At 44.1% G+C, this 103,689-nt stretch overlaps 1 protein-coding gene and 1 non-coding gene across 3 annotated transcripts; one reads left to right on the top strand and one right to left on the bottom strand.

Moving 5' to 3' along the window:
* Positions 1-12,620: 12,620 nt before the first annotated feature.
* On the top strand, positions 12,621-86,386 carry Igf1 (insulin like growth factor 1). 2 transcript variants are annotated; one of them, XM_004844842.4, is made up of 4 exons: positions 12,621-12,944; positions 17,996-18,152; positions 65,176-65,357; positions 80,103-86,386. In XM_004844842.4, exons 1-4 carry the CDS (start codon positions 12,882-12,884, stop codon positions 80,160-80,162), a joined length of 462 nt encoding a protein of 153 aa, XP_004844899.1. In that variant the 5' UTR covers positions 12,621-12,881; the 3' UTR covers positions 80,163-86,386. The 2 variants fall into 2 exon arrangements, with proteins under 2 accessions (XP_004844899.1, XP_012927717.1); XM_013072263.3 differs by lacking the exon at positions 12,621-12,944 and adding an exon at positions 14,160-14,741.
* A 9,032-nt stretch (positions 86,387-95,418) lies between these two features.
* LOC147823611 (U4 spliceosomal RNA) lies at positions 95,419-95,559 on the bottom strand. Its single transcript, XR_015443677.1, has one exon. It is a non-coding gene; the product is annotated as a U4 spliceosomal RNA (small nuclear RNA).
* Positions 95,560-103,689: the final 8,130 nt, after the last annotated feature.

The raw sequence follows: 103,689 nt of genomic DNA, 5'->3' as shown, positions 1-103,689 counted from the left end.
CATGCGGTACTGTTGTTCCAAATAGTGGTGACAGAGGAAGGCAGTGACCCAGGCAACACATCTTTAATGAATGGAGGAGAATGGAGGCAACGGACTCTGCCATCAGTGCGAGAGAAAGTGGCCCATTCTGATGGCTTGCATTCCACAGGAGCCGGAGACAGAAAGGTTTAGGGGAGAAAAGTCACCTGAAAGCAGTTATAGGAAGTAAGAAAGATTCCTATCCAGCATCCCAGACACTGGTGTGTGAACCACAGGAAGAAAAATGTAAGCAGCTCCCTCGAAGAGGGCTGCACAGATGGGTTTTGAAGCAAAGGGGGAACTAAAAGAAGGTGCAAAACTGGAGGTTTCCTGATGTCATTTATGAATGCCAGAGGGCAAAATGGGGGGTTTGGGGAGAGATTAAGCCAGATTAACTAAAGACTGCCCAGGCAGTATAGGGTCTCTGAGATGGGATAGATGGGATGTAAAGAGGGACCAAAAGCACACAGGGTTCACCGCTGAGGTCTTTTAGGAGAAAGAGAATAACTAATCCTGACTGCAGCCTGTACTCCTCTTCTTTGTCTTCTCTGTTTGGTTGTGATTTGGGTTTTAGATGGGGTCTTGCTATGTTGCCCTTGCTAGCCTGGAATTCTTGGGCTCAAGCAATCCTCCTGCCTCAGCTTCCTGAGTAGATGGGACTCTAGGCCTGAGCCTCTACACCAGACTCAGCCAACTTGAAGAGATTGATCTCCGAGGCAGTTTTCAGTGAGGAGGTGAATGTTGTTGGAAAGCAACATGGCCTGGCTAAGCTGTGTGAGAAGCTCTGGTAGTCTCCTGTGGAACCCTGAGATGCATGGTGAGCTCCCAGTGATGGCCATCCTCATGTGGACTGCTCAGTCTTCAAAGGAGTCCGTTTTCCTGAAAGAGACGAAAGGAAGGGATGTTAAGCCCCTGCATCTGGCCTCCTCCGACCCGTGTTTATCTGTGCACCCGCTTCCCTCAGCTAACCATCTGGAGAGTTAATCTAACAGAACAAAGCTCATAGTTGTAGAATCATCAAAATGAAATAAATTCTCGAGCATGGTTTTCCTTGAATACCTGATGTCCTGGCTCAGTAAATTATAACTAGCCCATCTGACCACAGTGTCTCCTGATTGTGTATGATTTGATCAACATGAAACACGTCACCTTGGCCTTGACCCAACTTTTCTGCCAAGGACAGGGCAGCATGAAACTCCGTCCAGGTGACACAAAGTGTGGAGCACTGTACTTGGAGGACATTCCAGCTGTGGTTTGTAGTTAACACATCCTTCTGTTAACGACATCCAGACCATTAGCACTCCCTGCACACTCAGTCTGTGAGGTAGGTGTTGATGTCCTCGAGTTATCAGTAAGGAGATTTCAGGGAACAAATTACTTGCCCAAAGTCACACTGTGAGGGATGCTGCTGGGGTTTCAACCTCAGGCTGTCTGCACCTGGATCACAGGTAGGAAAGCTCGGAGAGAATGAACGACTTCCTCAAGGCCATGGAACTGTCCAGTGATGTTTCGGGGATCTGGACTTCAGTCTTCTCTCAATCTCTGGGACACTTATTTCAGGGGACAGTTATTTACTCTTTCCAGTAGGATGCATTTCTCCCCATACCTGAGTCATCTTGAAGCTTGGTTTATCACCCCCCCCTCCCCGCCCCAATCTGGTTTTAAATTCCCTTTCTTGTAGCACTGCCTCTCTTTTCTGAAGTGCAGGAATCTAGATGCAATTCTGTTCTCAACCAGGTGCCCATCAGTGTGTCCAAGAGCCATCCTGCTTCTCCTTTGCCTCTTCCATAAAGTGCCACATCCGTGAGTGTATGTAGCAAAACACCATTGCTTCCTCCTGGGGCTCTGTCCCTGTGGGGATCCCTGTACCCCATTATTCTGTGCATTACCCCTCACCACCTCTCCCTTTCCCATTTCCAACAGCTACCAAGTGCACAGGCAGTGGGGCCTGAGATTGTTGGTAACTAAGGTCTCTTCCACTTCTAAAAGTACACAGGTCTGTCAATACTATACTTTTGGTTCTTGCCTTGAAACCCGGTACTGTGCTTTTTGTCCTGCTAGCAGCTATGTGCTTTCATGTCTCCTTCCCACCTGTCCTCTGGCAAAAATTATAAGTAGCAATTGTTTTAAATGTTGGATTTCCATTTTTCTAGTTTCTTCTGTGAAGTTAGGTAACAGGGTTTGATTGTAAAAAAGAAAGATAGTCAGGGTTTTCTGTATTTGCCATCAAGATTCCAAGCACTCAGCAGTGAGATCTGATGATGACACTGTTGGACTGTCTTCGAGCTCGGAGGAAGGTCTATGTCTATCAAGTGTCCTGTCTTGCTCCTCTGGAGACCTACAGTTGACTGCTATAGAAACTCTCCTGGCTGCTTACTAGTTGAGCTTTGTCTATTGCAGTTTCTGATTTTCCATGATTTTTCTCAAATAACCATCCACCTACTTCTACAACAGTTTTGTTGCACTTCAACACAATAAATTATTCCCTGCTAATGGACTAAAATTATCTTGGTTATAAAAAACAGCAATACCTAACCAGCCAATTTCTTTTATTGACTCAAAGAAATCAGAGCTCCAGTGAAAAGTACTGAGGCCTGGGATTGTTATTCTACTTGCTAGACAAATGTCAGGAAGTCGCACTGGAATGAGGTGCTGATTTTATCCTTATTCTCTTTCTACTGTACCTACTTTTAAGAGGAAAATGGTTTGTTTCTACCTTGTTGCACCAATAAACAAATTCTACTGCTCCCACAGAAGTACTTGTTTTAATTAAGAGGAAAATGTGCAACAGAATAATGCTGGTGGGAAGGGGAAGGAGAGAGACGAGGTGGCCCTAAGATGAGAAAGTAGAGTCCAGGTAAAACGCCTCAGATGTATGTAATGGCAAGAGTGATGCAGGAGAAAGTGTGATAACTAGGACTCAGGAGACAGAGGAATCCCTGAGTAGAGGGGACTTTGAGTCGATCTTGGAGTAGTCCAGGGAGATGTGAGTGGAAGCTTAGGGAAGACTTCTTTTAACTGTTTCTATCTCTTTGATGAAACAGTGAGAACTTCAACTAAAAGTGATGATGGTGGTAAAGTAATCAGAGAGCAAGGGGAGAAGAGAAGATCTGGAGCAACCACCTGCATGAGGAGGGGAGCCCCCAAACCAGGAAGGGGACCCCCACTACCTCTCTTTCTTCTGTCCTCAGCACACTAGTAAACCCACAGCAATAATCACACAATGTAGAGATCGATCATGCATTCGACTTAATGCCCCAGGGTAACATCATCTCTAACTTCTTTGTATGCCACATCTCTTAAATAAGATAACAAGCTTCCTGGGGCTGTAGATACTGCCTTGCATTTATCTGTGCCTGTAGGATGCCTACCAAACAAGCTGAATAGAGCAGATGTTCACAACGACAGAATACATTAAATTAGAGCCAGAAGCGCCACTTCTCCACTGCCCTGGAGTGGCAGAGCTCACAGTCCTGATAGCAGCCAACTGAACCTTGCTCAGCATGGTTGGTCTGGAGCTCTTCAGCATTTCTGCCCGGAGGTTTTGTCTCGAGGGTGGCGGTTAGGGAGGCATTGGCTGAGATGCACACATGCCCTGCCGGAGCACCCCCGCATTGAGAGGCTTTTCTTGTGTTCGCTCTAATGTCACCTGGCAGGCATGATGAAACCTTCTCTGGCCCGTGGCAGATGCTCAAAAAGTTATATCTGCAGCATGGCCTCATTGATGTGTTAACCAAGATTTGCTCTTAATCCGTTTGCTTGCTCATTTCTCAAGAACATTGCATTCTTTTTCCTCCTACCTCTGTGCTTTCAATTTGCAGAAACTACAGTTTCGCATGAGGAGAATGTTTGATTCGACTTGTAGTCCTAAGTTCATTCTGCCAGGGCAGAGGTTTGAAGCAACTTGAGAGTTTAGTTTGTACCATTGTGACTTTAAGGTATAAGTATTACCAAAGGCAATTTTTACACATTCAATGTTTTTAAGAGCTACTTGTAGATTCTTACATTTCTTATTTCAATTTAAACTATCCACTATCTCTCCAACAGCAAACTTCTACTTGAATTTTTTTAAATGGCTTGAATTCAAGGTGTTTGGTCAAAGCCCACAGCAGCGACTTCCTCGGGTCTGTAGGAGCCCTCTTTTCTGGGCAGTTGCACGAATCAAGTGCTGGGACACAGGTGGCAGGCAGAGAGCTGTACCTTGAGATACCACACAGACGAATGTGATCGGGTTTGGGACATGCTGCCTCCAATGATGCACCTTGGAGCTGAGAAAACCACAGAAGCAGGAAGGTATCTCTGATCTGCACTCCCATCTCCGCTGAACTTGGCCTTGAGAGCCTCAAAAGGTGTCCTCCCTGTGCCTGGAGCTGCGCAGACGCTGAAAGCCCAGGCCGCACTGTTTCCCAGGTTAGCCCCATTACGCCTACCTTTTCTTCTCCTCTTGCGTTTCTCCGCCACTGTCTGTTCCTCTGCAAATCTAGAATAAAAATGTACTGTGCATTTCTTTGAGGCTTCACTTCCAGACGAAGGCACCTGTGCGATGTACAACTGAAGCTGAATTAATCTGCAGGCTTTCCTCCTGTTAACTGGTCCTTGGTCACAGCGACCTCAGCCCTAAGCTTAGAATAGGAGAAGAAACGATCGTTTTTGTCTTCCCTATAAGACATCAACAAATACTGATGGCTTCTGAAAGAAAACGGGGAAATGAGAGAAATGATCACCTCTCGCTCACACAGAGGCATCTCGGTCCATCTCCACTGACTCTGGCTAAGTTAGTACATCAGGTTGTTCCAGTGTTCTTGCCCTCTTCTCTTTGTTGTGCTTAGCACTTCTTGAAATTATCTAATTTGCAGTATTTCTTAGTGTGTTTATTTCCCACCATCCCCTCCTCAACACACACACACACACGCACACAGGTGTGCGCACGCACCACACTTCCTGGAAGTAAGTTCCATGGAGGTGGTGAGACTGTGTTAGGGCTGTGTCTAGGTGATCCCCAGAGCCTCTTGCAGTCAGAGGTGAGGCTTTTTCAGAGATGGCTGAATCTGGGATGTGCAGTGCTGGAGTTAAGAGCATGTGATTACTAAACCACGTGAGTGACTGGTTTGGCCCCGCCCTAACCCCAGTAGTCTGGATGGGATAAAAGGGGCAGAAAGATGTTGTGAAGGTCCCTGGTTGCTTTTGCTACTTTGTGCGTGCCATGTTGTTTCTCCTCTTCGATGCCCCTCTGCCATGTGCCACCCTGCCTTGGAGCCAGTCAATCATGGACTGAAACCTCTATCAACGGTAAGCCAAGGAAGCCTTTCCCCCTTTAGCTTTGAGTGCAGGGTGTTTTGTCTCAGAAACAAGAGAAAAGTAACTAACAAAGATTTTCTTTCCCCCTATACTGTCCCCTGAACCTGGGACCATACATATCTGGCATTAGGAAGGCTCCGTAGATAGGTGGTGGATGCATGAATAAAGCATGAATGAGTACATCATTCCTCACCCATGCTGTTTTGTCAAGAATAAGGAGGGGGAAGCAAGAGGAGAAGAGAAAGGAGGAGGAAAAGAATGAAGAGGAGAGAGAGGAGGAAGAGAGAGGGGAGGAAGAGGAGGAGGAGAAGAAGAAAGGGGAGGATAAGGAGATAAAGAGGACAAGAACAAGAAAAGACCCCACAAGATTGAGTCCCTGTGGCTCTCCTCAGAACTCTAGAAATCAAAGATGGTCTTGAGTTAAATCTCCCCATAAGAGAAAGAGATAACCTATTCCTCTAATCTCTGTTCCCTAAGGAAGACTCCTTCACCTCCTGTCTTCTGGGTCTCTAATTAGCCACCTTGGTTAACATTTCTCAAAACCATTAAAAAAAAAACAGCAAAAACATAATAATAATCGCCCACAGAATATGTAGCTCCACTTTACGTGCACGTTCATTAGCATGATTGTTCAGTTCATGGCTGCTTCCCTGCACCCCACAATCAGTTCCATGAGCAGGAAATGGTGTGCGGCGTTACTCATTATACTTCTCGTTCTCAGTATGTTGCCCACTATGCTCAACAACTCCTTTATGAAGGAAGGGATTGCCTTTAGGCACTGATCAGGCAGCATCAAGCACAGGGGTCAAAGGTTTAAGAAAAATGCATGAGAAAAAAAAAAAAAAGAAAAATGCATGAGAAGAAAGCTTAGGATTGGAAACATAATCCATTAACTTGAGTTTTCTTTTTTTTTTTAACAACTGGAAAAATTATCATTATTGTTATTCAGTTTTTGTTAGAGAGGACCAATGAGTGGGACTTTTGAGAAACACCGGTATGGTGCTGAATCATGTGCCCACACAGCTGGCCCACAGTACCCAGGTATCCAGTCAGACGTCCTTCCTGACGTGCCTGCGATTTGTCGCTGCTGTTCCTACTGTTCAGAGAAAGGTTGACATTTAAATCAGTAGACTTTGAGTAAAGTAGATTCCTTTCCTTACTGTGGCTAAGTCTTGTCCAGCAATCTGAAATTCTTCCTAGGCCGACAGTGAGCTTCTCAGAGGAAGAGTAGGGAACCTGCCTTCCATCCACCTCTGGGCTCCCTGGCTGGCTGGTTTACCTTGCAGATTTTGGATTTGCCAGCCCCTTGAAATCAAGGGAGCCAACTCCTTGAAATACATCTCTCCACATATACAAGCACACACCCTGTCAAATCTGTTTCTTTAGAGAACCCCGACTAATAAAGCTGCATTTACATTTTTATTTGGAGCTTTGAAAGGAACTGAGAGCTTCACCGAGACGTTGTGAAACACAGCAAAGCAGCATGTTTCGGTCAGATCTAAGGGTGTGGGGGGTGTTTATGTCCTCTGCAAGGTCTGTGCTGGGCAAAGAGTGAGGGACCATCTCCAGGGCATGTTGACGCTCCCAAGAACACCCCTAGATGCAGGGCCTTTTCTCCAGCTAGGCGCTCAAACCTCTGTCCATGTGGGAGACCCCAGCAGGAAGCTGTCTGAGAGGCTCCCTGGCAGCCACCTTTAACTAAAAGATGAAAGTTGGAGGCTACATGGCCTGCTCTCAAAAAGCACAATAATGTCACACCTGTTCTTCACACCTGAAGACTGAGAAGAACAAATGAAGCTGGCTTCCTGGGGGTTTCTGGGCTTCTCAGAGATCAGACCTTCTTACCTCCACCTTTGTGGTGGAAAAACTTTATCAAGTGGAATCATTTCATATTTCTATTGAAATCCACTTGAGGGAGTATAAACGCTGCTATTCAACCTTGCAGAATGGAGCATCTGAGAGGACGGCTGGTGGGCCAACCTGCAGGTCCTGCTTCTCCAGCGCTGCTCCAGCGGGCCTCGCTCATGACGGACACCGGGTCTGTTACTGCACGGTGCGGGCCCAAGGTTAGGCACAGGCGCCATGTGCAAATCGCGTGTACAAGTGAACATGAGAGGATGAAGGGCATTTTCCAGTCTCTCGCCTACGTGAAGGAGGCGGTTGGCAGGGTTAGGGTGTGACGAAGGGCTCTGCATAGCCGCACTCTGAGCACAGGGCTGCAGACTCACTGGGCCTGGGCCTCCCCCGCCCCGTGAGGCTCTGTCCACGCTGCCCCCGCCCCAGAACAGCAGCCTTTCCACTCTCTGCACCCTGGAGAGCTGAGCTCACGGGCAAGGCCACGCCAAAGCTACTCATGGAGCCTCTCCGAGCTCCTGGGAAGGCTGGAGTGACCCGTGAGCGGCCTAAGGGAATCAGAATCATCCACATGTGTACGTCACACACGTGTGTGGTGGGAACTCTTTCAATCCCAGTCTTTGTTCCCAGCTATCACATGGTGGCTTTGTCTCTGCTCTGCCAAGGCAGTGGCATTTTCTGTGGCATGATTTCCAGACGTCAGACTTTCAAACATCATGTACACATTTTTCATAAGTCTCAGCCACCTGTAAATTATTTACTTACTATAAATATATGTTTTTTCTTAAATGGATGTTTTTAAGGCTTAGATACGTACATTTTAAAACTCAACTTTAAAATATTTATCTTAAATACAGCATCACTTGCTCCAAATGGAAGGTATCCTTAAAAACATGCCATATTTTTTTTTTAAAGCAGTATTAAATTCTAGATTAAAACTGCCTTCTGCAAAGACTTTGGGGTTGAGGTCCACTTTCTCTTTGTTAAAAAGGAGGCTGAGCCAGTGTTAGAGGCATTGAAAATAGACCAGAACCGGATGGGAACTTTCTCCTTGATAGATGCACAATGTGAAGAGAATTAAAAATGGAATCCTTCTATACTTAAGTGACTCTTTAATGCCATGGCCTCTGACCACAGGTGCCCTAACCCACATTTTGAAAGCCAATGTGATAAAAGCACAAGGAACAGACGGGCGGTCTGGCCTGGAGCTCCATTTTCCAGCACCTAAAATTGTGTCATTTAACAAGTCATCTCCAGCCAGCAACTGTCACCTGCCCAGTCTCATTTTCTTACTCATAAAATGAAGAAGTCGGTCGTTTACTGTCAGAAGGCTGGACTTGTACAGTTTGCCTTTATCAGCACAAATGACTTTCACTGCTCCATGCAGCAAAATGTGTAGAGCCCAGTATGCCCCTGAGGACACCCAAGGCCCTCGGGGAGGTACCGTCCTTCCTGCCCCTTAGCCCTCTGCCCTTTCGGAAAGACAGTGAATCCCATATCTACCTCCTTTGTTTCAAAAGCCTTTAATGAAAGTAAAGACGAGGGTGGCTTCTGTACCTCTGCCCCCAGTGCTTTCCAAGCCGCCCCGCCCCCACGCTCCAGGCGGAGGCTCCGCGGCAGTTTCCCCGGGGTCCACTAGAGGGCGCGCGCACCGTTCTCTTCCTGGGAGCGGTTCCGGGGCTCTCCCCAGGCCGGGGGTGCTGGTCCCTGGCCATCCAGTCAGCGTGGGGCAGGAGTGTGAGCCCCCCGTCCCTCAATCTGCCCACCCACCCCAAACCACAACAATTTCGTTCCTGTTTCCAGCATTTGTCCTTTTGACATTTTGGAAGAAATAAGATCCAGGTTTGATGTTGAAAAGAAAGCATTGATTTCTTTAGTGAGAGGGTTTCTCCTCTCTGCTCCCCTTTCCCCCCTGGCTGGGGCAAAATGCTCCTCTGCACAGGAGCAGAGCTTTCTGGGGAGCGACAGTGTCCTCCTGAGGTGACATCCGTCCTCTCTCTCGATCCCCAGCATGTTGAGTTTGGGAGTCCGACCTTTACTTCCCAGTTTTACACTCGACACACCCAACACCTTCACCCCCGACATGGGGGACCCACTGTGGACACCCCTTGCCCAATCGAAGATCCAGGAGAAGCTCCCACGGGTGCCCCAAGCTCTGCCTGTCGGCTGCCAAGAAGCTAGGCTTTGCCCTTTGCCCGGTTCGTAAGGCTCCTCAACCCCGGCCTCCAGTCTGAACTTTGCATGGAGGTCGCCAAAGCCGGTACAGAAATCAATCGCAAATGTGCCCTGTTGCACACCAACATGAGGTAGCATTCAAGGAGAGCTCTCCAAGGAGCAGCGGGAAGAAGGGAGCAAAGAAGAGGGGCGACCAGGCCTTGCTACCCCCTTTCTGTGAATGGCCAGCCTGCTCTTTTTTATTGGTTTTTTTGTTAAAGAAGCCTTCTGAAGCTGTAGCTTTATGCAAATACACTACTCAAGCAGAAGGCTTTGAGGAGAGCTATTTATATTGCACAGGCATTACACACGCCGAAGGTGAGGCTGTGAAGCTCACATCCAGGGGGTTTGTTGACAGCGAGCACATCCTCACAGGGAGCTATTTTGGCGGCACACTGTTCCCGTCTGAACTGTCACATTCTTTCCAGACAGGAGACTGCATAATCATTCCCGAAGTTCAGAATGACCCTGGCTGTTTCTCTCCAATGGGATTTCCTGACCCGAGCTTTGCTAGGCAATAGATTTACTGCCGCCTTGGACTCCGGTAATAGGTGCCTTCTTTTCTTTCTCTCCTAACCAGGTACAGCATAAGGTCATTAAAAGGTAACAATGTGGTGCATTTATTGCCCTTTCGTTTCCCTATTGACTCCTGGAATTTGCAAAGAAAAGGGATATTTCTCCAGGAATTACTGCCCGGCTCTGTGGCTGGCTTCCCTCCCCAGCAATATAGACTATTCTCCAAATTGAAATATACGTTAATCACTTCAGGAAATTGCTTTCCCGGTGGAAACTGAGAGCTCAGATCGGAACGTTTCCACTGCACAGCTGATGACAATTAAGACTCACTGAAATTTCAGTTTTCTTTGATTGTGACATAAAAACTAGGACATAAATTAAAACTCAATTATCCTTTAAGGGTAATTGGGGTTATAAAACCAAGAGAGTTGGTGAGTCGATATTGCGGGAGGGCAGTGTCCGAGGGAACAGTGTGTGTTCTGGCCCCAGAGTGGCCTTCCGGACGGAAGGGCTAAGGCTCGGGTGCTTGGTGCACAGAGCATGCTATCCCCAACAGGGTCACCCACCTGGGGAAGAGTAGTGAGCCCTGGAACAACTCGGGACACTTGCGAATGCTAAAACTACAGTGGAAGGGGAGGGGCAAGGTGTTTGGCAGCTTGGGGACAGAGCAGGGGACGCAGTGCCAGGCCCCAGCCAGGCCTGACTCCCCTTGAGGGAAGTCTGGGCTCTTCCTCCTCCCCGGGACGAGGCGTGGGTGGACCAGCAGTTTGGTTTCATACACCCCACCATCAAAGTCTGTCAGGGAGGCCGGACTTGGCTTTCTTAGAAAGGGCATAACCCCGCAAACGCTGGGGCGGGGGACTTTTGGTAAATGAAGTCATAAATCAAGTGCAGGAGGAGAGTGTGTTAGAGGACGCCTTGGATTATGTTTAAGTACAGGGATCACTGCACATCTGTTGATGGCCACCGGGCCACCTCTTGATGATGCAGCTTTGTGTCTTTGGGTCAAATCCCAGCCACTGAAACTTCCCAGCCTTGCACCCCAAAGCCTCTCATAAGACAATCTTTCCTGCCCTGTCCTGGGTTTTCAAAAGGGCTTCCTTTCCCTACCTTGTTCGAGAAGTTGTTGTCCCTTCCCAAGGTGCCCTGAACACATTTTTTAAAGAGCTTGGCCATGGTAGCGATGTTACCCGGCCATCTCTGAGTCTGTGTCACTCGTCTGTGTTTGTCTAGCGCCCACCGTGGGAGCTCATCAATGCGATGCTGAACGTCTGGGACAGCACAACTTTCGGTTTCTAGTTCTTATTTCTTTTTTTTTTTTTTTTTTGTACCGGGGATCGAACTCAGGTCCTCGCACTTGCGAGGCAGGCAGTGGACCACTGAGCTAAATCCCCAGCCCTCTGTTTCTCATTTCTGAAAGATCAACATTGCTAAGGATCTATTAACCACACAGGAGATTTGACCCAAACCGACCCCCTTCAAAGCCCGCCATCTCTTCCTTTGAGGGCATCTACCTCTACAAACACATTTCTGGCTCCAAGACAACATAAAAAGCCAGACCAGGGTTTTCTGCAGACTCAGTTTTCAGTGGACGCATCAGTGTCATCGAGTCCCGGGGGAAGCTGAGTGAGATGCAAGGCCAGGTCACCACCATCCTGGGAAGCCACGCCCAGGGAAACATCCGGGTAAGCCCTAGGTCTGACCTGGGCTTTTGCAACCTTATTTCATAATCCACTTTACTGCCTCACCAAACCAGAGAGGAGTAGGTACACACAGTATCGACAAGTGCTCAGGACCCAATTCTCCATGGCAAAGGCAAATATACATTATAAATAGCGGAACAGCTGGCTTGGACCATGCTGCCGGCCACTCACCCAGTGCAGGGATTTGAATGACATCATAGCCCTGGAGAGGGTATTGCTAGCCAGCTGGTGTTATTTAGAATACAAAAAAAAAATTGAAGAAAGAAAACATAACACACACACGCAGTGCGCACACGCACACTCACACACACACGCAAGCACACAGGTTCAAGTTATGCAGAAAAATCCAGGCAGTGACAGAAAAGCCTCCTCCAGCCCTCAGGGACTCTGTCCTGGGGGACAGAGGTGACAAGCAGCTGGGTGGACGCCTGAAGAAGACTGCATTTTCCAGTTTGTTTTACAGCTCAGCATATCCTTTGCCTCATTGCTGGCAAAAAGCACAAGACAGTGTCCTAAAGTGAGCCAATCCAGCATCGCCTGCCCCTCCTGTAGGTTTTAGGAAATGAGATCACTCCCCTCACTTGACAATTAGGACAAGGGGTCACCCACGTGTTGTCTTCCAACCTAATGTACCCCGGTCATTTCGGGGTTAAAACTGTAGAACTTCCTGGGGATGCTCTTTGCATCCTTTCTCCTGATTTTTTAAGAAAATTACATTGGTTCTAAAATATAAAGTTGCCCCCCTACCCCCTGTCCCTATTCCTTTAATTCTGGTAAGGTGGATGAGCAGACGTGTGTCTTTGTGCCTGGTAGAAAGTTAATCAATAAACACCCCTCTTTTCTACGGCAGCATAAGTATTTTAATGTCTGCTAATCCTGTCACTAACACACATTCTTTTAAGGGAAAAAAATGCTTTTGTGCTCTAGTTTTAAAATGCAAAGGTATGATGTTATTTGTCACCATGCCCAAAAAAGTCCTTACTCGATAACTTTGCCAGAAGAGGGAGAGAGAGGGAAGGCAAATGTTCCCCCAGCTGTTTCCTGTCTACAGTGTCTGTGTTTTGTAGATAAATGTGAGGATTTTCTCTAAATCCCTCTTCTGTTTGCTAAATCTCACTGTCACTGCTAAATTCAGAGCAGATAGAGCCTGCGCAATGCCATAAAGTCCTCAAAATTGAAATGTGACATTGCTCTCAACATCTCCCATCTCTCTGGATTTCTTTTTGCCTCATTATTGCTGCTAACCAATTCATTTTCAGACTTTTTACTTCAGAAGCAATGGGAAAAATCAGCAGTCTTCCAACTCAATTATTTAAGTGCTGCTTTTGTGATTTCTTGAAGGTAAATATTTCTTACTCTTTGAAGTCATTGGGGAATTTTATGTACATTGGATACTGTGTGCCTCTGCCTTAGAACTGTTATTCACTTGAGAATTTGCATTGTTTCGGAACTAGGAGTTTATTTCTAAATTGCTGAACATGCAATTCCGTGGGATCTGACAAAATAGCTTGGGGAAATGGATGCATTTCCAGAGATATCTGTAGGAGTAGAAACTATTGTAAGGTACTTCTGCTAAATCCTCCCCACTTCTGCAGGGTTCTGGTGGTGTCATTGTGGAAGATTTCTTTAAATCCTGCCTGTGGAGGAGGGTTATCAAGCATGCATATGAACTTTGAGATTTTTTCTCTTTTGCAGGTGCAGATTGTTTTATTTGTAAGACTTTGCTCCTGTGTATGTGTGAATGTGTGTGTGTGATTTGCCAGGATTTTATTTACAAAGCATGCCACAGACAAACAGTTGCATTTTAGATGATATTAGAGCTTTTAAATATGATCTTGGGAGCTAAGGACCCGGAACTCTCTGCGCTTATGCCCAGAAAGTTAGAGTGAAGTTTGATTTGCTCCTCCGAAGAGCAAAATAGCTCCTTGACAGTTCTTGCTGACGGTGCAAATGCACGTAATTTAAACGAATGCACACTGTATATGGAAGGCAGAAACTTTCTAGCAGCTGCTTGTCCGACTTTTTTCTTTTGAAGAACACTTTCGTGGGCAAAGTTCGGGCTTGGGGTTTCGTGTCATCCGTAAAGCTCTGATTTTATACGCGGTGTTGTCAAGTCTTTAGGTAAATTTGGCTGCTGTGCTCAATGCACTCACTTCCCATTTCGGATCCCTGGCCCTAGTTCAAGTTTCCATTCTCAGCAAAATTATATCCTTCGAGGCTTTTGTTTTTCTTTCTTTTTTTTCAATTTGCAAGCACTTTTAAGCTGCTGTCCCTGGCTCCGGAGGCAATCGCGGGAGGGCTCAATTCCTAAAAGGTCCCCAGCTGCACTCAGTACTGCCTTCCTTTGCTGCCTTCAAATACTTCACCGCTAGGACTTGTGCCTGTTGAGTAAGTGGCTTGGGAGCTCAGGACAGACCGTGTCAGGCACCTGATCTGCTGTCCTTGAGATGCTGGCTCACACGAGCCACCTTGCTCTGACGGAAGCAAAGCCAGCATGCAGATACTGCGCGGCCCCGCAGCTGGGGCTGCTGGCTCCCCGCTCAGATTATCGCCAAGGAGGCTGTGGAATGTTATCTCCGCGTTGCTTAGGAGTTTGGAAAATCATCTCCAAATGAACTCCTGCCGTGTGTGCCCAGCTAACGACGAGTGGTTAACTTTTCCCTGTCCTGGGGTAGGAAGTAGTGGGAAGCAGCAGGGTGGACTTCCAAGGGCAGCTCAGTGCAGGGAGGCGTCCTGATCAGAGCCACAGCCTGCAGCCTGGCTGCAGAAGTCGGGGTCCCCAGGTACTTGCCAGTGTTGGAGCCAGGGGAAGGGAACCCAGGCGTGCACTGGGGCTTGGCCACCCTTGTGCACAGCTAGAGTAAGCTCCCGATGGGAACCCGGTAGCTTGACGGGGAAGGAGTGGATTCGGATCCCAGCTGTGCAATTTGTTCATTGTTTGAATGGACAAAAGGCCGTTCACTCAGGCTCACGGCATACCTGCCTGGGTGTCCAAATGTAACCAGATGCTTTCCCAAACCCCACCCATCAAGCAGCACATGTTTTTAAGTCTTCAGTTTTCTATTCACATCAGCCTCATAACACCCACCCTGACCTGCTGTAAAAGACCTGGAACAAACAAATATGAGTGCACCCACAGTGAGTATTTTCTTATGGCTCCTGCCCTCGCATTTCACTGGGTTATGTTCATCACAGCCCGGACATCTGGGATCAATTGATATTCCATTTATTTCAGATAGAAAGAGAAGCCTTTGGAAAATATGCATTCGTGAATGATGTTTGAGGAAGGGTGTTCTCTATTTTCTTTCCCCCCCACTTTCTTTTTCTCTTTTCTTCTTGGTTCTTCTTTCTTTCCTCTCCAACATTATCTTTTCCTCTATTCATTTCTTGTGTGGTTGGCAAAATAAAAGGCCAAGGAAATCATGAACATATGGGGCCACTTGTTTCAAACTTTTAACTCCTAAGCAAGTTCGTTGTTGTTCTCTTTTGGGGGAACATAATGTGAACGACTCTCTCATGCTCTGTGGGTGTGCTGGACTGTTCTCTGAGCGAAAGGAAAATGTGCGAGAGGTTCTAACTTGTCCTAGAACTATAAGTACTGATATTTATCTGACAATATAACTCGCCAGGAAAAGAAAGAAAGAACAAGGAAAATCTATTTAAATATCTAAGTTTTTTAAATGTTAGAAGAGATTTCGATATATTGCTGGACTTAAATGTGTTATACCAAAAATAACTATTAAAAATATAGTGCTGGTGTCTACTGAAATTCTAAACCCGCTAAAGTTGTAAATTTGCATAATTGTTCCCTGGATTTCATAAAAGCTGAAGAATTGAAGGCATCTACAATGCAGGTGCTTGGCCCTCAGCAATATCAGAAACTCCACAAAAAAGGAAGCGATGAAGAAGTGAGTTTAGTGGAATCAAATACATTCTAGAACTGGCCCACTGCCAAAGTGTAAGAATGTGTTCTGAAGGTCAATTATTGGTTTTTGCTTTTGCGAAGGGCCATGAAAACCAGTTGGGTTCCATCTGTTGAGGCTTCCATTGGAAATATTGAAGGCAAAACCCCTACTACCTTCTTCGTATCTAATAAAAATGAAGACTAGGTGATAATTTGCCATCCCAGTCTCCGTGCCTTTGGCTTCGTGGGGGTAGAGGGTTTCCATGTGAAGGTCCTATCAAGAAAATGGAGTGAAAGCTCACTTGGGCTTTTACTTCTTCTTCTATTTTATGTCCATTATTTATGATGATTTGCAAATAGAGGGTGCTTTTTATCTTCAGCTGTTTTACAAGCATTGACTAAATATTTACCTTGTGTTAATAAGAGTTGGAGGTCTAGGGGTTTCGCCTCAATGGCTGGGCTGAAGTTCCGGCCACGAAAATGGAAATTTTAATTAAAGTGATGGTGCAAACTTTGCCACTGATGGCCAAGCCATTTAGCTGAGAGTTCATGGTGGACGAGGAGGGTGGGCAGACAGTAAATGCCTGTGTCTGGTTTGCTGCAAGTGATGGGGTTGAAGGGACCTGCCCCTACTGCGAGGTTCAAAAGCAGCCTCTTTGTAAAATTATAGCTTCCAGCGTCACCCTGTGACCTTGTAATAGGGCCCCGAACCTAACATCCTGTCGGTGGCTCTTTCCTGTGCCGAGTACAGATGCAGCTGAGGGAGGGGAACCCACTCACCGCCATGGGAGCCTTCCTGGAAGAATCTACATCTCGGTGCCACAAGTAGCAATGTGGAAAAACTTAATGTAATGGTCACCTTAGTACTTCCCTGCTTCTTAGAGGGAAAGCGGAGACTTGAGCCACAGGAATCCTGCTTCTGGCAGGGCTGCCACTTGGCCAGGGATCCCGGACTAAGTCCTGCCAACCAGGGGTCCCTGGGTAGCTTTTGCTATAAAATGGATACAGTAACACATAAATCCCTCCAACAAATGAAGTCAGAGTTCCTGTGACCAAAAAAAAAAAGACTGCAGGTTTTAAGCCCTGTGCTCTGTAAGTGGAAGGGGCTCACTGCGTGCGTTGATTTGCTCTTGGACTTGAAGAAAGGGGCATTAGGAGGCAGATGGAGTAGGTTTTACTTAATGTGGGGCTGGGGAAATGATGCCCTCCAGGATGGCTCTTGGTCTGCTGAGCACTGTGAGCTAAAGGGAATCGGAAGGTCTCAGAAGTAAAGCCTCTCTCTGACCTTCTCCTGCCCTCCTTTCTCCTCTCTCTGTTCTCCCCCAAGGCAGGTCACAGAAACTAGAAATGCTCAACGCCAAAGTCAGCCATAAAACCCCAGAAATATGGCTCCGACCTTCCCCTGCCTTTCTTTGGAAGAGCTGGCCATAAAGAGACTCTATGACCCACCTTGCCTGGTGTCACAGGTCCTAGGACCCTTGTTCCGGATGGGTCCGGTCCTGTATCCAGGACACAAGATTCCACACAGAGGCCCAAAGGGGAATGGGAACAGCCAAGCCCACCGGTCCTCACCTTACACTGTCTCTGGCCCAACCTATTTCTACCTGGCTGCCCGCGTTTCCCTGGAGCAAAGCATGAGAGGCGGGGAGTGCTCCCTTTCTGAAGTCTCTCCTGTCCCACAGAACTTTGAGGAGATAAATCCATTGTGCTTTCTCTTCTTACCCCATTCTGTGGGACAGCGGCTCGGTCATCACCTTCAGATGAGTGAGGGGCGGCGTACTCCTTCCTGCCCCCTTCTGTTGCGTGAGCCAATTCGCTCTCAAATCCTCATCTTTTTCCTGCTTGTTTTTCAACTTGAGGTTGTGTTAACTGCTATTACCCAGGTAGGAAATGCCGCCCCCTCTTCTCTCTCTAGCGCTCTCTCTCTCTCTCTCTCTCTTTCTCTCTCTCTCTCTCTGAAAGAACCCCTATAATGATCTGCAGTATTTTTACAAATCCTTTTCTGAACATAATACATTCTTCTTAATCAGTAGCCAGCGAATGCTGTTCTGCTTAATTTAATATCGTAGCCAATAACTGATACGTATGCTATCTGTGGATGGCCAGTTTTTAGAGCACTTCAATTAACAAAACACATTTGTCTACCAATCTGTACCGGGCACAATTTAAACTTTGATCGAGTTTTACCAGGATCTCAGAGTGGTGTGAAATCCCACCTCATACCAGCATCTTTCATTCACACAGCGCTGGTTGGCCTCTCGCTCAGTTGCAACAGGAACCCAGCAGAAAGGGGTCGGGAGGACCTGGCCACGGGGCCAGCAGCAAGGTGGCTGAGCACAGTTGTCTGATGCCAACAGGTGCCCTGTCGGGTCCCATCGAGTCCCTGGCACCCTTTGTGCCAGGTCCCTTTCCGGTTGCTGTCGCCCCAGCCCCACTCGGCATGCAGACCCAGCGAGGCCAGCTGACCCCTCCTCTGCTTCTTCTGCAGGTCAGGATGCGCTCCGTGTCCTTTTCGCACCTCTTCTACCTGGCCCTCTGCTTGCTCGCCTTCACCGGCTCGGCCACAGCGGGGCCGGAGACTCTCTGCGGGGCGGAGCTGGTCGACGCGCTTCAGTTCGTGTGTGGAGACAGGGGCTTTTACTTCAGTAAGTATCCCTCCCTCTCGCCTCGCGGCCCAGAGTCCGGAGAGTGTGGCTCTGCGCGTTGACGGTCGCAGGGTGTGTGTGTGAGGAGATGACCCGGCCGCTGAGAGCCCATGAGCTTCAGCAGGTTTCACAGATGGGCGTGGCGCTGTCCTCCTTCGGGTTCGTCTTTACTTCCTGCGGAGCCTTCCTTCTAGTATTAGGGCCTCCTCTCAGGCTTCCACCCCTGTCAATGAAAGGATAAGACAAAAGGAGCTGGGACGTGGAGGATTTTGTTTTCCAGACCTAGGAGTGTGCATACAGCCCTAGGAACCCTCACGGGGCTGTTCTGAGGGCTCCACAGCCCAGAGTGGAATAGCAAGGACTCCATTCATGAGACTTGGGAAAAGAATTAAGGGGGACATTCTAGATGCCTCCATGCAATATGAAGTCATCACAAACAGACAGGAGGTGACTTTTGCTCTAAGACAGGTTTGCACATAAATACACAGGCTTTCTCTAAACCCAAACCACAACATCATTACCAACATGTCCTCCACACAAACTGACCTTGGTCCCTTTTGTCACTGCATTGCTTTGGCAGAGCTCTTCTGTGGGACTTTTCAGCGGTGTCTCCGTCTGGAGAAGGGTCTTTGACAAGCAGAGTCACCTGTCTCATAAATTGGTCCCAGACAACTAGAAGGTCGACAGTCAGTAAGAGCAGGCAGCCGTGTATTGCAATGCCTGCAGGCAAGAGCACAACCAAGCCTGTATACCTGAGGGAAATGACCACTGTGCATTACAAGACAGTGAGAAACTCAAAGCCAGATGCTCTCTTCGTACCATTGTTTGGAATCTCAGAGGGCTCCAGGAACCTGAGCAGGAATCATTCTCTAAGGTTCACATCACTCAAGTGTAGACAGCTTACCTCAGTCACCTCCCAAGCTCTGAATAGCTCCCATGATGACTCACACTTGAGATCTCTCTCATCTTCTTACCAAATGTTGGCCTCTCTCTAGTCAGGTGGAGTGTGTGTGTGTGTGTGTGTTAGTGTAAGACTTGAGCAAGGGAGTGTCTGCCCATCTGGAGATGAGTAGGAAAGAGGAGAAGGAGGAAGCTCGGAGGGAGACAGAATCTGGGCTTACCATGGATTTGGCGAAAAAGGACACGCGTCAGAGAATCAGAAGTACTTCCTACTGTTCGAATGGGCAAATTCCCACTTTGTGCTTCTAGCCTAAGGTTTGATTGAGTGAATCCGTGTATTTTTCTGCAATGCGGCAGCTCTATCCAGTTCTCTGCTGCAGGGAAGATGAAGGGGTTCATGGGCTGGGGCTTTTCCAGTAGCAGATTCGGTTTCCCTTTGCAACACCCTGTGGAAAGCAAATGAGGGGCAGCAATGTGACCCCAACATTAGGCCATTGTTACTGTAGAATTTGCTGCTTGCAATCCATATTTTTTTTTTTAAAAAATGAATAGTTATTCTCACTTATTATATCCAAGAGGGCTTTTTTTTTTTTCCTTTTTTGTTCAATTTTCCTTCATCCAGTTCACTAGGTAATTGCCCAGCCTACAAGTACTCTGTTTTGTGCCAGGTTAAATTGTGATGTTTTACATGATGCGCTCCAGGATTTCTACACACGGAGCATGGAAACTGGATCTTTCTATGCCTAAGACATTCGTACTAAATGATGAAAAATAAGAATGGAAAGAATGATTTGGTCCTAAGTAACTGTATGATACTTACTATGTTCCCACAGACACTTAGGAGCACGTATGAGTTCAAGGGAAACCAATTTCAAGGCACTAAAATGCCCCTTTCTCCTGTCACTACAATGATCAAATTTTAGGAAATGTTTTAAAATTATGTTTCAATAACTTAAAAGAAGAAACTTATATATAGCAACTCTTGATGCTTCGAGTATGACTCTGGGTAGGAAGTGGTTTTGTAAATTACATACATATGGTCGTCGATACTGTCATTGAGAGTTTAAGTTTCATATATTCTGCCTTGTAGAAACCCCATGTTCACCTCCATCTGACATAGTACCCAGTGCACAAAAGTATTCTCGTTAGCTTTCTGGCCAATTGGGCAATCATCTTTGCCTAAGAAACATTAGCTCTTTTAACTTGTTTTTCTTTACTTCAAAATACCAATGGGATATCTACTGTGTGCATGCTAATCTGCTAGGCACGAATGAGATGCCCAGAAATTAATAAGAGATTGACCTTGCCTTCAAGGAACTGACATGTTTTTCAGAGGTTAAAGAAAAGTGCACATAAGTATTATCAAGTGTCATTAGAGAAAAAATAACTTTGGGAGAGTAGATTCCCTGTTTGATGCTTTTCCCGATATTTTGCCCCATTTTTGCCATCTCTTCACCAGCTGTCATCTTCCCTTGGGTAATACATTTCAGAGGGCCCCTGGATGCCCATTGGCCTTTGATTTCTACTGTCTAGTTCAGTGCCTGGCTAAGATAGTAATTGCTGATATTTGATTATTGAACTGACAGGATGGAGTCCAATTGAATGGAACGGATTACTTGATTGAGATCTTAGACTTAAGAACCATCAAGAATTAGGGCTGTCGAGTAGCTTCCATCATTCTTCTCATATCATGTCTGGTCAGTTAGTTGATAAAACTGCTTCTCGACTGAACATAACGTGTGCATACTAACAGTGACCTGAGGGCTGTGTGTTGGTCATCCTCAAGCTACACGGACGGTCTGTTTTGTGTCGGAGCCAATTATTCTTACAGGCATAAACTGTTGTCAACAAATTTTACTGAGTTTCCTTTTCATCCCCTGAGATTTACTGTGTGTGGAGAAGTCAGCTTTAAGCAGTTACAGTCTTTGAAATCCTTTTTGAGGGAAGCATTCTTCCCCCTCCTATGATCTGTCAGTTGACACTTATTATTTATTGTTTCTTGCTCTTGTTTTTAAAGTTTTATTGTGACTGTGCCTTTTATTTTTAGCTGCTTCAGCTCAGTTGTAGAAGTATGGAGTTTTTTTCATAGCAGACAGCAGTTTCTAATCTTAGTTTGAACCTTAAACATTTAAAAGGAAATCATCTTCATCACTTATTCTTTTTGTCAGTGCAGAATATTTAACCAGGAGAGTTTTCTTAATCCTATTAGAATGCGTCAGAATCACAATTTTTGGTAATGTTTATTTTGTACAGACTGAACCAAAGTTATGAATAAGCTCATACTTCCCTCCAAGCCCAGTAGAAGCAACCTTCCAAACTATCTGCTTTCGGAACATCTTCCCAGCATACAAGGAAGAGCTCGTCTATAATTAAAGTAACTTCCCCAGACATTTTCTGAGATGAAAGATCCAATGAAGCACTACTTACTGATTCTTCCGTCTGCATCACAGAAAGAGGTCTATCGATCCTGGGAGGACAATGTTGAGGCAATGGAAGAGAAAGCAGCCAGCTGTTTTCCTACAGCCTGGTAGAGCCCAAGTACAGGGTGGCTCACTACGATCTCGTGAAACACAGCAATAGTAAAAGGAAACGGGCCAAGTCACACATGGCATAGACATCATTTTTGACCGCCATAGGGATTAACCATTTTCACATAGTGTTTAAGAGTTTGTGGAATTTTTGTCCTTGGAGATATGTTAAAAATTGATGGACAACCAACCATCTTGGATGGCTTCAATTAAGATCAACCCCCCAAAAAGAGAGTTTCTGAGGTCCTTTTTAGTTTTAAGAGTCTATAAACAGTCCCTTAAATAAACTGTATATGTTTTACCTCTGGTGGTCTGGGAAAAGGAAAAGTAAATCAATTAGAGAAGAAAGTTGGATACTCTTTCGGCCATTTCAGATTTATGGCTTTTGTGAAACATACCCCCGATGCATAGTTATTAAGAACAGGTTTGAATAAATGAATGACATTCTTCATGTGTTAAAACATACCGTTTTTAAAGAGTTTAAGTGAAACTTTGCAATTAACTTTCATTGTTATTGATTGCATAACAATAACCTAGATTTAGGTTGTTATTATTATCAACTCAAGCCTCTTGCTTTTAATATATAGTGCCCAGAAAACTGCACCCAGTCCTGTCATTTATTAGTCATCTGATTTTGGCAGGCATTTAAAATTTCTGGGCTGAAATGTCCTTGTCTATAAAACAAGGGGATTTTGTTAAAGTAAATGACCTAACTTTAACAGACCTGTACTCTAGGTTGTAATTATCAAGGTTGTAGTGCTTGGAGAACCTTGGATTTAAGCAGTGACCAAGGAACACTTAGCTACCTTTATCTTCTTTACATACTTCCTAGTGATCTCCAAAGACAGGTGAAAGAGAAGCCAGCTTCTTTGTTTTGTTCAAATTGGACTCCACCTCCTCCATGATGGAACAGAAACTCATAGGAAAACCCACCACCATGTTTCTTTGCTAGGCAGGATGGTTTTCACTGATACATTTTCTCACCTTCTTGGTTATGTGGACAAATGAGTAGGTCATTTTTAGATGCCCTTTATTAAACTACAGGAGACAGATAAGAATCCACAGCCTTCTGAGATGCTATCAATTAAAAGAAGAAGAGCGAGCATATGATTTGGAGAATCTAAAGATTCACTCATCCACCTGTAGCATTGTTTTAGACTGGGCTGGACTTGAGCTGAACCCATTTGTATTCTTCTCCCTGGCATCCCTCAGACTGCTAGGCATACATTTGCATGACTGTTGGTCAAAGTTAGAAGTACAGTCACTAGCTGTGGAAAAGCTATTCTCTTTGAACCCAACTTATACATGTGGAGTTTGACCTTATAACCTTAGCCTCATTAGCACCACAGAGCTAATAGGCCACAGACATTAGTGAAGGAAAGCACTGGGTTTTTATATGGACTCCAAATGCCTACTACTACTCTTTAAATATACCCAGGAGAACCAGTCTGTGTAAGTCAGAAAATGAAGGTTTCTGTGGAATACTAGAAAGTAATTCTCATTTCCATGGCATGTTAGTGCTCTTTACGGCCAACTTCGCTGATGGAAAATTATAAACAAGAGAGTAAAGAGTCTAAGACCAAGACCTCTATTGTCCAGGTTTTGAACCCCAGCCACACAACCTACTTGGTGGGGGTTCCTGAGCAAGTTACTTAACTTCCTTACACCTCGGTTTCCTCATCTGTAAAATGGAACCTGCCTCTTAGTGTCAGTATTAGGATTAAGTGAGTTCGTGGTTTAGAGAATGTTAACTTGCAATACACACACATGTTAGCTATTATATTTATTATTGTCTTCTGGGCTCAGTTGCAGAATCTGTTGCAAAGGCTGCAAATAGCTGAAGAATCCAATTAATTAATCATTTTGTCTCCTTGGGGGTGTCTGATAAAAGCTATCATTACTGGTCACAATTATGTAAGAACTATCAGTACTAGTAACAAAGAAGAATGTCTAATGTTTATCTAGTACATTTACTCTTTCAAAATCCAGCTGCACTGGCTCTCTCACGTACTCTTTACCCCCAGTGGTGAGGGCAAAAATGATTGCTGCATAGCACAAATGAGCATTTTGAGACACAGATTTTGTGACTTATTTCACTGGATTGATCCACACCCAAAGCCAAGGATCCTTGATGCCACAGAGTGTGGTCATTTGGTCATTTGCATTGTTTAGAAGCCCAATGTCTTGTATCAGAGGGAGACACTTCCAAAATCCCAGTCCTCTTCTGAGGGACAAGGAACAGAATTTTAAGGTAACTCACTTGATTTTGAACATTTACTTGTATGGACCATGAAGGAAATATCCATGCAATGACCTTACATTTTACCTTCTGGGAGAACTGAGGAGATATTAATGGAATTTCTTCAGGGATTCAGCTGCAGCTGCCCGAGAGCCTTCCCAGGATGCTACTCTGAGAGGACATGGCAGCTCACCTGTGAACTCTAGGATCTGCAGCATGCTCCAGAGAGCCTCTGCTCTGGTCAAATTCAGCTTTTCTTCTCCCTCTGCCAGCAGACCTCTAGTGTTTCATTCCTTATACTTGCTCTTCTTGGTTTGCCACAAAGAACTACTGTGGAAAGCCTCCTTAGTTGGACCAAACATCTCTCTTGAGGTTCTATGGAAGTGATGGGAAAATGGAAGTGTTTAGATGCACCATGATCTAGACATGGCATGGGAGTGAGCCAGGCATGAAGAGACTTCTCAAACCTGCACAGGAAAGGCACTATGGGAACAGCCAGGGGTCTGGGATGCAAGATTTCCAGCTGTGCTGTGCCACTTGATGCATTGTTGGAAGACCATTGGTAATGGAATGTTCCGTATCTTCAGTGGCTGCTAAGGTAGACATTTTGGTTCCAAGGGAGAGTTTTGGCATTCTGAAAAGTCACTGGGCTTCTGAATACCTTGTCCAGAAATCATGAGCCAGGCCAGTGTTCTTTAGGGCCTACATATGAGCCCATCTCACCCCCTCACCAGCCTTCCTTCTGATTTCACAGTGCTCACCAAAGAATCAGACTCACTGAGAACAACCCAAGGCGTCCCCAACAAGAGCTCTCATTGTGCTTGGTAACAGGCTGCACATGCTTTGCTTTTTCATGTAGCCAGACGTCTTTGTCAACCACCGTGGCAAAAAGTCATTCTTGCACTGAGCTGTTGCCCTGGCAGAGTTCCATCCTATACCTCTCCATGAAACATCAACAAACTCTTATATCCCAAAGAATTACCTTTGGTTGCCTGGAAAGTTCAAACCCCTTATTAGCTGTGAAACTAAGGAGATGACAACATGGCATTTTGTTTGTCTTTTTCTAGATGTGAGATCATGTTTAAAACATAGCAAAGAGCTGTTCGTGACATACAATTCTAACTGCATTAAGTTCTATGCCTATTTAATGCATTGTTTAGTCTCACATTGGCTAGAGCCATTTAAAGAAGCAATTGGCAAGCTCTGGGTTTCCATTCTTGGCATAGCTGCCCCTCACGCTTTTTCACTGAACCTTAAGTACCGAGAAAAAGCCTTCCCTGCTTTACATCTGGCATACTGCTTCGTGTAGTTCAGCAGAACCTCTGCACATGGCCCTTGCATCTGTCCCGAGGTAATTAATGGCTTTGCAATATTTGATCAGCAGAAGCATGGATACAAAGAGAAATTGCGCAACTAGCAGAGACCACACAGTCTTTTAAATTAAAATCTTTTGCTTTAAATGCTTCAGCCTTCTGCAGGGATAAGGGTTTCAATTAAAAAAAAATAAAAAGTCATTCTGAACCCCCTGGGAAGATGCCCGAGAACCTGATTATTGATTAAGTATAAGTATACATCCCTCTGTCTCCACTTAAAACTACCTGATTGTGGAAAGTTGAAATGAAATAAAACTAAACATTGCTACAAGCATGGAGGCTCTTGAAAAATATCTTGTCAAGCACTAAGGCTGGAACTCAGAGAAAATTAGCATGTCTTAGGTCACACAGTAATTTGTGGCAGAAGTAGAAGGAGATACCGTTGGTTCTGTGTCCTGATTCTAGTGCATTTTTTCTCCATTTAGTAGCATCAACGTTGCCTATGTCAAAGGTATCCAGTAGATTAAAATGACCAGGAAAGATCTCCAAACAAGTTCACCAAAACAAACATAGATCTTGGTAGATCTTTCTTTCCCATAAACTCACCTGAGACTTAGTGCTTTGGTTCTCTGGCTGTAGAAATTTGCACAAACTAAAAATGATCCTCTGCTTGCCTCTCATATGGTATACAAAGCCTTTCAATGTGTTTTGGGCATTTCAAGTCCACTTAAGGTCATAATTTAGAGTATTATTGTATACTATATTATTCTTACTCTCTGGTCACTCTCTCCAATGTCAACTTTGGTAGAGCTGCTTTGGAATGACTTAGCAAAGCCGTGTTCCTGGAAAATCTGAAACAGCCTGATGAGTTGGATCAGCCTTTTTTCTGGAGATTTCTCTGACAGACTCAGGCCAAAAGAAATTTACACCTGATTTTTTTGCAGAGTCTCAACCAAATACTCTATGAATCTCTCCTGAGTTTCTTCTTTCACTTGTGACCTTTATGAGGTACTGGAAAGGCTGCTTGAGGGGCTTTTTCTACTCTGACAGTCTGTCAGCCTGTGACAGGATTGTCAGGCAGCTCTGTATTTCGGGGAAGATGGAACCACCTCTGTGCCATTTACCCTGATGAAATGGGTCTTTCATCAGAAGTAAGAGATTTAGAAAATCTACACCCAGCCAGCCTACATCCAGCCAGCTCCTGTGATCTATGAAACTGGGGAAAGGTTAGAATAGAAGAGTTAGAATTAAAAGAGTTAGAATTCTGGATGAAACTATTTGAGGACTGTAGAGGTCTCTTCTCCCTCTTCGCCGCCTCTGTCCCAAAACCCTTTACGAGATCAAGTGGCATGGGTTTAAAACCTATTTCACTTCCCACTCACCTTTCCTAGAAATGCCACGAGGGTTTTCAACCTCAGCACTGTGGATGCTTCGGGCCAGATGATTTTTTATTGAGGGAGGAGGGCTGCCCTGTACATTATAAGATGTTGAGCGATCTGCTTGGTCTCTACTCATCTGCTGCCTGGGGTCCCCTCCTCCCAGGTGTAAGCACCCAAATGTTTTCAAACATTGCTCAGTGTTCCCTTGGATGCAAAATCACCCCCAGTTGAGAATTACCATGCTAGACAAGTCTCCAAAAGTGAAGCAACTAGAGAGGGAGAGAAAACCAGGCCCAGAAATGGCTTTTCACCCCAGGAGGCCTCCTAAATGGCAGACTTGTGGACCCAGTTGCTGGTCACTGATTAATCAGGATCCTGTGGCCCATTGCCTGGAGCACACAATGCAAATAGTCATTGGGTTTTGAAAACTATTCTCTGAAAATAAAAAAGCTCTTTCTATATGCTATTTAAAAGGGATTTGGAGGCTTTTACTTTTGCCTTATAGCTATGGAACTCATTTGTTTTAGTAAGAAAAGTAAGGGCAGGCAGAAATGGTCCAGAGCAAGCCTGTGTACTTAGAAGTTTGATTATGACCACCTGGAGCAAATGAAAAAGAAGCTAGTTATCTTTGACCTCAATATTGGCGGCTGTTCCCTTCTTAGTCACATAATAAATAAACTCTCAATTCCTCACCAGTGAAAAAGCATAGTTCAAAGGTAGGAGCTACAGTTTTCTCCTCCTTTTCTTGTGCCTTTCCCATCTGTGCATCATCAGACTTATTGCCCAAAAGTGGTCAACAGTTCCATATTTGGGCTTGACCCAGTTCCCCTTCTGAACAGCTCTGTGATCTTGGAGAAGTCACTTCATTCACATCCTTGGGCCTCACGTTCCTCACCATGTAATTGGACTAAATATTAGACTTCAGAGTTGTCCTGAGACTCAACTCTAGAATGGCTCTGGAAACTGAAAGGACTCTCCAAATATGTTACTAATAATACATTAAATTGAATATTTTGCCCTGTCTCCCTTGTTATGGCTCACAAATTAGTTCAGTGGTTCAAATTCTATAAGGCCTCATGCAATCATAATCTAGGACAGCTAACCTTGCAGTGGATTTTCTCAAACTTCTTGATTTAAAAAATAGTGTGTTGATATCTTCTAGCATCATAGCGCTTTACACTTAGACTTCCCAAAAGTTAATGAACAGACATTGAGAACGTTCACTCGGTATTACTCTTTATTTCCTCTCGTTGGAAGAAGCAGAAAAGAGATGGGGCCTATCACTTTACCACAGGGCACTTGCTTAGAGAGTTTGTTCCCCAAGAGATGGTTAGTTAGTCGCTGAGGTATTCCACATGAGCAAAAGATTTCCATTCTCCCATGTCAGCTATTGGTGATTTCTGTTTAGTCTAAAAAAATGTCCAGTGTTCAGCAGAGGGAGCCTAGTAGTACTCAGAAAAGAGTCTTTGCATTCTAAATTGCCCATCTAAACTTCATCCGGATCAGTCTGAATCAGAATTTTTTGTTTGCCCACACCTTTGATGGAATAAAGTGTGAGTTTGATCATAATGTGGATCAATGAACAAGTCATTCTTTCATCTTAGAAGGTTCACATCCTGTGACTCCCAGAGACAGATTTAACATAGTAAGGACACTTTTGAACCACACGGTGAAATCTTGTTACTGCAATTGTGACTTTCATTCGATTTTGTTTAGAGCTCATTCGGAAACACAGCAACTGATTTTTAGCAGGTTATTTTCTGTCCCGCACAGCCTCTGGTGTTAGGCACTTAATAAAATTCCTTGATTTGTTACTAAAAAAGTTATCCTGAAAGAGAATTCCTTCTTTTAGTCCCAAAAACCAACCCCATGACTTTTCATTTTGTTACTGCCATTTTTATTGATCTAAGATGGAAGGAATAGGAGGTAAAAGTCTACAATCCCCTGGGGTAGGCATCTCTTAGGATCCCTGCTTGGATGTCCCACTGAAAACACATAGCTCAAGAGAGAGCTGACTCCAGTCAGTGAGGAATCTTCAAAGCCTGCCAGCCCCTCACTAGCTGGTTCCACCTAGCCGTACAGTTTGAAAAGAGAACCTCTGCTCAGCCTCTCTCTCTCTCTAGCCCACTGAGTTACTTACAAGGATCAGTGATGAGCAAGGTATACAAGAGATGGGATGTCCTGGCAAAGATGTCCTGAGCTCCAGCACCAGCCCCAAGAGGACAACATGAGTGGTTTCTATTTGCCAGAGCAGAATTGAAGAATTACAGAGCTAGAAAGAACCACGTAAAGCTATCCGATTGAGGGAGCTATGGGCCAGAAAGATCTTTACGTGCATGAAGTCACAAAGCATACTGCTGAGCAAAGCCAAGACTACAATTCAGTCATCACCCTCAGTCCAGTGCCCTTTGGACGGCCAGGCATTTATTTCAAAGTCAACCTTGAGAAACACATGTAGAGGCAGTACTGGTGACTGCCATCCACACACTCAGAGGGAACCAGTATGTCCACTTCCTGATGCTGTAATGTGTCAGAATAATCTTTGAAAATTCAACTCCTTAACCATTCATAAAAGGTTTTTCCCAATTTCTATCACCATTGGATAACATCATTAAGCCTCTTTATACAAAATCCAGTCAACCTGAATGTAGGACCATGACTCCTAATAAACTCTAGCATTTTCATAAATTTGGATATGTTGGAGGCTTAAAAAGAGAAAAGAGCTAATTTCTCTGTAGAGCTGATTTTAATTTGAAGTCATGGCAGCTGGTTGATTAGTTCACGTATTTTGCATTGCCTGCTAAAATGAGAAGCTACCCGAAACAAAAGGTATTGTCTATGCATTCTGTCTCCACACATTCCTGACTTGCTAGTCTTCCATGAAGGTCTTCCATGAAGAAGCTTAAATTTTCCTACGTATTTTGAGTTTTATGTTTCTTTCCATTAAAGTTTCCAGCCGTTCATGGACATATTTAGTTTGGCAGAAGGTAGTGGTGACTCATGGAATGAAGAAATTTGAAGGCAAAGCTACTGAAAAAGGATCTAATTTCTTTTTAGGGTAATTTGGGAGCAAGCGATTGATAATTTGTCTAATTTTTTCTGGTTTCATCAGCTGCCACACTGCCAAATATTTGTTCCATATGGATGCTTTGTTATTCCTGAAACATATAACACATTTCAGCGGCAACTTTATCTAGTATGGTCAAGGGGAAAGACTATTGTTGGCTCTTTGTCTCATTGTTTTTGGCTGGACACCCTCAATCAATGGCTATTGAGTGAAAAAACAGGATCAACTTGAAAGCTTTTCAGCATGTTCCTTCCTATGGATCCAACCATTTCACTGAGTTTGTGGAGCATGGCAAATGCTCCTTGTTAAAGGGAAGACTATGTTTTCGGTATAGATGCAACTTCCAGTTAAATGTGTCCACCTCATAATTCCACTCTCTCAATTTTGGTGTAGAGATGATTCTGGCTTTCCAAAAATTCCTTCCTTCCTCTCTGTTGATTCTTGCCTCCCAGTATGGAACAGATATTTGGCCATAAATTCTGAGATGATCAATGACACACTCATACAGTACGTATCCTTTCAGATTTCCTTTAGGATAGACAGTCCTTGTGTCGTAAGTCCTATGAATAAGCTTTCTAAAAGGCCATAAGTCTGGCTGGCATTTTAGGAGATTATTAGTGCTTTGCATACAGTTATGGAAATCTCCCTTACCAAATAAGCCAGACAAGAGTTCAGTAACTCCACATAAGCACCGGGAGGTGTAAGCTAAAGACCTGGGAAGACTCACTTCTGGGTTATTCTGAAGTAGGCACTGCCACTCAGTCTTAAAGTTATTCAGTGGATAATTGGCTTCAATGTAAATGATTTTGATCCCACCATCACCACTACCACCAGGTAAAAAACAACAGCAATCTTAAAGAAGGAAGAAGGATTTCACTCAGAAGAAACCAGATTTGACTGATGATTAGAGAGAGTACTTCATGGCAAGAAACAGTCTCTTGTTTCTAATGAGCGAATTTCGTTTGATTGACAAACATTCTAAGAGGCACGTGTCAAGGTTGCACAGTGGGTGAAGATGGAGCTAGACCTCACTACTCAGCAGCCTGTGAGCTTACTAGAAATGCAGAATCAGGCTCCCAGACTCCAAAACAATTTAAAAAAAACTTGTGTTTTAACTAGATACCAGAGGATTTGTATACACGTTAGAGTCTGAGAAGCCTTGCTCCAGAGATCAATTGGTAACACTGATACAATAAAAGAGACAATGGAAAATAGAGTTCAGTGGACATGCTGAAGATTTGAACAATAAAGTCGGGGCCCAACCTGCTTGTGGCCATTAACACTATAGGGTAATTTTCCCCCAGTTCCCTCAAGTTGTGGAACCTGTCCTCCTCGGACAGAGAACGGCTCCAAGGATAACTCCATGGCCTGACTTTTTGTGAACCGGAAATTGGAACTCCTAATTGCTGTGGCTGCAATTTCCAAACCCTTCACTGAAGCCAGAAACTCAGCTCTACTCCGCTAGGTCTTGCCAATTTCTTTTTCAATAACCACATTTTTCAAGAATGGACAAGGAAGATTGCTTCAGATAGATAGATGACAGATAGATGATAGATAGATAGATAGATAGATAGATAGATAGATAGATAGATAGATGGATTGATTTCCAATTGCATGAAGTGGACCAATGTGTTTTACTCATTTCGTGTTGCTTCTTATGTCTTCCTGTGTCATACTCAGCCAAGCTCTGTTATGATTTCTTAAGTGTCTGTGTTGATTAGCTCCATTTGGGTTTCTACTGGATTTAAAATAAATGGTTTCAAGATAAGAAAAGTATATTTTGTCACCAATTGGGAAGTGAAGGATAATTTTAAAACTGCTTTGCAAAGATACATTGCTGGTTTCCAGTCTTCACTAGACCCATTCTAGAACAGGAGAGGCTCTCCCACCTGAGCCCATTCATGAAGGAGCAGGTAACTGCAGGATGGGCTTCTCCAGGACATTATCCTACAGCAGAGCAGCTGAATGTGAGCACCAGACAGCTTGTGACTTCTGTGCTTTGAGATGGCACCAGGAAAAAAGGAGGGCTTTGAATTGGACAGGTAGAGAATCTTGGATTTACCCAGAACTCTACTGCTAAATAACTTGATAAATTTAGCGCTTATATTAAAGTAAACCAGATATTCTGCCTCACCCACACACTAGGTTCGTCACTGCTAGCTGATGAATAAGATACAAATTGCAGAATTCTATAGCTTTCCTCTAACACATCAAGGGTTCAACTCAACTAGAATATAAAAGATAATCAAATCCTTCCTGTGAAGGAAGAACCCAGATCTGAAAAAACAAGTATTCAAGAATTTAGAGATCATCAAACGGATATTTCTTCAAGAGCAAGTGGAGTTTTTAGCTAGTGACCTTACAAACAGCAAAGACCAGGTTCCCAGCCAAGGCTGTAGACAGTTTCTGCAATCACTCCAAGTGTCTGGGACAGTCGAGACCAGCAAACCCAACTCCTTAGACAGAGCAAGCTGCAGCATCTTAGTTTGTTTGCATCAAGATCCCAAACAGCTGTAACCCATTCACGGGAAGATTACACACATGTCCCTCCTTCCAGTCCCCCCAGTATCGAGGTCCTGCCCCTCACTCACCAAAACAGCCTCTGCAGCGCTCGCTCTGCCCAGTCTTGCTTAGCACCAGCCATCCCACCCGTGAGATTGCTCTTTCTCAAACACAGCTCTCATCACTTAATTGCTCTTCTAAAGAGCAGCCAGTCACCATCCATGGCTGAATAAATTGCGTAGAAACTCCTCCATTTGACAGCAAGGGATATAATGGAAGTCTCTAGCTGACTTTCCGATTGCATTTCCTAACATTTCCATACAGCAGAGCTCACAGCCTGGCAGCCTGTAAGTCATATCCAGTCTTTCTAAGTATTTTGTTTGGCAAATAGAGTGTTTTTTATAAAAATTTGAGCCATCTGCCAATATTTGCTAAATGACTTTTTGCTTCATACTGGCACATGCTTTCTGCTGTACCAAAACCCCCACCGCTCCCCACTGCCTTACTTACCCTGGCCCACCTCACTGCCTTAGGTCACTTGCTTTATGCATCAAGTCACTGACTCAGTTTACTGCAAGGTGACAAATGCTCCTTGCGTACTCCAACATTCATCCGAGATGACTTATTACCGCATGTTGTGTTTCCTTGGACTTCCCTCCTGCTCTCTCAAATGTCACCTCCTCTGTAAAATCTTCTACCAGATGTCAACTCTCTCCTCAGAGAGAAGAAAGCAATAATAGGTTCTTAAAGCACTTCTGATCTGTTCTATTTGGTGTTTGTTTGGTGAGTGTTCGTGCCTCATACCATCTGCTTAACCGTAAGCGCTGTGAAGGTGAGGGCTGTGTTATTCATCTCTGTAAGATCCCCTCACTCCCTGCATACAGCAGAGCGAATGCCTGTGTGGAATTCACTAAGGTATCCATTTCTCCCTGGACTTGCAGGCCCACATCAGTGGTGTGCGTCCATAAGAAAGCAGTAACTCATTTGAAATGTAGACATGGCTGAGTTGGAAGCCCCGGTGGACTTTTCAGCCTTTTTCAAATCGAGAGTGAGAAATGCTGTAGCTCAAGGAAACTACTGAGGGGATTCAGGTAAACAGAATACCATACTTCTTGTTGGAAGCTGGCTGTGATCTCCAGATTAAAACCACTGCGTACCTCACAAGGAGCATCTGCAGATCCTTCAGGACACTCAGCGTGTGTTAGATTTCCAGGACTTGATCCATTCCTGGGCCCCACAGGAGCAGTGAAATGAGCCAGGTAGAGCACAAATACCTGCAGACAAATAAAAATGCAAAGGGCTCTGCCTGCTACCTTCAAAACCATCTATTTCGAAAGTTTCTGAGTACCTAGAAAGGAGCTCTCATTCCTGTGTGCATCAGCAGAAAGGCTATCACTGAGCCCGAAGGTTATAGACTCAAATTTCGAACTTAATGGATCCAACTTAATGAATTTTGATTGGAATGATCACTTGTAAAATACTGACCAAAGAGAAAAAATGTTACTCTATTGAAATGTAATTAAACTCAGCAGTGTTGTATGGATGACAGTATACCTAGGCAGTACTAGAAACCAAGAAAAAGCTAAAATAAGCAAAAGAGACATAAATATTAATGAGTACCTACCATGGTCCCAAGGAAAAATATAAAAGCCCCAAGGTCCTTCTATCTGCTTAAGAAAGCAGTCCTGCTGGGGATTTAGCTCAGTGATTCCGCTGCCTGCCTCCCAAGTGCAAGGTCCCGAGTTCAATCCCCGGTACCAAAGAAAAAAAGGAAGGGGTCCTTACTCATATGTAGGAATGATCATCCTACATACCATTCAAGGAAATAATAATATATCAAATGGTATTTTTTTCCTCCTGGACATAGAAGATTTTCAAACATGTTTACTGAATTTCCAATGAGTACCAAGCATTTTCATTCTCTCTTTATACGCAGTCTTGTAAGGTCTTCTATGGAGGTCTAAAAATAAGGTGGACTTTATCACCTTCATGCCCTCTGTCTCCCTGGGCCCTCACTCTGCAGCCTGAGGGGGCCAGAAATACTGTGTGGACAAGCTGGTTTGACCTTGAGTTGATAGAAAATTCATTTTTTTAAAAAAAAAAATTCCTCCTCTTGTGAAGTTCGAGGCCATTCTTTCCAACTCAAATTCAGTGATGCATCCAAATTCTACCTGGAGCCATGAGCTCCACCTCACACCCAACCTCCACACCCCCTGGTGCACACAGGGCCAGAGACAGAGAACATGGCCATCTTTGGTTCCTTTGCTTTCAGCCCCAGGATTCCTCAAAGCAGCTTGTTCTGAAGTAGGCAAAAATCCAACTGTGAGTGCCTGGACACTTTGCAGTTGTGTTTATTTTCCTGGTAGAAATACTACTTTGAGTAGCAGCAAGCGCTTTGGCTCTGGGTTGGGGACACCTGCACGCCCTGCTGAGAGTGCCTGGAATGAGCCGGTCGGTCATGAGCTGTGAACCTCTGGGAAATTCTCTCCTTCGTAAAATGTGTACATTTGTGCCTGCCTGCCTACCAGAAGAAGCTTTTGTGGGAATAGGATAGGGCAATACCTGTGGAGTCGTCACAGAATTCTCAGAAAATCAAGGCCCAGCACATGTTTCTAGAGATGATTTGAGCGTGGAGCTGTGAGAAGTGGAGAGCTGGGCTAGAACGTCTTCAGAAGATGACAGTGGGTGGCCACGGTGGCACCCACTCGCCTTCCTCTGAGTGTACGGACGGCCACTGCTTTTCTGGGTCAAACATGACTTCTGTGGACCAGAAGGACTAGGGCTAAAGCAGGAGGCATGCATGATCAGGAGCAGGGGTAGGAGGTTAATTAAATTCAGCTCCTGGGCAACTGAAGTGATGAAGGCTGTCCCTGGAACACCGCTGGTTGCTCCAAAAAGTAGGCTTTTGTTTCAGGGAAAATCTCCCGCGGAGAAACATGGAACGCCAAAGAGAACTATAAATAGGACTATCATTTATGTCAATTATAAATAGATTTGTTCCCTTCTGATTAGAAGATTAATGCTAGCTGAAAGTCTGTAGTTGAATAGGAATAAGAGAAGGACTCCTGACAAAATATTATTACGTACTCACAGTCAGAGTTGATGCCTTTTCCCTCCCGAGGCATTTTCTCTGACTTCCTCTAACTGAAGACGTTCTTCATTTGAAGTTAGCATTCAGCGCTGCCTTGGACGCACACTTGCTTATACTTCATCGCCCTGCAGCGTCTCTCGTTGCCTTCCACATTAGAGAACACACATAAATACACACCTCTTTCTTGAAATGGAAAAACCGAATAAAGCAAATGACAGTGTTAGGCACTCAAAAGAGAGCAAAGCAGCTTCCCCCCAGTGTCCCCAAGATGGTCACGTGTCCCACGACAGCAGGTTTTTTTATGTGTAGGGTGGATTTGTAGTAAACATGTGAGCAGTGAGCATAGCGAGCAAAGGCATCAAGGAAACTACCAGTAGCGGGGAGCCCATGTCCCATTGGGTGCTGCTGTGAGCACATCAGACATGGAATCTTTGTTCCAGCACCTAGAGAGACCTCAGTTCTTCAGGTCTGGTTAGCCAACTCCTTGTTCTCTGCTCATGTCCATGATTCATCTCCTCCTAGGGCCAGGGAGAGAAGTAGCAGCTCCCCATCGGAGCTGTCTGCTAGGTTCGTCCTGGGACAAGAGGTTGGGGACAGAGCGGCAGGGTGCCTCTGTCCTGTACAGCACCATGGAATACAACGGAATGTGTGTCTCCTCCCTGCTAGGATGAGGAGACCGGACGTCTTGCCTGAGTCTGCTCACCTTGTCCCTGGAGGCTTTCAACTAGCCCAGTCTTGGCCTCAAGGAAGAGGCTGTAGGTGACGACTGGGGAAAGAGCCGATGAAATGGGTGGGGACCTTTCTTGGAAGCTCCTCTCCCACCTGAAATGTTTTATCCTATTTTCACTGTGGGATATTTTTAAATAACTTGAATTTGTCAACTGGAACCTGAGATTCAGGGGCAATTTCTGGAAAAGCACAGGGGTTCAGAAAGCCTGAGTCCCAGTACATAAAGAAATATATTAAATATTTTTAAAGATATAAAATTCTTAGAACCATTGGACAGGTTGCTGTGGGTGACCTCTCTCTTCCCAGTGGCATTGCTCAACAGCCCAGCGCCCACCTGAAGGCTGACATCATGTCGTTGTGCAGCTCTCAGCCCTAGCAATGTCACTTTGCAGATTCCACGTGCTGTGCATTCCTCTACAGCGAAGCTGGGTGCCTTTAAGTTTTGAGTCAGAAGTTCTAAGCAGGATCGTTCCCCTGAAACCTGAGCCCTTCATTCCTCTAAGAAGTCAAAATGCATTTGGATCTTGCAAATTGAAGATGTCAGAGCCAGTATTTTCCTCTTTAATCAAAACCCAAGAATGGCACAGTGGGTGGCTGGGGCCTTCCTTCCTTTCCCTTCCTTCCCTTCCCCCACACTCCCAGCCAAGACTCTCAGGCTGGGGAGCCCTGACCCAGCAAAGCAGCTCAGGCCTCCTGTGGTCATCTCTGAATCTCTCTGCCAAGCACCACACTCATGGCGACTCTGGCACAGTGGGACGTGGAGACGAGAGCCTGAGAACACCAATTGGTTCCCAGACTGGTAGGCAAACAGGAGACAGGAGCCACTTCCTCACCACTGTGTCCCTAGCGAAATACTTGGGGCTCTGCACCAGCCTGACTCTGTCAGCGCCTGAGTCAGTTGACCCCTGGATGAGGAATCTTCCATCTCTGGTAGGTCATTTCCCTAGCACCATCTATGAGCAATTTTCAAAATTGAAGAAATGAGGCCCTCTTCTATTCTTAAACAGATTGGCCTAGAATGTTCTTGGGAACATCATAGAGAGCACCAAGTCCTGGCTTATTCTCAAAGGTGGCAGTGGCCTTCAGACTCCAATAAGTCAAACACTGGCACATGCAGGTGACCCGCTGATGTTAGTGTTTATCTTGTTCCTTCTGTGCTGCTGTCATCTTTCAGGGAAATCTAGGAATAGCAGGAAGATGAATCTGCCCTTTCCCCTGCTGTGCCTTTTCCCCTTTTCTGGAGGTTGGTGGTAGGCTTGATTCATGGCAAGCTGCCAAAAGAGAGCTTCCAGCAGCTATCACAACACCTGGGCAGTGCAGGGAGGCGCTCACATTTGTCTGGAATGCAACCATGTTTGAGGTAGACCTGAAGTAGGTAGAATTTTGATAGGAGGAAAGATTCACGTAGAGAGGCTAACTCAGTGGAACACAAAATGTGGAGAATGTTTGCAAGCACATGAGACATCCAGCCAGTTGTTTGGGTTCTGTATTAGTGGACAGCAGCACAAGATAAGCCAGAAAGATAGGTTGGCACAACATTTATTCTGAAGAATAATAATAGCTAGCACTTTCTGAGCTCCTATTATATGCATGACCTTCCCAAGCACTTACATGTATTACCAGTTTATTTTTCCACTTCACAAGTGTGGCCACTGGGGCATAGAGAAGCGCGTTATATGCCCAAGGACACTCACCTTCTAAGTGTGACAACGAGGACACCAACCCAAGCACTCTGGTACTCAGTAACCTTGACGGCAACCTCCCCAAAGTGTTCTTTTATCCTCTGTACCCTCTTCCACTTCCTCTTCCCTCACCTGGAAATGTGGGCCACCTCCGGGGCCAGCCTGTCTGCTCCTTCCTTAGCGTCTCCTCTTATTCCTTTTGCAAGAATCTGCCTTTGCACGCTCCAGGAGTCTCTTCACTAGTGCACACGGTCATTGCCCAGCCTTATTGGCACAAGAGTCAAATGTGTGCTCATTCGTGAACTTCTTCAGGCCACAGCTGATATCATGTTCCTCTTTATCACCTCAGAACCTAGGACAGTGCTGTGCACGTAGAAAGTGCTCAATTAAACATTGCCTGAATTGGATTGAATACCAAGGGCCTCAGCTTGAGGCCTAAGGAAATGTTCCCTACTCTTAACCGTGTGTTTTTGGGATTATCTTCCCAAATTCAAGACAAAACCAAAGAAATAAAATTTTTTTTAAAAAACTAAGAAATGCTGAGCCTTACAAGGTTCACTCCCACTCCTAAAAACCAACAACCCATAAAAAACAGTTTGCAAAAGCACAATGTAGACAACCCCAGGCCACAGACCAACTCCAGCATTCCAGGCTTAGCCATGCTTGGCTGCAAAAGAACGCTCAAGCCCACAGTGGCCCTACAGGCAAAAATGCAGCCACACGTGGACACTTGCAATGCCCAGGGCTGTGGGGCTCCAGGATTTCTGAGAAGGCTCCCTGCATCCCAATAAAGTTCTCAGCTACTCAACCCCAAACCCGACTCCCTGAGGGAGATTCAGAAACACCCGGTTTAATTTAAACCTCTTCTTTTCACGTTGAAGTCACAAGTTTTCAGAGAGTACAATGTGTTGCTAACCCAGCATTTTCCAGACTAGACTGCTCAGCAAGGCAGGTGCTGCTTTCTTTTTAGGGTCCATGTCCTTAAGTTATTTTGCTGCACAAATATCTCCAAGGGCCCAATTTCTGCAACAGATTCCAGCCCAAGCGGCTCCTCCCTCTCTCTCTTTCTCTCTCTCTCTCTCTCATCTTTTCTGGGCCAGATTTTTCTTTCTCCCATAGGTGAGGTTAGTCAGGAGGAAAATAGTCATCTTTGTTTAAAGTGTACTTGTAATATTTTTCATTAGTTATCTCCAAACTGAGAGAGTCAATCCCAACCATAAGAACAGCACTGCACATTCTGGAAGGTCTCACAAGCCTGTAGAAAGGCTGCCAGTGGTCTCATTGACAAGACCAACCTGATCTAGTTTGACTGTCACGTATGTGCAAGGTTGAGAGCTATAATGTGATTGGTAGTTTCGTAGATAGGCATTGAGCATCTTTGTATAGCAGGCCTGCTAGCAGGTGCGGAGGGCAATGCTGAACTGAACCTGTCTTAGGTGCTTAGCATTATCCAGAAAGGTACAGGTGGAGGAGGCCAGTACTCAGGGAGAGCGAGGAAGGGAGAGATTGCTGTCACTGAGCTCCCCTAATAGGAGACATGTACACTACATTCCCCAAGCTGCCTTTCTTTCCCAGCTGTTGGAATATTTACCTCATCAGTCTCTCATCTTCTCCTTCCACTTTGTTTTCTTAGCCTCCTCTCTAGCAGGCCCTGTAGTGCACTCACTGTTATGGCCACTAGCTTTGGATTCCTTGTGGTGAGGAATTCAGTTCTGTTTGTGCTTTTGGTCTTTCCTTTTCTTATCTCAGCTAACCATAGGAAGTCACTAGAGTTGTGTGAGCTGGGACTCATTGTTCCTCTTCTCCTACACCCACTGGGACATTCCAGGTGCACTATAAATTTGTTATCCTGAGAAGATCCACAACTCTCAAAGTGTCAAGAAAAGGAAACAGTAAAACCTCCATGGCCTTATATGTTGGTACCTTGATCTCAAGCTTCTAGGCATGCTGACTTTCTGCAAGTGCATTACCCATGCTGTATAAATAAACAAAATAGAAAATAACAGAAAAAACAGTACTTACCACATTATTTGTTTGAGAAATACTGAACAGCTCTATAGAAGGGATAGTAGTGATCTCAGATTCTTGAAGACTGAATGCATAGTCATAGGTGTTGAAACAATTTCATTCAGGAGCTCCATGCCTACTGGGGAGCAGCTGGTCCACCCGGAAGACTTCTTAGACCAGAAAAGATAGACTAGCTATGTGGAACCATTGATGAATTGCATATGTAAATCTGTGACTCACTCAGCATTAGAGTGTTTGGACATTTGCTTATTTTCTCACCAGCAGTCTTCCTAATTGTCCAAAACTCTTCTCCTGCCTGTCTATTAACCATCAGACTAACCTACTACTATAACATGATCCTCTGAAGCCTGTTTTAAGACTGAACCTCTGGGATTCTGTACCCCTAGATCCCAAATCCTGGCTCTAATTAACAGATGTTTAGGAGAAATGACTCAAGACCTTTCTAAAAATCTACCTCAGGTATGATTGGAGTGTTACTAGAATGGGAAAGAATGGATCAAAACTAGATGTATAGATGGAAAGATATTATATTGGTAAACAGCATGTAAATATTGAGAAAATTAAATATATCAAGAGCACTTCTTTAAGTGTGCCAAGTGAGTTGGAAAGAAGGAAAAGCAAAAGCGTCCTTTACCTGCATTTGCCAATACAGGGAATTAGATGACAGACAGCCTCAGCTTTCAAATAGAGGGTGAAATGGAGATTAAGTGTCTCAGAAAAGCAGCATTTTATCAGGTCTAATGTAGTCCCTGGGCCATCAGGAGCCCACTGGTCTCAGGATGGAGCATGGTGTGGAAGGCATGTCTCCATTGTGTCACCAGCAGAGCGACGAGCTTCCCAAAGGAAGTCGGAGAGCAGTACTGAAAGGCAAGTATGGTCCCTGTCACATCCAAAATAGTTCACTTAGCTCTTTGTGCTACTTTCTTACTCTTTCATGGAGCACTTTCTAGGAGAGTTGTGTAAAAGTCAGGAGATTTTTATAGCTTTGAGCAGCGAATGAGAAAACTGGGTAAGGAAAGCACAAAATTAATAAAGAAAAAAATGAGAAGCAAAGAACTAATACAAAAGCCCTCAAAAAGCATGCATTACAGAACTGACCATGTGAAAATTTGCACCTGTAAAACACTGGGTGGATTTTTTTCAGTTGAGAAGAATCCATCACTTTAATTAAATGCTTTGTAAGACTTCATCTTGTGAGCTCACATTTGACATGGGTGACCACTTCCTTTCGGGAACTCATCTTCTGTCTACACTGCTGGACGAGAAGAAAAGCGAATCCATGAACTTGGACTCCTTGACGGTCTCCCCACATTTGGAATTCACATTAGCCGAGGGCTATAACATGACAAGACTTAGAACCCCCCAGTAGCCCAAGGGATAAGAGATTATGTTAAGAATAGAGGGAGAAGAATCACCATTTAAGGATTGGGAAAGACTTTGAACTCATAAAATCCCTCTGCTGAGAAGGTAATCTCTTCTCTGCCCTGAAACTCCTCCAGGATGAGGGACAAAACACTCTACTGCTTCCCCTGATCTGCAATGGAGAACTGTACCGTGGGAAATCACACCTCATGTGTGACTCCCTAGAGCTCCTCCTCTGACCCTTCCCCATGTACACCTGTACCTTACTCTGCCTTGTGTAAAGTTATCTGCGGATTAGCTCATCTCCTCCAGGGTCATAAATCCCAGCAGGGCTCAGCTTTGATTTACCTATCCATTGTCCATTAACACAGCCCTTAGGCCAGTGCCTTCAGGATGCCATGGAACTAATAGTCTTGCTTGCTTTTTAAAGTGAGTAGTTTTTAAATTAACTTGCAGCTTTGCTCTGCAAGAAGACTATCTAGGTTAGAAACTACTTGTCACTTTCTCTTTCCTTAATATTTAATAAGTTCAAAAGTATGCCTGACACATAGTAGACAGTAAATAAATATGTTGAATGAATTTATGTGGGAGCAAATCAATGAATGAGTGCTCAGGGAGGGCACTGCCCTTTTTGCCTGTGAAGTTGAGGGACTGCTGGGAGAATGTTTTGTCTGACCCTACTTCTGTTTCAATCTAGCTTTGCTGATACAAAGGTATCATCAGAACTGTTAATCCAATACTGATGTAACCTGAACTTTTGCTCTGTGTAATCATAAATCTATGATGAATTTCCTAGAAAAGAACATCCCCTGGCAAAACTGTGAAGTGGGAAAATTACAAATTGGACTTCTTCTCTCCACAGTGTCAAGAGCAAGGTGGACCTAACTCTGCTCCTCCCCTTCCTTCCTGACCCCTCAAACCCTACAGCTGCACAAAGGTTGGACATAGGATTGCCTGTGTTTCACCTCTCTTGGTCCATTTATGTACCCTGGATGACCTGTTACCTTCCTGCCCAAAATCTCTGTATAAATATATCCTGATCTGACTGGGCAAAGCAGTAATGGAGACATTTGAGGCACCAGAAGGATTTAGCAATCTATTGCTTTGTTCACTCCAAAACAACCTAGTCTGAAAATACTTTGTGCGTAAAAGAGTTCCAGGATTACAGTGGTTTAATCAAGATGAAATCCTGTTTCTCTCATGTAGTAGTATCAAGATAGTTGTGGCTGCTGACTATCTGATCTGTAGAGCAGCTCTGATTCAAAATCTTCAAGGATCTATCTCCTTCTAGCTTTCTATTTTACCATCTTTGCCTGGAGTTCTTCCTCTACATTACCCAAGATAACTACTGGAGATTCAGCATTACACTCATGCTCCAGTCCACAAGAAGTTTTAAAAAATGATGCATTCTGGCAGTCTTTTAAGAAAAGATTCCAGAAGTTGTCATGTGACACTTTCACTTATATTCTGTTGCCTAGAACTTGAGCACATGGCAACACATAGCTGCAAGGGAGGCTGGGAAATTAGCTGAAAAGTAGGGTTTCTGTTATTACCAAAACAGAGAGAATGAATATTGGGCAATGATCAAGATTCCTTACCAGACTAAACATCCCTGAGCTCCTTAAATTGTATCTCTTAAGTACTTAACATTAAGGCTCTACAAAATTAGAGTTTGATCCAGTGTCAGCCACATCCAGATAACAACCCTGTCAGCATCATTTAATGAGTGGTATGGTCTCTGACCATTTCTCATGCTATCACACATGGAAATCACACCTCCTTCCTGGCTCCTGAAGGATATGCCTTGTAGTAGTTAGTAGAGTGAGAGGCATGAAATAGTTGAGAGGCATACAATAGTCCACATTTATTATTATCATTCTGCCTGCATATAAGGCTGGCCCTGCTCCAGGCTTTAGATCAACTTGGGCATGAAAACATTAAAAAAAGCTCCTGGCGGCTGTGTTTCTTGAGCAATTTCACACCCTATCCATTAGCCAGATGTGTAGAGAAAATAAAACTGCTCAAGAAAATATCTTTATCCTCATCTGCCCCTTCCTTTCTTCGTTGAATAGTGTTGAGCGAGACAGAAACAATGAATAAACTTCTCTGTGCCTTAAGAGATCACTATTAGGATCAGCAGAGCTCAGAAAGGAGCAGAAAAATAATAAGAGCTGGAGGTAGTGGTCTTTTCAGAATGCAAAGTGTTCCTTTTCACTTCACCCTGTTTATCAGGCCAGGTAAACTAATGTGGGAAGTCACTGTGGAAAAATGTGAAGAAAAATCTATCCCTTTTGGTATTGTCCATTATGCTACCCTATCAAGTAAATGAGTTAGGAAGTCCCCTGGGATTTATTTCACATTGTTGCATGCTAAGTTAACCTTAGAAAATGCTCTTCTCATTGACTTCTGCCCCAGCGGGAAGTCTCTGCTCAATTTGAAAAGCAATATAGTAGAACAATTGGGTGCTCAGCAAAACCATTGAGTTTGAATCCTGACTTGGTCACTTCATAGGTGGACGACCTGGAGATAAATGGATAAACTTTTCTCAGGTTCAGTGTTTTCAGCAGGAAAGCCAGGGTGATAATGGTGTCCATCTTATAGGCTTGGTCTTCGAGCTAAATGAGACAGTGATGCCTCTAGCTTTTTCCGTCTCCTGGGACCCACCTGTTTCCAATGGCTGTATGAAATGGTGTGGCTTCTTTCCACATTCCATGCTCCGCCTGAAGGCTCTGAAGAATCAGAACATCATACTTCTCCTAAGTTAATCCACTCCACAGTCTGCTTCCCCATTATTTCCTACTTATCTAGTCTCTTGACTCCTTCAAGGGCCATCCTGTATCACAGCCCCCTTCACTTGAAGTTTTGGAAAAGGCTGCAAGGAGGGTCATGACTGGCTGGAATTATGCAGAAAGAGTAAGAATGGGAAGTAAGAAAGGGGCCTGAGACCTATTCTAATGGCAGACGTGAAGTGCTGTAATACCTCCATGAATAAAAGAGTAGGAAGTAGGTGGAGATGGTTTTGAGACTTGAGGGTAAGCGGGAAGACAACAGTGTACACACGTGCGAGTCCCGAAGAGGACAGACCTTGGTTGGCTTGACTTAACTCAGTGACAGAGGCTGACTTTGATTTTAGAGACTGAGGCATCAAAAAGCACTCAGAAGACAATTCTCAGGGGTCATCCGGCTACTGATCTAAAGCTCAAAAAGGGCAACACGGAAGAACAGGGTCGAGAATTCCCTGAACCAGCACCCTGCCCACCCTGCCCACCCCAAAGCCCTGCATCTAGTGAATATTAAATTGATAAACTACTTTTAAATCTACAAATAAGAAGAGAAGGATAAGATGGAAGTAAAGCTTTATATATAAAGAGGGGAAGAGGGTAGAAGGGAGGGGAGGGGAATGGGAAAAAAAGGAGGAATCAAGATATATCATGTACAAATGTAAATTCCCTGTGATGAATGTGATCATTATGTACACCTCACTGTACCAATAAACTTAATAAAAATAAATCAAATGAAACTACAAATAAAAGAATAGGGTCTCAGAAGCACTGAGACCACCCAGTTGCATCGCAAACGATCTCTAAAAACACTTGCTCCTGTAGAGCAGCAGTTAAACTTCTACCCATTGTTATTTTTGTAACTAAAATTTCAAATCGTAGAATCCTAACATATTGCAGTTGGTATAAGTTTTTAAACATTCCTAGCCCAAATGCCTGCCTCACACGTGGGCAAAATGACCTGCTGTCAGGTGGTGACCTCCGCCCTCTGTCTCATGCTGAATAAAATGCTGCCATAACTCTCCTCCTTAGGGTTTCTGCTCTTCCTTCCTCACTGCTTCACCTGCAGTCCAGCTGCTGAAGATGAGATTTTGACTTCTCTATCTACATTAAAAATGTCCTTCGCGACTGGCGTACAAACACAGATAGCAAGGAGACAGTGGGGGATAAGGAGCCAGAAGGACTAGGCTTTAGTCCCACGCAGGAAGAAGCAGATGTATGCCTGGAGAAACCAGTGCAGTCTTCCCAGTTCTCCGTATCCTCCTTTGAGTAGCAAGTGAGTCTAGACCAGCCGGGTCTAGACCAGCACTGGAAGGGTTTTCGGCTCTGACATCCCATGACTGTTGGAGGAATCCACTGTCTACTCGTTCCCATCTCCCAGTCCCACACAAGATGGAGAAGCAGGCCCAGCCCAACACTGGGGAGGCCAGCAGGACAACTCCCACTCGGGCCTCTCTCTGTGGGGGCAGGAGAGGGGAAGCAGCTGAAGCAACACTCTCCATTTCCTTCCCATTCAGGAGAGAACAATCGAACTCCTCCCGGGGGAAGCCACTCGGATCTTGACAGTATGGGGTCTGTCTCGTGCCGGGAATGGAGGATTACTGTGGTAGGGGTGTGCTTGGTGACCAGGACTCGGACCGAAGAGTCAAAGATGGAAGGAAAGCCCAGAGGTCCTCAGGCCAGGTCCCCTGCCTCCATCTGAGCCTTCCAAGGCAGATGGTTGTCATCCCACGTCTAGAGAGCTCCAGAGTAGAACTGCTCAGCTTCCCACAGCGCCCGGGTCAGTGTGTTGCCCTTGTATCAAGAACTTCTTCCAGATATTTACATAGAAATGCTCTGAGTGTAGCTCGAGCCCTTCTTCTACCTGTGCTGGTAACCGAGTCCCCCCTCGCTCAGCCCTCTCTCTTGAGCTACATCTTAACTTCATTTTCCACCCAGTTAATCATTTGATTTTACTCCTTGCTGGAACCTTTCCAGCTACTCCAAAATGAGTCTTAAAATAGAAGGATGAAATCTGAGTTCCCACTCTAATTAAAACCTCAGCAATGCCAAGTTTTGTGGAAAGATGACTCTCCGGGCTTTCATCTCATAATAATTCTCCGCCTACGCCTGCCTCAGGTTTCCATGTCTTGTGCTTTCTTGCTTGCCCAGGGCCCGTAGCTATGTTGCTGTAGTGCTTGTCTCTGCCAACCGGAGCCCATTTCTGCCTGTTTCAGACATCTTTCTGTTTTGAATGACTCCTCCTTTCTAAACCGTTAAAGATTCCTTTAAGTTCTAATCCTACCTTTCAACATTTTGAAGATCTTTTCCTGATTCATTCATTACAATCTGAAACAAACATTCTTCTCTGTTACTTGTCACTGAGGAATGAATCTTGATTCATGACAATCTCCAAAGGACCTGAATATCCCTTACTTCTCGCAATACCCACAAACAAGGGGTAGGCATAAAAAACAAAATGCAGACCACCTCTCCGCATTCATGCATTCAGCAAACCTCTTTGGAGCACCCATGATGGCCACTGGGAATACAGGGATGAGCAAACCGTTTCTTTGTCCACTCACTAACACACTTCCTGTAGGCAGAGCTGCTGTGGGTGTGGTGGCTCCAGCAGTGCTCAGGGAATACAAGTTCTCGGTTCCATGGACATCACATCCCAATGAGCAGACAGAGTCTATGTCAACCAATTAATAAACAGGACCTCAGCAAATCTTGATAAGTGTTCTGAAAGAAACGCTAGGGTCATAAGCTTGAGGGTGAGGCAACCTTAGATAGGGCAGGCACGGAGCCTTCCCTGAGGAGAAGACCCTACGCTCTTACCCCTCTACAGAATTCCAGCCTCCCTCACGGGCTCCGCTCCCAGCCACAGACTAATATCTGCTGGGATAGAAATGGATAATAATGTGTTTTTCCTCAGCTAATTATTTACATTCCCAAAAGATTCTTTCATGCTCTTTAATCACAAAGAATTGATGACAGAAAGGATTTCAGGAGACTGGTGCCTCAGTTCTTCAGGAAGTCAATAGATGTTCCTGGGAAACAGGATCCCAGGGGTTCATTAAATATGGGGTTCAGTGCCATCCAACAGATTTCTTCGCTGTAGACCTCCTCACAACCTTGAATACCCTGCTGGACTTGAAGACTTCAGAGTGGAATCACGTATGCAGCTTTTTCTGAGCTCTCTGTAGGAGACCTCTCCAAGGACTCTGATGGGTGCTGAGAATGTAGGAGAAACAAGGCTGCAGTGCAGGCAGGGAGTACTGACTCTGCCTCAGTTTCTCTGTGAGGCTAGCCTTGTACTTCTCTAGTTTCGTCAGATCAAGTAGCCTTTTGAAAACCTTTTGATTGTCTGTATTCTCATTTTCAGGAGAGTCCACAAATATACACAACTATACATGACACAAAGGATCCACAGGTTTCCTCTACTAAAATGTATCCATGGACTGGAAGACTCCTAAGACCTGTCCGATTCTCCAGTTTACATTGAAGTTTGGGCTTTTGGGTCATGGTGCCCTTTTGGCCTAGGTTGTCGATCATCCTGTGGGTTCTTTGGGACTAGACTAAGTGTCTCGCCAGCTCTCAGGATTTCTTCAGCTCAGTGGCGCCTTCACTATCCAAAGGTCGCTCGTGCTTCTTTCCATGTCTGTGGCAGGTTCTCCTCAGAGAGGCCTAAGATGGCTGCTGTGTGAGAACCAACCAGGGAAGATAGGGAGACCTCTCAACTCAAAGACCCCAGCCAACCCTAGGGATGTTCAGTTGGCTCCTCAGTGAGCGAAATAGGACATTTTATCTTTCCCAGAAATAGATCCATGAAGAAGACATGTGTTGAAATGACCCAGGGTAGGAAGTAACTAGAAAGTGAATCATTAAAAACCCAAGTCCTGGGCCGGGGATTTAGCTCCGTGGTTCTGCCGCCTGCCTCGCACCCACAAGGTCCTGAGTTCGATCTCCAGTACCCGCCCCCCCAAAAAAGACCAAGTCCTTCTTAAAAGGGAAATGGAAACAGGGTCTTGAGGCAAAGTTGTAATTACATAGCCAGTGAGCAGGCTAGGGCTGCTGCCTCCCCTCTTCATCCACCCAATTTGGATTTCCTGCCTGCAGGGCACTGCTTGATTTAAAGCTCTGAGAACCTCACACAGTCTCTTGAGAAGGCTGGAAACTCCATACAGCACCATTCACCCCTCTTCCTGCCACTTCTATACTGAAGCAGTTGGATTAATTAATCCTATTTCTGCAGCGAGATTCATCCTAATGCCTTTTTGAGAAATGTTGATGATTATGTACAGCCTGACTGACAGATAACAAAAGTATAATGTTCTCCTTTCCACAACTCACTATAAGCATCTTTCTGGTTTGTATAACCACCTCAGTTCTATCAGCAATCATCGGGGCTATATTTTCCTTCACTCTCCTTTGTGGTGAGTCGTGAATCCAGAAGGTGTGCTCAGAATCCACCTGCCATCTTGTCTTTCTCCATTAGCCTCGCAGGTTATAAAGGTGGAAGGTGTAGAAACAGTTCTTATAAAGTCCGTCTCCTGAGCTCTTTTACAGTTGAGCAGATTGTCTTGAAAACCTGCCTGACAATTTTAAAAACTTAAAAACAAATTGAACTTGGTACTGAGAAAAGGCAGCTTTCACTATCAGAGGACACTGCTGTGCTTCTAGCTTTCCATTTGGCTGGGGATCTTGTGAGGTCTCTAATTTCCTTCTCAAGACCTGGCTTGGCGTCTTCAGGTGCGAGCTGGAATTCAGAATGACACAGACTGTGCAAATAAAAAGTGTGAGGAAGGGAAACAGGTCAACATGTGTTTTCTGTTTTAGTTCTTTTTCTTACTTTACAGGGTTCTGATTTTCTTCTCTCTGTTTTGCAATAAAACTGGTTCTGCTACCAGACTAACATATGGATACCTTTATTAGGCAATTATCAAAAGAGAGGTGAAGAATTTCTGGAATGTTCAAAATATGAGAGGCCTTTCCCAGTCCTCCTTGCTTCTTTCTGGCCCTCGAGTCCTTGTCCTGTGCCATGTTAGCCCTATTGAGAAAGAAACGCTGAGGAAGCCACACACTGATGGGGTCTTTTCAAGCCCTTCAGGAGATACATTAGGCTCGGATTTGAGAACTACTGATACATATTGTCTGTTGTTTTTAGCCATCCAGCCTCTGATGTATTGGTACTCTTGGGCAATGGCTATTTCAGAAACCCCATAGATCCATGAACCTGAAATTTATCTTTTCATGGGGCTTGGGAAGCAGGATTGTGGATGGAAAAGTCTTACACCCTCGAAATCAAAAGAGCTTCCAGATCCCTAAGTCACCAAAGTGCTCCGCTGTCTCATCTACACATGGGATCATTCCATCTGCCTCACAGGGTTGTTGACATGGTTGAAGAACAGAAGGAACGTGGCAGTGACTGTCCTGCCAGCCACTCTTGCAGTTAGCCGGGGATGTGGCTGTATGGATCGATAGTGCTGATATGCGTTAGGAACTGTACTTTTCCAGGGTGAGAGGGGGCAGGGACTGTCTCCTTATCCTCTCTGCATTCCGAGCATGGAGCTCAGGCCCATGATGGCAAATGCCTGGCTCTTTGCAGAGCACCATGAATGTTTGTCTAGGGTCTGTCACACGTTCATTACCAGCACCTGGGGAGAAGAGCCCTAAGAGGTTGAGTGGCTCCCCTTCGTAGCTAGACATTGGTGGAGCCTACGTGTGAACCCAAGATGACTGGCTCCAGCGCCTGCATCCCCACTGCTTGACCACCCAGCCCAGCACTTGAGTCCTGGCGGTAGTGACATGAGGTGGCACCCTGTGAGAGCATGCTGTGTGCCACATGCCACACCAGGCTGTCTCTGGCTTCACTCCAGTAGCCCATGGTGGAGAATACTATAACCACCCTCTTTGACAAGACAGGAGATGGCAATGCAGACACTGTCCCTGGTGCTGGGTTTCTGTTGTTTTTGTTTCTGTTTTGGTTTTTATTGGGTTTTTTTATTTGTTTCTTGTGGTGGTGGGGACCAAACCCAGGGCCTCGGGCATGCCAGACAAGAGCTCTAGTGCTGAGCTACACCCCAGCCCTTGATGTTACCTTTCTTCTTTTCAGTGCAAGTATTTCCTTTTCTCTTCTTTCTCACACCCACATCATGTATCCGCCTATGGATGAGCATTTGAGAAGCGCCCCTGTCCCCAGGGCTGTGCTTCTAGACATAGGAGCAGGAGGCTGCAGTTTCTCCCTGCAGGTGGCTTAAAACCAAGTTGAGGAAGTGGACTGGTTTTCACAGAGCAGAAAAGAAAGGCTGATAGCCAAGTACAAGTCGTTGGTGCACAAAGTAATCATTTAATAAGCTCACCGAGATGAATGGACACGAAGTAGTTGGAGCAGAAAGGTGACTTCTCTTGTTAGACAGACTTCAACGCCTGCTGTGAGCCACGGTCATTGGGCTGCAGAGCTCAGCATCCCTGAGCGACCTCCGCCATTAGGGTTATGACGGTAACCAGGGTCACAGGGGACCCTGTCTTTCCACTATGTGTCTGTCTCATTGACTTCTTAGCCCATGGACTGAGAGCAGAGAGTGGGATAGAATAGGTGCCCAAGGAACCTCTGTGATTGATAAGAATAAGCAAGAGAGGAAGCATGGGAGGAGGAGGACAAATGTTGTTGACCAAACTTTGGGTTGAATGAGAATGCAGATTTCCAGGGATATTGTGTCCCTCAGGACTGAAAGACATCAGGAGCCAGGTTCTCCAGAGGGGACCTCAGTGCAGAAGGACCACAGCAGCAAAACCTTGGTAATTCAGGATGTGGCTACAGTGAAGTTCACATACAGCACTTGCCTGGCCATGCAAGGCCTTGGGTTACATCGCCAGCTCTACACACACACAAACACATGCACACTGTTCAGGATGCAAACTCCCCAGTCCACCCACGGGGGTGTAGTTTCGTCTTGTCAGCTGTCACCCTTGAACCCTGACTTGAGAAGAAACCTCCCAGGTACTTGGTGATTTTGAAAGTTGAGACAGGGCCGCTTGTCATCAATTCATTTTCCTTCTACTTAGCAAACCTTCAAGTGCCAAGCCCAAGTCCTGGTCACACCCTGTTTCCTTTAGAGGAAAGTGCACTGGTAATTGGAAACAGAGATCGGTTCATTTATTCTCATTCACGGGGTGCAGGTAAGATTCCTGGTTGTCCTCTACCTTGGCTGTCTCATTCCAATCCGGGGAGACAATCTGGATCTTATTCTCAGCTTTGATGTGTAAACTGTTTCTGTCCTTGTGCAGAACTGTGAGCTTTCATCAAAATAGGATGGTCTGATGCTATCCTGTGACTCACCAATTCCAGCCCTAAGACTTTATTCTTACCAATGACTTATGAGTAGAATGTTATTTGTACAGAGACATCTATTGCTGCATTAGTTAAAATAACCCTACTGGAAATAGCCCAAATGTTTAGGAATAGATAAATGAAAAAAGAAACAAATGATGGTAAATCTACTCGGTAATATATTCTGTGGTTGGAAATTATAAGTATGAAGACTATGTAGCAATCGGGAAAATGCTTGTAATATAATGTTAAGTGGAAGAAACATGATACTGTATTAAATTTGGGCTGTAACTGTAGCTGTGTCAAAATAATGCGTATGTCTGGATGAGAATAAGAAAAAATTAGGTAAATGAAGATAATATGATTTATTGGGGCATCAAGAGTAAGGGTAAAATTTCTGTTTCACTCTCTGTCGTTTAACTTCACACAATTTGAGGGGCTTGGGAACAGGCTAGGCTGGGTACCTGACAGGGCTCCCCGCCCCTCCTGAGATGGACAGGGTCACAGTGTACTGCACAGAATGCCAGCATCCTGCCTCCGGCCAGTCCTAACCCGCAAGAAGTGCAGAGTCCTCTCCAGGGCAAAAACCATAACTGTCATTCCCTCTGGTATGCGCCAGAATTCTTGGAATGCTGCTCTGTCTTCTACCTGTGCTCAATCCCTGGGGCTGGAGGGACAACTCAGAAGACTTCGCTCAGGTCCTTCATGGATGTTAGCACCATGAGTCCTCAAAAACCCCAGTCATGGCACCAACTTGGGAGTCTTTCATCTCCAGGGGATTCTCTCGCTGTCAAGGTGTCCCCAGTCCAGATGGCCTGGTTGTGCAACTTACTAGATGTGTGATTTTGGTCAAGTTATTGCTTTTCCTTGCTAAGCTTCAGAATCCTACTATGTAACACGGATATGTTACTGCTGTCTACTCCATGTAACTGCTGTAAGGATGTAATTCTACAAGATGTGAAAAGTAATATTGACATGAAGTGTAATAAGATATGAAAAGTGGTAGTTAATAGAAAGGCCTCGGTGAAGAGAAGCTATTGGTAGTGGGTTACTGCAAGCACCTTGATTTTTCTAAATGTCAAAGAAAAATTTGAGTTTAATGGGAAAGTTTCCAAGTTCATCTTGGTTAGGTCTTTGAGCCCTGCGCTAGTGCCTTCTCTCTCACCAGCTAAGCTGTTTCCTCCAGACTTAAGTCTTCTCAGTTGTTCTTGCTTTACTGGCAGCGTCTGCACTATTCTGTTTAAATCACATTGCAGAGCTCAGCCGGGCTCCAAATCAGGTAACACAGCCTGTGCGGCACCTCTGGCCCTGGGAGGAACTTGCAGGCCGGGGAGAAAGCCTGGTGATGTCACAGATGACTAAGCCAGGTGGAAGACGGGCCAAGGCCGGGGGGCCGAGAGCCGCGGCTGAGGACAGCTGAGGGATTTGGTTTGAAGGGAGAGTGAGTATCAAGGTATTGCCAACCTGCAAAGAGAAGTATAGGGTGCTTTGCGACCTGTTGCGTACCAGGGAAAAAGGATGTGGTGAAAGAAGGCAGAGAGGTCCTGAAGAATGTGAGGCTTTTACGACAGTTCCTGGTCCGACTGGGGGAAATGTCTGCCAGGGGCGAATCTCAGGAGGCCATGGGAGCGCTAGTCCAAAGAGAAGGCACAGAAAGATGAGGACTTCACATGTGTCCTCTACCCAGAGTATCTTCTAGAACCAGAGCAGAAATGATGAGGAGGAGGTGAAAAATAAAAACAAGTTAGCAAGTCTTGACCAGTAGACTACAATCTCCTGAATCAACAACCACCCCCATCATTCTTTTCTTTAAGAGTCACCTTCATCCTCTTATCCCTGAACCCTGAGGAACTGAGGCACGAGGATTGCAAGTTCAAGTCCCGCCTGCACAACTCGGAGAGACCCCATCCCAAAATAAGAGTCTAGGATGTGGCTCACAGCTTGTGTGAAGGCCCTGGGGTTAATCTCCACTACAGAAAAATATAAATAAATGGCTTGGCCTTGCAGTTCAGGACTGAGGGTGTGTGTGGTGCTCTTCACAGTCTTTTATCAAACCTCCTACTACTCAGAGTCAAAAGCGTCACTTCTCTCTCCCCACTCCTGCTGTCCGGAAACCGCTTCGAGACCTTCAGGTCATTCCCTCTCATCGACCTGAAGCTTGACACATAGGCTCCTGCCTGCAGTTCTTGCAGATACTTGGGACTGGAGACCGCCGTGAGCCCTGTGCGCTCCTCAGTCTCTGTCCTCCCTCTGTGGGCTCCTCGGGAAGCAGGGGCCAGCTGGAGGGCTGGAGAGGAGGGTGGGAGCTGCCCTGCTTGTTCTCCATGGGGCCAACAAGTTCTGCAGCTGAGGCTAGATTTTGTGATGCCTTAGAAAATGACTTGTGGGCTAGCAGGGTCTGCTTCTCAGAAAGGAAATTCACAGAAGTGAGTGACAGCCAGGAGGCCAAGAACCCACTGCCTCTGAACAGGTCCCAGGGCAGAGTGATGTGGCCATGCACCGTGCGCTCCAGGGAGTAAGGAAAAACCACAGCTGGAAAGGGCGTGATTTCTACAGCCAATACGCAAGGCAAAAATACTTTTCTGTGCTGATTTTAGTAAAACAATTAAGAGAATCCAAGCTTTTTCTTGGTGGAAAATTATATTTGCTAAAAAGCGTTTAATGAGGTTTGGAATGTAGGCATGATGTTGATCCCAGATGAAATAAAGATGAGGATGTGATTTATCTTGGAGTCAAGCTGAAACTCCCCTCTCTCTCTCTCTCTCTCTCTCTCTCTCTCTCATTCATAGTTCACTTTTACACTTGATCTTAGCCAAAAGGCCAAGAAGTGATCATAGTTCACTTTCTCAATTCAGAAAAGTAATACTGGGGGGACAGATCGGGATAAGCGCAGTGGCTGAAAGCTGACAGGTTCGATGATTATCAGAAATTACGAAAAATCCTCCTCAATTGACCTTGAGTTTGCTATAATGTCCAAAGACATAGGGGACTCTAAAACGCAATGATTTTAGGAAAGCACTTAAGATCTCTTTTCATATTTAAGCAATCAAATATTAGGGGAGAAAGAGAAATTATATTAGCAAAATTCCATAGAAAGAATGAAATAATGCCAATGAAATAATGGCCTGATTCATCCAGATTTAATCTAAATTTTTCATAAATAATGTAATATATAATCACACTTAAGTAAACCATTTGGTCTTAGTATGAATATTCACTTGATATTTTGATGAACAACGCTGCAACTTGCTTGAGAACTTCTTGTACAGATTTTAAAATTTTAGTAACTTCAGCATTAACTGATTTTCCCCAAAAAAGGAGGATGGCATGGTATAACTATGTTTACAATTTTCATCATCTGATTTTGTTCTCTGGGCGCACATGGGGTACCAATAACATAGATGGCTTCTCTGGAAGCCTATCATTTTATCAGAGATCAGATAGCATGTGGTTGTGGCTGGACATTTCATCTGCTCACCTGAGAGGAAGTGACATCCCTCAGAGGTTCCGGGTACCATTGATGGACACCAAGGAAAGGAGGGAAATAAAACACGGGCCTGCGTTGCGTGCTAGGAAGCTAAGTATTCTAGTCAACAATATGAACAGCCTTCCTAGGGCAGTCACATTTGGATGATGTAACTTTGGAGAGCAAAGCCTTGGTACAGAAGATTTCTGAAATGAAATAGCGGCCATTCCTCTTCCCTCAGCATTGTGATTTCCGGTCACTTGACTCTGTCTTCTGCCCAACAGCTCCCACATGTAACTTTCTGAAGGCTCTCTCCTGTTCTCCTTCTGGCTCACAGCTATACCCTGCCTGGCCCTGGCTCTGTGGTCCCCATAGATTGTCTTTTCATCCCCCTAACTCAACTTAACCTCCAAACCAGATGTTTTCCCCATTTTTCTTCATCAGACCCAACCTGATCCCTACTTTCTTGGAATTCATCCTAGAAAGTTGCTTAAACTGGACAAAGCGGAAACTCAAGCTGCTGCCATCCTACCCCTCTTCGCTACTCACTGTGCAGCCCTGTTAAGGCAAGCGCTATGTCCCATGTGTACATTACTGATTCAGAGAGTGGGTAGCAACGCCCTCCAGATAATAGCTACAGTCATGACTCTAGAGAGTGTTCGACAGGGTCCAGTGCTTTGGTCATCTGGGTGAGAGCACTGAATCCCGGAGAGTCTGGGAGACTTGGGATGCTGTTTTCAATACACTGTATCACCTTCTTTGTGACCCTACATTCTGTCCCCTCTCGGCCTATGGCACAGTTCAAGGTGCTGTGGAAACGTTCCCCAGGACCTTTCAACCCCGCACCACACGGCTGACACACCACACACAGCCCAGTCGGCACCTGCACACACACGGGCAGGTATTTATATCGAGCAGCACCGAGCCGTGTCCTCCCTCGTTCCCTCTCGCCCTGTGCTCAAGCTGTCGCTGACTCTGGCGGCTTCGTGCTCTGTCCTGGTGCTAAGGGCAGCCTCTGCCGACCCGGAGGCCTCTTCCAAGGGTTCACTCCCTGGTGCTGCCCGCCCAGGGCTCGGCCTCAGCCGGGCCAGACTTCCCCGGCAGCCAGCGCCTCTACACCTGCCATCCTGACCCTGTCACCCCCGCCCCTGGGAAAACGTCCAGATGAGACAGTGCCCGAGCGAAACCCGGAGGCCCGAGTGGGGAGGCTGACGGGGAGCCGTGCTCCTGAGAGCAGCGCAGATGCCAGGGTGCAGAGAGAAACTGACAGACTTTGGAGGGAAACTAAAAGTAAAGAGAATGTGCTTGAATAGCCCTTTGGCTGCTTCATCTTTCTGGGGCACCAGAAAGAGGGGCGTTGCCCACGAGCATGAATGCCTTGTGTTTTGCCTACCAGGCCTCGCATCTCATATCTGAAAGAGTAAACGAACAGTCACAGCGCGAGCGGAAGATAACGTGGGTGGCATGGCTACAATCTCCAGGCTGGAGCCAGGCTCCGCTTGCAGTTTTCGTCACAGTCTTTCTCTAGGAAAGAGAAAAACAATAATGAGATAACTGAAGCTCACAAATGTGACTCCTCAAGGGCCTTTCTTACTCTTCCCCGCGTGGTCTGTTTGCATCTCACTCCCGCGTGAATCCATGATGCAGCCGTGATTGAGTGGGCCTGGTGACACCGCAGACTGGTGAACGCTCATTCCCAGAGCAGAGCCGGCAGGAAAGGAGCCCTATTTTTCAGTCATTCGAGGGAGGGGCTCACCTCTCATTCCTAACCTACTGTGAACCTGAAGGGCAGGAGCTTTTGCCCTATACTCACCAGCCAGTAAAAAATGTCAGTGCCTGTCAACTGCAGACAGGAGAGGAAAGAGAATAACAGCAGAAAGAGAGAGGCAAGGCACGAAGTGGGGAGAGAAGAGAAATACATACGCTGCTTGAAAGGGAGCCATGGATTTCCCCACCCACCTCAGACCTTGCAGCGTTGTTTAGGAATAAGATGGATGGATATTAGCACTGAAAAACCGATGATTTTTACCAGTGGCTTATTTAGAAAAAAGCAAAGGTAGCAAGGGGTCAAGATAAGCTCATATGGTGTTTTCTAATTGGACCTGATTAAAGGATCCATTCTCATAAATTTGAGTCATTTGTAGGAAAATGGATACACTTTGAGACCATAATGTTAAGCGAATTAAATCAAACGTATAAGCTTCAATATTACATGGTTTCTTTTATATGAGAAACCCAAAGTATAAATAAATTAAGGCACAAAATAAAAGATAGATGATAGGAAACAAAAAGGTAAATATTTTGCAAATGGAAAGGGACCAAGAGACAGAGAAAAGGGGGAGGGAAAAGAAATGAAAAATAATAATTAGGATGATTGATGTACATGTACCAACTCCCTATGGGGAATTTAATCATTGTGTACTGCAAACATGTCCCAGTAGAAATAAATAAATACAGAAAGGATCCATTCTCACAGACTGTCCAGATTAAAACTACTCGGAGCAGTCTACACAACAGAAAGTTTGGGTATTCTTTCAAGGGCATGGTTATTTATTCATTTATTTTAATGTAGGACAGTCCTCTTTTATCTAGAAAAGCCATCTGTTTTAACATCTTTTGGAAGGAAACAATGGATTTTAAGAGTTAGGAAAATACCTGCCCCACTAGTTTTGTTAAGCAATGCAAGTTCATAATACAAAGAGCTAAGATGAATACAGTTTCTGCGTGTTAGACACCATACAATGTCCAATCTTCTCAACACTTCTAGGAGGTATTTTGCTTATGGTCATTTTACATTGTGAGAATCTAGGTCTTAGAAAAATTTACGCTGTGGCAAATCAAAGGTGAATAGTGCAGATGTAGCAGAATCTAGACCTGCCTGACTCCTAAACCTATGCTTTTACCCACTCCACATCCTGCCCATCATTGGTGTGGCAGATGTCACGGGAGATCTTACTCAAACTCTGTAGGAGGCTGTAAATAATAGAAGCGATGTACTAGAAAATGGTAGCTAACTTATATAGCAGGGCCCATGGAAATAATTCAAACATAAAAATGACCTCTTGGCGTTTGATTAGCATTCACCTTAGACGTTGATAAACCAAACCATTCCCTTAGGACAACATTTCTGTGCAGCAAAGCATTTCTCCTGCCAAAGTATAATTTTGTTGGCTCCATCTAACTCCTCCGAGTCCTGGAATCAGACCTAAGCTAGTAAATTGTGCTGCCCTGGCAGGACACTCATTCTCCAGGGCATTGTATCAGCCTAAAGTCATACATCACGTTGCTTCCCACTGTCGGCCCATTTCTCCAAAGAGCCCTAAAACAGCGATATTTCTGCCTTGAATCTCCACTTGCTCTTACTCCCAGGCCTTGTGCTTTAGCTTCCTGGCCTGGGAACCCAAGGCAAGCTGAGCAGTAGCATCCTTCTCACACCTGCCCTTGAGCTGGGCTTCCGAAAGAAGAAAGGCTCTCAAGAAAGGGGCAGCCACAGAGCACATTGCTTCGTTCCTCTTGGACCCAGAGATACAACACTGGCAGATTGGGTAACAGGAAGACTTTGGTCTTTGGGGTTATAGGGATTTAGTAGCTGAGAAAGAGTTCCCGAGTGGCAGGGGTGGTGGCAGGTCGTGTAGGGTCATGATTCCTAGAAAAGATGACCTCGTCCAATTGAGAGGTAGAGGGGGCAGCAAACACTGCCAATTAAAAATTAACACAGGCCAAAAGTGAAATCGATGCCTAAATTTGATAGGCTTTCAAGAAAAGTTTATGACACACAGTTCATAGAATAGAACATTTTCTCAGTGTTCAATTTTACAGATGCCAAAGGTCGATCTTACTTGGAAAGATCTTTCCACAAAGAAGCAGAAAAATGCAGAGTTCACTAGCAAAGTATAAGGAAAGATATATATATCCGTGTACATACATGGATATAAGGATATATATATATATATATATATATATATATATATGGTGAATGTATCACTTCTTCCAAAAACAATCCCAAGTTCAAAATGTTTGACATCAGCTTTGATACTGACAATAATTCATTTCAATCCCTGACACATTTGCATCTATATGTGCATGAAACCATGCTATTCTAATAATAATGATGTGGCCAGTAGTAAAAGCTTCTTTCCTTAGCTTTACTAAGCACAACTATGTATATCTCAAGAATTGCTTCAAGTCAAGTGTGATTTCCATTAAAATTTTTTAAGTAAAATATTGAGTCTCAAAAGTTTTAAATTAAATACCAATCCTATGAACTTAGGAGACATCGGCCATTCCGTGTATGACATATTGAGTCTGGATAATTGTTCAGTCGTAATGTTCCTGTTACTAGGACTCGGGTTTTCCATTTAAAGCCATCAAGTGTAAGGAAGATTGGACAGTGACTTCCTTTTCTATAAATGAAAATTAAAATGCTAAAATTCAGGGCTGGGAATGTAGATCAGTAGAACAGCATATACTCAGCCAGCACAAGGTCCTAGGTTTAACATCCAGAGCCTCAAATAAAATAAAATAAAATGTGGAAACTTCCAAAATTACTGCCATGCTACACAGCTTTCTTACAAGTAGCCCACACAGAATTGTGTCAATCACATGAATTTTTATTAGATAAGGGCTCCTGCAGTGCAGCCTCTCCCTAAGAAACCAACCATTGCAAGTTAATCTAAATTGTCAGTATGTCTGGAGGTCTGAAATGAGTAATTGATGGATGACAGCTAATTTTCTGGCTTCTATAGGTCTTAACTATGATCTTTGATTATGCAGTCAATCCTCAGTTCATCAAAGTTACATGAAAGTAGTTTGTTAGTTAATAATCTCTCTCTGTTTTCTATCAGATACATAATTGAGAATTTTCTAGAAATAGCCCACAAAATCCAACTTGAATTCTTTTATTCTGCTTTCAAAAACATGATTGACTTTGGAAACTCTCCTGTTAGCAAATTTCTACAGAAGAATTTTATTCCTTAGAACCCAAAGAATAACAAGTATATGCCTTCAAAACTAGCCATATCCCTATTTGGCAAATGTTTGCATTTTTCACTATTAAACACTGATTCTTCGATGTTTCCTCTTTCCGGTGACAGAATTAAAATAGTTAAAGCAAAGCTTTCTCAGCATGCAAGAGGGAAGTTTTAAAGGAAATCGTAGTAGAGGACAGGATCCCAAGTGCATTTCCAGAAACAAATGATAAACATGAGCTTATACAAGCACCAGGAGAAATGGTTTCACCAGCGATGGATGACCAGAGCTCTCTTCTGTAGAATGATGACCCCAGTCAAATCTCAGCACCACAGTTTCTCCTCAGCAATGGCAGAGAGCAGCTTGCTTGCACCCATGACAAAATGTGAGACTCAGCTAATAAGTGTGGTTTTGATGATGCCACCATTCTGCCCAAAACTCTTGTAACTAGCAAGTTTGCCCTGAAGATTATTGAATTACTCCACTGACCAGGCATTATTTAAAGGGAAGTGCTGTTATTATAGAAGCCAGCTGTTTAACCATTGGAATCCTGTATGTTGGCCAAATTTCAAGATGCAGCAGGGCACTGTGACTACACGTTATGTCTACTCACTGAGGAGTCAAAGTCTAGGTTAGGTGGTGGCCAATCTTCAGTCTACATGCTATGAAACCTCTGAAGCAAAACTACTGACAAAATAAACATACAAAAATATACATTTTCAATGTTAAGACTGTCAGTAAGAAAAAAATCCATGGAATGTTGTGCATGCCTGTTCACTCTAACAGCTGAGTGAATACATAGACCCTTCATAAGGCCAGCACGACAGGGCCCTGGGACTGCACCTCACTGCAGAAGTCACTGTCCCACTCACCTGGCCTTTGCTGGTGCACTCAGGAAGGACAATAAAAATGTTTTGAGCATCTTAGGAACTCAAATAATAAGTGGAAAACAAGTTTTCATCTGCTAAATTTGGAAATATTTGAAGCTCTTTCCTGGAGACAGTGTAAGTGGCTTCCAGCTCTACTGAAGAGCTAGTTAGCCCTTGTCAATTTTTCTCCCACTTCTTTACAGACATTTTGCAAAAGAGAAGACCGTAGCAGTCATCCACTGTGTTCAACACAGGAATCTGCTCCTAGGATTTTTAACAGATGTTCATATAGATGTTACTTGACTGCTTCATGCAAGGGGAAGTGCATTATTTTCAAAGAAGTATGTCTGGTTTTTAACACTTTTGAGTTCAAATTGCTAAATACTGATTCTCCAATGTTTCCTCTTTCTGATAATATAATTAAAATAATTATAGTAACAATCATTTTTTTCCTTTCATCTACCAATTCTGATTCTACCCATCAGAGCAGAATTACATAATAAGGAATGTTTAAAGGCAAGGATGGGACAATTATTCTGTCTCATTTAAATATTAGTCAAAATGACTAAAATTAGCTGTAATTTAGAAGTCATTTTAATAATTATTTTTCTCAAAATTTATATTGGTGAATTGTTATACTGATGTTCTAATAAAATAAAATGCATTGTGTCAGGCTTCTTGTCTTAACTCATAGCAGCAAATATCTTTATCCCTAAATGACAGCAAATATCAAATCTCTCTGGGATCTCTAGGTGGCTCTGAAAAAATAAGGAATATGAGGCATTTGAAGATAATGACAAAATTATGACCCACAGTTGTGGCTTCCCAAATGGTGAAAAAAATGATGATTTTTTAATTGAATATCTTCATGTCGAACCAGAAATCAAGCTTATAGGATACTTCAAAGGATAAATTAAATTTTAAAAGGCATTAGGTAAACAATTGTCATATTCATATATCCTGAATAGAATACAAGAAGTCCATTGTAGACATTATGAATAGACAAAGAAAAACATCTCTCTAGGATTGCAATAGTTAGAAATAACTGGTAGTTATCTTTATGGGAAAATCCAATTCTGTACACCACTACTTCAGTAAGAGTTTAAAAAGCAGATATGGACATAAGATCAATTTTCTTTATGGAACAGTATAGAAAAGTCCTAAAATTCTCTTTCAAAATTCATGAGTCTATGGACCAAAAAAAAACAGCACCGCTACTTTATAGACTGAATTGTGTTAGACTCTGAGCTTATTTAAGAGACAAAAGTCTAGAGGTGGAGTGGGGTGTGTGCTGTTACTTCCTGTGGTGAATGTCATGGCTATTGATAGTTCCAAGAAAGGAATATGCAATACATGGGAAGATAGAAAGGCTCTGCGTTGTCCTAGGATGAAGGTTGTGTCTTTCTCCTGTAGCAGGTAAGGATCACAGAAGCAGAATTAAGTTAGAGATGCCTAAAATGGAAACGCTAACTAGGTCCTAGAATCCCAAACCTACCCACTCCATCTTCAAACTATATGCCTGAGTTTTGAAATCAGTTGTTTCTGAATTGGCCAAATCTGAAAGTTTGTGGAGCCACTCCTACCAGCAACTCCAAATATCAAATTACTCTTCCATAAGCACAAAATGAATCCCATTAGGAAGTATATAGTCTCAACAAAGAGGCACCTGTAGGAGGGGACTGCAGGGACAGTCACCTCAAAATACACTGAGTCACCTTCTCCTTTCTCCCTACCCCAAGAGAAAAAGTTAAGTGGATTCACTGCTCTTGATTGGCTAGCCACTTAGCACAAAGTATGTGGAAGTCCTTTGTGAATTACAAAGAACCACGCAAGCTCATTTGTGTCTCTCCTCTAATTTACAGTCCCAGGAAAAGATTATAAAAACAAAACAGAAAAAACACTGTTTACATTGCTCAGGGGACCCGGGGAGGCTTGGCCTGCCGGGGCCTGGCTGACAAGTCAGAGAGAGTCAGTGTCTTCACTAGTCTTCCCTCCCATGGCGGCCACAGCACTGCTGAGGATCAGCTGGGGCCAGCTGCCGGGTCCCTCCCAAACCCCATGACCAGGAGCCCACAGGGCTCACTGCGCAAGGGCACAGCAGGCCCCACCCAGAGACCACAAATGAACTCCCACCAAGCCACTGCCTCCAGCTGCCCTCAGAATGACAATAAACCTGCACTGCAGAAGGTGCAGCCACCAGGCTCCTGTGCCAAGCATCAGGAAAACATCTGAGCTCTTATTTGATGCCAAGAACAGTTGGCCCTCCCCACGGCGAGGCGGCCAGTCTGGCTTGGTAGCTCCCCACTGCCATCGGGCCTGATCTCCCCAGTGAGGAAGTGCACGGAGTTCGACCTTCAGAACCCTACCCTTAAGTCTGGGCTCATTATTACACAAACATAAGATTCTTTTTATTTAAAAATGTAATATATTCTTGGGTCAGGACTTACAATGGAATATATGCTAGATCATTCATTGGATTTTTTTATTGGTCCACATTTGCCATACACCACAATCGCATCCCTTGTGTGGATGCACACAACACATCGTAATTCCCCTTTTCCTCCCCTTCTCCTTCCCCTCCTCCCTTCCTCCATCTCTTGAGAATGATCTCTCTCTCTCCACTTCCTGTTATCTATATTTTATTTTGCTCTTTGTTTATAATATGGGTTTCTCCTATAAGAGAAACCATGCAACTTTTAAAGCTGTGGGTCTGGTTTATTTCACCTAACATTACAGTCTCAAGATCCATCCATTTTCCTACAAGTTAATCAAGTTAATCTTTGTGGCAGAGTAGTGCTCCATTGTGTGTAAATACCACATTTTCTTTTGTGGGTGTGTGTGTGCGTGTGTGTGTGTGTGTGTGTGTGTACGTGAATATATTTTTTTTTCCTTAAATTCTTTTATTGGTGCATTTTAGGTATACAATACATTTACATTTATCATTGGGTGCTTGTACCTGTACATGATGTATCTTGGTTCTTATTTTTTCCCCATTCCCTGTCCTCCCTTCACCCCTACCACCTCTCCCTATTTACAAAGACTTTGTTTCCATTTTTTCCTTTTCTCATAAATTTCCCTTTCCTTTCTTATCCAGTCATCTGCTGGTGGATATAGAGGCTGCTTCCAAGATTTAGCTATTTATTATGAATTGTGCTACTATAAACATGGGTGTGCATGAATCACTGTAATATGATGTCTTTAATCCTTTCCAGAAGATACCTAGAAGGGAAATAGCTGGGTCAAGTGGAATTTGTAGTTTTAGTTTACTGAGGAATCCCCATGCTGATCTCCATAGCGGTTAGATTCTTGTGGGTCAGTGGTTCACAAGTTTTCTTCCATGAATCCTGGAAATCAGGGGAGAAAGCCTGGGTACCTCACTTCCTCAAAGAGCTGCAGGAGATGAGGAAAGGCCAAGATCCCATCTCTTTATCCTCACTTGAGTCGGATCGGCTTCATTGTTTGCTAAACTGATCAATAGACATGATTTGACTTTCTATAAGATCCACTGTGACAACAAACTTACAAATAATTAGGTACAGGTGAAGTTCCGTGTAAGCTTATTCTGCAGTTGCTTCTCATTCTAAAAGCAGGAAAACTGTGCCCAAATCAAAACTTCTTGCCAACTAAAGAGGTTCAATTGATGAGCAAATATCAAAAGAAATTTGGTCATGGCGCTGTTCTCTCTGGGCAATCAGAATCCCTTGAAGGATGGACATTCGGTTCATTCCTTACTCTATAAGAAAACAGAAATAATTGTTCTGGTCTCTCTGGGATGATGAGAGGGTTTCCTATTTTGATAATATTGTTACCTGTTCTAAGTTCCAAATCGTTTGCATGAAAACTAACCTAGCTTCTTCATAGACCCCAGACAGGGTACTCAAAAGAAGCAACCAATAATTATTAGGGACCCACTGTGTGTTGGGTGTTGTGCTAAGTACTCTTCATACATTATTTCCCTCACACATCATTTAACTTTATCTTCAGTTCTGACAAGAACAGTATTATTAACCCCACTATACAAAGGGGTAAACTGAGCCCTGGAGAACTCAAGTGACTTGGCCAGAGTCACACAGAAGGTCTCCCAGGCTTTGCGGGAAGTAGGTCTGAGTTAGAATCGTGACTTCGCCGCTTATCATATGAATTACCTCGGGCAAGTCATTCCCAACTTGAGCCTCAGTTTTCATATTGGTCAAACGAGGAGCCCTTTCCAGACTTAAAACCTGTTTCCTGAGCTGGGGATTTAGCTCAGTGGTTCTGCTGCCTGCCTCACAAGCACCAGGTCCTGAGTTTGATCCCCGGTACCCGCCCCCCCAAAAAAGCCCTCTTTCCTGTTCAATCTGATTTTACAATGGAAGCAGATAAGGAAAAAAGAAAACAACTGAGCTGCCCTGCATAGAATATCTATGTGTGTTTGCTAAAATCGATTAAGGATCCTGTTTTCCCAGCAGCATGTATAGAAACCAGTGCTCTTTCCAAAAGCGTGAGATGGCGGACGCCCTAAGTATCCTGAGATGGTCATTAGCACACACACGTGCTGAGACATCACAGTGAACCCTGTAAATGGGACCAAGTATTCTCCTTCCGTTTTTAAATAAAGAAATAAGACGAGGGGAATCTGATGCAGTTTTCTTTCCAGGAGCATTCCCCGTGGCCTCCTGACTAAGCCCGTCTGAAAGACAAGGCTAAGACTGGGCCTTGGCCATGTGGCCTGCAGGTCAGGCCCCTGAGGTGAGGTCGGGGGCCGAGGGCGGGCCGGGTAGGACCCCGGATGACTCTGACCCGCGCCCCCCGTGTTTGCCTTGCAGACAAGCCCACGGGGTACGGCTCCAGCAGTCGGCGGGCGCCCCAGACCGGCATCGTGGACGAGTGCTGCTTCCGGAGCTGCGACCTGCGGCGGCTGGAGATGTACTGCGCCCCGCTCAAGCCCCCCAAGTCGGCCCGCTCCGTGCGCGCCCAGCGCCACACCGACCTGCCCAAGACCCCCAAGGTAAGCGCTCGCTGTAGACAAAGCCTTAAAAACAGAAATCTGTTTGGTTAGAAATTGCTGAAGATCTACATCTGCAGGCCCCTCTTTCCTAGCAGTCAGACGGTGAGCAGGGCTCGAGAAGGGCGGAGACACCCGGGGAGGCACCCGAGACTCCCCCGAATTAGCGAAGGAACAGACGAGCACGGCATCGATGGAACATTTTAGAATCAGTGAGAACCCAAGAGGAGGGGAAGAAGGAAAAGAGGAAGTGAAGAAAATGAGAAAGCAAAGAGAAAGGTCTCTTTCGGGTCTCTGTGAGGACTCTTTTGAAAATTTTAAAAAGTCAATGCCTGGCTTTAATCCTTTAAGCTGAAATTAATGTTGTCCAGAACGACCAATAAGTCCCCAGTGACATCTTTGCCGCTTCCTCAACCTAAACCTCCGCTGAGGCTGACGGAGGACATGGTGGCTTAGTAAAGATGTCAGGGGACCACCCCAGGGGACACGAGATCCCGATGAACACAGTAGCCGACCCTGAGGAGGGGAGCCAGGGCCACAGAAGAAAGGCGCAGGTGAAGAGGCAGGAGGAGTGCTCTCAGGACCCGGTGCCTTCCGATTTCCAACTGGAGAGGAAGTAGGCGTCCAAGATGGGCCCCACATTCCGGGATGGGACCTTGTGGCTGAGGCATAGACCCTCTGCAGTGCCAGTGCTACCTCCTGCTTCTGGTGGAGCCCGACCTTGAGGGATGACCCAAAGCTGCTCCACGGACCCCACTCCAACCGCCCATTCTCAATGCAATTATTCTACCCACAAGAAAAGGAAGTCTCCAAAGAGAAGGAGAGGTGGGCCACAAACACCCCCAGGAGGGGAGCGGAAGGAGGGGACGGAAGCAAGTCAGTAGGTCAGAGAACAGAAGGAAGAGCAGAGAAGGGACAGGAGTTAGAAACTGTGACCCCAGAGGCAAGAAAAATGGAGGCGAGGACTAAGCAGAGGCAAGGATGAAAGAGGAGCAGACAGCAATACAGACAAGCAGAAAATGCTATGGAGCAAATGAAGAGAGGTGGCCCTGGTGGAAGTAGGAGTCACCAGTTACAGAAGGGCCCTAATAAGACGGAGAAGATGTGGGAGGGGGAATAATGCCCAAGAGAGTACAAAGAAAGGGGGAAGAATGAAAAACAGAAAGTAATAATTATAAAAGAGGCAAACAAGACTCACCCTCTCCCCCCACACAATAAAAAAAAAAAAAGAGTAAAAGAATTTAGATCAAAACCAAGGCTTTGACATGCATTTTAAAATTTTGCACAGATCTCCTGTAGAAGAACTGCCCGTGTCAATATATGTTCAGAGTTAAATATTAGCCCCAAATTCTCAGCAAGACTGAGTTGTGTCATCGAAGTTCCCAGATTTTCTTTCCTGCAATGCCATTGGAGTCTGCACTTTTTAGTCAAGTCCAGGGTTTAGGACAAAGAACATCCTGTATTTACCTAAAGGCCCGTGAGGTAACCTTGGAGAGGCTGCTGAACTTTGTTCTCCACTTTGGAATCAGACACAAAAGATGTATTGGTTTGCGAAGGCGACCATAACAAAGGACCACAGGCTGAGTGGCTTCCACCTCAGGTCTTTTCTGTCCTCACAGAGAGACCGTGAGTCCAAACTCGGGTGCCAGCCCTCTGCATGGAGAAGGGCCATGGAGAAGGCTCTGTCTTGGGCCCGGGCTCTGCTCCTTGGCTTCCTTCCGTGTCTACACTGTCTTCCTTCTGTGTCAGTGTAAATATCTTCTTTGTCTAGGACACCAATCAGACTGGCTTAGGCCGCCCCCTAGGGACCACATTTTAACTGAGTCATCCCTATAAGGACCCCATGTCTGGGCAGTCATATTTTGAGGTACTAGGGTTTGACACTTCAGTATATGAACTTGGGTGAGCAAGGACCCAGTTCATCTCAAATGAAGACTTCAGACATCCAACTGCTGCATTTTGGTAGCAGATGCTAGAAAGTTCTTTCTGTCTCTCCCACACTTCTCTCACTACTCCCCTGCACACACAAGCATACAAATCTAGATTTTTTTAATCTAAAACCCTGTGAGTTTCTCTCTGTGAATCACACTAGGACTGTGTTACATTAGAACTGGAAGAGCCCTTAGAAATTATCTGATTCCATCCCTTCATTTTAAAGACCAGGACCCTGAGATCCATAAGTGGGTAAAGACCTGCTTTGCTTCTAAGATGTTTCCTTTGGACCAGCAGACAAACAACACATAATGAAAGTGAGTTGATTAAGGAAGAATTCCAAAAGGAAAAAAGGAGACAGAAATGGACACATGGATTCTACCACTGATGTGACATTTTTCCAGCAGAAGGAAGGGAGTGAATAAGAGCTAGAATGTTGGCTTTCCCTAAGAGTGGACAATGGCTATGTAGCCTCATGGAATGAGATCTTAGAGATCTTCTCCCTCACTTCCTTTGACTTCACCAGCAGGAGCAAGGTCTTCACAGAGAAAAAAGCAAAAAGTCTCAGCATCATTCAAAGTGGGAATCAGCAGTGCTAAGAGATGGGACAAGACAGAAGTATTCCATCAAGCAAATGATGGCTTTAGTGGGTAAGACAATGGCTAAACGCACAAGTGAAATTTTACGTCCAAGTAGCCTACTTTGAAGAAGCCATGATAGAAGGCACTGTCCTTTCTACCTGGTCCTCATGCCCCCATCATGCTTTTGACTCCCCCCATGGTGCACTGAGAACCCAGAATCCCTTCCATAAAACGAAGATGCCCAAGGTGCAATCCATGAAGAAAAGATCCAATCAGAAGTGCAGCAAAGCTCCAGATGGGAGCTAAGCCACGGTTGCTGTGGTGGCAAAGTAGACACTGGTGGAAAGGACCAGACAAAGACCAGGCTGGATCCCGAGCCATCTGGCCAACCCCTTCAGTCAGGAAATGCTGAGTTCTCTTGCTAGGACAGCACACTATGGGCTGGCCTCAGCACAAGCCAACACTCTGCAGGTCAGCAGGGTCCATAAATGGAGATGGCTCTCCAGGAACCACAGGAGAAGAGTTCAGAGTTTATGTCCTGTGTAAAGTTTAGGTAAACCACAGTTATACCCAGTCACAAACTTTATTCAAGAAGAACTTTTAAAATGTAATAAAACTTTCTAGCAAAAGAAAGCCCCCATAGCTCCCAACTATGCATTAAAATGTTTCCTTTTAGAATGGGTTTTATCAACTCTAAAACAATCCTTTGAATGTCTACATGTGATTGCCATATAATAGAAACTAAGAAATTAGAATCAGTTGTCTTTTCATCTCCTTTTTAGTATCAATACCAAAGGATTAGTGATATATGACGTCTAATACTGGATGCATGGATGGGTCGATGGACAGATGAGTAATACAGGCAGATACACAGTGGTAGAAAGGCAAACCATGTAAATAAATTGAACTTCTGAGGAAAAATCCTTTCTATCATCCTACGTAGGATAGTAAGTACAGAATAAAATAGAAAAGGCCAAGGAGCTTTGGTGATTCAGGTCTTTGGTGTTGAGAATGTCCTTCTCCAGCTCAAACTGAATTTGTTCAAGGACATTCTGCTACAGGTGGCAACTGGCTAAATACTTTACAGTGAGTGTTACATACTGGCAAGATCCTCCAATGATTTTGTAAAGCACACAAAGTGTTAATCATCGCTTAAAATCCCCATATTTCAACTTCAACTTTTTCTCTGAGGGTAAATTGATGATTGTGTGTAAAACTAGTTGGAATATGTGTGAATTTGTGATCCTGAAACAAAATTGTGGAAAAATATTTTTATTGAGCTTCTACAGTGTGCAAACCTCTGTAGGAAGCATCCGGGAGAGTTATAAATATTATATCAGAAAGGCAGTATAAGATAGTTATGAAAAGCACAGATGTAGACTCAAACTGCCTGAAGTCAAACTCTGGATCTTTCTTTTAATATCTGTGTAATATTGGGCAAGTCATGTGACTTAGCCATGCCTCAGTTTACTCATTTCTCAAATAGGGGTAATAAGTGAATCTACCTTATCCTAAATTGTTCTAAGGACTTACAGAGATTTTATGCATATGTGTGTACACACAAAAATATAACGGTGTTCAAATGGTGTATGGCACATAAACACAATTAAAGTATTAGCTAATGTTACTTTATGTACTTCTCAAAATTAGAACCATATGAAAAAGAAATGGCTCTGAAGTGGAAGAAAGTCTCATGTCACCAAAAACATCAACCCCACACTTGCCAACACTTTTCATTGATGTGCTAGTAGAATCCCAAGTGTGTGACAAAACAGATCTCAATAACCTCGGACCCCTTCCAACACAGAGAACCCCTGGTACTATGATTAATTTCAATTTAAATGGTGGCTGGGCTCTCACACCAGGTGAAGACCCATTAACATTTCAGGGTCATAACGATGAACTTTTCAGAAAACTACCATTTTTCTCAACCAGTTAACATCAAATGTAATATGTGTTTTCATTTCATGGTGCTTAGGGAAAATTTAATTGTAGCATGAACTCCAGCCCTTGCTAGTTTTAAGTAAAATTGCCAAAATAAATAGAAATCCAGGATATTTCCAGGCTCACACAGCTTCCGGGACACTTCAGTTTCTAGGATCTCCAATCCAGTGCTTTTCACAAGCATTTGATCTTCTTTCAAACATCTCTTGAAAACAAACAAAACCTCATACAGCTTCAAATGTGTATGCTGTTAGGAGGTAAGGGTAGAAAAGGAGGTAAAGAATTAGCTCCCAAAGAATAACTCCCCTGCTCTCTCCTGATTTCTTCTGTCCCATCGACAGGGGAAACAAGCCTTCATAGGCACCACTTTTTGCAGCTTCTTAAGTCTATTTAGAATCCATGGGGGGAAATGAGATCTAGCCTCCTTTCTTGCCTGTTCAAAGGAAATAAGACTTTTTGCAATATTTAGTAAATACCATGGAGTTGCCTTTTAATGCAAGGGCAAACAACACTGCTAATTCAAAGTTAACAGTAAAGCTTTTGGTAGTGATGAAAAGATAAACAGTGTGAGATGAAACAGAATCCCCTTTTATGAGGTTTAGAATATCCACTAAGAATTCCTCAGCTTAGACGCTCACCTCACTGTTGAAAGCATAGTTATTGAGCCCTTTGACGTAAGCAAGACAAGTCCACCATTAAAGAAGGAAGAGCTGACGTTAGTTAGCAAAAGTTCCTCAGGGGTCACTGAACTTCCAGATATGAAGGCCAAAATCAGCTTCTCTATCCTCCTGGTCCTAGCTGAAATCAGAATTTTTCCCTGTTGCCCACCTATTTCGGGATCCTTCTTTATGGAGACTTCTTAATGCCTTTAGCCGAACTTCATTGTTATCCCCCAAACAAAAGAAGATAATTCAGAAATATAAACTTAGGTTTCAACTCCTGAAGGCCGAACTGAAAGTTGAGAACTACAGGGAAATGATAAGAGGGAATGGCTAACAGGTCCTATGTCCCTGTGTGGTACTGCGAGAAAGCTCTAGGAAAGTTCTCACCATGCTGGAACTCAGCTATAGCTTCCATGGGCTACCATGGATGAGCAACAAGAACTACAAAGTGTTCTGTAAAATGTCCATCTTTATGTCACTACTATAGTTAAGGTTTTAAGCAACACTGATCAGGAAACTAACTCATTAAAAGGGAGAGGTTGATAGAAATATGCTAAAGGTGCATCCGAGTAGTTTTAATTCTAAATGTTTTTGGTAATAATTTAGAGTCTATAATTAACCGCGGCAAATAGTTTTGGGGAAAGAGGGAAATATCTCTCTCTGTCTCTGTGTGTGTGTGAGAGCATGTGCAGCTCTGTGTTCTAGCATTGTTGTACCCAGTAGGAATTTCCAAAATTAGGAGAAAATATACTTTCCTAACTTTTCCTTCAGTGAAAGTTTCTTCCTCTGTAAAAAGTAGTCATTACTCAAGAAAAACTGCAAGAGTTCTTCATTGTCCCAAAGACTCTAGGTTCCACTCCTAAATTAAATACTAGTTGGAAAATAAAAGGAACCTATTTGGAGGTGCCACAAGAAGTTGGTTTTGCTTCTATCACATCCTCTAAGGATCCAGTGGCTTCAACTGCCTCCCATCAGATCTACTAAGAAGGACTCTATAGATTTCTTTCATCTGAGATCCCAGGAACTTTCCCATAGAACCAACGTGCAACTCTAGAAAGTCTGAAATCTAATCCTTGACCCATCAGAGCCAACAGTCAGTGCATCTGGCCCATCTTCCTTCTACCCCTCCACTTCACTTCTGTTAGAGAGCAGGACTGTTAGTGAAAACAATCCTATGCCCCTTCTACCACTTTTCCCTTTCTTAACCTTAAACACTTAACTTCCTCTATGCACTCGGCATTCACTTTCATTCTCATTAGGTCAAATTTACACACAGATTTACTTGAACACGTATGTGTTCTTTTTATGCTGAAACAGGTGGTAGTGCGTTATAGCGTCCACCCGGATTCCTCTAACTGGCAGGGTGAGAATTTACATAAGAAGATGGGGTGTGAACAATAAGACCTGTGGAAGGTTGAGCATGATAGCAACTTCTGTCTTTGGTGAAATAGCTCTAAAGTTCCCAGTGAGAAATCAAGACTTTCTACATCAAACCCAAACTGGCTCAACGGCCCAGGCTTCCAAGCTAGGATTCATATGCCAAAAGTTTTTGCAAAATTCTGTGTAGGGTCTGTGAACGTTCGCCGGGATCTTTCTGCCTAGCCAACACCAAGAGGTTAAATAATCAAAGACCAAACGCCTTGCCATCTGTGAAAATATGATGGGCTATTTTCACAGCTGTAGATAACAATTATGGCAAGACAAAAATTCCAAATAATTAGGAGCAAAACCATGACACATTGAGGGTTGGGAAGGATTTCTAATCATTTGGCATTTGTAGACTTGGGAACGTGCAATGCTGATATCGTGATGTGGCATGCATGAAATCATGCAGGCTAGAAGAAAGTGTGAATGAATTAACAAGTACGTGGCATCATTATTGTTATTTTGCCAGTGTCCATTGACCTGGTCACTGCTGAGTGCTCTGGTTTGTCTGTGTAAATACTAGTGTGGAGCTAGAGTTATGTTCGGCACAGCACAACAATTCTGACTTTTAAAGCCTGTGGGCATGCGTGAATTGTTCTTGCACACTTTTCTGTCTTGGAAAAGTACTAGTTGGCATCGTCTGTGTTTACTTTGAGATGCTCAAGGCTCCCATCAACCTCAAACAGATGCAAATCACTTCAACTTGCTGTAGTGTTATTTTGTTCATCCTGAAAGTTCGGGACAGTCTTCCAAACTTCCAAAATTTCTCTCAATTCAGTGAGAAGGAAAATTCACAACACAGAGTTTGAATGTTCTGCCCAGATTTGTCTCACACACACACACACACACACACACACACACACACACACGAGTGGAAGAGGGAAACACCCTTTCCTACTGACCTTGTGAACTCATCGCTTTTGCACTGAAATGACACCAAAAAGTACAAACGTGGATTTCACGTTTCTCCGGCCATCGTAACGTGAATCACCACATATGCTAGCTTAAGCCACTCTAGCACAAGGCTTATATCAGGTGAAACAATGGCATTTTGGAGGCATAGAAGAAAAAGAATTATCAAATCTAGTCCTTAGGGAAGAATGTGCTGAACCATTAACACGTAGCAGTGAGATTGGTGGAATCTGGTGTTCCACTTTTTAAAACATTCGAACATTTCAGCAATTCCAAAATCAACTTCCTCTGGGAAAGATAGTCTTCTTAAACTGTTTTTTAATTTAAAAATCTAACACTAACACAAATAGCTAACTAAACGACCTGCCCATAAAATCTAAGAAGCCCAGAACCCTGAAGTATTTCACATCCATCAGGACTATTAAAGACAACATGAATAACTCTTGCCAGCAAGGGCAAAGACCCTTCAGAAATTTTTCCTCTTCTTCCTTTTCCTCGTTTCTTTTTCCTCCAAGCATTTAAACCATTTTGGGAGTGATTTCTTACATCATAGGAAGAAATATTTGAAAAAAGGTGAGGAAAGTTGTTAAGTCAAGGTAACCTCGAAATAGTGATGGGATGAACACAAGCTCACAAATTTCTGGGGACCCCTAGGGTTGAACCTGTCACTTGGTGGGCACAAGTCTGCCATCCCAGCACTCAAGAGAGCTCTGCAAACCCAGTGGCTACTCTTTCCCCATAGTGAGCCAGAGAAAGAGTAGCAAACATGGCCATTTGACAACACTAACTTAAAAAAAAGGTAATACAGTGGACCCTTGACTTACGAACTCAATTCATTCCCAAGGGCTGGTTGTAACTTGTCGGTCAATGAAGGCTCAGGCTCCTCTACACAGCCTCCAAAGTCTCTCTCCTGTGCACAGGCAGATCTCAGGGTCCTTAGAGAGTCACTGGCCCAGGATTTCTCAGTGAACTCCACACAGGAAAGGATGCTGTCATGTTCCTTCCAGAGCTCTCTAAGGGTTAAATTTGTGTCTGAGACCATCTGGAAGCACAAGCAGCTGGTATTCAGGTTGTAACTCAAGACTTTGGTCATAAGTTAAAAAACTAAAATTCTGGTCGTAACCCAAGTTGTTCATATGTCAGGCCATTCGTAACTTGAGGTCCACTGTAACTGATGTTTATTAGACACATCCCCTGCAGTGAGAGCTGTAATCACCCATTTAATCACCATACGCCTACAGGTAATACTGTAATTATCTCAATTACAGAAAAGAAAACCCAGGCTGAGCAAGGCTAGGAGGAGCTGAATCAGAACACAAACTCGAGAAAGGTGCCAGTGCTAGTTGTGCTCTGCACTCTCTTGTACTTCTTAGATGATATTTACTATTCCACAACCTGCCATTGTAAATCCCAAGGCAAGAGAGGGTGCTGGGATATTTGTCCTTGTACCAAGCTCAACAGGAAGTAGGTGGCCACACAATGCTTGCTGTTGACCCAATCCCAACCCATCACTTCTGCAGGAAATTTAAATCAATTTCACCAGATATCAGTATTTCCTATTTGCTACTATACTGAGGGCACTGTGCTTAGATCTGGGAAGAATACAGAAGTAAAGGAAACCTGCTTCTTGCAATAAAGGAGCTTGCCTTTCAGTGGAGAGAAAAACACATGCAGAATTTACTCTAGAGCATCCAGTGTTCTAGCAACAGTGACTCAGAGTTGGCTCTAGCACCACACAAGCCAGAACAGACTGACATTTCTAATAGTCAGGTCCACAAGATGGATCTAAACCAGGTGCCCTTGAAACAGTAGATTCTTCACATGTAACGATGGCTCATCTCTCTCCACCAGGGAAACGTGCAAGAGCTATCACACCCAATCAGAACAACTCCAGGAGGGTCATGTCTTTACCCCATCCTTTCAGTCTACAGAAGAGGAGACTGAGGCAGGAGTGAGGTCACAGTATTCGTGCAGGACAAGGGAGGTGGGACCTATACCGGCCACGTCGGCCCAAGTCCTCTGAGAAACAGAAGATGAGCTGGCGGTCAAATGAGCAAGCATTTTACTGGGGGTAATGCTCAAGTGAAGGAAAACAGGAGGGGATTTGGAAGACTGGGGAGACCATCTGAAGGTGGTGCAGTATCTCTGGAGGGAAAGAGGGAGAGGCACTCGGTGGAAACATCTTCAGGGACCCTGGGGTTTCAGTAAAGTGCAGCGAAGCCATTCGAGAGCCTTGAGCCAAAGTTGGCCAGGACCAGAGTGTTTCCCAGCAATAAGTCTGTGGAGACAGAGCTGTCCTGCCACACACAGTCATTGCTTAGAGCACCAGCCAGTCTACCAGGGCCAAAGAAAAAAGTCACTGGAGGAAAAGCCATTCCCACCCTAACCACCCAAAAGACAGGCTTCGACTGTCTCAGGAAACAACATAAGGCTGGGCAGATCAGCTACGGACCTCCCACTGTTTCCTTTAAAGACAGCCTGGCCGCCGCCACCACAGTGACCCTCGGGCACAGGTCACCTTGTCCTTTGGTGTTAAAATCATATCCCAAAGCACCAAGTAGATGGCATGGCCCTCATTCAGCCTGGCTCCAAAGCTGAAAAGCTGACCTAACTCCTGGAATGTGAACTTGAGATTCCCTGAAGTAAAAAGGTATCAAAAATGGATCCTGAGTTGTCCAAATTACCCAGGACAATTCCACTGTGTCCCCGGCCAACTCGGCAGAAGAGCTACATCACCTCCTTGTCGACTATCGGAGAGTTAACATCTGGACCAGCTGTCAGTCCTCCCCGGCTCTCCCCCATTTTCCCCTTTTCGGAAGGTCAGAGCCCAGTTAGGACTCTGTGCTCTGCAACAGACTACCAGTATTGCCTGCTGGACAGTATTTTCCCAGTATTTTTTGTAGGATGCCAGGGTGTTTTTAGACTTTATGCCATACAATACTTAACTTGTTTGGAGTGGGTGGAGATGGAAACATACTTGCTTGAAAATATCACTGCTTCCTCCCTGAAATTTAAAGAGCCTATTATCATCCTCCTTTTAGATTCTATCTTTTAGGCTCAATCTCACAAAGATGGGCAGGGGGAAAAGAAGTGGCTATGACACCTAGGGGCCAGGGGTGGGGTTAGCTTTTGCTAACCGAATATTAGACCTCTATAATAATGATATAAATGGGGCTCAACTCACACTAATGGAAAGGGAGGGGCCCCACTCTCCTGGATTAGAATCTTGTCCCCCCCAGGACACTGCCTTCCTCTAAAAGCTCACATCTACCACCAACTGGGGTCACGGGTAGCTCATGACATTATCAATTATTTCTACTAGAAAGAGGCTTAAACTTTGAGACACCAAATATTGTTTTACCTCTTGAGGAATAGCATAGCAGGGTGGTCAGTTGATGAGCTACAGAATCAGAAAGAAAGAGTACAAATCCCAACCTATGTTCCATCTTCACTGTCAGATATATTAGGTGAGTTCTTTACCCTTAAAAACTTCCCAGGTCAAAGACCAAGATGCTAAAGCTAGCTTACATATCAAATAGGATGCTGCTACACATCCCTAAGAAAACCATGAGAATTAAATCAGAAAATATACACAGTGAACATGCACAATATAATCCCCAGCATAAAATAAATGCTCAAGGGATGGGAACATGGGACTGATGTAAATAACATCATCTCGCCAAGTGATTATGAGGATTCAGTAAAACTATTCGGGAAACTGCAAGGCTTCTGCGATTGTCGAGAGAGGCTATTACTGTTTGCGTTGTCATTAGCCTCCACTGACCTTCTGCACTGAAACTGGGTAACTTTCTGGGTAACTTTCCGGAGGAAAGTTTGGAGCTAGGAGAAGAACCAAGAGATCACGGAGGGAAAGGAAAGGCTGTTCTGGGAGTAGATAGCGTGTGTCACGTGTCCCCTGCTTGTTCGCTAATGAGTTAGTTAACCCTTTCTTGAGGCGGATGGATTTCTTCAACCAAATCCAGTGAGCTGAAAGACCAACTTTTTAAAAACACTCCTACCTTCCCTAGTGTCAATAGGAAACAGTATTTACTCACTACTGTTTTCCTTTCAAAAACCTGTCTAGTTGCAAACTAGAAACAGTTTCAGCTGGCTTGTTTGTCTTGGACAAGCTGCTGGAGTGAAAGTTTCTGCTTGGCCGAATGTGGGACAGTTTCATAACCCTTCAAGGAGAGCACGGAAGGTGAGTGCCAGCTCCGGGGACGGGTGCTTCTAACTCCATCACCACCTCTGGCCAAGGGTGCCCACGTAATTAAATTAAGACAATGAGCAGAGCAGCAGATGCAACTGAGACCAATTCCCTGGTGCTTTTGTTTTGTCACGTCATTGTGTGCAACAAAGAAGTCACGTGTGAAAGCCCAGGAAAAGAGCCGAGTCCAAGCCAGATAACCTCCCAGCTGCTTCTGAAAGGCCGCCACTGTACACACGCATGCGCAGAAGTGTGCGGGGGGGGGGGGGGTGCACGCATGGGAACCATGCTACTTGGAGAAGCAATGGGTGTTTCAGCTGAGAGAGATTCAGAAGAAAAAGACCAGAGGATCCCTCTGCTCAGGCTTTCTGCTTTCTGTTTTGAGAGAAAGAAAAAGAATCTCTCTGTCGGGAGCAGAAGACAAGATCTGTAAGGCTGGGCGATGGAACTTCAGTTCTTTTGCTGCCTGTCTCACGAGTCTGAAGAGCAGAATGCAGGACACACCTAAGTGTTTTCTTTTACAAATTTGTGATTAATCAACTTTGGAGGAAAACAAGGTTAAATGTCTCGTGAGGCTTTCTCTTTGTTGCTACTATTTCATTCTTGAGTGTTTTCTTAGTTTCATGGTTTCAGATTCTTAAAAAATCTTTTTTCTAAGTTGGTATACATCTTAAATTTAAAAAAAAAAAAAAAAAAAGAGTAAAACTCAAATTAGTGAAATTCTGTACCTGTGAGTTAATCCAGCTAGTAGTTTGGCTGAAAGTCTATTCTTAACCATGGCAATTGTGGGCTTTGATGAGCATATGTCGGTGGGCCACATGGAAATGTCTTAGAAGTCTGGGCACATTAGTGATCCTATCCTGTGATTTTCTTTCCTTTTTCTAGAAAACCACTCTAAGAAAGCAGAATAAAATGTAAGATTAGGGACACACTTATACTAGTAGCTTAATAGTAGATGTTTGACAAAGCAATAAATGCATGTTAAATAGACTTGATAAAAATTGTACACTATTTGAGGGGGCACCCAGGATTTTAAGCCAATGACGTTTGGGGTTATTCCATTCAGATGCCTAGAATCTTCCCACCAGCTGCTTCTACACTGGCCACTGAGCTGGATGGTTTGTGATTTTGCAGGATGCCATCTTCTTTTTATTCAGTCAGTCCAGGATACTGACCATCAGCCCACAGAGTGCTAGATACTCTTTATGAAGGACTTGGGGACAAAACTCTACTACTCCAAGTAGAGCTGAACAACCTGTGTAAGACACATTCCCAAGTCCCTGGGAGTCTTGGTCAATGGGTGTCATTTCCAAGGAATGGCAGCTGAGTCTTTCCCAAATTTGGTGTTCCAACCTCTCACCCTCTTTGAGTATTGGGTCTGAGCATCTCTAAGTCCCTTAGTGCCCACTGGGGGTGTGACTGAGTGGGTGGTGATTATTTAAGCCAGAGGAAGAGCCCAGAGGTCACAGCCACCATGGTGGAAATGCTGGTTGGGTCTTGAAGGAAGCATGTCCTAGGGACAAGGAAGCCTGTGGTTCCTCAGACCAATAACAGTCCATTACAGCCTCCTATCAGAGGCCCCCTGGCTAGAGGTAAAACCCAGTAAAGAAGTATCTTAAGAGGGTGAATGTCAATGCCACTTTCTCCTCAATGTTATTTCAACTCTCCTTGCTTTTCTTTGCTATTTAAATATATTCAAAGCTAAAGCAGTAACTATAGGACTCCATTCTGCATATCCCAAGGGGCTTCTTCAGGATCACACACTGCTCCCTGTAACTCAGCTCCTTGTGTTTACTGACACCTGCAAGGTCTCGGCTCAGTTCTAGGTTCTCGCTTCTCGATATTGGAGCTGGAACACTGAACAGAAACACAAGTCCTGCCCTCTAGGCCTTCCATTCTAAACAAAACTCAACATTCCCTAGATAATAGCCTTGCTCCTTGAAGAGAAAAAAGCTCAGGACTCTTTGGTTTTGGAATGATTACTTTCCAATAAAGAGGACATAGTAATAACAAGAACCGAGTAAATAACAATGCTAACAACACTTTCATGTACACTAATTGCTGAATTTGTAATCCAGTCAGGTAGGTACTATTATTAGTCTATTTTATGAAGAAAGAAACTGAGACCCAAGAGACCAATACTTGCACAAGTTCACATGGCTAGAAAACAAAAGAGTCAGCCCTGGATGTCTGATTTTACAGACTCTAACTCAATTATGAAACTTCCAGTCTTCTACTCTTAAAAGGGTGCCTCTCTCTAGAGGGCAGAAAAAAGACAGAGAGAAAAAGAAATAGTTCCCTTTTACAAGAATTAAGACAGAACAAACTGCGGTAAAACAAAAGAGGATAAGCTGGGCAGAGTGGTGCATGCCTGTAAGCTCAGCACTCTGGAGGCTGAGGCAGGAGGATCGTGAGTTTGAGCCCAGCCTAGACTGCACAGGAAGATCCTGTCAAAGAAAGAGAAAGGAAAAACTAGAGAATGATCTCACAATCTGATTGATTTTTGTTTTCTCACTAGGAAAAATGGCTACATGCCAAAAGGCAGGAATTTTCAGTGTCCCCTTTCCTGTGAATGAGTCTGCTGAGTATGAATGAGACAGATGGCTGGAACCTCTATTTGTATGATGATAAATCTGTAGTATCCATGCCACCGCAGCATAGAGAAATTGCCCGTGTGAGAGTGGTCTGAAGTGTTAACTAAAGGCCTATCCACCTATGCATGTCTTAAAGCCCTCTTTTAGCTTGATTGCTAAAAGTCTGAGACTCAATGTTATAAACTAATGATTGCAGCCAGCCAGGAGGAATAAGTACTAGTCTTCTACAGCACAGCAGCAGGACTACAGTTTCCAACGATTTATTACATATTTTATGAAGAGCAGTTTGAAGGTTCTAGGCATTAAGAAATGGTAAGTTTTTAAGGATATGGAAATGCTAATTACCCTGTTTTGATCATTAGATGTTGTACACATGTGTTGAATTATCTATTACACTATAACCCATACATTGGACTATTTTTGAAAGCCTAATACTTTATAGAGCAATAAAACCTCATCCAGTTAATGTCTTTTTCCCCTCTGATTTATAGGAAGTACATTTGAAGAATGCGAGTAGGGGGAGTGCAGGAAACAGGAACTACAGGATGTAGGAAGACCCTGCTGGGGCGTGAAGAATGACATGTCACCGCAGCATCCCTTGCTCTGAGCGAGTCACCTGTTAAACATTGGGACGCCTCCCAAAAAATAAGTTTTATAATGTTTCAAAGATGGGCATTTCCCCAGTGAAATATACAAGTAAACATTCCAACATTGTCTTTAGGAGTGATTGTCAAAAACTTTGCACTTGCAAAAAACGGTCCTGGAGTTGGTAGATTGCTTGTTATTCTTTATCAATAATGATCGATAGAGAAAAAAGTATTGATCTTAGTCCCTGCCTCTCAAGAGCCCCAATGCATGGTGTCACATAGATCCAGCTGCACTAAATTCCTCTCTCAATCTTGGCTGCTGGAACCAGTTCAGCAATCCGTCTAGGTGGTTTATGAATTGTTTTCTCATTTGCACTTCTTTGTGCATCACACAAACGGTTGGTCTTACTGTGTCTAATAATCGCCTAGCTCCACAGCCCCTTCATAACATTTACAATTGGCAAATTTGGCCTCCTCAAAACCTGTACCTGGCAGGCAAGTCACCCACCAATTTTTAATCCATGTGACTATGTGTGGCATTTGTACCAAATATAGGTTGATGCATTTATTTTAGACACAAAGCTTTCATTTTCCCACATCATGCCACAAAAAAAAAAAAAATTCAGGCAAAATAGTTACAACTTTGAGGCCAGTCATTTTTAGATGTATGTTCCAAATGTAGAAAGTCTATTAAACTCTCAGTGGTTCCTGCAAAGGATGAGTTAGTGTGCAACCTGATTGTCCTTCTCATTTTATTTTTTCCATATAGAGCACTATGTAAATTTAGCATATCAATAATACACAATATCAAACCGTATGTAAAACTCTGTTTTTTTTTTTTAGTACAATGGTGCTATTTTGTAGTTTGTTATATGAAAGATCTGGTCAAAACGGTAAAAGGTGAAAGCAAAGCACAAGGGAAAACCTGGAGCCAAAGACGGCGCAGAGGGAAGAGGAGGGGAGAATTCTATCTCTTGGGGAAGAGTGCAGACTCCTCAGGTATCTTTGCAAGGGGCTTCAGATGGGGGAGTCCACTGGCAGATTGAACCCCTGAGCCACAGGAAACTGTGGAATGCAAAGAGTACAAGGCCAGGAATTTTAAGACCTGGTTTCTTTTGCTCACTGAAGAAACAAATAACTATAGCTCTGCCATGGACTCACCGCTGTGGGACCTCGGGCAAGTCCCTTCACCTCTCTGTGCCTGTTTCCTCATCTGAAAAATCGGGGCAATACGTCATCTACCTACCTCAAATGGGTGGTATGAGGATTATCAAGATAACACTTCAGATCTTTATCCCGCTTTCCATGAGGGTGCAACATCAGAGCCTCTGGATTGCTGTGATGCAAGGAATTCTACCAACAACCCCTTCCCCACATGGCTAGAGACTCACTAACTTAGGACTGCCATAGCCCAGTGCCCGTCCAACCAACCAACTAGGTTTTAAAAGCTAACACCACGATCTCTTTCAAACACTTTCCAAAATGTTAGAAACATTGGATTTAATATTTGGTTTTGAATTCTACCTTTGAACCTATGAATAGAAAGCTAAGTGAATATAAAGAAAGGAAAAGTTAAAAAGTAGAGAAACAAAAAGATTTCCACCAGTGAAAGGGAAATTGATTAGTCTGTTAGCTCTCACTGATTCTTCTGCACAGTTATAATCAGTCTAGTAACACCTCTTTTAATATTATAAAGTACACTCTATTCATTTTGAAAAATACATTTTCCTTCTCTTTAGACAAAATAAGAAAAATGGCCCAGGATTTTAAATATTGAAATAATATCTAATAAAAAAGTCACAAATGAACTTTCCTTCATTGTATTCTTATCCTTAGTTGTATATACATACTTTTTAAAAAATTTTGTTAAAATATGCTAACTAGAGTTGCTAGTTGAGAGGCAAAAATTTTGTTCTCAACCTTGAAATTTCCCCTCCTGTTTGCCCAGCTCTCTGCTGCTGGGTCTTAGACATACCATTGGCACCCAAAAACCTCCAAGTGAGGACCAGGCCATCTGTGGGAGCCTAAAAATTGCTTCTGGTCTGTGGATTAAAATTTCTTTATAGAATAATGAATTATTCAGCATTCAGATCTTTCATCTCCCTTAGACTTTTTGGTGAAAAGCTCAGCAGGTTCGATAACCTCACCCAAACTGTGTGCTTTATATTGTTGCAAGTGTATATGAAAAACAGTATCGACATCATTTGTGCCCGTCTTCCCCTGGGTTATCTCACGGTTCAGAGGCCAGGAAGAGAGCAAAGCTTCCCCAGCTCGGTGGTAAGTAGAAGGCACTGTTCAGTGTAGCCCACCTACCCTGTGCCTTCTCCAGCCCAGGCCCCTCTGTCCCCAGTGCCCTTGGGGCAGTGTCCCTTGGCGAGCTCAGCAAGGCTCTGACCGCTCTGGGGAGGTAGGGAAGAAACTGAGGCCGCCCTCCCCTCTGCTGGTCCTCCGGGGTGGGCTCTGCAGATGACCAGCTGGCCTCCTCTCCCGAGATGGCACCTGGGACTTTTACTTCTTGTTCTCAGAGTACCTTTTAAAATTGCCAACTCCCAAAACACTTTACAGGGAGTCTTCTGCAGATTTACGAGTTTCCTGACATGGCTGGATGTGGTAATTTTAAGAGTGTCTATGACTTACTTTAATTCTACAAACAGTCAAAAACTTTCAATGAGAAAAGCTTAAATATACAATGCCTTGTCATCTTTTAACTTTTTCCAACACATAATCCTCTCCAGTTGAATCATAAATCAACTAATAAAAAATTAATCGTACTGGCTATGCATGGTGGCATAAGCCTGTAATCCCAGCATACTGGAGGCTGACTCAGGAAGCTCATGAGCTCAAGGCCAGCCTGGGCAACATGGCAACTTAGTGGGACCCTTTCTCAATCAGTCAATCAACTAGCCCAACATTTTACTTCCAAATGAATTAACACTAGAAGATAAATCAGTGTAAACCCTGAGGGGCAACTGATCCTTGTGTACTGCAGCAGAATGACCTGGAATTAATTGGTGCAAGGGAATACCTACAGTTTCACAACTCAAACTTATATCACCTTTCCTATGGAACCATATTGCTTTAGCATCTAGAAATGTGGCAACCAGAAGATGTTTATGTAAGAACTGTCAATATTGGTAAGAATGAACTTTCAGCTAATAGGTTTATTTCCAATTTAACTGACATTACTCAATACCTAGGTTAAATTTTGGTCCTTCTTCTCCAAATACTACAAATTATTATTTAAACATGTTTAGATGAAGCAGTTCCACTGAAAAAGTTAATTCAGCTCTGTGTCAGATTCCAGGCTTTTAGGGTGCAAGAAAAATCCAATGCCCACCCACTCTATTACCCCCCCCACACACACACACACACAGTCCAACAAAATACTGAGAAACCCCTTCCTTGAAAGTTTGATTGAAGACAAAAAACCAGAAAAGCCTGACCTCCTCTGGTTCCCCTCCCCTCCTTGGAAAGTTGGTGTCCTGTAGATGAATCCATCACCTGTTCTGAAGCTCCAGGGTTTCTGTTACTGGCTTATGCACTTCAGAGACTTTGAAAGAAAGTTGTAGTGTATTTTGCTCTCCCATTTATTGTTTGGCCAGCTATGCCAATGTGGTGCTATTGTTTGTTTAAGAAAGTACTTGACTAAAAAAAAAAAAAAGAAAAAAAAGAAAGCATAGACATATTTTTTTAAAGTATGAAAACAATTCTATAGTTAGACGGCTTGATAAAATAGCATTAGGTCACCACCACCTTTCAACTTATTGTCACTTCTAAGAATTGTTCACCAAATGGCGAGATTGGGTTACAGGGACAGAAGGTGGAAAATTAGGAAAGGTGAAAGCCTTCGTCATTGTGTTGGCTCTCAGACTCAGCAAAATTAGCAATATGTTATTCGGTCTGAAGACTTTGATGAAGAGTATGGAGTTTAAATAAAAGGGAAAAAGATCTTAAAGGCAAATGGCAAAAACTAAAAAGGAAGATTTTGTTGCTTCTTGATTTTGTATGTGTGCGTGTGCGCTCTGCTCTACAACAGATATTAAAGCAAGTACAGAAAATTAAAATGAGAAAAATACATCGATTCACTTACTCCTAAAAATAGCTCCTGCCTCGTCCTCCTTGGGGAGGCTCTGGTGTTGACAGCCTCCCTGAACCCTAACATCTCAAAGGGCAGTAGCACTCAGAAAGCAATCACTGATCCCGCTGGGGAAGGATGGAGCGTTTTCCTCATGAGAGGGGGTTATCTACTGATCATGAAAGAGAAGAATTTATGAGAAATTGTTGAAAGAGATGGCTAACAATCTGTGAAGATTTTTGTGGGTTTTTTTACTCTATACAGTCTTTATGAATATCTTAATGTTCAAAAATGACTTATTCTTTTTCTTCTTTTTTTCATATTGGAATAAGGGATGATAAGTTAAACCCACATAGGCTTTTTAAACTATAGGCTAGATAGGAATGTATGTTTGACTTACTGAATCAGACTATTTAAAATGTTTTGCTATTTTTAATCTTAAAAGACTGTCCTAATTTATTAGAGTAGAACCTATTTGGCTCTTCTCATATGAAAGTACATTTCCATTCTAATCCCACGGGCTCTCCCAACAGTGTTTTCAAAAAACAAAAAAAAAATCTGATTTATCTTTTGGCATCATTCACTTTAAAGTACAGTAGAAGAATACGAGTCACTATTCCCCTCCTCTTCGATGATCATGGAAGTCCAAGGTCAGAGGGGGCAAAAACAAAAGAAAAATTGTGTAGATTCTTGTGTTTGTTTATATTTTGTTTTCAATGCTAGTGTTTCATCCTATAGTACCTATTTGCTTATAGCTATTTTGATATTCTATAAAATTTTCCTGTTAGGTATTAGAAATTGATACATAGATACTGTTTTTGTGTGGTTTCTATTTAAAAAGAAAAAAATGACAAAAAAGATTGAAGCTTTAAATGCATATGGTACAGGATAAAGATACCAACTGAAGTAACAAACTCTGTTTATAGAATAATTCCCCCTGCATACGCACACGCACACGTTTTAAAAGGAAAACTCACAGATAAGGCAGAGGCCTGGGAGGGTTTTGAAGCCACCCTTACTCCCCTCGATTCTTTTCAAAATCTGTGTCAGCATTGTGTAGATGGCCCGGTGCTGAAAGGCCAGAATTAAAGGGACCTCTTTAAAAACACACTTCACATGTTTCCTGATTACACTGATCTTAAATATGGCCCTTTTCTCTCCTTATTCTTCAATTGTCATGGACACGAATTTTCCCAAAGGGAAAAAGAGAACACAAAAGTCTAACTCTTGCTGCCCACTGAAATATGACCTAAGATGGAAATAGCTTGTTTTACTTAAATCTCCAGGCTGACTCACCTTCAGGGTGACCTTTCACAACCCTTAGGTTTTTGCCTTTGGTTGAATTGCTGGGCCTAAAAGCAATCATTATACATTTCTTTCGCCCCAAATGCACTGATATAAAGTAGGAAAATGAAAATTGGGCTCTCAGATCCCTTCCAAACCACCCACCAACCCCGCTCACCTATGATAGGGAAGCCACATCTGTTGATCTCTTAATCTAATTGTGTTTGGATGTTTATCTTGTACCTGCTGCTACAGTGCACTGCAGGAGGGAACTCTGAAGCCTCAAGCTGTTTACTCCACATCCCTTCTCTGTGTCTATGTATCATTAAAACGTCTATTCAAGGTATCAAAAATGTTCAAATGTCATGCAGTTTATATTCGGTCGACATAAAAGCCCCAAATGCCATGTCAGATCTCTTTTTTTGCTAAGAGAGTTAATGAACTATGAGAATTGGGATTACATCATGTATTTTGCTGCATGTATTTTTATCACACTTATAGGCCAAGTGTGATAAATAAACCTACAGACACTGAATTAATTTTCCCTGCTACTTTGAAACCAGAAAACAATGATTGGTCATTCATTGTATCCATTTGAGTTTGAAAGCATATTTTTACTAAATTATTTCTGATTATATTTGAAATTATTATTCAATTTATCTATGACAGAAATATCAGCCCTAATGACTTCGAGAAATGTAACTAACTGAATCATTATCTTCCATTTAATGTTTCATAAGCATATTTTGAAAATGTATGGCTAGAGTGTCATAATAAAATGGTATATCTTTCTTTAGTAATTACATTAAAATTAATCATGTTTGATTAATTGACTCTTTTGGATAATGTTGGTGTAAAGTGTCATTCTTTAAGAAGTCTACTGTTAAAAAAAAAAGAAGTCTACTATTCAATAGCACTTTTATTAATTAAGGTCATTACAACAAATAAACATGAAAACTTACCCAGAAAAATGAAACAAACAATATGATAAAACGGAGCTATCTTAAAGAATTTACAAATTATATTTAAAAATAAACATGTTTCAAAGGACTTGTACAAAGTATTACGAGTAAGAGATGTATGGGTCTTACAACATATGCACTGATGATAAATTAGGTTTAAGAAACTGACCCCTCTCACCAATTCTATGAGTGAGTAAAAATCTCTGATGCAAGGTGTCTGAGGAAAGATTTTCTTGCCAAACTCTCTGCTTATCATACAGGATATACAACACACAAGTGGCATGTGACACACTCCCATACTGAGAGAGCTGATAAGAATGTGATCACCCAGCATTTTTTATTTCAATAAATCTAATTCTTCTACTGAATAGGTACTACAGATATCAAACCCACAGCAGCATTTGTAAAAGTGCAAGGTGTAAAGATTAGTGATTCCTCCCCTTTTAGAAATATGGAATTCCATTTTCCTTTTTATAAACCTCATATTAACTATTCATAAACTGGCTCAGATGTGAAGAAAGATTCAGGACTTTGTACTTGGTTCTCAAGAAATAAGACTGAAGTTTCCTTTACTATTTTCCACTGTGAGATCCATAACGCGTTCTCCCCCACCCCCATGTCAAACATCACTATTACTACAAATCCATCAAGGAGTTTCTGGTGGCAGTCCCTTCACCTTGCTGTGATCCCTCCCACTCTTTCTGCAGACTGCTGAGAACCTCAAAGCTCCTACACAGCCCTCTACCCGCTCCCTTAGAACTTTCAAGAAAATTCTGTGTTCTCAGCAGACCAATCTTCTATTGCAGCTCTGCCCAGGGTAACAGTGGGGACAAGGCTGGCTCAGCTTTGATTATTGAATTTGTTCAAAGGCTGTTTTTCCTAAAACAAAAGAACAACTCTATCCTTAGAGGAAATCCTATATTCTTCAAGGTCACCTAGGTCAAATTACCACCTCCATGAAAATAACAGTTTCCTCCCTGTCGGATCTGTGTTCATGACTGTCACCGCTACTATAACAATGATGGTGGGTATTCACTGGCAACCACTGGGGGCACAGGGGCTCCTACACGGGCTCAACCAACTACATACGAAATCCTATGATCAGGAGCTATTATGACAGAAGTGTGTCAGCCTGCGGTCAAAGCTCTCGAAAGTGTGGTAAACACAGACCACTTCAGGATGCTTCTGGCAGAGCTATGTTTGAGCATTCTAGCTAGTAATGCAGGTCACAGTGGACCCTGGACTTACGAACTCAATTTGTTCCCGAGGGCTGGTTGTAACTCAAGTCGGTCACTGAAGGCTCGGGCTCCTCTACACAGCCTTTAAAGTCTCTCTCCTGTACACAGGCAGATCTCAGTGTCCTTAGAGAGACACTGGCCCAGGATTTCTCAGTGAACCCCACACAGGAGAGGATGCTGTCATGCTTCTTCCAGAACTCTTTAAGGGTTAAACCTGTGTCTGAGACCATCTGGAAGAACAAGTGGCCGGCATTTGGGTCATAACCCAAGACTTTGGTCATAAGTTAAAAAACTAAAATTCTGGTCATAACCCAAGTTGTTCATATGTGAGGCTGGCTATAACTCGAGGTCCACTGTATTTTATTATATAAGAAGTGATCAAAATACACAGTGAATGTTTAAAACTCATTACACTACAGCCCACATTGGCATTAATCCCCTCCAAAGACTCCTTGCTTTGAACACACGTATCATTGTTCTTGTCGCTTTCCGAAACAGCTCTGGAAGTCCTCCTTTTTGGGTGTATTTAGGGGGTGTCACCAAGAAAATGATGGACACTGTTGCCAAATGCCACCCAACGGGAAAGCAGGCTCACGAAAACATCACGCTGTGTCCTCACTGCCCATTCTCTGCATCTGGCACCCTGTAACTTCCGGCTCTTCCTCAAAGTCAAAATGACCATGCAAGGTAAATGTTGTGAATCAGATCAGGACATTGAGGTAGCCATGATAAGGCAACTAAAGACACTCCTGAAAGAGGACTCCAGAGCCGATTCAGAAAGTGGCCTGGACAATGGGATGAGTGTGTTCAAAGTGAGGAGGGAGTATTTTCAAGGAGATTCATGGCAATGTGTCTTTTCCTGTGACTTTTTTTTTTAATTTTATGCATTCACCATAGTTTTCTATCACATTTCATAAGCTCCTGTTCTTCTATTTCTTTTTATTACATTTCAAGCAACATGTTTTTCGTTGAACTTGTAAATATGTTGATATTACCTATGAATTTTACATGACATTAAAGAATATAACATAAAATATTCATTAAAAATAGGACGGTTTGGGAGTGACAGAATGAGGCCACTGGGAATGGACAATTGCGACACTCCTCGGGTCCGAATAGCGGAGCCTCTGCTTGCTTAGCAGCAAGAGAGCCTTAGTCAGGAGCTGAGCTGAAAACTGGTTTCTTCCTCACCTGTTTATGGATACAGATTAAATCTCTTTGGGCTCCAATAAAGGATAATGGCTACAGTTAGTGCAGCGTCTGGTTTCTAAATATTCTTCCCTTTGCCAAGCGATGGGATGAGATGACTTTGGAAAGAATAAAGTGATCACTAAAAACAGAAACAGATGTAAATTGGATTTGAGACAACTACGCACATCAGAAGTAAAATTTGACCTTGGATTTCAACGAAGGTAGGAAATGTGGCCTGGAAGAGAACTTCCTCTTTTTAGCTAAAAAAAAGAGCGAGTTAAAGATTGAGCAACTTTCCTGTCATGTCCTAGCTCTACTTTGCTTATTTCACTCCCGGGCAGTGGATGAAAGGGGCTCTCACTCCAAACAGAAGTTGGGGGGCTTAGAGGATCTCGCGTGGCCACTTGTGGGTCCGGGCCCTCAGGTGGAACCTACCTACCGAAGCACAGCGCCTTTCCCCCAGGCCCAGGCCTCTGGAAGGGGGAGGGTGGGGCTGTCCCCGCGCCTCTGACGATCCGGCCGGAACTTCGACTGCAGCCGCCCTTACGTCACCTAAGATACACAGACATAATGCAACCCACCAGCAAATCTCTACTTATTTCTTCTGCCTCTTTCCCTTTTAAAGGTCAGTGCAAGTAGAGACGTTCCTGTCCCTCTCCCACTGCCAAACAGACTCTCATAGACTTCATACTGCAAACTCCCTTCTGGTTGGTGTCTCTAGACCTCGCCACTCTTTTTACAGAGTGCTTTTACTGCCCCGGGGAGTCTTTCACTACGGAGGGATGCTAGGATGTGCTGAGGTCGTTTCCCCGCGCCTGCTTATTTCCCAGCGTTTCCTGGATCCGCTGGCTCGCACGGAACTACCCTCCAGAGCACCTGCACTCTCTCTGGGCCGGCCTGGCCAACAGGAAGCAGAGGACACGGAGGAGAAGATGACGTAGGAGGCCAGGCTCTGCCCTTCTCCCCGGCTTCCGGTAGCAGCTTCAGCAGCAACTGCAGCCCTGCTGTCTGTGGTCCCTGCCCTCCCGCACTTCCGGAGGGACCGGATCCTTCCCAAATGAGAGGGAGCAGCCCTCCTCTGTTCCTCCAGCCCAGGGATAGTTGGCTCCTGACACTGTTCATCCCTGGGTCACCGCCTCTCCCACTCATTGCTGCCTCTGTCTTCGTCGCCTGCATTCAATCCTCGCTGTTTAGACACCTAGATCGGATTTTGCTTCCCTCACCAGCCCATAGCCATACGGACAGGAATCAGGACAGTGAGCAGTAGGAACGCCGGGACATGTGCTCCTGCTTCGGCTCTGATGCCGCTAGCGGGTGCTTGGAACAAATTAAATACACCTCTGTGCAGCTCCATTTCCTCTTTTTACATTTTTTTCCCTTTACTGGGGATTGAACCCAGACCTTTCACACTGAGCTACATCCCCAATGCTTTTTTTTTTTTTTTTTTAATTTTGAGAGAGATACTAACTTGCCCAGGCTGGACTCAAACTGGAGATCCTCCTGCCTCAGCCTCCTAGCGTGCTAGGATTACACCTGTGTGCCATCACACCCAGCTTCACTTCCCTCTTTTATAAAATGATAATCATAAAAAATAAAATAAAATTAAAAAATGATAATCATAGTAATATCTGCTTGATATTCATATGAGGGTTAGATATAATCATGCAGTAGTCCCTAAACTTCCAGATTTCTCAAAACATAAAAATATAAGAGTAGAAATTTGGAGAAGTTCACATGGAGTGGTAACATCTTTATCAAGGACATCAAAAAAAATCGTCTGTCATCACCATATGTCAGGGAAAGGGAATTAACTTCAAAAACATGGCATGCCTGTAATCTAAGAGCAAAGGCCATGTCTTTAAACTGAGTGAGTGCATGGAAGCCTCATCACAGTGTCTTCGTTCTTCTCACTGCTCTGATTTCTCTGGGCGAGGTGGAAACCGTGGCCTGGTCTAGTGCTAGCCTGGTCCTTAGCTCCTGCTTCTACGGCTCCTGGAAGTTTTATGGGCACCTCTATTACCACTTCCTCTGTTGTGTCATTAAGACTCCGAATACTGGTTAAGGAGCTGAGAGTCCTGCTGGCTTCATCAGGCCCTTTTCTAGCACACACCAGCTCATGGGCTCCGTTTTTCTGACCATAACCAAGTGGTCACATTTCCCCTATCCTGAATCTCACTTTGCAAATCACTTGGGAAAGCACTGGTGCAAACCCTCACACCACAAAGCCAATGTAAAATTTCAAGTGGATCATTTTCTTGCTGTGTCACTAGGATGCGTCCATTTTCTTAACCCCAGCCTAGCCTGCAGAACCACAAACATATAATGATTTTTGCCTATTTATGTGGTATCTTCAGGATATCTCTATATAATACCAAAATAATTACTCATGTCAGTGTAATCAATTCAAAAGGACAGTGTGAATAAGTCAGTTGCTGGTATCCATAAACCAAACTCCAGGAATTTTTCAACCAGCTTTACTGGATTCACCAATACACAGCTGGAGTGACTGTGTCTTTTACTGTTGTTCATATTTATTCCACAGCACAGTCTTCTAAAATATCACTCTTATTCTTAGCAATCTGTTAAACGGTATCTGATGATCTGTTCTCTTACTCCTCATTCTTTTCCATTTTTCGTACTGTCATATGATATAAATAACCCTAGTATGGCAAACTACAATTCCCTGAAAGAAAAAGGGAACCTGTTTTCAAGCCCTTCTTCAGCTGTGAGGATTTATTTTGAGTCTTCCAATGTGCATGTAACATCATTCCAAATCCTCTTTGGGGTCACTCTTGAACGACCGGGGCTGTATCAGTCAACTGGAAAAGCAATTTGAGATTTGAATTGATTTTTGAAACTGCAGAACCCATAGAATTGGACCTCAGATGCTATCCCAACAAGTTTTGGTAACTGTACACTTGCAGAGAGTGTCTTCCGGGGCTCGTCTAGGGCCGTTCTGTGGGCACTGTCATTCCTTAAAACCCCAGCCCCGTTTCTTGCTTGTCCTTGTCTGACCGTTTAACAAGAACTGTGGGAGTGGACTTGTATTTCCCAGTAAGAGCAGGCAGTGAGCTCAAGCAGTCTGATAAGATAACGAAGCGAAGCGCTCAGTGAAAGGTTTGCTTGGAGTCTTTTGGGCACATTCACCTCTCCAGGGTTTATTCGTAAGCCAGCTCTAAAAGTCAAACTGATAATACTCCATCACTTGCAAGCAGACACTTACAGCAAATCCCACCCACTGCTGGACAGTCACACTGCCCCTTTCCTGAGGAGCAGACCCGTGGGGGGACATGGATGCACACAGAGAGACACGTGACCGTCCCGTGTGCGCTTCATCAGAACGTGGTCTCTAAACTGCTATCTCTGTCCCAAGAGCTGCGGAGGAAAGCAGCCAAAGCTTCCTGAAGAAGCAACCCTGACAGACCCACTTGGAGCTCTCCTCCCAGTAGCTGCGATGGATGCCACGTGACCACGCGCTTTCCCACCAGCCCCCTTGGGACACTGCTGCAGCTTAGAGACAAGCAGACAAGGTTAGGGGTGCAGTCTGTGAGCCACACAACACCATTTCCTCTCCAGGACACTAACTGGCCCTCCTGGGGCTCTAACCCATGACCCTGGGCTTGTTAGCTCTCTATTCTAACCATACCCAAAACATATGCCGGTCTGAAGCCAGAGCAACTTCAAACCACTCAGAAGAATGTAATCAACAGAGCCACAGGAAAACACAGAAAGTAAACACTATCTGTACAGGCGAAAAGAACAGAAGATTTGGAAAGAACCTACATTCCGTGAGTCCCTCAGTCATCTGAAGGCTTACTGGAAATTTCCACTTGGATGCCTTCCAACACTTTGACTTCAACCCATTTTCCTCCCTCAGTTCCCACCTCTAAAAGCATTTGCTATTTGCAACTTTCAGTCTATGGGGCTGTCACTCAGTGGACGAAGTTCACTTGGAGTTGCTCTTAACAACACATTCAAGCATTGTTATGGCTCATGTCTAGATGTCACCCCAAGCCTCATGGGGTCATAGGTGGGGCTGTTTCAGAGGTGCCTGAATCTAGAGTATGTGACTGGTTCACGGTACAGTGCTAGGATTAGGGGTGCTGGGATCCAGGGTGGGTGATTACTAAATCAGTCCACTGATTGGTTTGGCACCGCCCTAATCCCGGTAGCCTGGGTACAATATAAGGGACAGAAAGAGGCTAGCCTTTTCCCTGGTTGCTTTGCTACCTTCTGCCTGCCATGGACTGTTCCTCCTCTTCGATGCCTGTCTGCCATGCACCCTGCCTTGGAGCCAGCCAGCTATGGACTGAAACCTCTATGAACTGTGAGATAAACAAACCTTTCCTCCTTTAATTTTGAGTGTGGGTATTTGTCTCGGCAATGAGAGAAAAATAACTAGGACAACCATCCAGTGCACCTTCAGATGAAAGCAAAGTTCACTGCGGCCATTGTTTAAACAGCACTTGTATCTCTCCTCTTCGTATCCCCAAAGGCTTTGTTGCAATACCTCCTACCAGCTCCTGTGTTTCCAATTCATTTATATGCTATTCCTAAAATTCTGCTTAGCACACCTCAGAAACTGCAGTGGAAACCATTCCAACTCGGTATCTTACTTTTTCCCAATGTATATTACAACTCAAATTTCCACATGCATCCTGTGTTGGCACATCACTCAGCCCACCTAGAAAATGTTCCCTTTCTCTCCAAATACGCCAAAGTTAGCCATGGCTTAAGACATGCACCAGGTTCCAATGCTGTCTTTTTAGGCTACTTGAAACCCAGCGGATCATTTTTTCTCTCGAACTCCAGGCGTCCATATGCGCAGTATCACCCGTTGGGAGTCCAGTTCTCTGGCAATCTGACACTAGGGCGCTTTTCTTGTACCTAATTCTTCTCTGCCAATTGCACTGCTAATCACTGGGCAGCACAGATTTGGCTTTTATGTCACAGGCATTTACTGAACCCTAACGTGTGGGAGGGACTGCTCTGGAAATATGGTCAGGAGAAAATCCCACTTACGTTACGATAATGGAGAAATGGACACTACAAACATAAATGAGGTATCTGTAAAGAATAGAACAAAGAAAACAAGAGGGAAATACGATAAAACACCAGCACAATGGATCACTGCTAATAATTCACCTCTTTTCTGTGCCTCCGAACTCTAATGGGAAAATCAGATCTTTACAGAATAAGGCGTTCCCCAGTTCTGTCCTAGGTTCCCATTTCACATAACATTCTCTCCCTTACAACTATCGTCTTTTCTCCTGCATGCAAGTGAGGCCAGACTTACTTCCTCTTTTGACAGGCAACCTAACATTATAATCCACAGCCTGACGGTCACCTCCACCTCTATTACTCTCAGAACAGGCCTAGTGCCAATCGGGCTGTGCTATCATTGTAAAATACAAATCAGATTTCAAAGATTTAGAATGAAAAAAGAGTATGACATAATCAACAATTTTATGTGGATTATTTCTTGGGATTATAACATTTTAGATGTAATGAGAAAATGTTATTACAATTAGTTTCATCTATTTCTTTTCACTTTTTTTCTAATGTGGCCACTAGAAAAATTTAAATTACAGATGGTTTACATAATGGCTCTCATTATATCTCTATCAGACAGTGCTGACCTAGATAGAATATCCACCAGCCACTCTGACAGGAAGCCCTGAGAGCCTGCTGTGAGCCTGCCTGGTGGCTCAGGTCCCAGACTGCAAGGACATCACCAGGTGAAGCTGAACAAGCCTGTCATGTCCTCTCATGGGTACCACTCTACGTTCTGGCTGCCCACCTCCATTGAAGACCCTATTCCAACTTCCCACGGAGAGGAAGTCATAAATCTTTGTCTTTCCTCACAGTTCATTGTTCTCTGAGTCCTGTGCAGCTGCCTCTGTAATATCTTCCCCCTTTCCTCCCTCTCTCTAGTCTCACACCACTGGTCTTGCCAACTCTCAAGGGACAATTTAGTAGGCCCTTTGCCTTCTTCTCTCCCCCTCCCTACCTATGGCCACCATGTCACCTTTCCTAATCCACTATCCTTTTACTAAAATCCAAGAATGGAACCTGGGGAATCATCATAGGCTCCTTTCAAATGAGAGGAACAGAAGAGACTTATGGAAAGAATGCCATGTGTTTGTCACTGATTATTTAGTATCTCACACGCATAATCACATTGCCTTCTCCCAACACTATCATGAGAGAAATATCAGACACATTTTGTAAGACGGTGATCTCAAGATCCGAGTAAACTGAGCCGCAACACAATTGCTGAGAACAGTCTATCTGACCCCAGAGGGCTTACACTTAAGTTCTGTGTTGTTCTGGAGGTGACTGTAAAAGTCTTCACAGTCACCATTCCTAAAAGCTTCCTTCTCTCTTGATGAGGAATTGCTTCCACTGTTCATCCAGGGGCTCAACTTAAAAACTTAAAATGCTGAAGGACTTTTGGTGTCTGCACACTGGATTCCGAAATCCAAATCCTTACAACATTCCCACATACAGCCTCTCAGAGGTCCTGCTGTGACTCACCCATGCTTTTCAATTAGCAATCATCGCGCCTCGGGTAAACCTCACTGGCTAGGATACTGCCACTGCGCAAAACTTCACGCACGCCTTGAATTTGGTTTTTACGGCTGTAGCAGGTTGAACTGTATCCCTCAAAAAGACACATTTAGGTTCTCCCCCCACCCCTCGCCCCCGCCATGAATCAGGCCTTAGGGTTTTTGCAGATGTGTTAGGACTCTTGAGCCCTAACCATCCGGGACGTGGAGGAGGCCCTAAATTCAATGATTGGTGGCTTTACGGAGGCAAAGGGAGGGCAACTCGCACACAGACACAGGGAAGAGGGCTGGGGGAAGAGGAGACAGAGATGGGAGTGATGCTGCCACAGAGCTGGAAGAGACAAACACGGTTTCCTCCTTCAAACCTTTGAGAGAGCAGAGCTTGTCATACTTCCAGCCCCCAGAGCTGAGAGAAGAAAGCGCTGCTGTGTTAAGCTACCCAGGACTGGCACAAGGAAGTCACACTGTGACTGACAAGTCGTGGGATACTCTGTGCTAACAACTCTGAGAGCCAACAGCTCTGCGCAGAGGTGCTCACCGGGTCCCAATGATACCGGGAGATTTCCCTCCAGGTCCAATGGGAATCTTGCAGTAAATGTCAGAGTAAGGTGCAGGGAGCATGTTGAAACACACTCACGCATTCTGCCTTTCTGCAACGGGCCTGAAGCTTGGGAGAAACTGGCTAAAGACAGTCTAATCTGCGGAAGTTGTTTCAGATTAACCTACCCAGGGGAAGGCCAATACCCAATCCAGTCAGCTCCAAACTTCCATGTGGGAAGGGGAGGGGTCTGGCTCCAGCACACTGCAGCCATTCTGCCACATTCGAAAGTGGGGAACATGAGGTTAGTCACTGGGGAAGGAGGGAGAGGGGAGGACAGGCAGGCGGGGCAGGGGCAGGAAAAAGTGATCAAGGTGTGTATCAAACCCCCAGCTGAAGGGGCCACCATGTGTCATGAATATATATTAATGAAAAGCAATAAAGCAGATATTGAAGATGGGAAAAGAGAAAGAAAGGAACAAAATGTGTGGAGCTGACAGCCCGGATGCTTTCTAAAGACTGAGGCTCCATCACAGAACTACCCATCACACGCTCTCGCAACTTCTGCTGTGGCTGCTATCTCCATGTCCCCAGAGATTCATGCGCTCATGGGTAGGGCTCTGGGGGGTGCCTGGGCCATGGGTGTGTGGCACTAGACTAAGGGTGTGACAACTGCACCAATCTGCTGATTGGATTTGCATTATTGTGGGTGTGGCCGAAGACCCACCTTGGGTGTGCGTGGCACCAGCAAATAGGCTTGTAGCCTGAGTGGAGTAAAAAGGGAAAGGGAAGCTCACTGCTGGCTGCCTCCTGCCTGCCCTGCCATGGCCTCCTCCACTATGCCTTGGAGCCAGCCAACTATGAATGGAAACCTCTACAAATTCTCATCCAAAATAAATCTTGCCTCCTTTAACTTGTGGGTTTTGAGTATTTTGTCCCAGCAACAAAGAAGTAACTAAGACAATGTCCTACCATCACATCCCTAGAGGCCTAGTTACAGCAATTCTTTTATCCAGTACATCATGTCTACCTATCAAAACTTACAAGGCCTGAGGATTTAGCTCACTGGCTCTGTGCCTGCCTTGAAAGCACAAGGTTCTGAGTTTGATCCCTGTTACCAAAAAGAAAAAAAAAAAAAAAACACAAGGCACACTAACAGGTTTTTTTAAAGCACATAATTTGAAAATACAGAGCAAATATCCATACCAGACATGAAAGGGATACTGATATTATCAGACCAGGAATTTAAAATAATTGTGATTATGATGAACAGTGCAAATCTTAAGAAAGTACCATAAAAAGTGCTGATCAAAAATATTATGGCAGAAATGAAGAATATCTTTGCTGGGGTGAGGGTTAGGGTCTACTGAACATAGCTGGGGACAGTATCTCTGAGCCTGAAGATATCTCAATGCGAACTTCAAAAACTGAAAAGTAAAGATGATAGAGACTAGGGGGGAAGATAGAACAGAGTATCCAAGGCGTGTGGTAGGACAACTAGAAAAATTACAACATATGCATAATGGAAATACCAGAAGGACAAGAAAGAGAGAAAGTAACAGAAGAAATATTCAAAACAGTAATGTCTGAAATTTTCCCCAGATTAATGCCAGACACCAAACCACAAATCCAGGAAGCTCAGAGAACCCTACTGCATCTTATGCATAATACTGGCAACACTTTAAGTTTAGTAATATCAAGTTTTGACAAGACTATGTGCTGAGTATAAGACGAGAGAAAGACTCAAAGCCTGAGGAGAAGAAAGAATGAGAGGTGGGAAAATGATGCAAAATATGAAGGAAACATTGAAAGAATTTTGACAAAGCAGGAGTCAGAGAAACAGAAGGGTATGGGATTGAGAGACTGATGACTGATGGATTGATATTGATTGACTGAGGTACTGGGGATGGAACTCAGCGTGCTGCACACACTGGACAAGTGATCTACCACTCAGCTACATCCCCACCCCCAGGAGGTGTATTTTTAATGGAAGATGGCACAAAGGGTGTGTATACTAACAGAAATAATCCAGTAAAAATATAAAAGTTAAAGGTGAAAAATACAGCAAAGGGGGCCAGGGATTTAGCTCAGTGGTTTTGCCGCCTGCTGTGCAAGCACAAGGACCCGAGTTCAATCCCTGGTACCAAAAAAAAAAAAAAAAAAAGCAAAGGGAAAACTGGAAAAAATAGATCTTTGTAAAGATGAGGAGGTGTAAGATCCAGACTCTTTCAGGAAAATAAAAATGGTCTTTGGCAAAAGATTAAAAAGAAGTACAGCTGCAGGTGCATTTGTAGAACTGATAGCAGAAAAATTATGGTGTGCCTGTCTGAGGGTGTATATATTCTCCATGAAGTAGGATTTAAGACCATCATTAAAACTAAGGGCAGCCTGGCAGGGTAATGTATGCCTGTAATCCCACCACTCTGGGAGGCTGAGACAGGAAGGTTGCAAGTTCAAGTCTAGCCCAGTCAACATAGTGAGAGCCTGACTCAAAATAAAATTAATAGAGCTGGGTGCAGGGAGACTAGGGGAGAAAGTTAGAAGTTTGACCTAGGAGTGAAAGGTATAAAATTTTCATTCTGATTAGTAAGACACCTTAGTAGAGAAATACATTGACAGAGAATTTTCATCTGAAGTTGAGGATTACAAATTCATAATGACACCAATATGACCTCTGGTGTCTAGGGTCACAGGTTGGATGACCAGGAAGAAAAGTCCGGCTCATTTCTCGCAGCAGCATCAGGTTTTACTTTCTTCCAACCTCAGGTCAACTCCTTATAGTCCATCATAGAGTATGCACTCTACTTGGAATGTATTATTTTGACATCAAAGAATCCGGGGGGATTTTTTTGGAGGTATTGCTTCATTGTAACTGCCCTGGGACACTCCCTACCCTTGAAATGAGCAATATTTTTTGTTTCTGCAAATAAACTAAGAAGGAATATGTACACCTGGGTCATCCTTGGTTTCCTGCCCCCTGTCCCCCCCACCTACCAAGTCCTTTTTCAAGTGTTCTTCTTGCTCATTTCTCCTGCCATAGCCTTAGCTCATCAATGGGAGCAAATCTAGTCTTAGGTCCGCACTAGAATCCTCTGGACCCCACTCAGATTGGCCCAAAACTTCTGGGAATGGAGACCCTGAAATCTCCATTTTTTAACAATTTCCCCAAGTGACACTTTTTTAGTCAACATCTGTCTACATGTGGGACACGTATCTTTCTGGCATATGCAGCATGTATTTTGAGCTTCCTTGACTTTAGGAAAACAAACAGAAAAACAAGTGTGAGAAATCCAAAGAGGATTTCCACTTCTGAACCAATTAAGAATGCTCAGTGATGGCCACTTGAGTCTAAAGTACACAAGCCCATTCTGTGTATAAGAATTAATGGCTGCAGAATGAATGAACATGTGGGTAACCACTGAGCCCACAGGGCTGGGTGTGGAGGCAGGTGCATCATTCAGTCAAGGTCTACAGAAGGAGTCAGGCACCATGACATCCTGTGTGGAAGAGCTGCCAGGGAGAAGAAATGCCCAGGGCCAAGGAAAAGTTGTGTAAGAGGAAAGCTTAAAGAGCAGTATGGAAGCTTGGAAAGAGTCGCCTATGAAGTAAAATGTCATTTATTCTTTTCTAATCACAGCTCAGTTTAATGAGGAGATTTGGCAGAGAGGGCACTGGTTGGAATAAAGATGCTCTATTAACTCAAGAAACCAGCAAAGATTAGAGGAGCCAAATAAACCGTACTGGCCTCCCCCAACTTATCAGCTGTTTCCTTTCTGTTCAACAGAAATAGAAAAATTAAACTTTCTTAATGCAATATGAAAATAATTTTTTCAGACTCTAGAGAGCATGATCGGGCCCTTAGAAGAGAAACAACTTAACAGAGACTTAACGATGCATCCCCAGAATACAAATTGGAGGGACCAGACATGGCATGTTCATCAGCCTTCCTAATGACATTCACAGAGTTATTTTTATGCTTAATCAAATGAGTCTCAGACAGCTTTTGAATATGGAAAGGATGATACACAAATGTTTGTGCCAATTTCTGGTTATGCACTTTGCTTAAAAATTGACTTAGACTGGCTGAAATTTTGGCTGGAGGGATTTCTTGGTGAGGACACTGTAAAATATGCAGGCATTTCACTCAAAATGGAAAAGACATCTCTTCGCTTTGAGCCTCGGGGTTGCAAGAGGTCAGCTAGGTGACAAAGTGACAAATTCTCATTAGACTATTGAATGAGATTTTATAGATTACATGTTGAAGTAGGCAATTTCCATTGCCATTTCCTGGATGGGGAATACTTTGAAATCCTCTATCACAAATTTAAGAAATGTCTCAAAACATAAAAATTAAAGCCTGTTCCCTTCATTTGCTTCTGCCTTAAGAAATTCAAATTCATAGATAAATAGAAATTTAGAACTGAAAAAGACATAAGAAAACATATAACAGAAAACAATTGTTTCACAATGAAGACAAGTTATCACATTCAGTTCAAAATGAGAGGCTCCAAGAGGCAACTGAGGATGTCAAGGGGATCGAATCTAGTCGCACAGACAGCCATGAGAACATAGCTTCAGTTTTCCAAACATGTTATATCTTGGGAACAGAAGGGCTCCCCAAATATCCAGTGAATGGACAGTTTCATTCCCTTCCAATTCCCTGCCTTTATATCTTACTGGTTTCTAGGAAATATCTGGTAGAAGAAAGCAAAGAGAGAAAGGGAAGACCCCAGCAAAATCCTACCAAAACGAATTCATTTGAAAAGAAAAAAAATCATTTTTCCCTTGGCTAGAGTAATTTGGTTTGGCTTTCCACATGACCCAAATTCACCAGATAATTACCGGTTCTCTATTTCTCTTCATGGCGTTTTGGTCTGGCCTTTGAATCCTGGGTGTACCCACAGTCCAAGGGATTAACTGAAAATTTCCCCTGACATTATTAAACCCATATACCATGTATTTTATGGTCTGCTGCAGGACCCCATATTGCCAGCGCTAGAGAATATGCTCGAGATTGGCCCAGGCCCCCAAATCTGATGGGGAAAAGGAGTTGTGGGATAGAAGAGTTGGTGCTGTAACTACATGAGGTCGGAGATGTGCCTGTCTTCTGCCACTTCATCCCCAGCACCTAGCACAGTGCTGCTGGGCTCACAGAAGGGGCTCAATTAGTACTTCTCAAAAGCACCCACAAATTAATGAATAGAAAATCAAAAGAACAATCCTAGAAAGTTGAGATAGTGAAGTTATAACTTTCCCCCTTGGCTATTATAAAAAAAAACTTTGCAGTTTTTCAGTTCTATACTACACACACACACACACACACACACACACACACACACAAATTTGCCCCTGAGTGGCTGAGCACAAGCAGTAAGAACAACTACAACCAGCAATTACTGCACTCTGCTGCACACCAGGCATTGTTCTAATGAAGTCCTTCCTGTGTATTAATTTGTCTAATCACTGCAAACCCGTGTGGCAGAAATTATGATTATGCCATCTGCAAGCCAACGCTCTGAGAGTTTTATGAACTTCCTCTAAGTTTCTCAGCTAATGAGGCGAGAGAACCAAGCTATAAGGCCTGGCTCCGGAGACTGTGCTTGTAATCACCACCCTGTATTAACTTCTAAAATAAAACCTATGGGGTGCAGATGGCCAGCGTACCCAGCACACATTCTGGGAGCTTCCTGTCCACATCTCCAAAGCCCTTCCGTGTCTCACGGCATTTGCTAGTGTCCTCGGCCAATGTGAAGATGGCAACCTGATTAAATTCGGAGCTTAGAAAAATCGAGGCACAATGGGGCATCACTTCTGCTCAAAGGTGTGGCTTGACATGCAGGCAGTTGTTCCAGAAGGTTCTCCAGGCAGAAGACTGAAATGGCTAACAGCCCTGCATACATGACAGCACGTGCTCGGCAGGGCACAGCAGCCACCACGTGTGCCATCTCCCTCCACGTGGCCCCTCAGGTCTGGCCTTCTCATCCTGGTCCTCACTCCACTTCTCCTCCCCCTCTTCCGGTTACATGACCACCTCTCAGCAGCCCAGAGAGGAGGTGGGGAAATCTGGTTTTTCCTCTTCTCTTTCTAACCTGATTTTCTGTCACAGACTCTGCAACCTGCTTCCTGAAGGCTCTCCCTTTAGATTCTCAAGAATGTTTTCCTCTCTCCACCAAATCTGGCTCCTGTAAATCAGATCTCTTCTATGTGAGCTACAAGAAGCTACTTCACAGGTTTTCTTGCTTTTTGCTTCCCTAACTGTCCTAACTCTCCTCTGAGCAACAGGGATAGCTCTGGCTGAACAGCGAAGAAGTGCTGCAAGCATAAGCAGAGATTCACACTTCAAAGCGAAAACAAAAACCCCCCTTCCATGCCAGTCAACTCAGCCACTCGGGTTAAGACATCAATCACCAAAGCATAACTAGTCACTTTGTTTTGTTTTGCTTTGCTTAGTTGCCTCCTCCTCTAATTAGCAGAAGCAATGCTTGGACACGGGCCTGTTTGCTACAGAGTGGAAAGGGGCCCTGGGCCTTAGCCACCATCCTAAGACCATCAGTGCCTTGCTGCAAAACTCAGGTGAGCCTGTCCCAGCTGGACAATCCACAGGCCGACCACCTCACGCCCCACTCACAAGGCAGTTATGTGGGCCGGACTATCACTGGAAAGGTTTGGGTGGGTCACCTTCCTGACCTTACAAGAATTCTGAGAGCGAGGGAGGTCTTTTTAGTCCCATTTTATAGATAAGGCTGCTGAGGCGCATCACCCAGGTATAGTGATAAATTCCGTATCAATTCTGAATTTGCTGTCCCTGAGGCTCTTTATACTCTGCGACTATATAGTATTGAGATTACTTCCCTTGGTGGGTGTGTATGTGTGTGGTGCCTTTGTACAACTACAGAGATGCTGATTCTATCATAAAGGAAACTTGAATGGGCAGACACAAACCCGAAACCCATCTGCACAGGACTGGGAAGGGAACACCTCATAGCTCATCAGCAGCCGCAGCAGACCCAGGGGCATAGCCTCGTCCAAGAAGATACAGGCAGCAAATGTGGGTGAACAAGGAAATTCCCTCTGGTTGCCCAATCCGAATTGATGACGACGATGGGACGATTTTTCACCCTGCTAAGAGGAGACCAGAGTTGCAAAATCTTGAAAAAGGCCAAGGTAGAGATCACAAGCATTCTGGCAGATTCTGGCTTGCAGCCTTTCTCACGCTGGCTTCTTTCAGTTTCTGGTCAGGAAACTCCAGCGCCGAGGCAGGGAGTCCAGTTGAGAAATGGACCAGCCATATGCAAACCTCCCTGACACAGCAAAACACTCCCTTCGCTCTGCGTGGCAAAGTGGTTTTCCCACTGCGCGCGCGGAAGAGATGACACATTCTGTAACAGTGACTTCGAGTAGGTGGGGCGAAAACAAGGAGCACTTCCAAGAGTTCTGTTAAAGCTTTGCCTTCTCAAGGTCTGAGGAAATAATAACGTGGCTGCCTGAGTGAAACCCTATCTGTCGCTATGCATTCGGGGAGCACCTTGCTTATGCGCTCAAAAGTCTCAATGGAAATCACAGCTGGTATTTGTGCGGTGGGTTCAAAGGTTCTGTCACAGTCATGGCAAAGGAACAAAAGCGGATCCCCTTGC

Source organism: Heterocephalus glaber, unplaced genomic scaffold (genome assembly GCF_053883595.1).
Source record: "Heterocephalus glaber isolate CG9 unplaced genomic scaffold, H.glaber_assembly_v1.0 deba00001572, whole genome shotgun sequence".
Taxonomy (NCBI): Eukaryota; Metazoa; Chordata; class Mammalia; order Rodentia; family Bathyergidae; genus Heterocephalus; species Heterocephalus glaber.
This window is presented reverse-complemented; position numbering and strand designations above follow the sequence as displayed.

Bases quoted from the DNA above. Each gene is read 5' to 3' on its own strand.
- Igf1 (XM_004844842.4), top strand. From the start codon at position 12,882: ATGGGAAAAATCAGCAGTCTTCCAACTCAATTATTTAAGTGCTGCTTT. The intron at 18,153-65,175 runs GTAAGTATCCCT...TTTGCCTTGCAG, and splicing joins AGACAGGGGCTTTTACTTCA to ACAAGCCCACGGGGTACGGC. The intron at 65,358-80,102 runs GTAAGCGCTCGC...TCTGATTTATAG, and splicing joins ACCTGCCCAAGACCCCCAAG to GAAGTACATTTGAAGAATGC.